This window comes from Lepidochelys kempii, chromosome 1, assembly GCF_965140285.1.
Source record: "Lepidochelys kempii isolate rLepKem1 chromosome 1, rLepKem1.hap1, whole genome shotgun sequence".
Taxonomy (NCBI): domain Eukaryota; kingdom Metazoa; phylum Chordata; order Testudines; family Cheloniidae; genus Lepidochelys; species Lepidochelys kempii.
In genome coordinates this window covers 353,848,892-353,993,070 of record NC_136380.1, presented here as the reverse complement: position 1 = coordinate 353,993,070, position 144,179 = coordinate 353,848,892, and the positions used below count along the sequence as shown (strand labels likewise).

Sequence of the window (144,179 nt, the reverse complement as noted above, 5' to 3'; positions counted from 1 at the left end):
GACCCCCTACACATCCATAAGACAGTCATTTCAATTGCAAACAGTCTGGAAACTGCCCCATTGTGTAAAGTTTACAAATAAATCTATTTTAGTGTTCCATATTCTCAAGTGATATCTGATACTGGGCAAACTACAGGACTGTAATAAAAGGGCTGGAAAGAGCCTGGTTAAACCTGCATCCACTTCCTACAATGCTCTATTAGTGAAGCAAGAGAGATGCGCTGCAGCTTATTGCAAGCACCTGAGAAGAGGGCTCATTATGCAGGTGACCAAACTCAGGAAAGACAGACAATGAAGTGCCATAGCAGAAGATACAGGTACCTCTCTTACCTGAGAATCACCCAAGAATACAAAAAAAGGAACATAAAATGCATAATTTTGCACTCCTACATACTACAAATACACAGGATCCCTGAAATATACTAACCCTGCCAGAGCAATGAACAGTAATGTGACAGTCAGGCTCCCCTCTCTTTTTCAATATTCTAAACTCCATCTCTCTCCCTAAGGCACATTTCTTACATTCAGATGTTTAAGTTTGGTGCCTCTGCTAAAAAGCATTCTGCTGACCAAGATTTGGAAGTAAAATTGGAGATGCAATCACGACTGCACTAACCGTGATACTTTGGTTTCTTTGTGAGCTGTACAAGGCTGTCTAAGTTTCCCGTTGGGTAAGAACATACCTTGTTCATATCAAAAGTGCGGAACATCTGTTCGATGTACTCATTGGCCTCTGGATCCAGCCCCCGAAGCCCAAAGAACTGTTTAAATTCATGCTCAGTCAGCTGTCCCGATGGACACTCCGTCATAAACTTTTTGTACCAATGGTGGATCTCAACAGCTTGCAGATCATCTACTGTAGAACTACCACTGCTCCCCATTTGTGTGGTGGGATGCTAAGAGCCCTCTGGAATCACCTCTTCCTCTTACAGTTCTCAAAGCAACCTCTGCCTGCTGCCTTCCACCTTCACTCTCAACATCAGCTCATTTAAGTGAGGGATATACCCTCCCAGAAGCCAATTACAGTTGTTAATCTGCTCTTATGCTGACTTAGAAACCTTAAAGCCTCAATGATATAAAGTCTCCTGGAAATGGAAAGAAGTTGAAGGATAATCTAGCAAAGCACTGCTATTTCAGGAAGTAAATCAGAAGGGGTGAGAGATAATCAGATACTGGCAGGAGGGACTGTCTTGGTATTGCCCTTGTTTTCCATGCATTGGTCTAATTTTACATGAAGATGTTATTACACCTTTCTGGCAAAAAAGGTGGAAGGTTGGTGTTTGCAGTAAAAAAAAAATAATGAAGAATTAGAACTGTGATCTGCTCCTCTCTGTGCCTTCACAGTGACTGAGTCAAAGTCTTTGATAACTTTGTATAAAACACATATGGGGAGATTTTGATATCACAGAAACTGTCCTATACATGGCAGAGAAGACTCATAGGCACAAAGGGCAATAACCTTCTCTACCCTAGAGATTCCATTACAGCCTATCTTCTCACATCCAGTTTCCCTTCCGCACAAACAGGTCTCTCTTTAGAGTCCCCATTCACACATTACATTATTTCTACAGTGTCCCTCACAAAAGACTAGAACACTTTTTAATTAAACTAAGAACCATCTCTTCAATTTTGACATGAAATATGGAACAGTGGCCACCAGTTCTGCGAGCAAAGAGCCAATACTAAATGTACAAGGCTACCTAAATATTCACTGTACATGGCTCTCATCATACTAACAAAGCAAGGGGAGGGTGCTAAAGAGGCAAATGTGGTACAAACTAACTCACTGTGTCATGAACAAATTGAACCAATGTGATAAAGAATATGAAGAGAAGTTTTTCCAGTTGTTTATATATCAATTTTGGGACTCTGGGAAACAAGATGAATTGGAAATTCTGATTGATGAGAATTTTTTTTATATAATTGGCATTATTGAAACCTGTTGGCACAGTTTACATGATTGGAATGTTAATAATCACTGTCTACAATCTGTTTAGGAAGGATAGAGTGGGTAAATGAGGTAAGGGGGTGACTACAAGACATCATTACCTCTCAGAGTTATTGATAACTCAGAACTCAGTGATGGAGTCTACATCACTGACTATTTTAAAGTCAAGATTGGATGTTTTTCTAAAAGATCTGCTTTAGGAATTCTGGGGAAGTTCTATGGCCCGTGCTATACAGAAGGTCAGAGCAGATGTTCACAATGGTGCCTTCTAGCTTTAGAAGCTATAAACCACAGGGTCTTGAATACGCTAACTAACTAACAACAACTAACTAACAATATGCTAACTAACAAAGCCCAGGAGGGGTACTGGAGGGTGTGTGTGTGTGTGTGTGAGAGTGAGTGAGACACAGATCACCAAATCAAACTGGAGAACATGATGAGTTACTCCTCAAGCACCTGTCTGATATGTGGAAAGAAGAATGTTGTTATGGAGGATATCAATTTGGGAAACATGTTGGAAGTCTGATGCAGCCAATAGTAAAATACCATTAGAGATTCTAGTTTATAAAATTTTGTAACACAAAGAGATATTCAGCATGAGAACTCTGTTTTAGACTTCAGTTAATCATTTCATTTGAATTTGGTGGTTGCCTAGGGACCAGTGACCATGACTTGATTACATTCAGTATGAGCAAACAGAGGACTGCCCCAACCTGTTGGCACCAAGCCTTGGTGAGTGAAGAGTGTTAATTTCCCAAAAGGAAAATTATAAAACTGACTGAGGAAAAATTTAGACAAAAGAATTTGAATGAAAATTGGGATTTATTTAAGAGAAGTTTACTAGATAGCTAAACCACCACAATTCCACAATCAAAAAAGACAACAACTTTTGATAACAAGGAGTCTGGTGGCACCTTAGCCCTGGTCTACACTAGGACTTTAGGTCGAATTTAGCAGCGTTAAATCGATTTAAACCTGCACCCGTCCACACAGTGAAGCCCTTTATTTCGACTTAAAGGGCTCTTAAAATCGATTTCCTTACTCCACCCCTGACAAGTGGATTAGCGCTTAAATCGACGTTGCCGGCTCGAATTTGGGGTACTGTGGACACAATTCGATGGTATTGGCCTCCGGGAGCTATCCCAGAGTGCTCCATTTTGACCGCTCTGGACAGCACTCTCAACTTAGATGCACTGGCCAGGTAGACAAGAAAAGAACCGCAAACTTTTGAATCTCATTTCCTGTTTGGCCAGCGTGGCAAGCTGCAGGTGACCATGCAGAGCTCATCAGCACAGGTGACCATGATGGAGTCCCAGAATCGCAAAAGAGCTCCAGCATGGACCGAACGGGAGGTACGGGATCTGATCGCTGTTTGGGGAGAGGAATCTGTGCTATCAGAACTCCGTTCCAGTTTTCGAAATGCCAAAACCTTTGTCAAAATCTCCCAGGGCATGAAGGACAGAGGCCATAACAGGGACCCGAAGCAGTGCCGCGTGAAACTGAAGGAGCTGAGGCAAGCCTACCAGAAAACCAGAGAGGCGAACAGCCGCTCTGGGTCAGAGCCCCAAACATGCCGCTTCTATGATGAGCTGCATGCCATTTTAGGGGGTTCAGCCACCACTACCCCAGCCGTGTTGTTTGACTCCTTCAATGGAGATGGAGGCAATACGGAAGTAGGTTTTGGGGACGAAGAAGATGATGATGATGAGGAGGTTATAGATAGCTCACAGCAAGCAAGCGGAGAAACCGGTTTTCCTCACAGCCAGGAACTGTTTCTCACCCTAGACCTGGAGCCAGTACCCCCCGAACCCACCCAAGGCTGCCTCCTGGACCCAGCAGGCGGAGAAGGGACCTCTGGTGAGTGTACCTTTTAAAATGCTATACATGGTTTAAAAGCAAGCATGTGAAAGGATTACTTTGCCCTGGCATTTGCGGTTCTCCTAGATGTAGTCCTAAAGCCTTTGCAAAAGGTTTCTGGGGAGGGCAGCCTTATTTCGTCCTTCATGGTAGGACACTTTACCACTCCAGGCCAGTAACACGTACTCGGGAATCACTGTAGAACAAAGCATTGCAGTGTATGTTTGCTGGCATTCAACCAAAATCCGTTCTTTAACTCTCTGTGTTATCCTCAGGAGAGTGAGATATAATTCATGGTCACCTGGTTGAAATAGAGTGCTTTTCTTCAGGGGACACTCAGAGGAGCCCATTCCTGCTGGGCTGTTTGCCTGTGGCTAAACAGAAATGTTCCCCACTGTTAGCCACAGGGAGGGGGGAAGGTTGAGGGGGTAGTCACGCGGTGGGAGGAGGCAAAATGCGACCTTGTAACGAAAGCACATGTGCTATGTATGTAATGTTAACAGCAAGGTTTACCCTGAAAGAGTGTAGCGACTGTTTTATAAAATGTGTCTTTTTAAATACCGCTGTCCCTTTTTTTTTCTCCACCAGCTGCATGTGTTTCAATGATCACAGGATCTTCTCCTTCCCAGAGGCTAGTGAAGCTTAGAAAGAAAAAAAAACGCACTCGTGATGAAATGTTCTCCGAGCTCATGCGGTCCTCCCACACTGACAGAGCACAGACGAATGCGTGGAGGCAAATAATGTCAGAGTGCAGGAAAGCACAAAATGACCGGGAGGAGAGGTGGAGGACTGAAGAGAGTAAGTGGCGGGCTGAAGACAGGGCTGAAGCTCAAATGTGGCGGCAGCATGATGAGAGGAGGCAGGATTCAATGCTGAGGCTGCTGCAGGACCAAACCAGTATGCTCCAGTGTATGGTTGAGCTGCAGCAAAGGCAGCTGTAGCACAGACTGCCACTGCTGCCTCTCTGTAACCAACCGCCCTCCTCCCCAAGTTCCATAGCCTCCACACCCAGACGCCCAAGAACGCGGTGGGGGGGCCTCCGGCCAACCAGCCACTCCACCACAGAGGATTGCCCAAAAAAAAGAAGGCTGTCATTCAATAAATTTTAAAGTTGTAAACTTTTAAAGTGCTGTGCTTAAAGTGCTGTGTGGCATTTTCCTTCCCTCCTCCACCACCCCTCCTGGGATACCTTGGTAGTCATCTCCCTATTTGTGTGATGAATGAATAACGAATGCATGACTGTGAAGCAGCAATGACTTTATTGCCTCTGCAAGCAATGATTAAAGGGAGGAGAGGAGGGTGGTTAGCTTACAGGGAAGTAGAGTGAACCAAGGGGCGGGGGGTTTCATCAAGGAGAAACAAACAGAACTTTCACACCGTAGCCTGGCCAGTCATGAAACTGGTTTTCAAAACTTCTCTGATGCGTACCGCGCCCTCCTGTGCTCTTCTAACCGCCCTGGTGTCTGGCTGCGCATAACCAGCAGCTAGGCGATTTGCCTCAACCTCCCACCCCGCCATAAACGTCTCCCCCTTACTCTCACAGATATTGTGGAGCACACAGCAAGCAGTAATAACAGTGGGAATATTGGTTTCGCTGAGGTCTAAGCGAGTCAGTAAACTGCGCCAGCGCGCCTTTAAACATCCAAATGCACATTCTACCACCATTCTGCACTTGCTCAGCCTGTCGTTGAACAGCTCCTGACTACTGTCCAGGCTGCCTGTGTACGGCTTCATGAGCCATGGCATTAAGGGGTAGGCTGGGTCCCCAAGGATACATATAGGCATTTCAACATCCCCAACAGTTATTTTCTGGTCTGGGAATAAAGTCCCTTCCTGCAGCTTTTGAAACAGACCAGAGTTCCTGAAGATGCGAGCGTCATGCACCTTTCCCGGCCATCCCACGTTGATGTTGGTGAAATGTCCCTTGTGATCCACCAGAGCTTGCAGCACTATTGAAAAGTACCCCTTGCGGTTTATGTACTCGGCGGCTTGGTGCTCCGGTGCCAAGATAGGGATATGGGTTCCGTCTATAGCCCCACCACAGTTAGGGAATCCCATTGCAGCAAAGCCATCCACTATGACCAGCACATTTCCCAGGGTCACTACCCTTGATATCAGCAGATCTTTGATTGCGTGAGCTACTTGCATCACAGCAGCCCCCACAGTAGATTTGCCCACTCCAAATTGATTCCCAACTGACCGGTAGCTGTCTGGCGTTGCAAGCTTCCACAGGGCTATCGCCACTCGCTTCTCAACTGTGAGGGCTGCTCTCATCTTGGTATTCATGCGCTTCAGGGCAGGGGAAAGCAAGTCACAAAGTTCCATGAAAGTGCCCCTACGCATGCGAAAGTTTCGCAGCCACTGGGAATCGTCCCAGACCTGCAACACTATGCGGTCCCACCAGTCTGTGCTTGTTTCCCGAGCCCAGAATCGGCGTTCCACAGCATGAACCTGCCCCATTAGCACCATGATGCATGCATTGTCAGGGCCCATGCTTTCAGAGAAATCTGTGTCCATGTCCTGATCACTCACGGGACCGCGCTGACGTCGCCTCCTCGCCCGGTATCGCGTTGCCATGTTCTGGTGCTGCATATACTGCTGGATAATGCGTGTGGTGGTTAATGTGCTCCTAATTGCCAAAATGAGCTCAGCGGCCTCCATGCTTGCCTTGGTATGGCGTCCGCACAGAAAAAAGGCGCGGAACGATTGTCTGCTGTTGCTCTGACGGAGGGAGGGGCGACTGACGACACGGCTTACAGGGTTGGCTTCAGGGAGCTAAAATCAACAAAGGGTGTGCCTGTACATCAAGGAGTATTTCAGGCAGGACTGCATGGAGGGTTCCAATAAGAAATGGTGCACCTAAGTTATCGTTGTTATTGGAACAAGGAGGTTAGCCTGGCCTCTGATTGATACATGGCTAGATTTACCTCGCTGCACCTTCTCTGTGAGTGAGTGCAGTGTGATCTAGACAGGGGAGGAGGCAAATGAGTACAAAACAAATCTGGTCTATTTCTTGTTCTGACCCACTCCATCTATCTTTTACATCTTTGGCTGGCAGCAGACGGTGCAGAAGGACTGCATGCTATCCACATCTCATGGCTGCTCGGCAGAAGATGGTACAGTACGACTGCTAGCAATCATCATCTCTTGCCTGCCTGGCAGAAGATGGTACAGTACGACTGCTAACAGTCCGTATCCCCTGCCCGCTCACCATAAGACGGTTCAATAGGACTGCAGGACTAAAGAGAATGACCTGGTCAAGTCACTCCAAATTTAGTCCCTGCGCCCATGTCTGCCCAGGCGCTCCCAGCCGACGTGGCCAGGAGCACCTCAGACACGAGGAGGACGACTACCAGTCGTATTGCACCGTCTGCTGCCAGAAGGCAATGGGTTGCTGCTACTGTGCAGCAAAGCCGTACCGCGTCTGCCAGCACCCAGGAGACATAGGGTGATGGTTACCTGAGCTGGCTCCATGCTTGCCGTGGTATGGCGTCTGCACAGGTAACTCATGAAAAAAGGCGCGAAATGATTGTCTGCCCTTGCTTTCACAGAGGGAGGGAGCGAGGGAACGGGGGCCTGACGACACGTACCCAGAACCACCCGCGACAATGTTTTAGCCCCATCAGAGTGCTCCATTGTGAGTGCTCTGGACAGCACTCTCAGATGCCCGATTGTTTGCCATTGCTCTGACGCTGGGAGGGGCGCTTACAGGGTTGGCTTCAGGGAGCTAAAATCAACAAAGGGGGTGGCTTTACATCAAGGAGTATTTCAGGCAGGACTTCACGGAGGGTTCCAATAAGAAATGGTGCACCTAAGATATTGTCCTTATTGGAACAAGAAGGTTAGCCTGGCCTCTGATACATGGCTAGATTTACCTCGCTGCACCTTCTCTGTAAGTGACTGCAGTGTGATCTAGAAGAATGAGTCCCCTAGACAGGGGAGGGGGGGGAAGCAAATGAGTACAAAACAAATCTGGTCTATTTCTTGTTTTGATCCACTCCATCTATCTTTTACATCTTTGGCTGGCAGCAGACGGTGCAGAAGAACTGCATGCCATCCACATCTCATGGCTGCTCGGCAGAAGATGGTACAGTACGACTGCTAGCAGTCCCTATCGCCTGCCCGCTCACCATAAGACGGTTCAATAGGACTGACTGCAGGACTAAAGAGAATGACCTGCTCAAGTCACTCCAAATTTAGTCCCTGTGCCCATGTCTGCCCAGGCGCTCCTGATCGACCTCACAGAGGCGACCAGGAGCACCTCAGACATGACGATGACGGCTACCAGTCATACTGTACTGTCTGCTGCCACAAGGCAAGGGGTTGCTGCTACTGTGTAGCAATGCCGTACCGCGTCTGCCAGCACCCAGGAGACATAGGGTGACGGTTACCTGAGCGGGCTCCATGCTTGCCGTGGTATGGCGTCTGCACAGGTAACTCAGGAAAAAAGGCGCGAAATGATTGTCTGCCCTTGCTTTCACGGGGGGGGAGGGAGGGAACGGGGGCCTTACGATATGTACCCAGAACCACCCGCGACAATGTTTTAGCCCCATCAGGCATTGGGATCTCAACCCAGAATTCCAATGGGCAGCGGAGACTGCGGGAAAGCTACCCACAGTGCAACGCTCCGGAAGTCGACGCTTGCCTCGGTACTGTGGAAGTGCTCCGCCGAGTTAATGCACTTAATGCACTTAGAGCATTTTCTGTGGGGACACACACACTCGAATATATAAAACCGATTTCTAAAAAAACGACTTCTATAAATTCGACCTAATTTCGTAGTGTAGACATACCCTTAAAGACTAACAGATTTATTTGGGGATAACTTAGGGTCTCGCTCTGTCAATCTGTTTCCTCACTTCCCCAGGTTGGTATTGTAGTTTTAAGAATGCTTGATAAAAGATCTGTCTGAGGGATTAAAGCAAATTCAGTTGTATCTTAGGGCTTGGATTGTGTGATGTGTCCTTGATGGAAGCTGGAGGCATGCAGGAAAGTATAGAGGTCAGTAGGTTTCCAGTATAGGCTGGTGTTTATGTGACCAACACTTATTTGCACTGTAGTGTCCAGGAAGTGGATCTCTTGTGTGGACTGGTCCAGGCTGAGGTTGATGGTGGGGTGGAAATTGTTGAAATCCAGGTGGAATTCTTCAAGGGCCTCCTTTCTGTGGGTCCATATGATGTCATCAGTGTTGCGCAAGTAGAGGAGGGGCACAAGGGGACGAGAGCTGAGGAAACATTGTTCTAAATTAGCCATAAAAACGTTGCCATACTGTGGGGCCATGCGGGTACCCATAGCAGTGCTGCTGACTTGAAGGTATAAGTTGTCCCCAAATCTGAAATGGTTGTGGGTGAGGACAAAGTCACAAAGCTCAGCCACCAGGTATGCTGTGGCCTCATCAGGGATACTGTTCTTGACAGCTTGTAGTCCATCCTCATGTGGAATATTAGTGTAAAGAGCTTCTACATCCATGGTGGCCAGGATGGTGTTTTCAGGAAGATCACTAATGCATTGTAGTTTCCTCAGGAAGTCAATGGTGTCTTGAAGATAGCTAGGAATACTGGTAGCATAGGGTCTGAGGGGAAGAGTCCAAATAGCCATTCTTAAATTTTTTTTTATGCATTCTTAAAACTACAATACCCACCTGGGGAAGTGAGGAAACAGATTGACAGAGTGAGACAGGTACCCAGAAGTCACCTGCTACAGTACAGGCCCAACAAGGAAAATAACAGAACACCAATGGCCATCACATACAGCCCCCAGCTAAAACCTCTCCAGCACATCAACAACTACAACCTATCCTGGAAAACAATCCCTCACTCTCACAGACCTTGGGAGGCAGGCTAGTCCTCACTTACAGAAAGCCCCCCAACCTGAAGCAAATACTCACCAGCAACTACACACCACACCACAGAAACACTAACCCAGGAACAAATCCCTGTAACAAACCTCATTGCCTACTCTGTCCCCATACCTACTCTAGTGACACCAGAGGACCCAACCACATCAGCCACACCATCAGGGACTCATTCACCTGCACATCTACTAATGTGTTATATGCCATCATATGCCAGCAATGTCCCTCTGCCATGTACATTGGCCAAACCAGACAGTCTCTATGTAAAAGACTAAATGGACACAAATCAGACATCAGGAATGGTACCACACAAGACCCAGTAGGAGAACACTTCAATTTTCCTGGACATTCTATAACAGATTTAAAAGTAGCCATACTTGAACAAACAAACCTTCAGAAACAGACTTCAAAGAGAAACTGCAGAACTAAAATTCATTTGCAAATGTAACACCATTAATTTGGGCTAGAGTAGGGACTGGGAGTGGCTGGCTCACTACAAAAGCAACTTTCCCTCGCCTGGAATTGACACCTCCTCATCAGTTATTGGGATTAGAGTACATCCACCCATTGAATTGGCCCTGTCAGCACTGGTTCTCCACTTGTGAGGTAGTTCCCTTCTCTTCATGTGTCAGTATAATGCCTGCATCTGTAATTTTCACTCCATGCATCTGAAGAAGCGGGTTTTTTACCCACAAAAGCTTATGCCCAAATAAATCTGTTAGTCTTTAAAAAGCCACCAGACTCCTTGTTGTTTTTGTGGATACAGACTAACACAGCTACCCCCTGAACTTTGGATAAAAGACCAAACTGGTTCAGTGGCAAAGAGAAGTGTAAGTGGTTTCACTTACGACCACAGCACCACCTGGCGTCACATTGCCGGGTCTTTGCCTCTAGTACCCACACTGATCACCTCTTTGGCCCTGCTTCTGTCCACAAGTTAGTCCTTCAGCTAAGTCATATCTAGTCCAGACCCCCTTCTGGGGTAACAGAAGTCCATCAGAAGTTCACCCAAACAAAAAGGTCCTTCCATGCTGCTTAGGATTCTCTTCAGCCCATCCTCCAAGCTCAGTTCCCAGCCCTTTCGGGGCTACCCTTTTAAGTCTCCCAGGCCCCAGGATAGAGCCCTGACTCCTAGGCTCTGTCCCTAGAGTACCCTCACAGTCTTACCCCATCTTCCAGACCATACTTCAGGGCCTTCCACAAGATTGTAACTTGCTCCCTGCAAATGGAGTCTTCTCAGCCCTTTTAAGAGGCCAAGGTGTTTCAGGCTGTCACCTGACCCCAATTAGTCCTGACCCCTCTGGCTAAGACACAGTTAATTATGGCACAGATGGCCCGATTGAACAGGGCTGGCAAGCACTAGGCATCCTGGCCTTTAAAGGGACAGGCCACTCTGTTACAGGATACCAGCAATTAAAACTAAAAAAGCAACATATAACAAATGGAAAAGGGGGAAAAATGGGTACCATGTTATGATTATAAGAAGCACATGGGATCTTTTTCATGGGAAAAGACAATATGCTGCATTTATTGAAGTTACAACAATTAGCATATGCATTCAATCACACACACACACACACACACACCCCACTCACTCCTGCCAGTTGATGTTCTAGTTACCAGTCCAGAGTCCAGATCAATTTAGTGGCCAGCTAGGTTGACCATGGGTAGACAGAAGCCGGGTTCGGTCGGTTGCGACACGATGCTCCGGGAAAGTCTTGGCAGGACGAACTCAAAGTTTCATGGCAGGGTACCCTGTTTATATAGTGATTTTCCTTTATTGGGACCAATTAGTTTTGCACTGTCATGCTGTAATCAATTGTTGTTTGATGAGTGCTTGTTTTCTTAAATTGTCCTTCTCACCCTTTATCTTGTTCTTTCATCAAGTCTCTCAGGGAGTTACCCCACACTGGTTTTGATCACAGTTATCGTGTCCCCATTGATGGGTGCCTGTCTCATCTTAAGAGTCGTCAATCTGCCCTCTTCTGACATTTCAATAGGGGAGTGTTGTAATCTCCTGGTGCCCTTGCGTCTGTCCTCGGTTCCTCCCTAGAACATCTGGTCCGGTGATGGCCTTCACGCTTATTTAACACATACATTCCTCATTAACACACAAAACAGAATTGATTTACACAGAACATTTGAATAGGAACATCAAATTGCAATGCAAGAGAAAAACAATCACTGCATTTTTACTTATTTTAAAATGCTAAACCCACAACAAAGTGGTGACCCTAAAAGGTCTGTTACTGCCTTGAAATCAGTTCAGACACAGATTCTGGTAAAGAAGCATCTTTACCAATGGCCACCCTAGGCCATTCCTTTCTGCTTTCAAAAAGGGTGGTTGGCAGGATATGGTGAGATCATACATTAATACATGGTATATTATTAATCCTTCTTTCTAAGTTATACAAAATACAAACATAAAATTTTACTACCAGAAGCACTCAATATAAAACGAGAAGTTATGAAGGGTAAAAAGTTGATAAAGAAGGCTAAAGACATTAAGGGAAAAAGAATCAGTGGTTGGCAGGGTTAAAGACAATAAAGAAATTTTAAAGTATGTCAGGAACAAAAGAAATCCTAGGAATGGTATAGACCTATTACTAGATGGAGATGGTAACACTGTTAATGATGCAGAGAAGGCAGAAGTGTTCAATACATATTTCTGTTCTATATTTGGAAAGCAGTATGATGTTTTACTTGTATCATATGAGAATGATGAAGTACTTTAGAGTCCATTAGTAACTAAGGAGGATGTTACACAACAATTACTAGGTATAAACACTTTTAAATCAGCAGGCCCGGATAACTTGCAGCCAAGACTCCAAAAAGAGTTAGCAAGTAGATCTCTGGCCACTGATGTTAATTTTTGATAAATCTTGGAATACAAGGGAAACTCCAGGAGACTAGAAGTGTGCTAATGTTTTGTCAATATTCAAAAAACCAAGTAACTATAGGCTGATTAGCCTGACATTAATCCTGGACAAAATAATGGACAAGCTAATACAGGATTCAATTAATAAAACCAGGATGGGAATAAAATTAATGCCAGTCAACATGGTTTTATGGAAATAGGTCTTGTTAAATAAACCTGATTTCATTCTTTGACGAGATGAAAAATTTGGTAGATAATAGTTACTGTACAGAAACATTTAGAATTTTGTAATTCATTTGACTTAGTACCACACACCATTCTCATTAAAAATAATTAAAACTAAACATTATCAGTAAATTACACCGTGAGAGGGTGAATACCCCACACAGGCGAACAAAGTATTAACAGAAGTCTGAGAGCTTAGTTAGTCCACATTGCTGACCCTGGAGGATGTGTCAGGCTTGATGTGTTATTAGACACAGCTGGGGAGGAGGTGGGTCTTCATAAAAGAAAAAAAAAAGTTGTAGGGGGAAATCCAGGAGAAAAGAGGTAGGGAGTTCTTGCTCTCTAGGAAGGCCCTGGGAAAAAACAGACTGAAGAAGGCCATTGGGACACAATTAATCTGCGTGGTAGGCCCTGAAAAGGGGGTAAAGTGCAGAGAAGAGGTCCTGAGGGGTTGGTATTCCAGCAAGGGGAAAGAAGTGGGAGAACCTAGGAAGAAGTCAGAATCTGGGAGCTGTGTTAAGCAGCAAAAGGCAGGGGCTCGGATGTAGGAAGTGGCCCAGAGAAACGGCAGCACATCTGAAGGAGCAGACTTAGCTGCTTAATACAGAGTCCCTGGGCTGGAACTAGGGTTGCCAACATTGCATTTCAAAAATAAGAAATGGTTTTCTTAGCACCCCTGCCCCACCCACATCCCAATATCATATCATAATCATCAAATAAACAGTACTCACCTACATTCGCCAAGGGCATTTCTTGATGCTTTTTGCTGCACTCAGCAACTCCGGATCTTGCTGTATAGAGATGAAAAAATAAGGGACCTCCCTCGTAATAACGACTGTTGGTAACCCTAGCTGGAACCTAGAGCAGCAGGTGAGTCTGTGTTCCCCTTCCAGCACTCAGAAAAGGGTGTAAAAGCCCAACATAAGAACTATTGAGCCCATAATGTGGCTGAAGACCGAGCCCTAAGGATAAGCCAAATAATAGCTCAAGAAGGGGGCAGAAATATCTTTTATTGTGCTGGACTTTGTTACCCTGGAAAGGTTGTAAACAAAACATGACCTGACCGGAGAACTCAGCCACAAGAAGAGGCAGGGCCAGAGCATCCATAGGGTGCACTGCTACACCATGCACAGCCATGAAGGGGTGCTTCAGCAGTGAGTCTGCCTTTCTACATACGTTAAATGGATTAAATGGTGGATAACTGACAGATCACAAAAAGTAGTAAATCACCTGAAGACTTGATGTGTCATTGATTGTTCAGACAGGAGAACTTTGAACAAGTAACATTTAACTAATACTACAAAATGGAGAAACTTCCTGGGTGCCCGATGAATCTGTACATGATAATACACATCTTGCAAGTAAAGGATACTGAACCAGTCAATATGATCTAGGGAGGGTTTGAGAGAAGTGAGTGTTATGTGAAATCTGATGTCATGTATAGTGTCAGAGGTTGAAAATCAGACTCCAACCCCCTTTCTTTGTTGGAATCAGGAAGTATGGAGAATAAAATAGTCTCCTCAAATTGGGGAGGAACTCTCTCTATCAGACCCCATTGTAACATCAAGTCTCTCTTGTTGCATGACCACCTTATGAGAGTGGTCCTTGAACAGGGATGAGTAAGGAGGGTAGGAGGAGGAATGGACTGGAATTGTATAGCTTAGCCATCTTGAATGATCTGAAGTACCCATTGGTCCATAGTTATTCCAGTCCAAGCCTCCTTGAAGGCTAGGTGGGAATCAAAAGTAGAGAAAGAATATACTTGATCTGTAACTTCAACCATATCCTCAAAATGGTTTATTTTGAGAGTGACCAAACTGAGATGAGATATTAGAGGAATTAAATGATTTTCTCTTCTGCAATCTTGGTCTGTCTACTCTGTTGAAAGAAAGATCTCTGGTGAAAGACGTAACCAGAAGTAGAGGGTTGAGGACTCTTCAGTATAAATTTGTGGTCTATATTGTTTCTTCTTGAAAGATGGAATATAAAAGCCATGGGGTCTTACAGTAGCTCTTGAGTCCTTTAAAGAATGTAATGTATCATTCATCTTGGAACTAAACAGATCCTGACCCTTACAGGGTAAATCCTGTATTGTAGTCTGAACCTCTTTTGTTAGCCCTGATGCTGAAAGTCAAGAATACCTCTTGTTCATGCTCCTGTATCCACTGCATCCAGAGCTGCTTGTAATGAGATTTTAGTACTTAAGCTGTCAGAGCATAAGGAAGTAAAACTTCCCTTGAGAGAAGAGTTATCTTGAAAACTTGCCACTCTATCCCATTGTATGTAACTATATTTTGTTATCATTGATTGATAGTTAAAATTTTGACCTGAAGAGAGGCCAAAGAGAAAGTGTTCCCCCCATCCCACCCCCACAGATCTAGGGGGAAGAAATTCCTTCTTTTTTGTTGCAGATCTGGAAATCTGTTTGGATTTCTCATGAACAGCAGTAATTACTGAGGATGAAGGATTCCGGGGAGTATAGAAATATTCAGCCCCCACAGAAGGATCTTAATGATATTTCCTATCTACTTATTTGGAAGTCGCCGATATAGAAAATGGTGTTGCCCATAATTCTTTTGCTGGGTCAAGGATACCTTTATTAAATAGGTAAGGCTACCTTATTTTGAGTAGAAGATTGTAGGATATCAAATTATTCATATGACTTTTCTTGCACAAGTTCCAAAGGAATTTCTGATGTCTCCAATATCCTCTTTAACAGCTCTTGGTAAGCTTTGAAGTCATCTATTGTTGGAGCAGAAAATGCAACAGCCTCATTAGGAGGAGATGGCATCTGTCCTTCTGGAGGAGGGTCATTCTGAATCTGCTCTTCATCTTCCTCGGATAGAGGTGGAATTACGGACTTCTGAAGATAATATGTATGCAATTAAACTTGCCTCTGTGGGCATCTGCACCCTGAATTAGAAGGATGAGGAAATTGCTGATTTGGATTGTGTTAAGGAATGCAGTATGGCCAAATAAGTGGGGTCTCTTTTCAAAAACTCTTCTGCTAAAGGAAAAGAAACATGAAATGTTGTTAAAATAAAAGCGTTACTCAATACTTTACATTTCAAATGCTTTAACTTTTTCCCCTTTGTGATGGGTTAGGATTGCTACCTGATGTGCTGAGACTACTGCTGATACTACCTCTGAGCCTGTTTTCCCTGCCAGCTTGGGACTTCAGTACCCTGTCTTATTGAGCCAGACACACTAGCCTGCTGCAAACACAGACCCAGGTCTTAACCATGTCCCCCAAAAGCTGCAGACTTAACAGAAAACAGCTTAAGAAGTGCTCCTGTCTCTAGCACCCTGATATCCCGTTCCCAATGGGGTCCAAACCTCAAATAAATCCATTTTACTCTGTATAAAGCTTATACTGGGTAAACTCATAAATTGTCCACCCTCTATAACAGTGATAGAGATATGCACAGCTGTTTGCTCCCCCAGGTGTTAATTATTTACTCTGGGTCAATTAATAAGCAGAAGTGATTTTATTAAGTACAAAAATAGAATTTAAGTGGTTTCAAGTAATAACAGACATAGCCAAGTAAGTTATCAAGCAAAATAAAACAAAAACACACAAGGCTAAGCCTAATACAGTAGGAAACTAAATGAAGGTAAATCTCACCCTCAGAGATGTTCCAATAAGCTTCTTTCACAGACTAGACTCCTTCCTAGTCTGGGTCCAGCAATCACTCACACCCACGTAATTACTGTTCTTTGTTCCAGTTTCTTTCAGGCATCTCTTTGGTGTGGAGAGGCTCTCTCTTGAGCCAGTTGAAGATAAAATGGAGGGGTTTTTTAGGGCCTTTTATATTCTCTCTCGTGGGAGGAAATCCCTTTGTTCTCCTGTGCAAGATCACAGCCACAAGATGGAGTCTTTAGCCACCTAGGCAAGTCACCTGTCTATGAATGATTCAGCTTTTTGCAGGCCGATGCCATTGTTTACATGTTAGTCTGAATGTTCACAGGAAAGCTCAGATGTGGATTGGCGTCTCCCAAAGTCCACTGTCAGTTAAGTGTTTCTCAATTGGGTCCTTACTGAGAACAGTCCTTTCTCAAGGAGCTTACCAAATGCTTCACTGAGGCTACTTAGAATCAAACAAGTACATAGCTGGGGGGTGGGGGGTGAGAACAATAACAGAAACTGTAGAAATGGCAGAAGTGCTTTCACCAAAAAGGACAGTGGTATTTGGAAGTAAAACATAGTGAATGTCAGTGAAAATGAGGTAGGATCAGAGGCTAAAATAGAGAATTAACAAGTTAAAAATTACCTAGACAAGTTAGATGTTTTCAAGTCACAAGGGCCTGATGAAATACATCCTAGAATATTTAAGGAGCTGACTGAGGAGATATCTGAGCAATTAGCGATTTATCTTTAAAAAGTCATGGAAGAAGGGAGAGATTCCAGAGGACTGGAAAAGGGCAAATATAGTGCCAATTATAAAAAGGGAAGTAAGTACAACCTGGGGATTTACAAACTAGTCATCTTAACTTCAATACCTCGAAAGATACTGGAGCAAATAAAGCAACCAATTTGCAAACACCTAGAAAATAATAAGGTGATAAGTAACAGACAGCATGGATTTGTCAAGAAAAATCATGTCAAACTAACCTAATAGCTTTCTTTGACAAGTGACAGAGCTTCTTTTCCACCTTGGTGGGTCCTGTGCTTCTGTTCAGCAGTTTGCTGAGGTAGTCCTCTTTCCCTCAGAGTTTCCCCCATGCACCTGGGCTTGCTATCCATACCCTGCTGGAGCAAAGTTCCTCCCATTCTCCTTGAAGCGGGGCCAGGGGGAAGGGGCAAGGGAACCTCTCAGTCTCTGGTAGCCCCTGCAGGCATGGTGGCCACAGACTAGACACCCAGTTCAGTCTCGCCCCTCGGGTGGAGTCTCTTCCCTCAGACCCCAGTTAGGCAGAGATTTTTTCACCCTTCCCCTCTGTAGCTGCAGAGTTTCTTTCCTGGTGCTTGTCAGCATCTGCACCACCCAGCTCTCCAGTTGTTCACCCTCCGCTCGTAGCACAGGTGCCTATCTGGCTGGAGGGGAGGCTTTTAACAGGTTTGGGCAGGCCCTTGATTTGCCCCAGGTGTCCTAATTAACTTAGAGTACCCTGTTCAGCTACCAAGAGAAAAGGGACCTGCTTAGCCTGGGGGTAAAGATTGGCCTTCCAGACCACTCTCTTGCAGGTGTGGAACTGCTGCTGGGCCCAGGGCTCTTGCTGCCTCAGCTCCTCATCTGGGCCAGACCCCCACATTGCTGGCTGGTGGACTCCCTGGTTTCTACTGCTCTTTCGGGGGGTGGGGTGGCCTGCTGGCCTGCTCCCTGGAGGGGGAGTGAGGGACACCGCCCCTGTTGTTGTCGCTGCCAGTACCTGAGGGGTCTCTCCTGCCAGACTGCCTCCTGGTGCTGGTGCCTTTGGGAGGAAGGAGACCTCTGTTTCTGGGGGAGTGTGCAGGAACCCTGCAGGATGCTGTGGAAGGGGACCTCCTGAAGGACTGAGTAACTTTCCATCTTTGCTCTTGTGGTTGGGGTATTGACTGTTGCTGTGGGATGACAGGGGGTGTCTCAAGGTTCCTTCCCCACTCTGAACTCTAGGGTACAGATGTGGGGACCTGCATGAAAACCTCCTAAGCTTACTTTTACCAGCTTATGTTAAAACTTCCCCAAGGTACAAACTATTTTACCTTTTGCCGCCACCACCAAACATCTAACCGGGTTTTTTATTAGGAAAGAGCCGTTGGAAACGTCTTTCCCCTCCGCAAAATCCTCATCAAAACCTTGCACCCCCCTTCCTGGGGAAGGTTTGGTAAAAATCCTCACCAATTTGGATAGGTGACCACAGACCCAAACTCTTGGATCTTAAGAACAATGAAAAAGCATTCAGTTTCTTAAAAGAAGAATTTTAATAGAAGAAAAAGTAAAAAGAATCACCTCTGTAAAATCAGGATGGTAAATACCTTACAGGATAATTAGATTCAAAACATAGAGAATCCCTCTAGGCAAAACCTTAAGTTACAAAAAGACACAAAAACTGGAATATCCATTCCATTCAGCACAGCTTATTTTCTCAGCCATTTAAAGAAATCATAATCTAATGCATATCTAGCTAGATTACTTACTAAGTTCTAAGACTCCATTCCTGTTCTGTCCCCGGCAAAAGCATCACACAGACAGACCCTTTGTTTTCCCCCCCCTCCAGCTTTGAAAGAATCTTGTCTCCTCATTGGTCATTGTGGTCAGGTGCCAGCGAGGTTATCCTAGCTTCTTAACCCTTTACAGGTGAAAGGGTTTTTCCTCTGGCCAGGAGGGATTTTAAAGGGATTTACCCTTCCCTTTAAATTTATGACAGGGTATGTCATAAATATAAAGGGAAGGGGTTAAGAAGCTCTGACACAGTACTATAAAATCCTCTTACCTGTAAAGGGTTAAGAAGCTCAGGTAACCTGGCTGGCACCTGACCAAGAAATGACCAATGGGGGGACAAGATACTTTCAAATCTGGGGCGTGGGGGGGAGGTTTTGTCTGTCTGTGTGATGCCTCTGCCTGGGGACTGATCAAGGAAACAAGCAATTCAACTCCTATAGAGTTAGTAAGTAATCTAGCCAGAAAATGCATTTGATTTTCTTTTGTTTTTGGCTTGTGAAATTCACTGTGCTGGAGGGAATGTGTAGTCCTGTTTTTGTGTCTTTTTGTAACTTAAGGTTTTACCTAGAGGGATTCTCTATGTTTTGAATCTGATTACCCTGTAAGGTATTTACCATCCTGATTTTACAGAGGTGATTCTTTTACCTTTTCTTTAAATAAAATTCTTCTTTTAAGAACCTGATTGATTTTTTCATTGTTCTTAAGATCCAAGGGTTTGGGTCTGTGTTCATCTGTACCAATTGGTGAGGATATTATTATCAAGCCTTCCCCAGGAAAGGGGGTGTAGGGCTTGGGGGAATATTCTGGGGGAATAGGACTCCAAGTGGTCCTTTCCCTGTTCTTTGTCTAAATCACTTGGTGGTGGCAGCATACTGTACAAAGACAAGGCAGAATTTGTAACTTGGAAAGTTTTTAACCTAAGCTAGTGAAAAAAAGCTTAGGGGGTCTTTCATGCGGGTCCCCACATCTGTACCGTAGAGTTCAGAGTGGGGAGGGAACCCTGACAGAGTGTGATGTGGAGCCTGCCCCCAGTCCATCTGTCCCCCACTACCACTCCCCACTGTTGCCCCCTCCACCACCCCCACTTACTATCTGCCTCCACTCCTTACTGTGGGACTCAGCTGCTTGCTTCGCCCCTCTTTACACCGCTTGAACCTGTAGCAGCAGCCAGAAGAGAACTGCATTTACAAGCACACGTGCCTTCTCCCTCCCCTTGGACTGGCCCTTACCTCTCCTGCTGCTTTCAGCTGGTGGACTTTCCCATCCTCTGCCTTGCCCATTGGTCTCCCTGCAGCAGTTTCCCCTGCTTTCCCCTTACTACCTGCCCTGCCCACCCCTTCCTGTCCATCCTCCCCTTTTTTTGCCATGGTCCCTGGTAGCTTCAGTTTGTTTGCCTGCCCCGCCCTTTGCCCTTGGGTGATTTGCTTGTTTGCCTGTCCTGCCCCAGCCCCTGAAGCTAGTCCTTTTCCTTTGCTTGCCCTGCCCCCAGCCTGTTTGCTTCTCCCCTGCCCCAGCTAGACTCCTTGTGTCCATGTCCCCCATGGTACTTGTGCCCCCCCTTTTATGTTGAACCCCAGTGTTCACTGCACTCCCCAATGACACTGTAGTTCCCTCCCCTCCCCTGGTGCAGCTGGAGGAGTCGGTTATTCCCCTCCAGTGTTGGTGACTGCACCCCTCCTTCCCTGCCTTGAGAGGTGCCCCGTGCTCCCACTCCCGCAGCCTAGCGGGGAGGAGCGGTCAACCTTCGCCCCCCCTTCTCCTTTTTCCCATCCCCACTGACTATGGTGGGGGGGGGAAAGCTAGTGGGTCCCATCAGGTGGTACCCATTGCCCATCCTCCACCTGTCCCCCCAACCCCTCTCTGTGGCTACCGCCTTGACGGCTGCTGCCGAACTGCCTGCCATCGCCCCTGCTGGGGCATCGGCGACGGTGGGCACAGGTGTGGACTCCGTTACTGCATGCCCCTTGTCTCCTCCGACTCTAGGGGAGCCCCCCCCAGCTGGCAGGAAGAGCCAGGGGACTAAGAAGGGCAAAGGCCCCGCCCAGAAGGCTAAGCCCTCCATGGTGGGAGCTGCCTCCTCTGCCGTGACCCTGCCATTGGCTGCAGCGTCCCTCTCTCTTCTCCCTGTTATACCCTCACTGGCTCTGGTGTAGTGAAGGCCATCTTGCTGTGGCTGGGGTCCGTGCTGGCAGATGTGGTCCACCCCGACCAGACCTACACTGTCCCGGGCCGTACCATCTTTGATAATCTGTACTTGGTCCAGGATCTCTTGGAGCTTGGGTGTACAAATGGTCTGTCGTTCACCCTCCTATCCTTGGATCAGGAGAAGGTGTTTGACAGGGTGGACTATAGGTATCTCTTGGGCACTCTGCAGGTGTTCGGCTTTGGGACCCAGTTTGTGGGTTTTCTCCACACACTGTACGCCTCTGCCGAGTGTCTGGTCCAGCTTGACTGGGGTGAGGGATGCGTCAGGGGTGTCTGCTGTCAGGACAGCTGTATGCTCTGGTGATTGAGCCCTTTCTCTGTCTCCTCCGTCGGAGGTTGACGGGGTTGGTGCTCCGTGAGCCAGAGTTACGCCTGGTCCTGTCAGTGTACACTGATGACGTGCTCCTCATGGTCCAGGACCCAGGCAACCTGGTGCGGGTGGAGGCCTGTCAGGCCGTTTGTTTGGCGGCCTCCTCCACCTGGGTCAACTGGATCAACAGCTCTAGCCTGGTGGTCGGGGACGGGTGGCAGACGAGCTCCCTCCCACCCATGCTTCAAGCCATCTGGTGGAGCATGGGTCCACTGCTCTATCTTGGCATTTACCTTTCTGCCATGCATCCTTTTCTGCTGGAGAACTGGCAGGATTTGGAGGCCAGGGTGGGCGAGCGGCTGCAGAGATGGACCAGACTGTTCCGGTGTCTCTCCCTGAGAGGGAGGGTGCTGGTGCTGAACCAGCTAGTCCTGTCCATGCTCTGGCACAGGTTCAACACCCTGAGCCTGGCCCTGGGGATCCTGGCCATGCTCCAGAGGACAGCCCTGAAGTTTTTCGACCAGGACTGCACTGGGTCCCTGCAGGGATCCTGAGTCTTTCCCTGGAGGAGGGAGGACAGGGCCTGGTCTGCCTTCGTAGCCAGATCCATGTCTTCTGCCTCCAGGCCCTGCAGAGACTCCTTTATGGTGCAGGTAGTCCAATGTGGAGCATGTTGGCACACGCCTTCCTCCGCCGCCTCTGAGGGCTCCGATATGACGGGCAGCTCTTTTTTCTTCACCCAAGAGGTCTTCCGCTAGACCTCTCAGAGCTGCCAGTCTTCTACCAGGACCTCCTCCAGACCTGGAAGCTCTTTTCGGTGACCAGGTCAGTTGTGGAAACCGAGGGGGCGGACCTCCTCCTGGAGCCCCAGCTACACAACCCCGATCTACGTGTGCAGGTGGTGGAGTCTCCCTGGGTGCACCAGAGGCTGGTCCTGGCAGAAACCACCAGGGTCGGAGACAGGGGGACTGGGTGGATCCCCGTTCACTTGGCCAGAGCATGGGGCTCTCCACCCTTCTGACCCCCCTGCGCATACTCCAGGAGGTGGGCGCTGCCTTGTCGCCCCTTTTTTTGGTCTTCCTGCTGCGGGCCTTGTGAGAGGGCGCTCCCCACCCACCCTTCACCCCGGGCCCTCTGGAACTTTTTATCAGGCCCCTGTTCCACGAGCCCCTCCCCGGCTTCCCCACTCCCACACTCCGAACCGGCTGCGCACCCTGCAGCAGGTTCGCTTTCGAACCGTGCACAGGGACCAACTATACACGCTCATGCTTGACATGTTGCATTTCCTCACTCTCTCGTCCTACCCCGACACCAAGTGGTGGGACTATTTACCACCTGTGGAGGGCGAAGAGCCCCGGTGGGCCAACCTTTATTCCACCTTGGTCCCACGGCCCGCCGGGGACATCGGTTGGTGGCTCCTTCACAGAGCTGTGAGCACCAGCCTGTATCTGGCGCAGTTCACCCCCATACCCGAGGCCTGCCCCTTTCTTGGCGTGAGGGAGAACCTGGCACACGCCTACTTCGAATGCGCCAGGTTGCAGCCCTTATTCCGGCTCCTCCAGAACCTCTTGTTGAGGTTCTGGCTGCACTTTTCCCCACACCTGTTATTTTCGCACACCCTATCCATGGCCCCATGAACTTGCAAGACCTCCTTGTCAACCTCCTCCTGGCTCTGGCCAAAGTCACCATCTATAACACCAGGAGGAGGATGTTGGACAGGGGGGTGCTCTGCGACTGTGGGGCCTATTTCTGTTCCTCCCTGGTCTCACACCTCCGGGCGGAGTTCCACTAGGCAGCATCCGCTGGCTCCCTAGACAACTTAGAGGAGCAGTGGGTGCTGTCCGGGGTCATCTGCTCGGTGTCCCCATCTGGTACCCTTGTTTTGAACCTGTGACTGTCACTCCAATCCCTGTTTTTCATTAGTTGTCCCCCGTACCCATTTGGTTTCTGGGTCCAGTGGAGAGAGAGCATGGGGCCTCTATTCTGACCTGCTGGATGTCTCTGTCAGTGAAATTTAACTGTTTGAAGAAAATTGTGTTTGCAATGCTAGGTCTAGGTTGGATATTAGGAAACACTATTTCACTAGGAGGGTGGTAAAGCACTGGAATGGGTTACCTAGGGAGGTGGTAGAATCTCCATCCTTAGAGGTTTTTAAGGCCAGACTTGAAAAAGCCCTGGCTGGGATGATTTAGTTGGTGTTGGTCCTGCTTTGAGCAGGGGATTGGACTAGATGACCTCCTAAGGTCTCTTCCAACCCTAATATTCTATGAAGCGTGTCAGAGACTCCCCTTGGGATAACAAGCCTGGTACATGTCAATTTCTTTGTTAAACTGACAAGCTCATATAAGCTTGCAGTGTCCAGTGGGCATAACTGGACACTGCAAGATGGAGGTTCCTACACTTGTGTCTGGGACCAGAGATATTGGCTAGTGTCATTCAGCTGCATAATCCAAGGAGCAGCTTACATGGCAGAAGCTGTGTGTGAACAGCCCAGGAGTGGGGTTTCTCACAGCAGAGCAGTATAAGGCTGGCTCCCAGAGTCAAGGATTGGAGTGACCTAGCAGATCACCGGTCCGGATAACATCAGGGGAACGTCACACTGCCCTTTTCTGAACCTTTTCCAATTCCAATATATCTTTTTTGAGATTGGGCGTCCACATCAGTACACAGTATTCAAGATGAGGGCGTACCATGGATTTATATATTCCTTTCTTAATGATTCATAGAATCATAGAACATCAGGGTTGGAAGGGACCTCAGCAGGTCATCTAGTCCAACCCCCTGCTCAAAGCAGGACCGATCCCCAAGTAAATCATCCCAGCCAGGGCTTTGTCAAGCCTGACCTTAAAAACTTCTAAGGAAGGAGATTCCACCACCTCCCTACGTAACGCATTCCAGTGTTTCACCACCCTCCTAGTGAAAAAGTTTTGCCTAATATCCAACCTAAATCTCCCCCACTGCAACTTGAGACCATTACTCCTTGTTCTGTCATCAGCTACCACTGAGAACAGTCTAGATCTATCCTCTTTGGAACCTCCTTTCAGGTAGTTGAAAGCAGCTATCAAATCCCCCCTCATTCTTCTCTTCCATAGACTAAACATCCCCAGTTCCCTCAACCTCTCCTCATAACTCATGTGTTCCAGTCCCCTAATCATTTTTGTTGCTGCCCTCTGCTGGACTCTTTCCAATTTTTCCACATCCTTCTTGTAGTGTGGGGCCCAAAACTGGACACAGTACTCCAGATGAGGCCTCATCAGTGTGGAATAGAGGGGAACGATCACCTCCCTCGATCTGCAGGCAATGCCCCTACTTATACAGCCCAAAATGCCATTGGCCTTCTTGGCAACAAGGGCACACTGCTGACTCATATCCAGCTTCTCGTCCACTGTAACCCCTAGGTCCTTTTCTGCAGAACTGCTGCCTAGCCATTCGGTCCCTAGTCTGTAGCGGTGCATTGGATTCTTCCGTCCTAAGTGCAGGACTCTGCACTTGTCCTTGTTGAACCAGCATTCTGCTTGCTTTTTTGACTGCCGCTGCACATTGAGTGGATGTTTTCAGAGAACTATCCACAATGACTCCAAGATCTCTTTCTTGATTGGTAACAGCTAATTTAGACCACATCATTTTATATATATAGTTGGGATTATGTTTTCCAATGTGTATTACCTTGCATTTATAAACACTGAATTTCATCTGCCATTTTGTTGCCCAGTCACCCAGTTTTGAGAGATCCTTTTGTAGCACTTTACAGTCTGCCTGGGACTTAACTATCTTGAGTAGTTTTGTATCATCTGCAAATTTTGCCACCTCACTGTTTTCCCCTTTTTCCAGATCATTTATGAATATATTGAATAGAACTGGGCCCAGTACAGACCCCTGGGGGACACCACTATTTACCTCTCTCCATTCTGAGAACTGATCATTTATTCCTACCCTTTGTTTCCTATCTTGTAACCTGTCACCAATTCATGAGAGGACCTTCCCTCTTATCCCATGACTGCATATTTTGCTTAAGAGCCTTTGGTGAGAGACCGGCTTTCTGAAAATATAAATACACTATATCCACTGGATCCCCCTTGTCCAAATGCTTGTTGTCTCCCTCAAAGAATTCTAATAGATTGGTGAGGCATGATTTCCCTTTACAAAAACCATGTTGACTCTTCCCTAACAAATTATGTTCATCTATGTGTCAGATCATTTTTTTTTCTTTACTACAGTTTCAACCAGTTTGCCCGGTACTGAAGTCAGGTTTACCAGCCTGTAATTTCCGGGGTCACCTCTAGAGCCCTTTTTAAAAATTGGCATCACATTAGTTATCCTCCAGTCATTTGCTACAGAAGCTGATTTAAATGATAGATTACAGACTACAGTTAGCAGTCGAGCAATTTCACCTTTGAGTTCCTTCAGAACTCTTGGGTGAATACCACAGTGGCCTGGAGCTGCAGGGTACCCCTGCCACCCACAGCTTCAGGGGCCTGCGGCCACCAGGAGCTTGGAGGTTCACCCATGGCAGGCGGGAGCTGCAGGAGCCCCCTCTGCCCACAGCTCCAGGAGCCTAGGGGTTCCCCTTGCCGCATGCGGCAGCTGGGTGCTGTGGAGACCCCCTTGCCGCTCACGGCAGCTTGGAGCTCTGGGAGCCACCAGAGGTGGTGGGGGTATCCTGCAGCTCCTGACCACTGCAGACTGAAGTCACGGAGGTCACTGGAAGTCACGAATTCTGTGACCTCCATGACTAAATCGTAGCATTAGCTATAACGTTTTGTAAAAGAGCTTTAAAAGGATGATGTTGCAAGCTAGAAGTTGAGCATATGTAGTTCACTAATCTTAACACAATATTCCTTTTTTTTAATCAAGTCACAGACATCTTACCACACAAGACAGTCTAGTAAATGATGCTGTGAAGTGTATTTTTACGAAGGGTGTATCGATGTCAAACATGAAGCAAAGCCCTTCTCTTTCTCTATCATGGAGGGACATCCATCTGTAACAAGCCAGTTTACTTTCTGAAGATCTGTACCATTTTTTTTTCAAAAAAGCCTTTTACCTTTTCAAAAATTACCTTTTCTGTGACATAGGTTTTTAATGCTGTTAAGCACAAACATTCTTCCTTGAAAATTTCACCATCATAAAATGTCGTTTGATTCGTTCACTGCAAAAGACATGTATTTGGCATTTTGTAAATTGGAAAGCAGTACTGACAAACAATCTGCATAAATTACCTCCAATTTTCGCATTGCTGTGGAATCAGACAGGGGAACTTGCTTCACATGCACTCCTTCACAAGCTCGGCATCCAGGAAAGGCTTTTTCTTTTTAGCTAATATCCACATTATCTGAAGAGAAGCAGCTTTTGCTTTTTCCTGTACAGTCACTGATGTTGTGAGAATCATAGAACTGGAAGGGACTTCAAGAGGTCATCTAGTTCAAACCCCTGCACTCCTGACAGGACTAAGTATTATCTAGACCATTCCTGACAGCTGTTTGTCTAACCTGCTCTTAAAAATCTCCAATGATGGAGAGTCCACAACCGTCCTAGGCAATTTATTCCAGTGCTTAACCACCCTGACAGTTAGGAAGTTTTTCCTAATGTCCAACCTAAACCTCCCTTGCTGCAATTTAAACGCATTGCTTCTTGTCCTATCCTCAGAGGTTTTTCTCAAACATTTTTCTTCCTCCTCCTTGTAACAACCTTTTACATATTTGAAAACTGTTATCATGTCCCCTCTGTCTTCTCTTTTCCAGACTAAACAAACCCACTTTTTTCAATCTTCCCTCATAGGTCATGTTTTCTAGACCTTTCATCATTTTTGTTGCTCATGTCTGGACTTTCTCCAATTTGTCCACATCCTTCCTGAAATGTGGTGCCCAGAACTGGACACAATACTCCAGCTGGGGCCTAATCAGTGCAGAGTAGAGTGGAAGAATTACTTCTCGTGTCTTGCTTACAATACTCCTGCAAATACATCCCAGAAGGATGTTTGCTTTTTTTGCAACAGCGTTCCACTGTTGACTCATATTTAGCTTGTGGTCCTTTATGACCCCTAGATCCCTTTCTGCAGTACTCCTTCCTAGGCAGTAATTTCCCATTTTGTATGTGTGCAACTGATTGTTCCTTCCTAAATGGAGTACTTTGCATTTATCCTTATTGAATTTCATCCTATTTACTTCAGACTATTTCTCCAGTTTGTCCAGATCATTTTGAGTATTAATCCTATCTTCCAAAGCACTTGCAACCCCTCCCAGCTTGGTATTGTCCACAAACTTTGTAAGTGTACTCTCTATGCCATTATCTAAATCATTGATGAAGATACTGAACACAACCAGACCCAGAACCGATCCCTGCGGGACCCCGCTTGTTATGCCCTTCCAGCATTACTGTGAACCACTGATAACTACTCTCTGGGAACAATTTTCCAACCAGTTTTGCACCCACCTTATAGAAGCTCCATCTAGGTTGTATTTCCTTGGTTTGTTTGTGAGAATCTAGGGTTGGCCTTTAAAAAATGGCACCAACCCCTGGGGCACTCCACTTGAAACCAGCTGCCAACTAGACATTGAGCCATTGATCACTACCCGAACTTGTATTATGGCACCCTTTCTTCGATTTCAGCCCTGGGTGCTGGGGCTTGGGCTGTTAGCCCCAGGCGATGAATTTAATTATAAACATTATTTTTTAAGGCAAGCTGGCAGGCCACCCACGAAGCCTTGGCAGGCCACATTTGGCCCAAGGGTTGTCCACTGAACATCACTGGCTTAATCTGCAGCAAGAAAGATTTATGTTCGCTACTAGGAAAATCTTTCTAACTATAAAGATAGTTAAGTACTGGAACAAGCTTCCTAGGGAGGTTGTGGAATCCATGTAATTGGAGTATTTTAGGAACAGATTGGACAGTTTTACTTGGTCCTGCCTCAGTGCAGGGGGCTGGACTTGATGACTTCTGAAGGTCCCTTCCAGTCCTACATTTCTGAGAATTTATGAAGGGAAACCCTCTGGTGACTCCCCTCTATTGAGCCTGCCCTTCACTAGCTACCCCTCTAGCCTCCTCACTGATTCACTCTGTCCCTCCCTTTTTCCCCACTAATCCAGCCCTATAGACCCCACGAGGTCCCCACAGTCCCAAACCTCCCAATAGTAACAGTTTGTAGTGCTGTCTTTACTCTCTGGAAGATGTGCCAGGCTCTATGCACTGACTGGCTTTCAGCCTTATGTTGTTGTCTTTCGGGACCAAAGAGGACACTGACAACAGTATTACATCTTGTGAGTGTGTGTGGGTAAAAAGGCCAGTGGACGAATGGCAGTCCTTTCCTAACTGAATGCATACGTAGCTCGATATTAAGGAAGGAATTAGTCTGTGCCCACTGAACCGTCTGGTGTTTACGACTCAGCCTTTGTGCCTCAAGATCCATATGGTGATTCACCGCGAACCGAGTGACTGGACTGTTGACGGCGCTTGCCAGCATGACCCGCTGCTGCTGACTCCCAACAGCAAAGCTGCACTAGGTCAAGTTGTGCTTCAGTGTGTACTTGACGAGTCTGGGTGTTTTTCGGGCCCCCTGGCACTTGGCTACCGTCAGTTCACCCTGCAGCAACTCTGCTTTGGCCTTCTGGTGTCGGCCGGCCGCACCACGACGATCCCAGCACCAGGCTGGTGTCCTGCGCCTGCGGTCCGCCCCTGCCAGCGGCTGGGCTCCAGAACCGGCTTGTTGGTAGCGTCACCTGCGCCGGGGTGCGGGGCGTGGGGGCAGGGGTGGTGAGTGGCACTCAGCTCCGAGCCGATGGGAGACCTGTGGCAGGGCCCGGCCACACAGACCTCCCTCTCCCCGCGGCTGCAGCTTAGCACCTCCCGCGGCCAGGCCGACTGTCAGACCGAAGCAGCTATGTCTGCTGATTGGCTGTTGTGTTGTTATTGGGCGGATCCCCTCAATCCCTCTTGTGATTGGCGATTTCATGCCTCGTGTGACTGTAACCCTAGCAACGTCTCAAACTCCTCATTGTGATTGGCAGGTGGCTGTGTCCGTCGCTCCGCGCCGGTGACCGGCTAGTCCAATTCGGAGGCGGGAGGGGAGGTGAAGCCGGAAGTCGCTGGGGTGTGTTCCGGTGCTGATGTGGCCGGGGGCGGCGCTTGGCAGCTAAGGTCGGAACCGGGGGCGCTACCGGAGTTGGGTGAACGCGGGGGAGACCGGGCTCCCGGCGCAGGTGAGCGGGGGCTGGGCTTGGGGTAAGGGCGGGCGGGGCCCTGAGCAGAGAGTCCGACCTTAGGCGGGCCCCGAGGCCTGCACGGACCGCCAGTGAGAGGAGCCTGCCCCGGGCCCCCGCCGGCCGGCCGAGGGGGGTGGGGGGGCGGCTCTGCCCCGGGCCCCCGCCGGCCGGCCGAGGGGGGTGGGGGGGCGGCTCTGCCCCGGGCCCCCGCCGGCCGGCCGAGGGGGGTGGGGGGGCGGCTCTGCCCCGGGCCCCCGCCGGCCGGCCGAGGGGGGTGGGGGGGCGGCTCTGCCCCGGGCCCCCGCCGGCCGGCCGAGGGGGGTGGGGGGGCGGCTCTGCCCCGGGCCCCCGCCGGCCGGCCGAGGGGGGTGGGGGGGCGGCTCTGCCCAATAGGAACCATTTCCCCAAGCAGCTTTGGGTCACTGCTGAAATAATGACCTTTGTTCCGTCTCTCCGTGTTTCCGGTTCTCTGAGCCTCCGCGGGGCGCTGCCTGATCCCGGGGCACTGCTGCTTCTCGCTTCGCGGCAGGGAAGAGCCTGGAGGCGTGTAAAAAGGTAGCTGGAGAGGAGGAGCCGCGGGCTCACTGCTACCTAGGAGAAGAAACAGGAGCGGCTTTCAGCGACGCAAACTGACCGTCTGCAAGGGGGAAGGGAACTGAGTAGCAAGGAAAAGTGTTTGAACGGTGTGGGGGGAAAGAGTAAGAAAGAAAGAGTACCAAAGTTTGGCATAGGTCATGAGGATTGAAAGGAAGAGCAAATGTAGGAAATTTTTTTTGCTTTTATTGAAAAAAGCTAATCTAAACCCCACTTTTAAATCACACATTTTTTTTTACTGTCACTGTGTAAACAATTGCTGTAGATGTTATAAAATCGTGAATGGGAAGGGAAGTGTTGAGTCACAAGTAGTCTATTAAACTGTGGTACCTGCTATGATACTAAACTGTGATACTGAACTGTGGTACCTGCTTGATACTAAACTGGGAGGAGTGGTAGATACGCTGGAGGGTAGGGATAGGATACAGAAGGACCTAGACAAATTGGAGGATTGGGCCAAAAGAAATCTGATGAGGTTCAATAAGGATAAGTGCAGGGTCCTGCACTTAGGACGGAAGAATCCCATGCACCGCTACAGACTAGGGGCCGAATGGCTAGGCAGCAGTTCTGCGGAAAAGGACCTAGGGGTGACAGTGGACGAGAAGCTGGATATGAGTCAGCAGTGTGCCCTTGTTGCCAAGAAGGCCAATGGCATTTTGGGATGTATAAGTAGGGGCATAGCGAGCAGATCGAGGGACGTGATCGTTCCCCTCTATTCGACATTGGTGAGGCCTCATCTGGAGTACTGTGTCCAGTTTTGGGCCCCACACTTCAAGAAGGATGTGGATAAATTGGAGAGAGTCCAGCGAAGGGCAACAAAAATGATTAGGGGACTGGAACACATGAGTTATGAGGAGAGGCTGAGGGAGCTGGGATTGTTTAGCCTGCAGAAGAGAAGAATGAGGGGGGATTTGATAGCTGCTTTCAACTACCTGAAAGGGGGTTCCAAAGAGGATGGCTCTAGACTGTTCTCAATGGTAGCAGATGACAGAACGAGGAGTAATGGTCTCAAGTTGCAGTGGGGGAGGTTTAGATTGGATATTAGGAAAAACTTTTTCACTAGGAGGGTGGTGAAACACTGGAAGGCGTTACGTAGGGAGGTGGTGGAATCTCCTTCCTTAGAGGTTTTTAAGGTCAGGCTTGACAAAGCCCTGGCTGGGATGATTTAACTGGGAATTGGTCCTGCTTCGAGCAGGGGGTTGGACTAGATGACCTTCTGGGGTCCCTTCCAACCCTGATATTCTATGATTCTATGATAAAGTCTGAGAACCTTTGACCTCAGAGTTTAGAGAGAGATTTTCTAGCAGCCAAATTGCATTTTGAAATTACTATAATTCCAGTACAGTTGAATTTAATCTAACTAAAATCTCCTGCTGTGTTTGTTCAGTTGAAGCTGCAAGTGCTCTAATTAGAAGCAATTCAGACAATTTAGTTCCAGAGGAAGAATTTTTTTGGGGTCTTTTCTGATCCTTCACCATTTGCTGCACTCACCAACCCCAGACACAGGGATCAGCTTTGCACCTATCATTTACAAGAATGTAGTTACCCTCTTCTCCCCCCCCCCTCCCCAAAGTGCATGCTGCCTTCCTTTGAAATGATAAAGCCTGAAATGTTGAACCCGGACAAAAGATGTGAGGCGATGCTGATAGGAAGAAGGAAGTAATATGAAAAACTCTTCTCAACAATCTAATCCTCAAAGGCATCTGCTCTCATATTGTTAAATCAGTTCTTAGCCTGAAATCCTACTGGATTCCACACAGCGCCCTGGTATCAGCTTTCAACATATCAAAGACTACCTATGGGCCTTGCAGGCTTATTGGGGACACCTAACCTTTGCCCATCATAAGAGGAGAATTTCAGCCAGTGGGACAAGTGCAGTTTCAATATTGAACCTAAGCTGGACTTTGTATTGAGGCAGGTCAAGGAAATCTGAGGGCTCCAGATAATGTAAGAGTTACCTTCCCATCACTTCTCATAATCTTACCCAAAAAGAGCATGTTATTGACAGGGCAATCATGAGATCACACTGGCTAGGTAGATGGTGAGCTGCAACTACTGTTCAACCTTGACTTGATACTGCACAATATTTTGATTAGAAAAAAATAGAATGATAAAATTAACATGGCACACGTTAAATGGATTAAAAACTGACTAACTGATAGGTCTCAAAATGTAATTGTAGATGGAGAATTATTATCAAGCAGTTGTGTTCTGAGTGGGGTCCCATGTGGATCGGTTCTTGGCCTTGTGCTTTTAAACATTTTTATCAGTGAGTTGGAAGAAAACATAAAATCATCTCTGATTAAAAGTTTGCAGATGACACAAATTAGGGGAGTGGTAAATAATGAAGAGGACTGATTCAACGCGATCTAGCTTGCTTGGAAAACTGGAAGTAAGCAAACAATATGCGTTTTAATACAGCTAAATGTAAATGTGTACGTCTAAGAACAGAATGGCAAAGCGTCCTGTGGCACCCTATAGATTTACACTTACACTTATAGACTAACAAATGTATAAGCTTATGCTCCAATACGTCTGTTAGTCTATAAGGTGCCACAGGACTCGTTGCTGCTTTTACAGATCCAGACTAACACGGCTAGCCCTCTGATATCTGATACAAGAACAGAATGTAGGCCACACTTACAGGATGGGGGACTCTCTCCTGGAAAGCAGTGGCTGAAAAACATTATGGTGTCATGGTGGATAATCAACTGAACATGACCTCCCACTGCAATGTTGTGGTCAAAAGGGCTAATGCAATCCTCAGATGCATAAACAGGAGACTCTTTAGTAGGAGTATAGAGCGGTTATTTTACCTCTGTATTTGGCACTGGCATAACTGCTGGAATGCTGTGTGCAGTTCTGGTGCCCACAATTCAAGAAGGATGTTGATATATAGGAGAGGGGTTAGAGAAGAGCCACAAAAATGTTTAAAGGATTAGAAAACATGCCTTATAGTGATAGATTCAAAGAGCTCAATCTGTTTAGCTTAACAAAGAGAAGATTAAGGGGTAACTTGCTTATAGTCTGTAAGTGTCTACTTGGGCAACAAATATTTAATAATGGGGGTCTTCAGTTTAGCAGAGAATGGTATAACACGATCCTATAGCTGGAAGTTGAAGCTAGACACACTGAGACTGGAAATAAGGTGTAAATTTTTAATGATGAGAGTAATTAACCATTGGAACAATTTACCAAGAGTTGGAGTGGATTATCCATCACTGACAATTTAAAAATTATAATTGGATGTTTGTCTAAAACACATGCTCTAGCAAATATTTTGGGGAAGTTCTCTGGCCTGTGTTATGCAGGAAGTCTGACAAGACGATCACAATGGTCCCTTTTGGCCTTGGAATCTATGAATCTAAGAAACTGTAACTTGATTGTTTCACAGTTGCCCTATCTTCCTTCCTTCTCCTTCCTTCCTTCAGTCTGTTTGTATCATCCACCTATTGTGTCTTGCCTTAAACCTAGATAATAAACTTAGTTTTTGTGCAAATCCTTCTACTTCACATCTGTGCAGCATCTTGCATATTGAGGCCTCTAGGTGCTTCTGTAATACCAGTAATCTCAAGCAAAGGCCTAACTACTATGCATTTGAGATAAACTAGCACCTTGCCCTCCATTAAAAATATGCACCAAATCCAGTGCATGTGAGGGCATTGTATCTGAATTTCTTCCAGCTATCAATTTATTAAGCAATGATTGTTACTTTTTCTGTGAATCTAACTCAAAACTTACCCACCTCCTTAAGTTCTCAGTAACTTCCACTTTGAAAGTGTGTGAGAGAGTTCCTGTTCTCTCCATTCCCTTCTTCTATTTAACAGATTAAATTAAAACACTACACTCTATTTTTGAAGCACTTGTAGGAGAAGAAGGTGATCAGGAACAGTCAACATGGATTCACCAAGGGCAAGTCATGCCTGACCAACCTGATTGCCTTCTATGATGAGATAACTAGCTCTGTGGATATGGGGAGAGCAGTGGGCATGCTATATCTTGACTTTAGCAAAGCTTTTGATATAGTCTCCCACAGTATTCTTGCCAGCAACTTTAAAAAGTATGATTGGATTAATGGAGTAACAAGAAGGGTTTCTTCAGGTATGTTGGCAACAAGAAGAAAGCCAAGGAAAGTGTGGGCCCCTTACTGAATGAGGGAGGCAACCTAGTGACAGAGGATGTGGAAAAAGCTAATGTACTCAATGCTTTCTTTGCCTCTGTTTTCACTAACAAGGTCAGCTCCCAGACTGCTGCGCTGGGCATCACAAAATGGGGAAGAGATGGCCAGCCCTCTGTGGAGATAGAGGTGGTTAGGGACTATTTAGAAAAGCTGGACGTGCACAAGTCCATGGGGCCGGACGAGTTGCATCCGAGAGTGCTGAAGGAATTGGCGGCTGTGATTGCAGAGCCATTGGCCATTATCTTTGAAAACTCGTGGCGAACGGGGGAAATCCCGGATGCCTGGAAAAAGGCTAATGTAGTGCCAATTTTAAAAAAGGGAAGAAGGAGGATCCAGGGAACTACAGGCCAGTCAGCCTCACCTCAGTCCCTGGGAAAAATCATGGAGCAGGTCCTCAAAGAATCAATCCTGAAGCACTTGCATGAGAGGAAAGTGATCAGGAACAGCCAGCATGGATTCACCAAGGGAAGGTCATGCCTGACTAATCTAATCGCCTTTTATGATGAGATTACTGGTTCTGTGGATGAAGGGAAAGCAGTGGATGTATTGTTTCTTGACTTTAGCAAAGCTTTTGACACGGTCTCCCACAGTATTCTTTCAGCAAGTTAAGGAAGTATGGGCTGGATGAATGCACTATAAGGTGGGTAGAAAGCTGGCTAGATTGTCGGGCTCAACGGGTAGTGATCAATGGCTCCATGTCTAGTTGGCAGCCGGTATCAAGTGGAGTGCCCCAGGGGTCGGTCCTGGGGCCGGTTTTATTCAATATCTTCATAAATGATCTGGAGGATGGTGTGGATTGCACTCTCAGCAAATTTGCGGATGATACTAAACTGGGAGGAGTGGTAGATACGCTGGAGGGGAGGGATAGGATACAGAAGGACCTAGACAAATTGGAGGATTGGGCCAAAAGAAATCTGATGAGGTTCAATAAGGATAAGTGCAGGGTCCTGCACTTAGGATGGAAGAATCCAATGCACCGCTACAGACTAGGGACCGAATGGCTAGGCAGCAGTTCTGCGGAAAAGGACCTAGGGGTTACAGTGGCCGAGAAGCTGGATATGAGTCAGCAGTGTGCCCTTGTTGCCAAGAAGGCCAATGGCATTTTGGGATGTATAAGTAGGGGCATAGCGAGCAGATCGAGGGACGTGATCGTTCCCCTCTATTCGACATTGGTGAGGCCTCATCAGGAGTACTGTGTCCAGTTTTGGGCCCCACACTACAAGAAGGATGTGGATAAATTGGAGATAGTCCAGCGAAGGGCAACAAAAATTATTAGGGGTCTAGAACACATGAGTTATGAGGAGAGGCTGAGGGAGCTGGGATTGTTTAGCCTGCAGAAGAGAAGAATGAGGGGGGATTTGATAGCTGCTTTCAACTACCTGAAAGGGGGTTCCAAAGAGGATGGCTCTAGACTGTTCTCAATGGTAGCAGATGACAGAACGAGGAGTAATGGTCTCAAGTTGCAGTGGGGGAGGTTTAGATTGGATATTAGGAAAAACTTTTTCACTAGGAGGGTGGTGAAACACTGGAAGGCGTTACGTAGGGAGGTGGTGGAATCTCCTTCCTTAGAAGTTTTTAAGGTCAGGCTTGACAAAGCCCTGGCTGGGATGATTTAACTGGGAATTGGTCCTGCTTCGAGCAGGGGGTTGGACTAGATGACCTTCAGGGGTCCCTTCCAACCCTGATATTCTATGACTATAAGGTGGATAGAAACCTGGCTAGATCGTCAGGCTCAATGGGTAGTGATCAACGGCTCAATGTCTAGTTGGCAGCCGGTATCAAGTGGAGTGCCCCAGGGGTTGGTCCTGGAGCCAGTTTTGTTCAAAATCTTCATTAATAGATCTGGATGATGGGATGGATTCCACCAACTTGCTGAGGGTGCATGATACTAAGCTGCGGGGAGCGGAAGATAAGCTGGAGGGTAGGGATAGGGTTCAGAGTGATCTAGACAAATTGGAGGTTTGGACCAAAAGAAATCTGATGAGGTTCAACAAGGACAAGTGCAGAGTCCTGCACCTAGGACAGAAGAATCCCATGCACTGCTACAGGCTGGGGACCAACTGGCTAAGCGGCAGTTCTGCAGAAAAGGACCTGGGGATTACAGTGGGTTAGAAGCTGGATGTGTGCCCTTGTTGCCAAGAAGGCTAACAACATATTGGGCTGCATTAGCAGGAGCATTGCCAGCAGATCGAGGGAAGTGATTATTCCCCTCTATTTGGCACTGGTGAGGTCACATCTGGAGTATTGTCCAGTTTTGGGGCCCCCCACTACAGAAAGGATGTGGACAAATTGGAGAGAGTCTAGTGGAGGGCAACAAAAATGATTTGGGGTCTGGGGCACATGACTTATGAGGAGAGGCTGAGGGAACTGGGCTTATTTAGTCTGCAGAAGAGAAGAGTGTATGTGTGGGGATTTGATAGCAGCCTTCCACTACCTGAAGGGGGGTTCCAAAGAGGATGGAGCTTGGCTGTTCTCAGTGGTGGCAGAGGACAGAACAAGAAGCAATGGGCTCAAGTTGCAGCGGGAGAGGTCTAGGTTGGGTATTAGGAAAAACTATTGCACTAGGAGGGTGGTGAAGGACTGGAATGGATTACCTAGGGAGGTGGTGGAATCTCCATCCTTAGAGGTTTTTAAGGCCCAGCTTGAGAAAGCCCTGGCTGGGATGATTTAGTTGGGGTTGGTCCTGCTTTAAGCAGGGGTTTGGACTAGATGACCTCCTGAGGTCTCTTCCAACCCTAATCTTCTATGATTCTATTCTACTGGAATACCAAAGGTGTTCTATCATCTCAAGTATTTCCTTTCCTTTCAAATATGGTACCTAAATGCTTCCTCCCACCCTCCATATTGCTCTCCAGTATCTCAGTTCTCTGCTTGCTAAATCTTTCCAGAACCACAGACATTCTCAAAGCAGCTTAATTCTATTTTGTAAAAAAAAGTTCTCATAGATATTAAGGTCAGAAGGGACCATTATGATCATCTAGTCTGACCTCCTGCACAATGCAGGCCACAGAATCTTACCCACCCACTCCTGCAATAAACCTCTCACCTATGTCTGAGCTATTGAAGTCCTCAAATCATGGTTTAAAGAGAATCCTCCAGCAAGTGACCAATGCCCCATGCTACAGAGGAAGGTGAAAACCCCCCAGGGCCTCTTCCAATCTGCCCCAGAGGAAAATTCCCTCCGTACCACAAATATGGCGATCAGCTGAACCCTGAGCATGTGGGCAAGATTCACCAGCCATGAGATTTCTCTTGGTTTGTGGTTTCCAAGTTATCACAGTCATGAAACAAGAATATCAGTCTTCTGTCAAAGAGATTTAATAGCAGGTAATGCAGCTATCTGATAACACTCATGTTTTGGCCACAGCATTGCACTGGGAACTCATGTTCAGCTGATTATTCACCAGGACCCCCAAATCTTTTTCAGAGTTACTGATTCCCAGGTTAGAGTCACTCATCCTGTAAGTATAGCCTACGTTCTTTTTTCCTAGATGAATACATTTACTTTTGGCTGTTATTAAAACTTACATTGTTTACCAAGTGATCTGCACTGGTCTGTATCAGCAACCTGTCCTCTTCTTTATTTACCACTCCATCAATCTTTGTGTCCTCTGCAAACTTTATCAGTGATGACTTTGTTTTCTTCCAGGTCACTGATCAAAATGTTAAATAGTGAAGGGCAGAGCCCTTCTAAGCATTTTAGTGCCCAGGGCGAGCAAGCATATTTGCACCCCCTGCCATGTTTTCATCATTTTCCCACCTCCGAGCCTTTGCGTCTTGGGCGACTGTCCTACTCACCCTGCCCTGGTTACGGCTCTGGTGTAGGGCCAAGAATCAATCCATGCGGGACCACACTAGAAACACACTCTCTCATTGATGATTCCCCATTTACAGTTACATTTGGGGACATGTCAGCCAGTCTGTAATATGTATAATATAAGCCATGTTAATTTTGTATGGTTTTAGTTTCTTCATAGAAATATCAAGCAGTACCATGTCAGTCTTACTGAAGTCTAAGTGTTATATCAACACTCTACCTTTTATCAACCAAACTTGTAATCTCATAGAAAAAAACTCAAGTTTGACAGCATCTATTTTCCATAAACCTGTGATGATTGGCATTAATTATATAACACTCCTTTAATTCTTATGTAATCAAGTCTTGTATTAGCTGTTCCATTATTTTGTCTGGGATTGATGTCCGGCTTACAGACATATAATCAATCACTCAGGTCATCCTGTTTAGCCTCTTTAACTATTGGAGCATCTCTAGTTTTCTTCCAGTCTTCTAAAACTTCCCCTGCGTTCCAAGTGTTATTGAAAATATAGCACCTCGGCCAGCTTTTTAAAAATTCTTGGATGCCAGTTATCTGGACCTGCAGATCTAAAAATGTCTAGCTTTAGTAGCTGCTGTTTAACATCTTCCCAAGTTATTATTGGAATAGAAAGTGTTTCTGCATCATATATGATTAAATATTTTTCTGCAGATACCAAGCAGAAATATATATTGAACACTTGTGCCTTTTTTGCAGTACTATTGACAATGTTACCTGTGACGGGTGCCACCTGGAACTGGGGTACCACTGAGCCCCCCGACCCACCAGCCTGGGGTCCCTCTCACCCTGCGCTGCTGTGATAAATTGCCACGTTCTCCAAGCTTGCTCTTTCACTAGCATTCACACAGGTAGGGGACACACCCAGCTGCTGTACTTACAGGCTGCTGTGATCAGCTCTGCATGGGACTAAGGAATTGCCCAGCTGCTCAAGAGCACACCCCCTTCTGGGGTGTAAACCCAAAATTATACTGTCTTGCACTGCACAGAGATATGTACAGCATAAGCTCATGAAATTTGCCCCCTCCCTCAATGTGGAGAGGGCATATACAACAGCTTTTTGTCCCAAGTTATGACTCCCACACACTGGTTTGTGATGAAACAAAAAAATTAACTACAAAAGATAGATTTTAAGTGATTATAAGGAATAGCAGATTACCTTGCAAATAAACAAAAATGCAATCTAAGCTTAATATACTAAAGAGATTGGATATAAGTAGCAAAGTCTCACCCTAATTGTTGATTCAAGCAGGCTGCAGGCTCTTAAGAGGCAAGCAAGTTCAGCTTGCAGCTTAAAAACCTCAGGTGTTCCTTTCACAGGCTAAAATTTCCTTTTAACCTGGGTCCAGCACTCCCCCCCCCCCCCCCCCCCCAGTCCAGTCCAGTCCTTGTTCCTCAGATGTTTTCAAGAGTCTCCTTTGGACGGGGAGGCAGTGAAGAACCACGATGATGTCACTGCCTGCCTTAAATAGCGTTTGCTTATGGCGAGAACCCTTTGTCTCCAAGCTTGGTTCCCACATCTTTCAGTGGAAAAACACTGGTATTCCAAGTACTGGAGTCCAGTACCAGGTGATCTGTAGTCTCATAGCAGCCATGACTTGGAGGTTGTTTGTAGCATCCTCAGGAAGGCTCCCCGGTGGGAGATTAGCTTCTTCTAAGACAGGTTTCAGAGTAGCAGCCGTGTTAGTCTGTATCCCCAAAAAGAAAAGGAGTATTTGTGGCACCTTAGAAACTAATAAATTTATTTGAGCATAAGCTTTCGTGAGCTACAGCTCACTTCATCGGATGTAGCTCACGAAAGCTTATGCTGAAATAAATTTGTTAGTCTCTAAGGTGCCACACGTACTTCTTTTCTTCTTCTAAGACTTATTGTTCTCCCTAATGGTCCATTGACTTGAATGGGCCCTTCCCAGCCAGCTATCTAGACTGACAGGCTTTTGCCTAGTGGGCGTTGCCCTGGAGTAACTACATGAAATACAGATACACAGTCAGCATTCCTAACTTCAGATACAAAAATAGTACATGCATACAAATAAGATAATAATATTCAGTAAATCATAACCTTTTCAATGATATCTCACATGACCTATCCTGTATAAAATACATCATAGTTATGCCATAATCATATAATAATATTTCTATGAAGAATATGGGATGCACTGTCACGCTGCAATTTTTATCTAGTAATGAACCAATTCCATTGTTAGGGTTCATTGATAAAAATGAATTGCTGCACTGAGTAGAATTTGCTGAGTGTTTGTCGGGGAAAAATAGTCCAGTGAAAGGAGTGTTCAGTTTGAACAATGTTTGGAGTGAAGAAAAATGTTTGGTCCCATTGGATTTAGGTCTTAAGTTACTTAAGCACGTTTGAAAATTTTATCCCATGTTAAAATCCTCCAGTCCAAGACACATGCCTTTATCGCTGACTAAGAAGCTGGCAGTAGTGACACCATAAGAATTTTTTTTTAAATTTACTTTGTCTTTTGTATATTTCAACCCCCTAAAAATGTTACCATAAGTGTCCCTTTTATTTCTTTTGAAAATATGGTCACTTTACTCAGTAAGTATTTCCAGAACTGCATTATCAGGCCTTTTGATACAGTAATAATGTGACAATAATAAGAAACCATGTGAGTTGCTCCTTTCCTTCACCCCTACGTTAACAGAAGACTTTAGGTGATAGAAATGTTTCCTCTTTGCAGTGGCCATCTGTTTCTGTGGCACGGTTATCTACTTTGAAGGTATGGATCTAAATTAATGGTTGACATAAATGTTGACATTGACTTGATTATACCAGTGGAGAATTTGGCCAATGATCTCAAAGGAATGCTTCTCTTATATGTGCTCTCTGCCACAGAGTGCAGCAGAGAACTCTAAAATCTGCCATCCTGGAAGATGATCAGTTTAAACAACAAGAAATACCTCATCATCCACAAGAATCTCTCAAATGTTGTTCATTATAATAAAGTACCCAGAAGTATGCTGAGCAGTTTACGGTAAACCTAGGGAGAGACTGCCCTTGCGCCTGCCCCAAACAACTGATAGTCTAAATGTAAACTGGGATAAAGCAAGTGAGGAGCCTACCAGTGGGAGGAGGAGTATAATTAACCAACATAATTATACTGTGACTCAGGGCTGGTCTGTGCTGAAAACATACATCAACATAGCTCTGCTCTTAGGGGTGTGAAATCCACACTCATAAGAGACATAGCTATGCTGACATAACCCCCAGTGTAGACAGCGTTAGGTTAATAGAAGAATTCTTCTGTCATCCTAACTACTGCCTTTTGGGGAGGTGGAGAACCCTTCCCATCGCTATAGTGAGTGTCTACACTGAAGTGCTACAGTGGTGCAGTGCAGCATTTTAAGTGTAGACATAACCTTAATTTAGGCACGTATTAGTAGTTTTAGTTAAACATTCATTCATTCATACTGGTTAAGGCACTAGACTGAGGTTCTGGAAATCTAAGTTCAGTTCCTGGCTCAGCTGCAAACTCCCTATGTGACCTTGGGCAAGGCACTTGGTCCCTGTGTCTCAGTTCTTCATATGTTACATGGGAATAACAGATACTTCCTTTGTTCCACCATTTGTCTACTTTGCCTTTTTAGATTGAAAGCTATTTGGGGTTAATTATTGGCTTTGCTATGTGTTTGCATTGCACTTAGTGCCACAGGGCCCTGATCTTTGTTGGGACATCTAGGTACATTTTTTTATTACTGAAAAAGATCAAGAGTAAGTGACTATTGTGAATATTACGGACTCACTTGTAGGTGTCACAGAAGTACTGAGATTTCAGGGAGAATTTAAATATATTTTAAAAGTGAACTCAAAAGACTTTAAACTTGCCTAGACCTGAGTTCGATCCCAGGTCTTTGTGTTTGTAGCACCCAAATATATGCCCTACCATAATGTTTCTCCTGTTACAGTGGATGCCTAATGAAGCAGTCTCAACCTTATCCATACTGCAGCCACCACTTCCTGGGGCTCCCCTTCAGTTTAGCAGTATGGGAAGAGCAAGGGGGTTGTGACCCCATAATGCCTGTTTGTAATCTGGAGAGGAGAGAGGAGGTGGGTGGGAACTGGGGAGGGGAGTAAGTTGGGGCTTGCAGGGCTGGTGTGGGCCTCTCCCCCGGCTCCAGAGCTCCCGTGCTGCCTGCCGGCAGGGGGGAGAGAGGGCCCCTTCTCCCGAAGCTCCCGTGCTGCCTGCTAGCAGGGAGAGGGTTGGGGGGAGTCCTCTGGCCCCAGCCCCGGGGCAGCCTGCCTTTACCCCAAACTCCTCATCCCTGGCCCCACCCCAGATCCTGCGCCCCCAGCCAGAGTCTTCCTCTCTCTCCCACATCCCAACCCTCTGCCCCAGCCCTGAGCCCCCTCCTGCACATTGAACCCCTCATCCCCGGCCCTCACCCCCGCAGCCCTCATCCCCACATTCCACACCCCAAACCTGTCATCCACAGCTCCACCCTAGAGCCCTCACCCCTGCGCTCCACCCTCTGCCCTACTCTGGGCCACCTCTCAATGCACCAAACCTTCAGCCCCACCCCATGTGGCTCTCACATTGAAGGTTTTTGCCAAAGTGGCCCCCACTTCACACATAGTGAGGAAAGCCGGCCTAACGTGCCCTGTAACCAAAGTATGATGCACATGACATTTTTCCTATTCAAAGACAGATGGTTGCAAGGTCGGGATATTCTATAGGCTAGAAGAGTGAAGCACGGTCATTTCGCCACTCTGAGAATAGGGATACTAACCCGTTCCTACTGGAGGCGTCCGTGTAAAGATCAGAGCACTGCGGTAATGTTTTCTCAACAACTTCAGTCACTAAATGCGTATGCTGCTATATTAGTGCTAGGTGGAAGTTTGTGCAGGGTATATGGCTTCGTTCCTGTAGGTCACAAGCCTGGAGGTCGTGAATGTGTGGATCACTGTAGCCAGCTTCTAGCAGTGCTGCAGCTGAAGCACTTGTAGTATGGGCATACTCTGCACTTCTTTAGTCTCTCCTGTAAGTCAGGTTTTTCAGATATTGCATCATTCTTGTAGTTCATTTTTTGTCTCACTTATACATTGGAAAGAATACCTCCCTACTCCTACTCTGTATTCCCCTGCTTATACAGCCAGGGTCTGAATTACCCCTCTTAGCCACAGCATAAAAGTTATTTACTTCTTGGGGTTTACTTTGGCATCTGCTTTATCAGTAGGGAAGAAATGTTCGTTGTTGCATGGTACTGGAGATCAGTAGGGAGATGCACTTCCTTTCCCTCGCTCTTTTGCCCCTTACCTAAAGTCTTTCTTTTTATGTTGTTTTGCTGCAGGCCTGAGATGCTGAGCCGCTTATCAGGGTTAGCAAACACTGTTCTGCAGGAGCTGTCGGGGGATGGAAGTGATGCACAAGTTGAGTCCTCTGCCACTGTGAGTATGCTCTCTCATTCCAGAACTATCATTGTTGCTGCTCAGAGCTGGTTCAGGGTATCCGAGGCACTAGAGTGTTGTGAATAACTGTCTCCTGATTCCTGTCACCTTGCACCTCACCCAACTTGTGGCCCTCACCTCTGCCACTCGCTTTGCATTTATGGCATCTTCCTTTCAGTCAGTGCTGCTGCAGTGCAGAACCGTATGATCTCTTCAGCCTATGAGATCAACTTGAGAGCTGGGAAAGGAGCTAGAGTTGAAGTGAGCTAGGGGTTTTTGGAAGAGTTTTGGAGAGCTGACCATCCTCCATAAGAGGAATGGGACTACTGAATCACATGGGGACCTGCTCTCATGTTGCACTCTGGCTGTAGGGGCAGTGGATGGCATAGGGAGCAGTGGTATCTCTGCTGTGTAAAGTCTTTCAAGTTTGCTGATGTCCTGTTACAGCAGAGATGCTCCTTTTAATATTCTTCGAGAGTATCTGGAACTTTCCACTTAGTCTAATGAACTAGACTTCGCCAGCTGAAATCAGGAGGAAAGTTTGTGAGGAGCTGCATTTAGGCTAGGCTGTAACACATAAAAACAGAGTTGCGGGTCTCCCTCTGGGCACTATGCTGTGGTCTTGGAATTAGTTTTAGTGAGGTACTTTTTCCAGAGTGTCTGTTTGACCTTCTCTAGGTGTCGGAGCCAGGAATGGAGAGCAGGGAGGAGATGCCCAAGGGTATACTGGAGCGTCTGGCCCACACAGAGCAGCTGGCTGTCCAGCTGAAGGATTTGGTCCGAGAGAAGGATGCCCAGCTCCAGCAGAAAGAAGTTGAACTCAAGGTACCATTCCTTCCACAAGGGGTCTGGGAGTAAGGCTGAAGGTATGTCTACACTGCAATTTGACATCCGGGTCTGGCCCGTACCAGCTGACTTGGACTCACGGGGCTTGGGCTAAGGAGCTAGTTAATTACAGTGTGGACATTTGGGCTCTGGCTGGAGCCTGAGCTCTGGGACACTTCCACGTTGCAGGGTCCTAGAGCCCGGGCTCCACTGGAAGCCCAAATGTCTACACTGCAATTAACCAGCCCCTTAGCCTGAGCCCTGTGAGCTGGAGTCAGCTGGCAAGGGCCAAAAAGGCGTTAAATTGCAATGTAGACATACCCTGAGATGCTGCTACTACTGTTTTCTGTGGAGTTCAGTCTCTGGCTTCTTTGGGGTCTCCTTTCTGATGCGGAGACACTTAAATCTGTTTGACATTCCTAACACTGCAAGCTGGCGGCTTCAGGGCAAATTAATTTCCTGTGGATGGTGCAATAGAACCTTGAGTACAGTCTTTGCATCTTTTCTTCCACAGGAGGAGAGGGAGGCTGCAGATGCTAAGTTGAAGAAGCTGAAGCTGCAGGCCAAAGCCAAGCTGGTAGCTCTGAATAAACGCATTGAAGAGCTGACAGAGCAGGGGTCAGTGTTGCCTGCAAAAAGCCTGCCAGAAGAGCAGCTGCATCACAGGAAGGTGGGAAAGATATGGCTTTAGGAAAAGCTCTAGCATGTACTGAGAATCTGGGTGCTAAGAGATGTTGGAATACGCCAGTGAGCTGCTAGGTTCCCTTTCCTCTCGGGGTAGGTTCCTGTGATTGTAGTATTCTTGCTTTTGGAGAGCAATTAAGTTCCTGATGTCTCCTGCTATTCATGATCCACTTTTTAAATGACCTCTTTTCTCTCTGAATACCCTGACCCTAGAGGCACAGTGCCTGCTATTAGAAACACTCCAACAGGAATATGGCTACTCTGTGGGAGCCAGAGTCTGGCCTGCTTCTTCATAGTGTGGATGCCCTCAGAGGGTTAGCTGTGATCTCTGCAAGCCACTTACCTGCCTGCTTCCCTTTGCATGCCTTATGTGCGCCCTATTGCTATTTCTACATGAATTGCCTATTCTTCTGGACAAAAGCAAGGGGACATCAATGAAATTGAAAGGCAATACATTTAAACTGATTAGAAGTATATTTTTACTAGCTCATATTTAGCTTATGGAACTCGTTGCCACAAGATTGAGGCCAAATGTTTAAGATTAATAAAGGATTATAGACATGTGTACAAGAATATCCACAGTTACATTAGACTGGATAAAAAATAGAGATAAATTAGCCAACCCCTAGCTGACAGGGGTTAGGTAGAAACTCCACAAAGGCCGATGTGTTTTTTCATATCTCATTGTGGGAAATTCAACATAGAATATCAGGGTTGAAAGGGACCTCAGGAGGTCTAGTCCAACCCCCTGCTCAAAGCAGGACCAATCCCTAATTAAATCATCCCAGCCAGGGCTTTGTCAAGCCTGACCTTAAAAACTTCTAAGGAAGGAGATTCCATCACCTCCCTAGGTAACGCATTCCAGTGCTTCACCACCCTCCTAGTGAAAAAGTTTTTCCTAATATCCAACCTAAATCTCCCCCACTGCAACTTGAGACCATTACTCCTTGTTCTGTCACCTGCTACCACTGAGAACAGTCTAGAGCCATCCTCCTTTCGAACCCCCTTTCAGGTAGTTGAAAGCAGCTATCAAATCCCCCGTCATTCTTCTCTTCTGTAGACTACACATCCCCAGTTCCCTCAGCCTCTCCTCATAAGTCATGTGTTCCAGTCCCCTAATCATTTTTGTTGCCCTCCGCTGGACTCTTTCCAATTTTTCCACATCCTTCTTGTAGTGTGGGGCCCCAAACTGGACACAGTACTCCAGATGAGGCCTCACCAATGTTGAATAGAGGGGAACGATCACGTCCCTCGATCTGCTGGCAATGCCCCTACGTATTCATCCCAAAATGCCATTGGCCTTCTTGGCAACAAGGGCATACTGACTCATATCCAGCTTCTCGTCCACTGTAACCCATAGGTCCTTTTCTGCAGAACTGCTGCCGAGCCATTCAGTCCCTAGTTTGTAGCGGTGCATGGGATTCTTCCGTCCTAAGTGCGGGATTCTTCCGTCCTAAGTGCAGGACTCTGCACTTGTCCTTGTTGAACCTCAACATATTTCTTTTGGCCCAATCCTCCAATTTGTCTAGGTCCCTCTGTATCCTATCCCTACCTTTCGGCGTATCTACCTTTCCTCCCAGTTTAGTGTCATCTGCAAACTTGCTGAGGTGCAATCCACATCATCCTCCAGATCATTTATGAAGATATTAAACAAAAACATGTAAGCATCATAGTTTCAGGGGTGGAAGACAGTAATTTTTCTTGGTAGAACCCAGATGTCAGCCAGTAATTTGGGAGTGCTTCCTGTTTTGAGATAACTATACCTTGATCTAAATAGGTTCTGAGGTCATAGGTACAGGAGTTTTAGCCCACAATATAGCTATTGTTATTGCTGAGTTAATAGTTTTTATACTTACGTGATCACCGTCTTGTCGCTGATCCAGGTTGCTTACTTGTGGGAGCATTCTCTGTCCCACCCCCGGTCTCCCCAGTACCAACACTGGTCTCCATGCTACCAGTACCATACTAGGCACCAGTCACCATTATCCGTCGTCTCGAAGCAGACCCAAGTATCCACAGCCCCTCCGTGGACTCCGGAAGTCAGTTCCTGTGGTACTGAGGGAAGGTTTAACCCCTCATCTAGAACCCAATGGCATAACTGGCATACTGGGCTGCATTAGTGAGAACATTGCCAGCAGATTGAGGGAAGTGATTATTCCCCTCTATTTGGCACTGGTGAGGCCACATCTGGAGTATTGCGTCCAGTTTTGGGCCCCACACTACAGAAAGGATGTGGACAAATTGGAGAGAGCGGAGGGCAACAAAAATGATCAGGGGGCTGGGGCACATGACTTACAAGGAGAGGCTGAGGGAACTGGGCTTATTTAGTCTGCAGAAGAGTAGAGTGTGTGTGGAGGGGATTTAATAGCAGCTTTCAACTACCTGAGGGGGGGATTCCAAAGAGGATGGAGCTCAGCTGTTCTCAGTGGTGGCAGATGACAGAACAAGAAGCAATGGTCTCAAGTTGCAGTGGGGGAGGTCTAGGTTGGGTATTAGGAAACGCTATTTCACTAGGAGGGTGGTGAGACACTGGAATGGGTTATCTAGGGAGGTAGTGGAATCTCCTTCCTTAGAGGTTTTTAAGGTCTAGCTTGACAAAGCTCTGGCTGGGATGATTTAGTTGGTGTTGGCCCTGCTTTTAGCAGGGGATTGGACTAGATGACCTCCTGAGGTCTCTTCCAACCCTAATCTTGTATGAATCTATGACTGGGTGACCAAGACCGCAGCACCAGCGCAGTGGCAGCCAGGTCAATGGCCTGTGCAGTGGCCTTGTTGGAACGCCTGGGGAGTTCTGGTCATGGCTATGCAGCCATCGCTCCACTTGTTGGCCTCTGCCTTGGAGCAGCAGCTGCAGGCACCAATGGCACTGGGCTCGGTATAGGAAGAATGCCCAGAGACCGAGGCTGAAGAGGTTGTAACCACTCCTAAGACACCCTCCCCTGCGGAGGAGGAGGACCAGGGCCTGCCACCTGCAGTGCAGTGCAGTCCTCGTCTTTGTCCCCAGACTAGGCGGTTGCAGGTCCCTCTAGGGCCAGTCTGCTGGATGACTTTAAGGACCACTGGGCCCAGCTTCGTTGAGCGGCCAAGAACTTGGGCCTGGAAGTGGAGGAGATGGCTGAGCCAACAGACGCCGTATTCAACGCCCTTTCAGCCTCTACCCTGACACACTACCGGTGCATGACGGGGTCCTCAAAATTGCCAAGTCCACCTGGCAAATCTCTTACTCCATCCCTCCCACCTCAAAAGAGGCCGAAAAGAAATACTTTGTACCAGCCAAAAGTTTTGATAATCTGTACACCCACCCTTGCCCCCAGCTCACTGGTGGTCTTGGTGGCCAACAGAAAAGAAAAGCAGGGTCAGTCCAGCTCAACCCCGAAAAATAAAGAGGCCAAATGACTGGACTTGTTTGGGAGAAAAATTTATTCCACCGCCAGTTTACAGTTTTGGGTGGCAAATCACTAGGCCCTCTTGGGCTGTTACAACTTTATGGGACTCCTTCCGTAAGTTTAAGGAGTCCCTTCTGCAGGACTTGGCCCAAGAGTTTGATACTCTGGTGCAGGAAGGCACTTCGATGACCCGGTGCTCCCTTCAAATGGCGTGGGATGCGGCAGACTCTACAGCCAAGGTGGTAGTATCCGCAGTGGTGATGAGGCGCAGCTCCTGGCTTCAAACCACCAGACTCTCCCAGGAGATGCAGACCTCCATCCAAGACCTCCCATTTGATGGGAATGGTCTGTTCTCTGACCAAACAGCTGTGAGGCTGCATTGGCTGAAGGACACTTCAATTCTGAAGCACTTAGGGGAGAGGAAAGTGATCAGGAACAGTCAGCATGGATTCACCAAGGGCAAGTCATGCCTGACTAATCTATTTGCCTTCTGTGACAAGATAACTGGCTCTGTGGATGAGGGGAAAGCGGTGGACGTGTTGTTCCTTGACTTTAGCAAAGCTTTTGACACAGTCTCCCACAGTATTCTTGCCAGCAAGTTAAAGAAGTATGGGCTGGATGAATGGATGATAAGGTGGATAGAAAGTTGGTTAGATTGTCGGGCTCAACGGGTAGCGATCAATGGCTCCATGTCTAATTGGCAGCCGGTATCAAGTGGAGTGCACCAAGGGTCGGTCCTCGGGCTGGTTTTGTTCAGTATCTTCATAAATGATCTGGAGGATGGTGTGGATTGCACCCTCAGCAAGTTTGCAGATGACACTAAACTGGGAGGAGAGGTAGATACGCTGGAGGGTAGGGATAGGATACAGAGGGCCATAGACAAATTAGAGGATTGGGCCAAAAGAAATCTGATGAGGCTCAACAAGGACAAGTGCAGAGTCCTGCACTTAGGACGGAAGAATCCCATGCACCGCTACAAACTAGGGACCGAATGGCTCGGCAGCAGTTCTGCAGAAAAGGACCTAGGGGTTACAGTGGACGAGAAGCTGGATATGAGTCAGCAGTGTGCCCTTGTTGCCAAGAAGGCCAATGGCATTTGGGATGTATATGTAGTGGCATTGCCAGCCGATCGAGGGACATGATCGTTCCCCTCTATTCCACATTGGTGAGGCCTCATCTGGAGTACTGTGTCCAGTTTTGGGCCCCACACTACAAGAATGACAGGTTTCAGAGTAACAGCCGTGTTAGTCTGTATTCGCAAAAAGAAAAGGAGTACTTGTGGCACCTAAGACACTAAGGTGCCACAAGTACTCCTTTTCTTTTTACACTACAGAAGGATGTGGAAAAATTGGAAAGAGTCCAGCGGAGGGCAACAAAAGTGATTAGGGGGCTGGAACACATGACTTATGAGGAGAGGCTGAGGGAACTGGGATTGTTTAGTCTGCGGAAGAGAAGAATGAGGGTGGATTTGATAGCTGCTTTCAACTACCTGAAAGTGGGTTCGAAAGAGGATGGCTCTAGACTGTTCTCAGTGGTGGCAGGTGACAGAACAAGGAGTAATGGTCTCAAGTTGCAGTGGGGGAGGTTTAGGTTGGATATTAGGAAAAACTTTTTCACTAGGAGGGTGGTGAAACACTGGAAGGCGTTACCTAGGGAGGTGGTGGAATCTCCTTCCTTAGAAGTTTTTAAGGTCAGGCTTTGCAAAGCCCTGGCTGGGATGATTTAGTTGGGGATCAGTCCTGACTGGCCTGTAGTTCCCAAGATCATCCTCCTTCCCTTTTTTAAAGATGGGCACTACATTAGCCTTTTTCCAGTCATCCGGGACTTCCCCCGATCGCCATGAGTTTTCAGAGATAATGGCCAATGGCTCTGCAGTCACATCCGCCAACTCCTTTAGCACTCTCGGATGCAGCGCATCCGGCCCCATGGACTTGTGCTTGTCCAGCTTTTCTAAATCGTCCCGAACCACTTTTCTCCACAGAGGGCTGGTCACCTCCTCCCCATGCTGTGCTGCCCAGTGTAGTTGTCTGGGAGCTGACCTTGTTCTTGCTGGGGCCCACCTGCCTGGGCATTCCCCCTGCAGGTGTCCTTTTCATCCATAGGCCCAACATATCCGTCGCCCCCTGGTTCTCCTCACCAGGCGGGTTGTCTTAGGGACTTGCCCCTTTCCCTGATCTGGGTGAGGCGCCCTGCCCCCATCCCAATAGGGACAATCCCTTTTTAAATGTCCATGCCGCCCGCACGTGTAGCAAGCCTTGTGCTCCGCCACAGGCCTCCTGGCCCTGGCACTCGGCTTCTCACGTCCTTCTCCACAGCTCCTCCGAAACTCCCTTCTGAGGAATTTTACCAGGGCCTGCTATTCCTCTGCCAGCTGCCCCAACTGTTCCTGCAGGGTTCACTGCGCCTCACAATGCCTCTGCTGAGTTTCCCTGACCTCATGCACAAATCTCTCAAGCCTCTTGTGCTGTCAGACTGCCCCTTTCCTCCAGGGACCTGACTCTGGAGCCCAGCCTGGAACGGTGCAAAGAACACCTCCGCATAACCGGGATCCATCGTCCCTATCTCTAGTTCCCTCCAGACAATTATTCCCAGTCCTTCTCCTTCCCTTTGTATCAGGGGTGACCGATTACACCTGCATTCTCCACCATATGTAGCACGGCAGAGCACTCACCGGCCCAGCGCCTCCTGCTGGTTGGTCTAGGAATTAGACCTTCCAGCTTCAGAGCGCCCCCTGCTGGCCAGTGTCTCCCTTGCTGCTGCCTGCTTCTTCCTTTCTTCAGGTACCACCCTTGAGTCCAGGCCCCGTGTCCCTCCTGGCCCGCGGTGCCCCTTCTCTGGAGTACTGCCCCACAGCAGTGCCCCCACACTCGGATCCTCCTCTCCCTGGGGAACCCCAATTCCCCAAAGCCCACCTTGCCTCAGTGACCGACTGCAGGTCTTCATCTAGTCCCTTTTCTCAGAGGCAAACTGTAGTCTGAAATGGCTACTCATCATTGGTAAGGGTGTTTGGACCTGCTGCCGTTTCCTGGTCCGGCTGCACCGCTTCTGCCTCAGTGCCACCATAGGCCCTTTTAGCCTGGCCTCAGCCTCGGACTTGCCTGTCCAGAGCTCCCCAGCTCTGCCTATCCTTCCCCAGCACTACTCTGTTTGAGATACCCTTCTCTAGCCAGCAGCCAGGTCCTTCCCACTCCACCACTGGAGTGAGACTCCCCCTGCCTAGCTCCCAACCCTTTTATCAGGGCCAGCTGGACCCTAATTGGGTGTGGCCACACCTGCGGCTGCCTCTCTAAAAGGGCCAGCTTTTATCCCTTTCCGAGCCAGAGTGGCTCCCTTCTACACTGGTCTAGACTTTATTTTATTTACACATTATAAATGTGATCAAGTCCTGATCATTGGTACCTAAGCTACCATTAGTTTGTAGTTCTGTGGAAGATGGGTGATATTCCAGAGGACTGGAAAAGAGCAAATATACTGCTAATCTATAAAGAGGGGAATAAGAACAACCCGGGGAATTACAGACTTAACAGTTTAACTTCAGTACCAGGAAAGATAATGGAGCAAATAATTAAGCAATCAATTTGCAGACACTTATCACCTTATCTTCTGGGTAACAGCATGGATTTGTCAAGAACAAATTATATCAAAGCAACCTAGTAGCTTTCTTTAACACAGGCCTTGTGGAAGCGGCAGATGTGGTATATTTTGACTTTGGTAAGGCTTTTGATACTATCTCACATGACCTTCTCATACACAAACTAGGGAAATACAACCTTGATGGAGCACTATATGGTGGGTGCATAACTGGTTGGAAAACTGTACCTAGCTGGAACCCACCAGAGGAGTTCCAGTAAATATTTTTAAACCTGTAGGAGTCCTGGCGCCTCCTGCGAGGCTGAAGCCAAGAGCCCCAAGTGGTATGGGGGGTCTCTGGGAAATAATCCTTGAGAATTTAAATCCTGGTTCCCAGAGAGTAGTTATCAGTGGTCCACAGACAACCTGGAAGAGGATATCAGGTGGGGTTCCATGGGGATCATTTCTGGGTCCGGATCTATTTAATATCTTAATGATTTAGATAATGGCACAGAGCTGGGGAGGGGTTGCAAGTGCTTTGGAGGATAGGATTAAAACTAAGAATGATTTGGACAAACTGGTGAAATGGTCTGAAATAAATAGGATGAAATTCAAAAAGGACAAATGCAAACTACTCCACTTAGGAAGGAACAATCAGTTGCACACATACAAAATGGGAAATGACTGCCTAGGAAGGAGTACTGCAGAAAGGGATCTGAGGATCATATTGGATTGCATGCTAAATATGAGTCAACAGTGTAACACTGTTCCAAAAAAAAAAAAAAGGGGGCAGACATCCTTCTGGGATGTATTAGCAGGAGTATTGTAAGCAAGACACAAGAAATAATTCTTCTGCTCTACTCGGCACTGATTAGGCCTCAGCTGGAGTATTGTGTCCAGTTCTGGGTGCCACATTTCAGGAAAGATGTAGACAAATTGGAGGAAGTCTAGAGAAGAGCAATAAAAATGATTAAAGATCTAGAAAACATGCCTCTGAGGAAAGATTGAAAAAAGTGGGTTTGTTTAGTCTGGAAAAGAGAGGACTGAGGGTGCACATAAGTTTTCAAGTACATAAAAGTTGTTACAAGGAGGAGGGAGAGAAATTACTCTCCTTAACCTTGAGGATAGAACAAGATAGAGCAATGGGCTTAAATTGCAACAAGGGCGGTTTAGTTTGACATTAGGAAAAACTTCCTCACTCTGAGGGTAGTTAAGCACTGGAATAAATTGCCTAGGGAGGTTATGGAATCTCTGTCATTGGGGATTTTTAAGAGCAGTTTGGATCATCTCATGTCAGGAATAGTCTAGATAATACTTAGTCCTGCCTTGAGTGCAGGGGACTAGACTAGAAGATCTCTTGAAGTCCCTTGCCTTCCTATGATTCTGTGACACAAAGCTAGGGTGGGTTGCCAATACTTTGGAGGATAGAGCTAAAATTCAGAGGGATCTTGATAAATTGGAGAACTGGGCTACAGACGACAACAATGTAATTCAACAAAGACCAATGTTAGGTATTACACATAGGGAAGAAAAAATCAAATGCACAAATACAGAATGGGGGATAACTGGTTTGGCAGCAGCATTGCTGGGAAGGTTCTGGGACTTGTGGTAGATCGCAACCTCAACATGAGTCAACAGTGCGATGCTGTTACAAGAAAAGCAAATGCAATTTTAGGTTGCATTAACAGAGGCATAGCATGCAAATCATGGGAGGTGATAGTACTGCTCTGCTTGGCACTGGGTAGGCCTCAGCTGGAGAACTGTGTCCACTTTTGGTCACCAATGTATAGAACGGATGTAGAGAAACTGGAGAGGATCCAGAGGCAAGTGACAAAGATGATCAAAGGGATGGAGTGCAAGCCATATGAGCAAAGGCTGAGGGAACTGGGTATGTTTTGTTTGGAAAAGAGGAGTTTAAGGTGGGGGACATAAGTCTTCAAATATTTGAAAGGCTGCCATAAAAAGATGGAGAAAAATTGTTCTCTCATGCCACAGAAGGCATGACAAGAGGCTGTTGGTTCAAACTAGAGCATAACAGATTAAGATTAAATCTCAGGAAAAACTTTCTAATTGTAAGAGCAGTAGGACAATGGAACAGACTGCCTATGGAATTTGTGGAAGTTCCTTCACTGGAGGTTTTCAAAAGGAGGCTGGATAGCCATCTGACGTGGATGGTTTAGACACAACAAATCTTGAATCTTGGCAGGGGGTTATACTAGATGACCCTTGCTGTCCCTTCTAACCCTATGATTCTAATAACTGTACAGCATGCTGCACTCTGGCTGAGACTGTCTAATATAATTAACTAATATCTACTTCTTTCTGATTTCTTCTCTCCACTTGCAGCTTCAGAATAATCAGAGGACCAATGAAGAGCAGAGAGAGGAGGCTGAAACACTCAGAAAGAAACTCCAGGAGCAGGAGGACACTGTCAGGAACCTGATGGAGCAGCTGACTGCAACTAGAGAGAGCCTGACAGATACTCAGACCAAGCAAGCAGCCCAGGTATGGAGATGGATTTCTCGCCATTGATATATTTACTGTCTGCTGGTAACAATCAGTGCCTTCATAGGGAAAGATGAGTAAGAAATGGCAAAGTAAGTTAGAAGACTGTTGTCCCAACTAGAGGAGTGAGCACTGTGATGTTATGTTAGGTTTTTTTATATAGTGCCTTTTAATACCAATCTTTACAATATTAGCTAGACTTGCCGGCTTTTGGTTTTGATGGCTAAAATGATGAATTGTGACATTGAAGACAAGTCCAACAACAGAAACTGTGTGTTTCTGTAATTGTATGGAAATTGTAGCTTTCTAGACTCTGGGTATATGTAAAATGTAATCTGCACTTTTTGCACTTCCAGAGTCTGAAATGTTGTCAATAAATATGTAAGCATAAGTGAAATCATCTCTTTGAGTTGGCATGGCTATCACAGAGCCTTGTACTACTCAGGACATCTTGGCTTCTGGTTCAAATCTATTTTCACACGTAACACACTCCACAAAAAGTAGGATGAAAAACTCCTGATGGTCTGTGTGCCTGACACCCCCAGAACAGGTCTCAGTCCTTTGGAATTTCTACCTTGTTTCTCTGTTAGCCAAGTGACATTTCTCATGCTATGTACTATGGCTTACAGCTGAGCTGCCTGCAGGAGGTGATTCGTGAGAAGGATGCTCTCCTAGAAAAGCAGGTTCACCAACACCATGCTGAATTACACCAAGTAGTGGCCCGATCAGATCTGGAAGCTGAGATGCAGCAGGTGTGTTTGATGGGTTTGACAGTCCCCTGCTTTTTGTAGAACATGAGAAGGGAAAATTGCATGGGTTCAGTGGGATTTGCAACTCAGGGATGTGTGCAGGCTAACAAAGGAACTCTGTGGGAGTTGAGAGGAAGGTGGTTCAGTGATTAGGATGCTATCCTGAGACTTGGGAAACCTGGGTTCGGTTCCCTGCTCTATCATAGACTTCCTGTGTGACTAGGGGGTAAATCACTAGTGTCTCTGTGCCTCAGTTCTGTGTCTGAAGAAATGGGAATAATAGTATTTCCCTACCTCATAGGGGTGTTGGCAGGATAAATACACGGACGAGTATGAGTGCTCAGATACTAAAGTAATGGGAGCTATATAAGTACCTAAGATACATAGAGTTGGGGTATGGCTGGGATGGGATCCTCCTATGTAACTAGCCCTCCTGTGGTTTGGGCTGCTGCTGTCCTCTCAGCTTCTGATGTAGATGATTTGTGTGTCTCACATAGAACCTGAGGACACTGCAGAGAAAGCTGGAGGAACAGGAAGTGGCTCTGCTAGGACGAACTCAAGTGGTGGAACTGCTGCAGCAGGAATTACATGGTGCGGAAGAACAGAACAAGGTACCTCCTCATACTTTCAATGTACTATAGCCATGCTCTATTCTCGTATGTTCCTTTACTGTTAACAGGTGCAATTGTCTCGTCAAAAGCCTAGCACCTGACATAGCTCCCTACTACAGGAGCCATATCTCTAGCATGAGAGAAGCTGAGAATTCCTTGAGCTCAAAGTTCAAAGCTGCCAGCTCCTGAAGAGAGTGCATTTTTGTTTTTGGCGCTGCACTGGGGGTGTGGTGACCCTTAGTGCCTTAATTAGCAATCTTTTTCTGACCAGAATTGGTGGCGCAGCTCTGTGACTGAGTTGTTGAGCTCTGTTACCTTAGGTATGGGGCCACCTGACTCATTTTTATGCGTGCTGTAGAATCCTCAGAATGTCTAGTTCCAGGCAAAAGCATCCTTTTCTCTAATATTGTCTCCTTCAGTGTCATCAGCTGACTAAAGCTTTGAACTCGGAGGTCCCAATATTTTGAGCAACACCAATTCTTGTTATGAATGTGCTGGGGCTTTTGGGGAATATATAATATTACCACCTCCATGTTTTTGTTTTGTTTTGATTTTTAAACAGTTTTTAGGAACTGTGCAGAATTTAGCCACTTCCAGCTTCCCCTGCCAGCCATTGGAAGCTTATAGGAACTCTAGTAGCGTGTAGGATCTGACCTTATTCATCTTAATGTTTTGGGGGAATAGAAAGTGACTGGCTCATAGGTGAGCTGCCTCAAACTCAAGCATGCAAGTTCTTACCTGAGCCAGTTTGTTTCTACTTTCTTAAAGATTTAAGAAGGTGAATAGGGTTATTGCCTATTTTAGTGGCTCTTGCAGTGTGTGAAAGGTATTTGACTAGTATAGGTTTTTGTAGTCTCTCTTTATTATGTAATTTAGAGGACAAAATTAAAGTAATGCAAAAAGAAAAAATTGCTTTTTGTGCCATTATGCTTCTGTTTTAAAGAGGCCTGAAAGGGTTGGTTTTGCAATAGTTTTTACATTAGAAATTCAGTTCTCCTCCTATTATGTTTTCTCTTGAAGCACCGGTAGGATAGTGATATTTCAGGCAAGGGAAACTTCATGGAGAGAGAGAATGATTTTGTTTGCTTCAACCAGTTCAGTCCCCTCCCTCCCATACATCCAAGTCATCCTAGACTTAAGGGAGGTATGTGGAAGGTTCTTGCTCCTGCTGGGGCAGAGTTGTTCACAGAACTGAGGGGCTGAGCTCTCTGAGCAGTACATTGGCCCTACTGTCTGAGAGTAGGTTGTGCCTCCCAATGTTTCCTTACTGACAAACCTGTACCTTTGCAATGCCTACCTCTCACTCCAAAGGAGCTGGCATTTGTGATACAAAGGTCATTGCAGTGCCAGTCATGCTAGTCTGGTGCTTGGGAGTAAGGGCAAGCAAGAATCACTCCTGCTGCCCTGAATGCCTCAGAACTTTGATTTTTAAGGTGTTTCCACCTGGTTTTTTGCTAGGGTTGAGAATCGGTTGCACTTATATCTTCAGACAACATCAATTCTAAGCAAGCAATTACCTAACCTTTCTGTTTAAGCAGAGGTTATGTTCTCTGTGCTGGAGTGTCCTAGAAGGAGAATGTGTTGGATGTTAATTCCAGCTTACAGTTTCTCTTTTTCTTCACTCTAGTTCAGAGTTCTGATGTCTCTCAGCAGAGTTTTGATATTCCCTTAGGAGTCACAAGACAGTGTTTCTTCCTGCGGAGGTTTAGAATCCCCATCATGTGTTGTTCCTTTCCTCTCATGTCTTGTCACTTGGCTAGTTGAAATTGCCTCTTGTTTAACTTGTGTACTTAGCATGGGCCCATTTTTGCCCAGTGCCTTAGGGTCTGAAGCAGGAATCAATTGTTTTTCCTTCTGGTTGAGTCCCTCCCCATCTCCTTTTCCAGACTCTCTTGGACCAGTGTCAGAGGATGGAGGCAGAGCTGAGCTCTTTAAAGAACATGTTGGATGCAGAGAGAGAGGAGTCTCGAAGCCTCGTGGAGAAGATGGAGCTGGAATTGGCTGAGAAGAAGCTGTCCTTCCATTGCTTACAGGAGGAGGTGCAGTATCTCTCAGAGCAGCTGGAGCAGGCAGGAAGAACTCAGGCCGAACTGGAATCTGAATGTAGAGCTCAGGACCAGAAACACAAGCTGGAGGTAGAAGAGCAAAAGCTGCATATTACTTACCTCCAGATGGCTGAACAAGAGCTGCGATCTAGCCATGATGGCCTCATAGCTCAGAATGATCAGCTGCTGCGGGATATTGATCGGCTGCTGGTGCAGTCTACTGAAAATTCCACTACCATACAACACCTGCAAGGTTAGCAAGTGTAGCAAGTGTATCGACTCAACACCTCGGGAGCCTCTCTGTGTGGTTCCGATTTGTGTGCTTTTTTTAATGGCAATTCCCTAGCAAAGTGCGGGTAATATCTTATATGACAAGAGGAAGAATAAATCTTTCCTGGCTCCCAGGCTAATGGGAATCCTTAGTTTTGTTTTAGCCTTTCAGAGCTGTAGTTATTTTTAAATTTTAGTGATGTTTGCATATTAATTTGATAAAAATGATTTAAAGGATATCCTAAACTTAGCAATCCCTCTTCTCTCTGAAAGTATTTAACAGACTATTGTTGCAGCTGATAATTAAGGTGATTTATAACAGAGATCAGAGAAAAAAATCTTTTTTTCCAGTGTTTTTATTTTGTGTAGTCGGTTTTATTGTTTTCCTGGAACAGTCAGTTACTCTCTTTGGAAATATGGGAAAATGTAGTGCTAAAACAACAAAAATTGGCAGTGGGACTGAGGGAGATGGATAATACTTGAAACTACTTTTAACTCATTGTTTAAATTGACTAGAATTCACACTGGTGACATCCCAAGAAAAAACTGGTTTACAATGAGAGACTAGAGAAGCTCAATCTATTCAGTTTATCCAAGAAAAAGTTAGGGGGTGACATGAGCATGGTACCTACATTAGGAGAAGATTTCTGATATTAGAGGGCTTTTTAATGTAGTAGACAAGGGCAGAACAAGATCCCATGGCTGTAAATTGAAACTAGACAAATTCAGTCTAGAAATGAAGTATGTATTTTAACAGTGAGGGTAATGAACTGCTGGTACAACTTACCTAGGGATGTGCTAGATTCCCCATCACTTGACATCATTTTAAATCAAGATGATATATATTTCTAAAAGATATTTATACTTTAGCCCAACTGGAGATTATGGGCTTGATGCAGGAATTGCTTGATGGGGGGGAAAAAAATGGTTTTGCTATGCAGGAGATCAGACGAGATGATCGTAATTTTCCCTTCTGTCCATGGCAGTGAGTGAGCATGGGTGAAACGTCTAGATAGATAGTACAGACTTATACTTGTAGCCACTCTGCAATCTTCCTTGACAATGTGTCTAAATCCTCTAAAGAGGAATGTTCCATCTCCTTGTCTGTTCAGTCCTGCACTTCTCTATTGAGAGGGCATTCCCTGATCCTTTGGTTGGCAAACTGTTGTGGTATTTTCTGTGATGTTCTCTCATATCCACTAAGAACTGGAACTAGATTCATTTATTTCATATAGAACTGTCGGGTGATATGGACTTCCTGCAGGTACCGGTTGGGGCCAGAGTAGAAGCGCTGACTGAGAGGTGAAAGGTTACATATTCCAGTGTGCATACATCTAAAGTAGATCTACTCAGACACACAAGCAGAGATGTGTATACTTATGTTTAACTTTTTCTCTTAGATGAGCTCACGCAAAAATCTGAGGAGTTAGTCCATTGCCAGACTGAGCTAAAATTGTTAAAGTCTGAGCCAGTGATGCAGGTCTCTCAATCAGAGGAGCAGGTACAATCTCTAAAGGTAATTGTAACCTAAAACTCTCTCTCATCCTAAGAATCAAACAGATAGTGCAGAATATGGAAATACCTTCTCTTGATCAAATTGGCTGAGAAGGTTAATACAGGGTCTCTTTGCAAACTTCTCCAGTCTGGGCAGATGTTTTAAGAAACTGCCTGTAAAGGAAGTAAACTAGTATGGGTCAGTCGGGGGAATTTAGAAGTTACTAATGGATTTGTCAAAAGTGTAACTGAAAGAAAGAGGGCTAATACCTGTGAGAAAGCTGTTGGTAACTTTCTGTCTTTCTGCTCTCTAGCCAGTCTCTGAGCAGGATGAAATACCTCTGCAGAAAAATGTGGTGGAGCAGGAGGATGAGAAGAGGACTTTACTCCTACCCACTGCAGGCTTGGAGGGGCTAAAGGCTGAAAATGGTATAATTACACTTCCTTCTGCCTATTTTCAGCTAATAAACATACCCATGATTACTGGATTAATCAGCGCTCCCTGCTGAGGATTTCAGAACTGCTCTCTCATCCTTTCCAGAAACTATAATTGGAATGACAGGTTTCAGAGTAACAGCCGTGTTAGTCTGTATTCGCAAAAAGAAAAGGAGTACTTGTGGCACCTTAGAGACTAACCAATTTATTTGAGCATGAGCTTTCCTGAGCTACAGCTCACTTCATCGGATGCATATGATTCCCAAACTAGTGGGCCAACCTGCTGGAATGATTAAAGCACAGGTTTTATCTTTGTGATAGCAAGTAATGATTGGAGAAGGTAATCTAAGTAAAGATCAGGATGGCAGAAGGAGAGAACATGGAGGCTTGGACAAGGAAAGGACAGGGCGAATGTGAGGATGATCAGATCACATGGGAGGCCAGGTATAAGAAGGTGGTCGTCTTATTTGTGCACATATATTCCAGAGCAGCCTTTGGAGTTGATCCTGCTGAACTGTATCTTGAAAGGGCTTTCAGTTCATCACCTAAATCACTCGCATCAATATCGTGCATGTCATCATGTGTCAACACTGTCTCTAGTGCCCTGAATTGCTGGTGTAGGTGGTCTTCAGGTATAGTGAGGAGTTTTGGAATATCATACAACATCCCAAATATACTGCTGTGTTCCTTGAGCCACATGAAACATTGTGCAATACAGTCAGTTGAAGAATCTAGCACCTAGTTAAAGAATTCAATTTTGACTTGTTATTTGCGGTCTCTGATGGGATTATCCCATGCCTTGAATCAAAATGTTGTCTTCTTCGGTGACTCTTGTATTCTTGAATGGGTGGGAAAATGGCTTCAGTGTGAAGCTCCTCTGCCAACTTCTGTGTACTCTTCAGAAAGTTTTGAATTCCCTCATCTGACCGGTAAGACTATAGGTATGACTTTGCTTTGTCCAGTTGTTCCATTGCTCCAGATATATCAAGGTCAACACCTTGGAGTCTCTTGCTTACAACACTTATTTCAAACAGTATGTCATGCCACAACACTAAGCCACACAGAAATTTGAAGTTATGTATGTTTCTGGTGATTCCATTTCCCACTGCCACTGTTCTTCCACGAACAGTTCCTGTCATAGCATTATCCTCCATAACGGCAACTGTGGCATCATCTATCTTCCCAATTTGGTGTTTGATAGGCTTTATCGCCTCCACTCAACTTTCCCATCATGTGGCACTCAGTGGTTTCAGTGTCAGAGAGGATGTTCCCAGATGTTGCTTCAGAATTTGCCATTGATGAGTTGATGCAGAGAAAAATACATAGATGCTTTGAATTACGTTAAATTCAGCAGCCTCACTCGAAGCTGATGCTGCATCACTGACCACCAAGTTCAATGAATGAGAACTGCATGGGACAAAAAAAGCTAGAGGGTTTAACTCTCGGATCTGTGTCTGCACTGCTCTGTTCTTGCCTCTCATGTTGGCACCATTATTGGAGCCCTGACCTCTCATGTCAGCTATCGCAATTTCCGTATCTTCCAGCATTTTAAGAAGTACATTTGTCATACCAGCTCCTGTAGTATCATCAGTGTCATACATTCTAGAAAATGCTCTCTGACAGTCACCGATACAGGGACATTGTCACTAGATTCTGTTGTTGTTACAAAACACACCATTAAAGTCATTTGTTCCTTATGGCTGATCAGGTGTGCAGTCCAGAATAACAGAGTAATATCTTGCTGATGTCAGATCTTCTCACATTCAAACAATTTTCTGTTTGACTTTGTTGCCAGTAACTGTATGATCTCAAAAAGAAAAGGAGTACTTGTGGCACCTTAGAGACTAACCAATTTATTTGAGCATAAGCTTTCGTGAGCTACAGCTCACTTCATCGGATGCATACTGTGGAAACTGCAGAAGACATTATATACACAGAGACCATGAAACAATACCTCCTCCCACCCCACGCTCCTGCTGGTAATAGCTTATCTAAAGTGATCGCTCTCCTTACAATGTGTATGATAATCAAGTTGGGCCATTTCCAGCACAAATCCAGGTTTTCTCACCCCCCCCCCCCCAAAAAAAAAAAAACAAAACACACACAAACTCACTCTCCTGCTGGTAATAGCTCATCCAAACTGACCACTCTCCTTACAATGTGTATGATAATCAAGTCACCTACTACAGGACAGGCCTAACAAAGAAAATAACAGAACGCCACTAGCCGTCACCTTCAGCCCCCAACTAAAACCCCTCCAACGCATTAAGGATCTACAACCTATCCTGAAGGATGACCCAACACACTCACAAATCTTGGAGACAGGCCAGTCCTTGCCTACAGACAGCCCCCCAACCTGAAGCAAATACTCACCCACAAACCACACAACAGAACCACTAACCCAGGAACCTATCCTTGCAACAAAGCCCGTTGCCAACTGTGCCCACATATCTATTCAGGGGACACCATCACAGGGCCTAATAGCATCAGCTACACTATCAGAGGCTCGTTCACCTGCACATCCACCAATGTGATATATGCCATCATGTGCCAGCAATGCCCCTCTGCCATGTACATTGGTCAAACTGGACAGTCTCTACGTAAAAGAATAAATGGACACAAATCAGTTGTCAAGAATTATAACATTCATAAACCAGTCGGAGAACACTTCAGTCTCTCTGGTCACGCAATTACAGACATGAAGGTCGCTATCTTAAAACAAAAAAACTTCAAATCCAGACTCCAGCGAGAAACTGCTGAATTGGAATTCATTTACAAATTGGATACTATTAATTTAGGCTTAAATAGAGACTGGGAGTGGCTAAGTCATTATGCAAGGTAGCCTATTTCCCCTTGTTTTTTTCCTCCCCCCCCCTCCCCCCCGCACGTTCTGGTTAAACTTGGATTTATGCTGGAAATGGCCCACCTTGATTATCATACACATTGTAAGGAGAGTGGTCAGTTTTGATGAGCTATTACCAGCAGGAGAGTGAGTTTGTGTGTGTGTGTGGGGGGGGAGAAGACCTGGATTTGTGCTGGAAATGGCCCAACTTGATTATCATACACATGTAAGGAGAGTGATCACTTTAGATAAGCTGTTACCAACAGGAGCGTGGGGTGGGAGGAGGTATTGTTTAATGGTCTCTGTGTATATAATGTCTTCTGCAGTTTCCACAGTATGCGTCCGATGAAGTGAGCTGTAGCTCACGAAAGCTTATGCTCAAATAAATTGGTTAGTCTCTAAGGTGCCACAAGTACTCCTTTTCTTTTTGCGAATACAGACTAACACGGCTGTTACTCTGAAACATTTCTTGAATGGTGACTCTTCTTAGATGCTCCTGGAGTACAGCATCAAACTCAGCCATCAGCTCCACAATTTTAAGGAAGTTTCCATTGTTTGGAACACATACAGTTGATCTGAAGTGCCACGCAGTGCTAGGTTTTGGGTAGCAAGCATTCTCACAGTGGCAATGAGCCTTTTCAGAACATTTTGCCAGTAAAGAGACTCTGATGCAATCTTCTCTTGATGCTGATCTATGGCGACCTTTAATCTTAGTCTCACTTCAAGCTCTTTCCACCTATGGAATTCTGTCTGGTGATTTGCTGCCTTCTCATGGCATGCCAGATTTTTCGAGTCCTTTGTTCCTGTAGAACCCAGTGTGGCTGGAACATTAGACTGGAAGAGGTTTGCAACAAAAACAGTATGCAGCATTCTGGGTTTTTGAGTACATACTCCATGGCCTCTCCACTTTGTCACCATTGGGGATTTCACGCCAGTAACGTGTTGGATGGAAACTTCTATTTTCATTGTCTTTGGGGAATGTGAAGTTTTTCACTTGCTGTGGCCCATGCCATACAAGGAAGTCCCTTAGGCCACTGCTCAAGTGGATCCACAGTCCTGGATCATCTAGATTTAAGGAACTAAACTCAGCAGCAGCTGTTTCTTGCACCTCCACCACACTCTTCTCTGATCTACACTTTTCTTCAGGAATGTGCATGGTTACATCCATTTGAGATGGAGATATGGATGCTGAAGTAGCTGCCAGGTCACCTGCACTCTGACTAACTGGAAGATCAGGCATCTCCTCACCACTCTCATCCTCTCTGGGGCCGGAAGGCTCTCTGTGAACATTTGTGTCTATGTGTCTCAGGAGAGCTCCTTCCTGCTTAGATAGAAAAGCTTCCTTTGCTTTCTTTCCTTTTCTGAATGCTGCCCCAGAGGGGCGTTTTCTTTTCACTCATGACTGCTGTTCTGCCAGCTATAGTGACTTTCAACACTCAACTGAAGGGGACAAATAAACAGGCTGGTAGCAGAGCCTGAGTGAGGAAGATAGCAGCGTCTTAAGGGCCTAACTGGCTCCTACTACTTCAGTTGACTGCCTGTTCTCCTCAAGTGGGTTCAAGGAAGCAGCAGGAAACAGGAAGCTCCCTGAGCAGCTGGTGTTAATCAGTCCAGGCTCCTGTGGGTGCTAGAGAGGTACATAAGAGGCTGCTCCTCCTCTCTCTCCCTGTAGCTCCTGCTGCTTTCTGTTATTCCCTCTCACCTTTTCTCCTACCTGCCTGTTATGGCTCTTGTGCCTTCCTTCCTCCAGCACAGCACTCCACCCTCTCTGTGTATCTAGAGCAGAGAGAATACATATGCACCAGCAGCAGAGACAATTTTCTACACTCTGGGTCCTAGTGACACCCACCCCCCGCACCCCCGGTCTGGCACCTGAGGCAGCCACCTCAGTTTGCATCATAGTAAGGCCAGCACTGATGAGAACCATGAGGTATAGATGCCAAAGATTATGAAATGTCTGTTCATCTTCACTCTGTATACAGATTACAAAATATGTAACATTTTCTTGATCCACTAAGTGGCAAAAAGGGTATGGCTGTCTGTCCCTGGCAGAGTTCAGTCTGAGATGAATCCAGTGAAAATGAATCATCAGCCTGAAAAGCAGACCAGCTACAGTCCAGCTAGTGTGATATAGAGATGTCACAAATCTCAGAGGGAGTAGTTCATCAGGGCTTTCTCAAAATCCATGTTAGGTGTTACTTAACCTCTGATGTCAACTGTAAATATAACAGACAAAAAGACAAATGAACAACTGCTATCTCACTACATTAATTCAATATTAAGGTTGTACATTTGGAGCCAGGAAGTGCAGAAATTAAGGTTCCCACAACAGTGTTAACCTGGTCCTATGTCTGGTTCTGTATGTGTGTTATATATATATAAAAAAGGTAAAAAAAAATTTATGTATCATAATAGAAATTGTGTTTAACCAAGAAAAAAGGCTCCGTTTTTGCAATGTGCCGAAGTTAGTGTTGCTGGGGGTGGGGGGGGGGGAAGAGAACCTTGCATAAATTGCATCTTAACTGTCCTTTTATACTGCAAAAAGGCTGAGGCAACATCTCTAATAGAATTGACTCTTAATAAAACGAAAAACTCCTACTGGCAAGACACCAGCATGAAAATGACCAGGTTACATGTCTAGCTCTTTTATGCAGGCATAGCTCTAGGAGAATATATTAGAGATAAAGGTAATAGCTCACCTTACCTAATCACTCTCGTTACAGTGTGTATAGTAACACCCCTTGTTTCATGTTCTCTGTGTATCTAAATCTCCCCACTGTATTTTCCACTGAATGCATCCGATGAAGTGAGCTGTAGCTCACGAAAGCTTATGCTCAAATAAATTTTGTTAGTCTCTAAGGTGCCACAAGTATTCCTTTTATTAGAGGATACATATTTAAAAATCAGTCATGATAAAATCTGGACAATAACTTGTCACAAACACTACTAGATCCAGATGGAAATTCCTTGCCTGCAATAATGAATCAAGAAAGTAAATTCTATATTCATTAAAATCATTACCTACAAATACAGTAGATCAGCACTTTTAACCCGGTCTGTTTCTGTCTAGGTTTTTGTAATGTGTCCATCACCATAGTATCTAGGTGCCAGTTTACAGAAAGTTACTGAGCCAAATTGAGTTTACTTTCTTCCAACATCTTCACTTTTAAATTAAGGCCCTTGCATTTTGAACCCTATTCCAGTTTATTAAATTAAATAATTTATTAGAATAACCCTTCTAATAGTTTTTCATTTCACTTTATCAAAATGAAATGTGAAGAGTTCTGTTACAATGATTGTGGGTTTTTTTCCTCACAGCAAACATTTTTAAGCCTGCCAGCTCTACTGATTGCCCTTTACTTTCCCTCTCCAGGCCAATCATAGCTTTATTCTGAAAGGTGCCCAAAGTAGTGCTCTGTCCTGGTGACATGACTCTGCCAGGGCAATCCTAACCTTTCTCTGAAGAGTGCTTGAACTAATGCTCCGTCCTGGGGTGACTCCGTATCTCCTCCTCCACTTGCATGTTGTGGACAGCCCTGGACCCTGCTCTCTGGAAAGTATGAGAGTGCTTCCCTCACTCAGGGAAAAGAGAGTTTTCTCTGAAGGTTAATGCCACTTGTTTGTGAACATTTCAGAGACCCTGTGCTCTCAACATACCCTCCTGGAGGCTCAGCATGAAGCTGTGATGAGCATGGAAGATTCAAACCAGGTAATGACCAAGCAGCCAGACTGAACTAAACCTAAAATAGGTTGAGGACATGACCTTAAACTGCTTCCCATAAGCTGTTGAGTCTTCTTCTAACAATCCTCTTTGCTAGGTTATTATTAGGTGGATTAATGTGGAAATGGCCTCTAAATACAGCTTGTAGTTGGCTGGAAAGCAAACCCCATCCCTGTTTACTAGTTATGTGGGATTTCTGAGCCCCCTTCATCCATTGTCAAACCTTCCCAGTCCACACAACTGCTCCCTGTTCAGCCACATTTCCGTTCTGTAGTGTTCTGTATCCAGTTGATATAGGTCCTAGGGAGCACCACTCTAAAGGTTTAACTTTGTGTTACAGGTTAACATTTCAGCCCCATGCACTCCCATTGCTTTATAAGGGATCTCTCATAGAAGAGAAAACAGTGATCCTTTGTCAAGTAGGAGTAGGGGATTAGTAGAATATTTTTGTCCCTGTCCCTTAGAGCAGGGAGATGGAACCTTTGCACAGTCCATTCGATGGTGAACAGCTCATGGTACAATGATCTTACAAACAACCTGTAGATGAGGGCAAGAATAGTAGGGGACCACCTGTTGCCTCACTCCATGCTGGATAGACTAGCTGATAGGGGGGTCTCTGCCCCCAAATACCTGTATTAAGAATTTAGCTGAAAGCAAGGTTGGGGCTCTTTCCAAAGCGCCATCCTCCATTCCAACCAGTTAGCAGGGGTGAAGTTGTGATGGTGTAATATCACCGCCCACCCAGCACACATGTCTCCTGTTGGCTTGGAAGAGTGAGTGGCTTGTGGCCTGGGGTTCACAGCCTCTAGGCTATCAGGTTATTCCTCTGGTTGTGTGTTTTAGATGACTGTTCACATTTTGCCTAACTCTTTATTAGTCATTGATTTAAAAGCAAGGGGGAGTTTGTCCCATTTCAGGATGTACCAAAGCCGCTTTATTTGGTTCTTTTTACTACTAATAGTCACCCTGCACAAGAAGCTACAGATTAGATGGGGCCCAGTGCTGGGAGTGGGGAGGGCCATTGCCATTTTAGCATCTTTTATCAAGTCTTTATTTTAGACTGAGATTTGTATGAATATGAATCCAACGTGGGGAGGACTGGACTCATGCCCAGATCTAATCTGAATTGGACAGCCATCTTTCCGGTTTGCATAAATATTGGTGACGTTGCCACTCATAAAGGGCAAAAGCAGTCTTGCACTTTGGGTTGGAGATCGTGCCTAATGGAGCAGTCTGTGATGCTGAATGACTCCCCTGTGGCCTGTACTGCTACTGTATGGTCTATACATGATGGTAACAGACATCAGTTTTGTTCCCAAAGCTTTTTGGTGCGTCTGCGTTGCTTTTGAGAGTGATTGTTGAGAGATTTGCTTAGGGCTACTGCTGCTATAAAATAATACACAGCTCATATTTCTCTCCCTCCCTGCTCTGATAAGAAGCAGTAATACTTAATTGACTGGTATTGCTGGGCTTAAATTTAACTTCAGCCTCATTTCTGCTTTGCTAGGTTTGTTTGAATACGAAGTGTGCTGTTTCCTTATGCCCCCTGATTTTTATTATTTTTGTTGAGGGGGCACTTTTCCTACCCTAGGTTTGCTGATGTGCCTCAGTTCTGAGCCACAGATCCTTGCTATTCTGGTCTTGGTTTGCTTCTGCACAAATTACCAGTATGGCCAAATGTCTGTGGTGGTTTGTGATGTTGGCCAGTGTGTACTCAGAATTAAGATCTGAGACTTAAGATCACAGAATTCTTTTTAAGTCTGTATCAATCCACATGTGAACTTTCTTTCTTTTTTTTTTTTTCTTTTAAGAGATCAAAGGACTAGTGCACTGAGTCTTACAAAACTAGATCCCTGTCTGGATGTCACCAAGAGATCAGCTAATTTCCTGGGTTTTAGTAGGAGGCTCTGTGGAGGAAGAAGAGTCTCTTTCCCCTCTGTGGGCAGCACATTCTACTCTTTCTTTCCACAATATGCTCCACCTTCTGCACTTCTCAAGTTCTATCACCTCAGACTAAAAAGCAGCAGAAGATAAGTGGCATAAAGCAGCAAGAATTGCCAGTGACAGAGTTTCTGGAGAGTGTGGGTTTGTCATGCTGTCTGAAGTGGCTCTCAGTCTTTATTTCGTGCTCCCATGCTTTGTCATTGCATTCAGACCATTTCTGCTGTAGCAGCATCTGAGGCATGGGGAGGCTGAGTCCCAGCCTTCTGGTCAAAGTCCATGAGCAAAGCTCCTAGTTCCTTATTTGAGGTTTTCTTTCCAAAGGATAAACCCCTTTCTTTACATAATTGTTTAAGGTCTTTCAGGTCAAGATGCTCATGTGATTGTGGTTCACCCATTGTGGCTAATCTTTAACTCTTAAAACTCTCAATATCAAATTTAGACTTTAAATAGCGTTGGGTTCTAATTGTTAAGCCAGTTGGCCTGTGGCATGTGAATCCTGTTTGACTACACCAGTTGTCATGCTGTCTGAAGTGCTTCACAACTGAGAGTGCCAATTCAGTCAGATTGTCAGAAAGCAGGGCAGACACCCCAAACTGGTGGTATATCCTATAATTAGATTTCACCAAGCCAGTAACAAATGTGCACTGCTGGATCGCTGTATTAGTCTTACCATGGGGCCACAAACAGTCCCCTTAGGCTCTCCAGCCTGCCTTGCCACCCAGACAAATTGGACTTCGTGGTAATGGTCTTTTATACCAAATTTCACATCACATTAGGTTATTCCCAACCCCAAAGAGTCAGTCACTTACCCCAGGTCAATGAATAGTCTTGATTTCACACCAAAAACAATGCTGGAAGCTGATTTCTCTAGTAAACGAACTAAAGTTTTATTAGTAAGAAAAGAAATTAGAGTTAGTGAGAGGTTAAAGCAGGTAAAATACATTAACAGGTGAGTCAGTTGGTAAGTCCAAATTGATGATGGAGGTGTAGTGATCTGCTAGTTTTCCAAAAGTTCCTCGGGGTTGCCCAAGATAATTTTGGGGATCTCTGTCTACTTGTTCAGTAGGCCACCCTGTTAGAATCCAAAACAGTTCAGAGATACAGGATCAATCCTTGGATCCATTCTTATAGCCGCTTTCTATGGAAAGTGATCTGGCAAGTGTTTTTATCACAACATGGACTCTTCTTTTGTTGATTAAATGCAAACAGAGTCTGTGAACTTCCATTGTCAAACACAACAACCCATGCTCTGCAGTTAGCAAACTTTTACATTTCCAAGACTCCAGTCTTGTGCGATGGGTAAACGTAATGTAAACACAATGTGATAGCCCGAAACAATCTTTTCTTATTTTTCAATAAGATGTAAATGTACTGGATGTGTAAACTTAACACTAACACACACTTCAATCTAGGGTTATTTAATTACTGGGTATACATAATGTAATACGATAGTAAACAACAGGTTATAGGTAAGTGAAGACAATAACAGTAACATTTCTTCTGTTTGCCAGAAGCTGGGAATGGGCAACAGGGGATGGATCACTTGATATTACCTGTTCTGTTCATTTGCTCTGGGGCACCTGGCATTGGCCACTGCTGGAAAACAGGATACTGAACTAGATGGACCTTTGGTGTGCCCCAGTATGACTGTTCTTATGTTCTTTGATATGCACACACAAGTGAATTGCTCGATGTATACCAGGACACTTAACATTTCTTTGATATTCACCCGCAAGTGAATTAATCTATGCCTTTGATCCGAGTTGGCCTGTTAACGTGACAGGATGCTCTGCCTCCTGGGAAAGGCCCTCATCTGGTGTGTTGAAGGAAGATGATGGAAGGATAGGAAAGTGGAGTTGCTCCTTTTTGGAGAGGAGAAGAAGGAATGTGTGGGTCACATATAGGGTGTGGTGGGGGAGGTGCTTAGGATGTTGATATTTCTTGGTGCCCTAAAGGTTAACTTGATAGATCACTGAGATCTGCATTCAGGCTTTTATCTAGTACCTTAAAAATTTTTTTGCATCTCCATTAGGCAGCAGATATAGGTCTTAAAGTAGCAGGATTCAGAGTGGTCAGACAGTGTGCCAGGCAGCTAAAACAGCTGAGTTCAACGGTGATGATTACAGCTCTGAACCAACCAATCTTTGTTTTCCAATAGACTGACAGCACTGGAACTGATTCCAAGTTATTGGACTTGCTGACTCAAGAAGGACCATCCTGCTCTGGATACTGCTCACCTGATGGTAACCTCACAGAATTGGAGAAGTTAGGGAGACTGCACAGCTGGGGAGAGTCTATGAGGCTTCATGGAAGGGTCTGAAGTGATTCAGGGAGAGGGACTCTGAGGTCAGGTTCTGAAGCTGTGCAGAAAGAGGAAGGATCTGATACTATACATGGGGAGACAGGGAGTAAATCTGAGGTGGCACAGTGGGGAGGAAGATTTTTATATTGGGTTGTGAGGTGGCATCTGAGATAAGAAGGAGAGAGAAGGGTTGGTAGGGTCAGAGTCTGAGGTAGTATACAGGAAAGGTGCGAGGCAGTGTTGTCCAGTGATAGGACACTGGGCTGGGAGTCAGGAGATCTTCATTCTGTTTCTTGCTCTGTCACTAGCCTGCTGCGTGACTGTGGGCAAGTCACTTCCCCTCTTTGTGCCTCTGTTTTCCCTCTTTTGTCCATCTTGTCTAGTAAGATTCTTACATACAAATAAAACAATGTTAAAAATGTTGTTTAGGTTGCAAAGTCAAGCTCTTGAAATTTAGGAAATAACAGATTTAGTTTTTCTTAAATCTGTCCACTTGCGTGTCCTGCACTGAATGAGGCAGGCATCGTTTGGAAAAAATAGCATGTGATCATGTAAGTAAAGACTGTATCATAATGCATATGCAAAGGGGGGCAGAATGAAATTGCATGGGAAACCATAAATCTGGCATTTCCTAACATTTGAGAGCTTGACTTGCCACCGCAAGTGTTCTTTTAACATAATTTTTTGTTTTTAATTTCCTAGGGTGTTTTTTTTTTTGTTTTTTTTTTTTTAAAGCAAGAGGTAAAAACTAATTCTGCTATGTGTTACTGCTTGAACTTCAGGACTAACTATGTTAGCTGGCAGCAAGAGAAGGCTGTTGTTGCAGAGAGGGGAATGGACTTGCTGGCTCCTGGTGGGGGAGCCTGCCCTGGTTCCCCTTCTCTTCCCCCTTTCTCCAATTCACTCCATCCTCATGAGTTAAGGAAGGTCCTGCACAATGTGGTGCCCCAGTCAAAGGGATAGGCTGCTAGGTCTGGAGGGTGAGGGGAGCCTGCCCTAGGGCACCACGGTCTGTGTCTTCTCCCCTCACTTCCTGAGGACTTGAGGAAGCTCCAGCCCCATGTGTCTGGATCTCTTTCCATCTGCTCACTGGCTTACTGTGGATCTGGATTTTCTGCTGGTGACATGCATGTATTTTGTCACTAGGTCATTCAGCAACACTAGTGAATAATGAACCACAATCTCCTCAGCCATCTGAAGATACCATGGTTCTAACCCAGGTATGACCTTGGCAATATAGGTTCTGTCACAAAGTTAGACAAGTCTATAGTCTAGATAATGTCCAATCTAGTTTGAAAAGGCTCAAATTCTAGAGCTTCCATAATCGCAGAACCTGATGGTGCTATTATGGTGCTGAGCAAGGCTCTATGTACAGTAACGCCTCACTTAGTCTTCCCGGTTAACGTTGTTTCGTTGTTACGTTGCTGATCAATTAGGGAACATGTTCGTTTTAAAGTTGTGCAATGCTCCACTCTTACGTTGTTTGGCTGCCTGCTTTCTCCACAGCTGGCAGCCTCCCTACGCACCCCACCCCTCACAACGCCTCCCATCTGCCAGCAGACCCCGCGGATCAGCACCTTCCCCCTTCCTCCCCTGCCTCCTGCCCACAGCAATCAGCTGGCTTGTGGTGTTTAGAAGGGAGGGGAGTGAAGGGGGAGGAGCGAGGACACAGCATGCGAAGTAAGGGGGGAGGAGATGCGGGGGAGAAGAGGCAGGTCAAGGATGGGGGCTTGGGGGAAGGCGGGGAGTGGGCAGGCTGAGGGTTGAACTGCCCCCGCCCCTGGTGCTTGCAGAGTAGGGGAAGCTGCTACTGCTGCGCAACGTGCTTCTCCTAGCCTACAGCACCTTCAGCCTCCTTGCCTGCCTCATCTCCAGTGCCAGTGGGCTGTGCCTATGTAGGGTAAGCCAGGGGCACCTCCTCCGTTTAAAACTTATACCTGTATTAAATTGCTTGTTTAAATGTGTATAATGCCTTTTGTCTGGCAAAATTTTTTTCCCCTGGAACTTAACCCCCCCATTTTACATTAATTCTTATGGGGAAATTGGATTCGCTTAACTTAGTTTTACTTAGTCGCATTTTTCAGGAACATAACTACAACGTTAAGTGAGGAGTTACTGTATTTAGCTCTCTTTAATCATTCCTTGTTAATCAGTCCCTTCCTCCAGCTTGACAGCGGCAAAGCCCTTGCAACACCAGAACATTAATGTTATGGGGAGTTAAAGCATAAATGTGAGGGGACGGGACAGGGACGGGGACTTCCACCCTTTGCTCTGAGGAGGATTCATTGCCCCCCATCTCCAGAAGAGAGCGAGACCACAAGGAATGCTACTTGAATAAGAGCAAATACCTTGGTCCAGATGTCCTATCTAGCCCTCTGATCCTGGCATCAGACACAAAATAGGGAACAAGCATCTTGTTTAGAGCCCTATAAAACAGGGGTTTGGTCCCCATTGAGCCTGTCTGGCTTACAGCCCAGCAACAAGTGACAGAGGGTCCTAAAATGGTTAAGGATTTGACGCTGTGTGTGAACAAGACCTCCCACAGGAGTCTGGTTACATTTCTGGTCTGAAATTTCTGTCGTGCTGAGCTTACCCTTCTTTCCACACCCAATCCCAGTGTGGCAATTCCTTGATGCCTGCACTGAAGAGGTGAGCCTGGGTGTGCTGACCTTCTCTCTGCACTGGCAGGGAAAGAATGAACCCTTTTGCCCTTGGGATGGCAGCAGCTGCTTGTAATCACTGTAAAAGACCATTAGGAAGGGTCGTGTAACTGGTCAAATAATCAAGGCAGGAAATAAAAAGTAGGTTCCTCTCATGTCGTAGGGTTAAACCAGAGGCCAGGAAAGACCTGGTGTAGATCTCCCCCAAAACTCTGTTTGAAGTGATACCAGGAGAGCTCCCTACCCAGAGGGATCTGGGACAGGAGCCCAGGAAGGTACTGGTTGAAGAGGCCTACTGGGAGACCTGGGAGAGGCACAGGAAGAGAAGGACACTTCAGAGTCTCTCTCTGCAGGGATCTAGAGAAACTATGGGCACCTGAAAACTGGCAGGGAGCTGAGAGCCAATCCCTGAAGCTCCGACATGGGTAATTGGGAAGGATATAAAAGGACCTGAAGAGGACTGCCATAAAGGTCCTTGCATACTTTTATGTTCCAGTAAACAGTCCAAGAAACGGGAACCTTTGCTGCAACATGTAAAGTGTGTACACTTTGCTGGTACCATAAAGTGGGAAAATGAGGCAGAGGCATCCAGATGCAGGGTCAGAGTAAGTCAACCCTCTCATGGGGTTCAAGAGAATTGTGGTTTATTTGAGACTAGCTCTTCTTTTCTTGTTCTAGCCCAGTACAGATGAAACCCCAAGAAGCAGCTGTGGGCAGTCTGCTGAAGAAAGTGGCCCAGCTGGCATTCTGGAGTATCTTTCTGCAGAGAAACATAAAGAGCTGTCAGTCTTGTTGCTGGAATTGAGGGAAGCTCAAGAGGAGATAATATTTCTGAAGGGACAGCTCCTGGACCCAGGAAACCAAACACCTGCAATGAACTTGGCAGAGGAAGAAATAAACCTAATGGGAGGAAGACTCCAGCCAAGATTCCTTGAGGGAGAAGGACAAAAGACCTCATCTATCCAGAGTGAATTGAGCAGCTGCTCGCTGACAGTGGAGGAAGTGCAGAAAACCTCTGTGCTTCAGGAAGAGACAAACAGCTTCCCAGGAGTACCCCTGGAGCACATCACCCACAGTGGAGGGGAAATGGAGGCAGTGCAAGGGCTTAGAGGAGCGCTCTCTGCAGCTACTACAGAGCTTGATCTTTCTCAGCCTCAGGAGCTGACACAGTTGCAGATAAAAATTATGGAGCTGCAAACAAGTCTGCAGAAATCCGAGGAATTGTATAAGAGAGACTCAGACGAGAAAGTGGCAGAAATAAATAGGCTAACCCAGCTGGCTGAGGAATGCAGGAAAAATGCAGAGAACTCTAACAGTGCATTGCATGTTCTGACTGAAGAGAGAGATCAGCTCCTGTCTCAGATGAAGGAGCTTTGTACCATAATAGAGCTAAAGGAGCAAGTGAAGAAGCTTGAGGGAAATCTAATGGATTCAGAAAAGCAGAGGCTATCTGACTATGAAAGCAGAACTGTACAGCACAGTCTACTGAAAGAACAAATCCAGAGCCTGAAAAATGAATATAAATCCAAAGAGATAAAAATTGAAGCTTTGCAAAAGGACCTGGATGAGGCACAGCTTCAGCTTTCGAAACAGGATGCTCTAGCAAAAAGTCTGAGTAACCAGCTCCAGAAGACGGAGTGTGAAGTGCTTGATCTGCAAGAACATCTGAGGAAGAACGCAGTCAAGATAGAGGAGCTTACCCAAGGCATTGTCTCAAAGGAGCTTGACACAGCAAGGCTAGAACAGGTTCTTGCTGAACAGACTGGGGATAATGAGAACCTCCAGCAAACTTTACTGGAGAGGGATCAGCAGGTGACGGAAATCAGCATCACAATGTCTGAGAAAATAGTCCAGCTGAATGAAGAGAAATTTGCTCTGGGGAGTGAGCTAAAGAGCCTTAAAGAGCAGATAAGCCTATTGCTGAAAACTGAGGAGATAAGAGACCAGCACATGGGACAAACAGGAGAAGTAGAAGGCTTGTGTCTGAAATGCAAGGGGTCTGAGCAGCAGAGTGAGATGATGGCAGCAGTGTGTAAGGAGAGAGAGGTGCTAGGAAGTGAACTGGAGCGTCTCAAAAAAGAAAATGAGCAAGTGAAGCGGAAGCTGCAGGCAGCTCTCATCAACAGGAAGGAACTTCTGAAGAAGGTCAACAAGCTAGAGAATGAGCTGGTGCAAGTGAGAGGGACATTTGGGGCAGAAGCTCAGAAAGCTGAAGTGGAAGAAACTACAGCAAGTGGCCTAAATGCAGAGGGAGACGTGACTCCTGAAAGCCAAGCCAGAGAGATGTCTCTCATGCAGTTGCTTTCTGAAAGGGAAGCTGAGCTGCAGAGCATCCAGAAGGACTTCTTGGAGAAAGAAGCAGCTGAAGCACAGTTGCAGGCTCTGATTGAGGAGATGAAGAAAAGTTTGCAGGATAAGACCAACCTAATTGATTCAAAGAAGGCTGAAATTATGGAAAGCCAGTCAGCCATCCAGAAACTTATCACAGCCAATAAGCACTTGGAAGGTTCTGACCCAGCTGCTTCTAAAGAGGATGAGGTGGACAGTCCAGCTGCTGCAGGGTTTGAAGAACACCATAAGTCTGTCCTGAAAGAGAGAATCTCAGCGCTTGAACAAGAAAAAGAGCAACTTCAAAAGAAGCTTCAGGAAGCACTGACTTCCCGTAAGGACACTATAAAGAAGGCCCAAGAAAAAGATCGACACCACAGAGAACAGCTGAAACAGCAGAAGGATGATTACAATCTCCTACAAGAAGAGTTTGGTAAGCAAAGCAAGGAGAAGGAAAGCATCCAAGATCAGCTCAAGCAACTCCAAGCACAGAGTGAGTGTACAGAGAGCCGTTCTCTGCCAGGCATCCATTTCCAAAGGTCAGCTGAGTCTGTACTTGATGTAACACAACAGCTTGTAGGAAACGTACAGCATTCTGGCTGGAGCCAAGGCTGGATTGAGTCTTCATGCTTGGAAGTAGAAAATACTAAGACAAATAACCTCTTACAGGAGACAGATGTTTCTGTAGAAGAGTTTAAGGCAGAGCTCAAGAATCTGCAGACCAAGAAAGATGAACTAGAATTCAAAGTCAGTCAGTTGGAAAGTGATCTTGCTTGCAAATCAGAAGCAGTCATTCAGCTACAAGAGCACATAGCACAATTGCTCTCAGAGATGGAGGATCTGAAGAGCACCTGTCACCAGGTGGAAGCCCATGCAGCAAGTCTTCAGGCAGAACTGGAAAAAAGTAAAGCAGAGATTTCCAGACAGGACAATCTGAAGGCACTTAAACAAGAAGTAGAGGAGCTAAAAAATCTCATGAGCAAAAAGGATGAAGAAATTGAACTCTTAAACTTGCAGCTAAGAGAGAAAAGCAAAGCTCTTACTTGTGTACAGAAAGATTTCCTGGAAAAAGAAGACTTGATCAAGACTCTGCACAGTCAACTGGAAAAACAAACTAGTATGCATGAGGAACAAAGCAAGCGACTGAAAGCTGAGCTTCTTGAAGTCCAGCAGAGACCAGATGAGGGGGCTGAAGAAGCCAAATATAAGAGCCAAATGCAGAGAAAGCTGCAGGCTGCACTCATCTCTAGAAAAGAGGCGCTTAAAGAGAGTAAGACTCTAAAAGAGGAGCTGGCTACTGCCAAAATGACTATAGAAAATCTCTCTCTGAGGTTGGCAGATATGGAGAGCCAGGTTTGTGATTGGGATAGGCAAAAAGATGCCTTATTAGAAAAATTAGTAGGTGTCACTGAAGAGAGAGAGAAACTCATTGCAGAAGTTGACAAAGCTTTAATGGAAAATCAGAACCTTGATAGCTCTTGTGAAAGCCTGAAGCTGGCTCTAGAGGGGATCACTCAAGAGAAGGAGAAGCTAGAGAAGGAGATTGAATCCTTGAAATGTTCGCAGGCTGCTGAGAGTTCTGAGTGGCAAGAGAAATATAAGGAGCTGCAGAAAGAATATGAAACCCTCTTGCAGTCCTATGAGAATGTAAGTAATGAGGCTGAGCGAATTCATCGTGTTCTGGAAACTATCAGGCAGGAAAAGCAAGACATTTTCAGCAAGTTGAAAGGTGCTGAGGCTAAGAAAAGAGAAGTAGATAAGCAGCTGCAGGAGGCTGAGCAGGAGATGGAGGGAATGAAAGAAAAAATGAGGAAGTTTGCAAAATCCAAGCAACAAAAGATCCTGGAACTGGAGGAAGAGAACGAACGCCTGAGAGCAGAGTTGCACCCTACAGAGAGTGACCTAAACAGGGATGGAGATATGGCTCTCTTGACAAGCACTAGTCTTAGAGAGGCACTAGAGAGCTCTAGGAGGGACTGCCAATCTCTTTCCATTCAACTTGAAGCATTAATGGCTGAAAAGGGTTCTCTTAGTCAAGAAGTTCAAGTCTTAAAGCACCAATTACAGTGCACAGAATCCAAGCTGAAGGAAAACCTAGAGGCATCAGTGAAGCATGGTGTCCAAAAAACTATAGTGGAAGGAGCAAATCAAGCCATTCTCACAGCAGCATTACCTCTAGAAGTGGCTGACAATCAAGTGGATTTAGGGCCCTGCGCAAAGTCTCCAGAGCCTCTTAGAGCAGGCATTGTAACTGATGCAGAAGAGAAATTAAATGAAGATAGCAGCTCACATGATGAAATTAATACTTACTTACAGCAAATAGCTCAGCTCACAGAGCGAATCACAGAACTGGAGGAGAATAGAATGGCTGCAGAAGAACAAGTAGGCAGCATCTGCAGGAGTGCTGAAACCTTAGGAGAGGAGAAAAAGGCCTTAGAGAGCCAAGTGGCAGCAAAAGTCCATGAACTGAACACCCTTCAGAAAACAGTAGCCAAGAGGGAACTAACTAACAGACAAATTGAAGAGCAACTTGTCAGAATGACAAAGTTGAAGGAAACGCTGGAGGCAGAGAAGGATGACTTGGAGGAAAGGCTCATGAATCAGCTAGCAGAACTTAATGGAAGTATTGGAAACTATCAACAAGACATGGCTGACCTCCAAACCAAAAATGAGCAACTGAAATCTGAGCTCCAGAGCTTGCAAAGAATGGTAAGTGAGCTGGAGAAGGAGAAGTGGCAGCTAGTGAGAGAGAAAACTGAGGCAGAGGCAGACATACAGAAGGAATATGCAGAAAAACTAAAATGTGCTCGGAAGGGAGATGGCAGCAGAACTCATGCAAAAGAGCTTCAGGAGCTGCTGAAACAGAAACAGCAGGAGGTGAAGCAGTTGCAGAAGGACTGTATTAAAAGCCAGGAGAAGATCAGTAGTCTAGAGAGAACTGTTAAAGCTCTGCAGTTTGTTCAAAGTGAGTCTCAAAAGGAACTTACAACAACCAAAGAGAACTTAGCCAAAGCATGTGAAGACACCAAGAAAGCACAAGCAGAGCTGGCTTCCTGCAGAATATTACTGGATGATACTCAGAGCGAGACAGCAAGGGTTCTAGCAGAGAGTCTCAAAGTGAAAGAGGAGCTGCAGGCAAACAAAGAGCATGTTAAAATTCAAATGAAGAGAAAGGATGAAGATTTTGAGAGAAGACTGGAACAAGAAAAAGACAAGCACTCAAAGGAGATAAATAACATGGAGGAAAAGCTGGCATCTTTGCAGAGAGAGAGAGATTATATGGAAGGGACTGTCAGAGACATTCAAGATTCCTTGTACAGAAAGGACCAAGAAACCAAGCAGCTCCAAGGCAGCCTTAACAAAACCCTGGCCCAGCTTGCAGCCTTCACCAGGAGCATGACTTCCCTCCAGGATGATAGGGATCGAGTGATAGATGAGTCCAAAAAATGGGAGAAGAAGTTCACTGAGGCTATTCAAAAGAAGGAAGAGGAGATCCATGCTAGAGAGGAGACCTGCACTGTTCTAAAGGATCAGATGAGGCAGATGTCCATGCATATAGAGGAGCTACAGATTCATGTATCCAGGTAAAGAGAAGATGAAAGTGAGTGGTGGTTACTTTGGTGTTTATGGTCTTTCCTCCCATCTCTGATATCAGCAGATATTCTTTTTGTAAGCCAGATTGTAATTTATATTCACCTTAACAGACAGTAGTCAGCAGGGAAGCATCTGTAGTCTCTCTCTACTAACATGAAACTTAAAATAAGTTCTGCTACATAGAGTGATTATATTTTTAAGTTACTGAGATAGCAAGTAAATGATGCCTTCAAGAATTCAACAATTCCAATTTGATCCAAATTTTAGATTTTTTGTTTTTTTGGTGCCGGGATTGCAGAGTCAAAGGACAATAGAAATGTACCATGATGCTAAAAATTCCAATAGAAAATTGTTTAGAAACAAACAAAACTTTCCCTGTAGTATTTGCTCTAACCCCCCCTTCCCCCAAGATCCTGGTCATAGGTGCTGGAACTAGGGGTGCTGCCACACCCCCTGGCTTGAAGTGGTTTCCATCATATCCAGAGTTTACAATTTGGTTCAATGGCTCTCAGAACCCCTACTATACAAACTGTTTCAGCACCACTGATCTTGCTGCAAGCACACACAACAGAGGAGAAAGTGGGCCTGACAGGCACCCCGTCTCTATTCTTCCTCTGCCTCCTTGCCACTCATCCCCATGTCCCCTCCCCAGTGTCTCTCCCCAATTCCTATCCCCTCCCCTATTACCTGCCCCATTTGGGGGTGGTAGGGAAGAGAGGTGCTCTCATGTGCTCCCCTGAGGCGCACCAGATTTCAAGGAAGTCCAAGTAACTGTGGATATTAGAGCAGTTAGTCAAACTCTAAACCTTAACTCTGGTAGATCTTGCAGTCCACTATAAGAGATACAAATTTGGATATTGGGATACAAACAAATCTACAATGTAACAGTTTACTGTCTGTTTTTTCAGGCTGGAACACAACAAACAGGATTGGGAGTCTGAGTCTCAGAGAGTGATTCAGCAGCATCAAAAGATGTCTGACATGTTGCAGGAGGAAAACAAAGGGCTCGTGTCTCAGTTAGAAGAGTATCAGAGATTATATACAGACTCTCAAAATGAACTGCAGAAGCTAGATGCAGAAATCAAGTGCCTCAGAGACCAGCTTGCTGATTTGCATAACTCCTTCACTAAGTCTGAGATAGCAAGAGAAGAAATGGAAAGCATGGTCAAGCAACAAGAGGCCAGTATCCAGAACTGTAAATTCAACTGTGAGCAGCTTGAGGCTGACCTACAGGCCTCCAAGGACCTGACAAACAAGCTGCACAAAGAAATTGGTGCCAAAGATCAGAAGATTATCAGTCTACTGTCTGCCAAGGAGGAGGCAGTCATGACTGTTGTATCTGAGTTACAGCAGCAACACGGTGAAGAGGTTAAAAAGCTGGAGGAGAGGCTGGGCAAGAAGGAAGAAGAGAAAGTGACCCTGGAAAACGAGGGAGAGAAAGCACTGGACAAGCTTAATCATCTTATGGAAACAATGAAGATAACCAGAGAGGAAAATAAGCAGCAGAAGGCACAGCTGGCTTCCTTCACCAAATGCATGTCTTCTCTGCAGGATGACAGAGACCGTGTGCTGAGAGACTATAAACAGCTGGAAGAGCGTCATCTTGTTATAATCCTGGAGAAAGACCAGTTGATTCAAGAGGCTGCTGCTGAGAACAACAAGCTCAAAGAGGAGATTCGAAGCTTCCATAGCCGGATGGATGACCTCAACTCTGAAAATGCCAAACTGGATGCAGAACTTGTGCGGTATAGGGAGGACCTGAACCAGGTGATTTCAATAAAGGATTCCCAGCAAAAGCAACTCCTCAAAACACAGCTTCAGCGAATCCAAGTGCTGGAAAGTGAAAAGGTCAACATAGAAGGGCATCTGAAGGAGTCTGAACATGCTGTGGAAGATCTCAGGCAGTGTGTGGAAGCCCTGAAAGAGGACAAACAAAGCATGTCCAAAGAGATTGAGAACATGACATTCTCTCTGTCTCAGATTCAGAGCGAGATGACAGCTTTACATGAAGGGAGACTCATTGTGGAGCTGGAGACCCAATTAAAAGATCGGGAGAAGGAGGTGCAAGATCTGAGCGGTAAGCTTGCCCTCTCACAGAAGAGGGTAGCAGAATTAGAGGAGGAACTGGTCCATGTCCAAAGGAGTGCAGCCAAGAAGGTGGGAGAGGCTGAGGACAAACTTGAGAATGAACTGAAGCATCTACATCATGATGCAGGGGTAATGCGGAATGAAACTGAAACAGCAGAAGAGAGGGTAGCAGAGCTGGCAGGGGACCTGATGGAAATGGAACAGAAATTTCTTACAGTCACAGAGGACAACAAAGATCTGAGAGCCCAAATTCAGTCTTTTGGGAAGTCCATGAGCTCTCTCCAGAATAGCTGGGACCAAACTAATGAAGAGCTTCAGGTGCTGGGAAAGAAGTACTCTGCAGACTTAGAGAAGCAGCAGTGTCTAGTACAGAGCCTCCAGAAGGAGATGGCTCAATTACAGGAAGAGCTGCACTCCACTGCCAGAGAGAGAGAGACTCTGATGTCTGAACTGACAGCCCTGAAGAATGCTGATGATGATAAAGATCTGTTATTTCAGCTTGAGGAACTTAACCGACAGCTCAGAGTCAAAGAGGAAGAGCTTCTCCGCTTGTCTTTGGAACTGGAGGAGTCCTCCAGCCAGGTAAAGTCCTTCTCTAGGGCCATGGCAAGCCTGCAGGATGAGAGAGACCGTCTGTTGAGTGAATTGGACAAAGCACATAAGGTGGAGGAAGTGAAGCAGCAGACAGCAGTGAACTCTTCCACCAACCCTGCAGAAGTGCAGAGCCTGAAGAAGGCATTGTCCTCCTTGCAGGATGACAGAGACAGACTGGTAAGTTCTCTTTCCCCCTCTCACCTTTAGGAATGTTGGCGGTAAAATTCCTAATGTTTCATTAGGGCCTGTCTTTAGAATTTTCCTTAAAACCCATGAGATCTAGGTCTGATATTTGAAATGTAAAAACATACAGCCGCTTCTTATATATCATTGTTGTGACTCCATTGTTAACTTTAAGATAACTTCCATAATAAGCTTGATTTTCAAACATAGACTCATAAAAATTAGTGGTGGGGAAACCTTGTCAACTTGCCCAGCCCGTATCCTGAGGGCCAGTTCAGCACATCATAGTCTTTGATCCAATCTAATTTTAGAAGTTCCAAGCAATGCCTCTTTCTTTGGGAAACCATTGCACAACTTCATACCCCGTCTCCCCAGACCTCAGTCTGAACCCCTTGTTTGTCTTATCTACCTGTTCGTCTTGCCCCAAAGACTGTCACTTTGCATATGTATATGAAATAAGAAGGGAAAATTAAGGCTGAATATCAGGAAAAAGTCTTCCTGACAGTAAGGTCGTCATCATCATTTAACATTGAGGCCTAGAGGCACACCATGGGGCCCAAGCTGGTTGATATCTGTAGGCACTATTGCCATACAAATGTTTAAATGATAATGACAACCTTACTGTCAGGAAGACTTTTTCCTCATATTCATCCTTAATTTTCACTTTTTAATTCATTCAGTTAGTCCAAGTTATAACCCATGTACCATGCTAGATAACTCCTCCCCTTCATTAGTGTTTACATGTTTGTAGACTATTCTGTCTCCCCTCAATTGCTACTTTGCCGAGCTTCTACTTACCTTGCTCTTTTAATCTTTCCTCCGGATTTAGTTTGTCGTCTTTCTGGTACACAGTGATACCCAGAATTGAAAACATTAGCTGGAGAATCTGTTACCCCTCAGTAAGCAGTCTGTGTGTCCACAGTATGCAGATTCTGGGTCTATAATGTGTTACCTTAGGAGGTTGGTTGTCAGTCAAATTTTTAAAAAAAGACTAATTTTTCTTCTGTGAAGTATTTCCTCTGCAAAAGTTACTCAACATTTTTCCAACAAAGTATTTGGGAATATTTACTTGTCCTATAAAGAATTGGTCTATGAAATTCAGAGGCTACATTTTATTAGTAGAGTGTAAAATAGAGGACTCAGTCTATTCTTAAACTTTATCCATAATACTGCCTCATGCAGAGCAGGTGTCTCAGCACTACTTTTCACTTACCACAGTGCCTTTCTTGGCAGTCTTCCAAAGTGTTTTGGAGACTAGTACAGGGGATTCCAAAATCCAATCCATGTTTTGTGAATTGTGTTGCTTGTTTTTGTGTACACATCCTTGAAATTTTTCATCTGCTTGTGTATCTCCTTGTTGGATATTCTTAGATGTACGATGATGTATGTGGCATGAATACCTGACTAGAGTAGAACAGAATTAGACAGAAGTTGTCACAAGATTCTTTGAAATTTCTGTGCCTCAATTTTGCTTCCAGATCTTTATAGTATGAGGATACAAAAATTTCTCTAAAAGACCTGGTGTCTCTGCCTGTTGGACACTGATCCAGATGCCTTCCCTCGCACTTATGGTATGCCCTGGATGAGATTATACAATAGAACCTCAGAGTTGCAAACACCTCGGGAATGGAGGTTGTTCATAACTCTGAAACGTTTGTGTCACGAAGTCCCTGGGCGATGCTCTGGAACTGCTCCCTACATAGCCAGTCAGGACTCTGGGGAAGTCTCCTTTCTGTGAGCAGACTGTCTGTAGGACACACAGCTTCCACCTTCCTGGGTCTGACCTCGGAGCATTCAGCATCCTCTGCCCCTCCGTGCACTTCCCACAGCGAGTCTGCCCTGGCGGGGTCCTGGGAAGCCAGAGGGTCCTGCCCCCCAACTCCACAGTCAGATGTGACTCTCAGCCAGCCAGTAAAACAGAAGGTTTATTAGACGACAGGAACATGGTCTAAAACAGAGCTTGTAGGTGCGGAGAACAGGACCCCTCAGCTGGGTCCATTTGGGGGGGACAGTGAGCCAGACAACCACATCTGCCCTTCACTCCATGTCCCTAGCCAGCCCCAAACTGAAACTCTCTCCAGCCCCTCCTCCTCTGGGCTTTGGCCCTTTCCCGGGCCAGGAGGTCACCTGATTCCTTTGTTCTCCAACCCTTTAGCTCTCACCTTGCAGGGGGGAAGGGCCAGGCCATCAGTTGCCAGGAAAAGGGTGTTGGCCATTCTCTGTGTCCAGATCCCTGCACACACCTGCCCTCTAGGGCTCTGCAATGATCATACACCCTTATCCCACCATCTAGGTACTTAAGAACTGCCTAGGGGAAACTGAAGCACCCCCACAATATTCAGAGGAAACATTAAGAACAGTCCTGCTTCGTCACAGTTTGTAACTCTGAACAAAAAGTTTTGGTGCTGTTGTTTCAAAAGTTTCAACTGATCATTGACTTAATACAGCTTTGAAACTTTATTATGGAGAAGAAAAATGCTGTTTTTAACTATCTTAATTTAAATGAAACAAGCACAGAAACAGTTTCCTTACTTTGGGTTTTTTTTTGTCTTTGCTGCTGCCTGATTGTGTTCTTCCGGTTCTAAATATGGTGTGCGGTTGACTGGTCAGTTTGTAACACTGGTGTTCATAACTCTGAGGTTCTACTGTATAAACAGATACTCTAGTTCAGCGTTTTCAACTTTTCTCATAATGTGAGCCACATCTTCAACGTGTGTCTCATATGAACTCCCTTCCATTCACATTTACATAACATCCCTATAACAGTAACTTCAAGTGACAGTAGGAAAATGCTTAAATTGATTTTAGCAGAAAACAAGGAAGAGCCAAAAAGAAAAGGAGTACTTGTGGCACCTTAGAGACTAACCAATTTATTTGAGCATGAGCTTTCTTGAGCTACAGCTCACTTCATCGGATGCATACCGTGGAAACTGCAGCAGACTTTATATACACACAGAGATCATGAAACAATACCTCCTCCCACCCCACTGTCCTGCTGGTAATAGCTTATCTAAAGTGATCATCAAGTTGGGCCATTTCCAGCACAAATCCAGGTTTTCTCACCCTCCGCCCCCCCACACACAAACTCACTCTCCTGCTGGTAATAGCCCATCCAAAGTGACAACTCTCTACACAATGTGCATGATAATCAAGGTGGGCCATTTCCTGCACAAATCCAGATTCTCTCACCCCCCTCCAAAAAACACACACACACACAGACTCACTATCCTGCTGGTAATAGCTCATCCAAAGTGACCACTCTCCCTACAATGTGCATGATAATCAAGGTGGGCCATGTCCAGCACAAATCCAGGCTCTCACACCCTCCCCCCCTTTTTTTTCCCCGGGGACACACACACACACAAACTCACTCTCCTGCTGGCAATAGCTCATCCAAACTGACCACTCTCCAAGTTTAAATCCAAGTTTAACCAGAACGTCTGGGGGGAGGGGGGGTAGGAAAAAACAAGGGGCAATAGGCTAAGTCATTATGCAAGGTAGCCTATTTCCCCTTGTTTTTTCCTACCCCCCCCCCCCCGACGTTCTGGTTAAACTTGGATTTAAACTTGGAGAGTGGTCAGTTTGGATGAGCTATTGCCAGCAGGAGAGTGAGTTTGTGTGTGTGTGTCCCCGGGAAAAAAAAAAGGGGGGGAGGGTGTGAGAGCCTGGATTTGTGCTGGACATGGCCCACCTTGATTATCATGCAGGAGAGTGAGTTTGTGTGTGTGTGTTTTTTGGAGGGGGGTGAGGGGGTGAGAGAACCTGGATTTGTGCAGGAAATGGCCCACCTTGATTATCATGCACATTGTGTAGAGAGTTGTCACTTTGGATGGGCTATTACCAGCAGGAGAGTGAGTTTGTGTGGGGGGGGGCGGAGGGTGAGAGAACCTGGATTTGTGCAGGAAATGGCCCACCTTGATTATCATGCACATTGTGTAGAGAGTTGTCACTTTGGATGGGCTATTACCAGCAGGAGAGTGAGTTTGTGTGTGGGGGGGCGGAGGGTGAGAAAACCTGGATTTGTGCTGGAAATGGCCCAACTTGATGATCACTTTAGATAAGCTATTACCAGCAGGACAGTGGGGTGGGAGGAGGTATTGTTTCATGATCTCTGTGTGTATATAAAGTCTGCTGCAGTTTCCACGGTATGCATCCGATGAAGTGAGCTGTAGCTCAAGAAAGCTCATGCTCAAATAAATTGGTTAGTCTCTAAGGTGCCACAAGTACTCCTTTTCTTTTTGCGAATACAGACTAACACGGCTGTTACTCTGAAACCTGTCATTAAAGGAAGAGCCAGTATCATATATACACACTTGTAAAATTGTAGCCAGTTTTTTATATTTACAATATAAAAACTTGATGCTTTTTTTAAAAAAAAAGTATCACAAAGCTGAAAACAACTACTGGGAAAAATAAATTAAACAAAAATCTTAGAGAGTTAAGAATTGTTTAAAAATACTTTATTATATATACAAAAATCTACAACGTAGAAAGAAGTCCATGCTGGTTAAAAGACCAGCCTGGCTTAGAAGGGAGGTGAAGGCCACTGTAAAAAAATATATATATATTGATAAAGGAAGTATACTGGTTTGGGCCCTACCTTACAGCCCTCTCTTCTGGCTGGACTCATGCTTATGCTAGCTGAGCCCATTCCCTCCCTGGGAAAATGCTGCCTGGGCCTTCTCACAGAATCCAGGGAAGGTAGTTTTCAGGCAGATTAATTACTGTGGGTTTTTTTTTTGTTTTTTTTTTAAGACTTCTTAGTGGAAATAGGATCAAAGCTTCAGAGATTCAACCTGTACAGACTTTTTGAAGAGAGAGTCCCTTTCTCCAAGTCTGTCCCTCATCCCACAAGTTCATCAACCCAACAATTCGTGGTTCTTACCTCAGAGACGTTTTGTTAACAGGACTTTCCCCAGTCTCTCTTCTGTCCATTGGTTTCTTGGCACCACTCCTCCCAGCAATTGCTCCAGCCTCTGGCTAAGTGTTGCAGTCCCCTTTCATTTCCTGCTTCTCCTTTTATGAGGTTCAGCTAGTTAAAATTGCAGGTCTTTCCCGAGGTGCATGGGTTGGGCTAACTAGTCAGCCAGCTGTAGGCGTCTGACCCCAGAGGAATGGTATTGCTTATGCCTTCACAGGAAGCAAAAGAACATGAGAGATCTATGGCTAGTAGATTTAAGGATCATAAGAAGGAGTTTAAGTATATTATAAACAAAAAGAATCCCAGCACTGGTATTGGTCCATTTCTGGATGGAAATGATAGAATTATCAATAATAATGCAGAAAAAAGAGAAGTGTCCAATAAATAGTTCTATTCTGTATTTGGGGGGAAAAAACAGATGTAATCCTTTCTGTTCCACTAATATGGTGAGGGTCTGCTGCTCAATGGAGAAGGTGAATCGCTAATGGAAGATGATAGGAAGGCAGAGTTGCTCAATGCCTGTTTTGCTTCAGTCTTCTTACAAAAAATAACGTGACCGGACAACTAGCGAAGTTAACAGACGCTAAAGGGTAAGGGATGCAGACTGGAATAAGTAAAGAACATGTCAGAGATCTTCTGACCAATTTGAATTAATTCAAATCAGCGGGGCCAGATGCTATTCACCTGAGGGTACTGAAGGATTTCGCTGAAGAAATCTGAGTCAGTGGCAACAATATTTACAAATTCATGGATGACAGGGGAGGTCCCAGAAGACTGGAGAAGGTCTAACATGGTGCCCATCTTTAAAAAGGGGGGAAAGGAGGAGGTAGGGAACTATAGATCAGTCAACCTGACTTTGATACCTAGGAAGCAATGTATAAAACATTCAATTTGCGAATACCTGGAGGATGAAGGGGTAATCACTAGCAGCCAGCATGGATTTACCAAGAACAAATCATGCCAAACCAGCTTGATTTCCTTCTTTGACAGGGTAACTAATTTAGCGGATGGGGGAATGCCGTGAAAATAATATACCTGGACATCAGCAAGATTTAGACACAGTCCAATAAAAGCTGGAGAAATGCGGGCTTGGCGGAACTACCATTAAGTAGATACATAATTGGTTAAACAACTGCAAACAAAGAGTCGCTATTAATGGAGTGATGTTGGATTGGAGGAAGGTCTCAAGTGGGGTTCCACAGGGATCCGTTCTGGGTCCAGTGTTTAATATCTTTATACCTACGTCCAGGTCATTAATAAAGAGCAAACTGATCAAATTTACAGATAACACAAAGCTGGGGGGGGGGTGTTGCCAATACTTTGGAGGATAGAGCTAAAATTCAGTGATCAGTGGCTCCATGTCTAGTTGGCAGCCAGCATCAAGCAGAGTGCCCCAAGTGGTGGTCCTGGGGCCGGTTTTGTTCAGTATCTTCCTTAATGATCTGGAGGATGACTTGGACTGCACCCTCAGCAAGTTTGCAGATGACACTAAACTGGGAGGAGAGGTAGATACTCTGGAGGGTAGGGATAGGCTACAGAGGGCATCTAGTCCAACCCCCCTGCTCAAAGCAGGACAAACACCAACTAAATCATCCCAACCAGGGCTTTGTCAAGCCGGGCCTTAAAAGCCTCTAAGGATGGAGATTCCACCACCTCCCTAGGTAATGAATTCCAGTGCATTCTTTCGACACATCGGGATGGTTTGTCCCTGTAACCTCAACAGGGATTCCTTGAAATACAGCCAGCTCTCCTGGACTCCTTTCCCCTTCATGTTAGTCCCCCAGGGGATCCTACCCATCCATTCCCTGAGGGAGTCGAAGTCTGCTTTCCTGAAGTCCAGGGTCCGTATCCTGCTGCTTACCTTTCTTCCCTGTGTCAGGATCCTGAACTCAACCAACTCATGGTCACTGCCTCCCAGATTCCTATCCACTTTTGCTTCCCCTACTAATTCTTCCCGGTTTGTGAGCAGCAGGTCAAGAAAAGCTCCCCCCACAGTTGGCTCCTCTAGCACTTGCACCAGGAAATTGTCCCCTATACTTTCCAAAAACTTCCTGGATTGTCTATGCACCGCTGTATTGCTCTCCCAGCAGATATCAGGAAAATTAAAGTCACCCATGAGAACCAGAGCATGCGATCTAGTAGCTTCCGTGAGCTGCCGGAAGAAAGCCTCATCCACCTCATCCCCCTGGTCCGGTGGTCTATAGCAGACTCCCACCACTACATCACTCCTGTTGCTCACACTTCTAAACTTAATCCAGAGACACTCAGGTTTTTCTGCAGTTTCGTACCGGAGCTCTGAGCAGTCATACTGCTCCCTTACATACAGTGCTACTCCCCCACCTTTTCTGCCCTGCCTGTCCTTCCTGAACAGTTTATAACCATCCATGACAGTACTCCAGTCATGTGAGTTATCCCACCAAGTCTCTGTTATTCCAATCACGTTATAATTCCTTGACATCAGCAGGACTTCCAGTTCTCCCTGCTTGTTTCCAAGGCTTTGTGCATTCGTATATAAGCACTTGAGATAACCTGCTGATCGCCCCTCATTCTCAGTATGAGGCAGGAGCCCTCCCCTCACAGACATTCCTGCCTGTGCTTCCTCCTGGTATCCCGCTTTCCCACTTACCTCAGGGCTTTGGTCTCCTTCCCCCGGTGAACCTAGTTTAAAGCCCTCCTCACTAGGTTAGCCAGCCTGCTCGCAAAGATGCTCTTCCCTCCTTTCGTAAGGTGGAGCCCGTCTCTGCCCAGCACTCCTCCTTCATGGAACACCATCCCATGGTCAAAGAATCCAAAGCCTTCTCTCCGACACCACCTGCGTAGCCATTCGTTGACTTCCACGATTCGACGGTCCCTACCCAGGCCTTTTCCTTCCACGGGGAGGATGGACGAGAACACCACTTGCGCCTCAAACTCCTTTATCCTTCTTCCCAGAGCCACGTAGTCCGCAGTGATCCGCTCAAGGTCATTCTTGGCAGTATCATTTGTGCCCACATGGAGAAGCAGGAAGGGGTAGCGATCCGAGGGCTTGATGAGTCTCGGCAGTTTCTCCGTCACATCGCGAATCTTAGCCCCCGGCAAGCAGCAGACTTCTCGGTTTTCCCGATCAGGGCGGCAGATAGATGACTCAGTCCCCCGGAGTAGAGAGTCCCCGACCACTACCAACCGCCACCTTCTCTTGGGAGTGGTGGTCGTGGAACCCCGCATCTCAGGACAGCGCATCTCATGCCTTCCAACCAGCGGAGTCTCCTTCTGCTTTCTCCTCCCAGACATATCATCTGGTCCACTCTCCGCAATGGTACCTGTGGAGAGAACATGAAAGCGGTTAGTTACCTGTGTAACCCGGACATTCCCCCTTCTTCTGGAGGTCACATGTTGCCAAGCTTCTTCACTGGCCTCTTGGCTCCGCTGTGCAACCTGCTCTAAATCTTTAGAGCTTTGTGCCCGTAGAAGCATATCCTGACTTTTGTCCAGAAAATCCTCCGTTTCTCGTATGCAACGCAGGGTCGTTATCTGTTGCTCCAGACCTTCAATCTTCTCTTCCAGTATGGAGACCAGCTTGCACTTTGTACACACAAAGTCGCTTCTGTCCTGTGGAAGAAAGACAAACATGGCACATCCAGTGCAGGTCACAACAGCTGAACCCCCCCCTTCCATATCACCTTCTTACTATGAGCTTCCTCAGAGAAGTTGGCAAGATGTAAGCGTCACTGGGCTCACTCCAGGCGAACTCCCAGGCAAACTCCTGCTGTGTGCTGCTCTGCTGTCCCCCGCTGCTCAGCTGGTTCGCCGCTGCTCAGCTGGTTCGCGAAGCTCTAGAGAAACAGTGTTTCCTAATATCCAACCTAGACCTCCCCCATTGCAACTTGAGACCATTGCTTCTTGTTCTGTCATCTGTCACCACTGAGAACAGCCTAGCTCCATCCTCTTTGGAACTCCCCTTCAGTTAGTTGAAGGCTGCTATCAAATCCCCCCTCACTCTTTTCTCTTCTGCAGACTAAACAAGTCCAGATCCCTCAGCCTCTCCTCATAAGTCATGTGTTCCAGTCCCCTAATCATTTTTGTTGTCCTCTGCTGGACGTTTTCCAATTTTTCCACATCCTTCTTGTAGTGTGGGGCCCCAAACTGGACACAGTACTCCAGATGAGGCCTCACCAATGTCCAATAGAGGGGAACGATCACGTCCCTCGATCTGCTGGCAATGCCCCTACTTATACATCCCAAAATGCCATTAGTTTCTTGTCAACAAGGGCACACTGTTGACTCATATCCATCTTCTCGTTCACTGTAACCCCTAGGTCCTTTTCTGCAGAACTGCTGCCAAGCCATTCAGTCCTTAGTCTGTAGCGGTGTATGGGATTCTTCCGTACTAAGTGCAGGACTCTGCACTTGTTCTTGTTGAACCTCTTCAGATTTCTTTTGGCCCAATCATCCAATTTGTCTAGGTCCCTCTGTATCCTATCCTTACCCTCCAGCGTATCTACCTCTCCCCCCAGTTTAGAGTCATCCGCAAATTTGCTGAGAGTGCAAACTATCCCATCATCCAGATCATTCATAAAGATGTTGAACAGTCCATATAGTCCATTCCCCTGTGCTCAGGCAGGATTCAGTATACCTAGGCCATCCCTGATAGATTTGTCTAACCTGTTCTTAAAAACCTCCAGTGATGCGGATTCCACAACATCCTAGATAACCTGTTCCAGTGCTTAACTATTCTTGTAGTTAGAAAGTCTTTCCTAATATTTAACCTAAATCTCCCTTGCTGCAAATTAAGCCATTTACTTCTTGTCCTACCCTCTGTGGACCTGGAGAGCAGTTGATTACCATCCCCTTTATAACAAATTTTTACATATTTGAAGATTATTATAATTTCTCTTCTCTAGACTAAATATGCATAGTTCTTTCAACCTTTCCTCATAGGTCACGTTTTCTAAGCCTCTTCTAAAAAAAAAAAAATGGACACACTCTCCAGTTTCTCCACATCTTTCTTAGTGTGATGCCCAAAACTGGACACAGTACTCCACGTGAGGCCTCACCAATGCCAAATAGAGTGGAACAATTACCTCCTATGTCTTAATACAACATTCCTGTTAATACGTCCCAGAATTACATTTGCCTTATTCTCAACAGCATCTTCACTGCTGACTCATATTCACTATAACCCCCTGCTTCTTTTCTGCAGTACTGCTGCCTAGCCAGTTGTTCTTTTTCAAGGAATGTCCCTATGGGTGCTCCACTTTAGGTGTCTGTGCACCCTGTGCCTGAAATCGGCGACACCATCATGGTCTTGTGCCACTCGAGGCAGTTACAAAGCACTGTGCGACCAACTGTCCCTCAGTTCCTTCTGTACTGCCTTTGGCTTGAGTTGGAACAACTTAGCAGCACCTCATTTACCCTTAGAAAACATAGCTTATAGTATTCAGAATAGCAGCCGTGTTAGTCTGGATCCGCGAAAAGAACAGGAGTACTTGTGGCACCTTAGCGACTAACAAATTTATTAGCGCATAAGCTTTCATGAGCTACAGCTCACTTCGTCGGATGCATAGAATGGAACATACAGTAAGATAGATAGATCTATCTATACAGATAAGTTGGAAGTTATTACAAACTGTGAAAGGCTTATTAGTTAAGATGAGCTATTATCAGCAGGAGAAAAAAAACTTTTATAGTGATAATCAAGATGGCCCATTTAGACAGTTGACAAGAAGGTGTGAGGATACTTAACTTAAGGAAATAGATTCAATATGTGTAGCTTGTAGTAGTTAGTTATCAGGGTTACTACCGTTACTTCTTTATTCTTTATCCAAAAAGAAATTATTCTCCTCTATCCCCTTAGAGTAGGAAGATAAGTTAGAATCCTTCCAAGTTACTACTCCCTTTTACTGAAAACAGCGTCTCTCCAGCATGCTTGGATCACCCGGCTTTAAACGCTGTCTGACTTGCAGACTGTCAATTCCGATCTCGGATGGACACACGCTTTGCGTCCGCTGCCTTAGTGAGACTCACATTCCCCAAAAGTGTCCACACTGCCGAACCCTTATGGCTAGAACAAGGAAGGTGAGAGACCTCCATTTAAAACTTCTGATGATGGAAAAATAGTTGAGACTGGCCTCAGACCCCGAATCAAGGACCCCTCCTGGCCAATGGTCACCATTAACAGCCTTTGACAGAGGTCCTGCCTCAACAGCCTCCACAAAAGAGCCTGTACCTAAAAAAGCCACACAAAAAAACAGACTCAGGCTTCACCTCGCTGGGAATCCACTAAGAAAAAGCAATTGCCTCCTACCAAGTCCTCCTTGGTACCGTTGGCACTGAGTACATCGGACTCTGAGGCACCAGGTCCCTCTGGCACTATGAGAACACAGAGAGCAAAAGACCCGAAGCGGGCAAGCTCGAACTGTGTCTCACAGGGCAAACTAATGCCCTTGGCACCGGTACACGTGGAGCTGAAGAGGTGCTCAGCACTGAGCAGCAAAATGATGCTACCTGCAGTACCTACACAACACGGAACAAGACGTGCAGCATCAACTTCTGTAGATCATACACCAGCAATGCCAACTCTGGCACCAACACACCCAGTGCCACATCAGTTCTTGCAACGTACAGACCTGATGGTCTCCTCAGCGCCGGAATCTCCACTCCTTGGTACTGATGGCACTCCAACTTGATTGGTAATGAACCGACTGACTACTCTACCGCAGTCAGCTCCCACTCTTTCCAGCGATGCTGAAGATGAGGATGAAGGAGTGATTTATACACCTCATAGCTCCTCACCCAAACCTGGACCATCACACTGGCCAGAATACCCCTCTACTGCGGAAGCATGTACCTGGTTTGGGCACCTGTGGGCTCTGGCAGCCATGCCATTCCAACCTAACTAGCCATACTGGGATCTGTGAGCATTATACAGGGCTCAACATTGGAGGGCCCCTAGTCCATCAAGATCAAGAGCTCCACAGTCGCCATAGAATCATACAATATCAGGGTTGGAAGGGACCTCAGGAGGTCATCTAGTTCAACCCCCTGCTCGAAGCAGGACCAATCCCCAACTAAATCATCCCAGCCAGGGCTTTGTCAAGCCTGATCTTAAAAACTTCAAAGGAAGGAGATTCCACCACCTCCCTAGGTAACGCATTCCAGTGCTTCACCACCTCTCCTACCACCCTCAGAGACACAGGAAGAAATGACTGAGGAAACTGGGGGAAATCTCAGATCAGGAAGCCTCACCACCGCCTAACTTGTCATCTTTGTCACCAGACAAAACGATAATGCTCCCACCACAGGGGATGACTTCAAGCAGTTCCAGGAACTCTTTTTAAAAGGGTGGTAGAGTCATTGGACATATCCCTCGAAGAGGTGCTGGAGTCCCAACATAAACTGTTAGACATACTCCAAACATCGACCTAAACAAAGATTGCGCTACTGATCAGTTATGCTATTATGAAGCCTGCCAAAACCATCTAGCAGACACCCACAACTGCAACACCATCATGCAAAAGATAGATGCTATGTAGTACTTTCTGTCATAGAATAGAATCATAGAATCATAGAATATCAGGGTTGGAAGGGACCCCTGAAGGTCATCTAGTCCAACCCCCTGCTCGAAGCAGGACCAATTCCCAGTTAAATCATCCCAGCCAGGGCTTTGTCAAGCCTGACCTTAAAAACCTCTAAGGAAGGAGATTCTACCACCTCCCTACGTAACGCATTCCAGTGTTTCACCACCCTCCTAGTGAAAAAGTTTTTCCTAATATCCAACCTAAACCTCCCCCACTGCAACTTGAGACCATTACTCCTCGTTCTGTCATCTGCTACCATTGAGAACAGTCTAGAGCCATCCTCTTTGGAACCCCCTTTCAGGTAGTTGAAAGCAGCTATCAAATCCCCCCTCATTCTTCTCTTCTGCAGGCTAAACAATCCCAGTTCCCTCAGCCTCTCCTCATAAGTCTTGTGTTCTAGACCCCTAATCATTTTTGTTGCCCTTCGCTGGACCCTCTCCAATTTATCCACATCCTTCTTGTAGTGTGGGGCCCAAAACTGGACACAGTACTCCAGATGAGGCCTCACCAATGTCGAATAGAGGGGAACAATCACGTCCCTCGATCTGCTCACTATGCTCCTACTTATACATCCCAAAATGCCATTGGCCTTCTTGGCAACAAGGGCACACTGCTGACTCATATCCAGCTTCTCGTCCACCGTCCACTGTCACCCCTAGGTCCTTTTCCGCAGAACTGCTGCCTAGCCATTCGGTCCCTAGTCTGTAGCGGTGCATTGGATTCTTCCATCCTAAGTGCAGGACCCTGCACTTATCCTTATTGAACCTCATCAGATTTCTTTTGGCCCAATCCTCCAATTTGTCTAGGTCCTTCTGTATCCTATCCCTCCCCTCCAGCATATCTACCACTCCTCCCAGTTTAGTATCATCCGCAAATTTGCTGAGAGTGCAATCCACACCATCCTCCAGATCATTTATGAAGATATTGAACAAAACCGGCCCCACGACCGACCCTTGGGACACTCCCCTTGATACCGGCTGCCAACTAGACATGGAGCCATTGATCACTACCCGTTGAGCCCGACAATCTAGCCAGCTTTCTACCCACCTTATAGTGCATTCATCCAGCCCATACTTCCTTAACTTGCTGACAAGAATACTGTGGGAGACCGTGTCAAAAGCTTTGCTAAAGTCAAGAAACAATACATCCACTGCTTTCCCTTCATCCACAGAACCAGTAATCTCATCATAAAAGGCGATTAGATTAGTCAGGCATGACCTTCCCTTGGTGAATCCATGCTGGCTGTTCCTGATCACTTTCCTCTCATGCAAGTGCTTCAGGATTGATTCTTTGAGGACCTGCTCCATGATTTTTCCAGGGACTGAGGTGAGGCTGACTGGCCTGTAGTTCCCAGGATCCTCCTTCTTCCCTTTTTTAAAGATTGGCACTACATTAGCCTTTTTCCAGTCATCCGGGACTTCCCCGATTCGCCACGAGTTTTCAAAGAGAATGGCCAATGGCTCTGCAATCACAGCCGCCAATTCCTTCAGCACTCTCGGATGCAACTCATCCGGCCCCATGGACTTGTGCACGTCCAGCTTTTCTAAATAGTCCCTAATCACCTCTATCTCCACAGAGGGCTGGCCATCTCTTCCCCATTTTGTGATGCCCAGCGCAGCAGTCTGGGAGCTGACCTTGTTAGTGAAAACAGAGGCAAAAAAAGCATTGAGTACATTAGCTTTTTCCACATCCTCTGTCACTAGGTTGCCTCCCTCATTCAGTAAGGGGCCCACACATTCCTTGGCTTTCTTCTTGTTACCAACATACCTGAAAAAACCCTTCTTGTTACTCTTGACATCTCTGGCTAGCTGCAGCTCCAGGTGCGATTTGGCCCTCCTGATATCATTCCTACATGCCCGAGCAATATTTTTATACTCTTCCCTGGTCATATGTCCAACCTTCCACTTCTTGTAAGCTTCTTTTTTATGTTTAAGATCCGCTAGGATTTCACCATTAAGCCAAGCTGGTCGCCTGCCATATTTACTATTCTTTCGACTCATTGGGATGGTTTGTCCCTGTAAACTCAACAGGGATTCCTTGAAATACAGCCAGCTCTCCTGGACTCCTTTCCCCTTCAAGTTAGTCCCCCAGGGGATCCTGGCCATCCGTTCCCTGAGGGAGTCGAAGTCTGCTTTCCTGAAGTCCAGGGTCCGTATCCTGCTGCTTACCTTTCTTCCCTGCGTCAGGATCCTGAACTCAACCAACTCATGGTCACTGCCTTCCAGATTCCCATCCACTTTTGCTTCCCCCACTAATTCTACCCGGTTTGTGAGCAGCAGGTCAAGAAAAGCGCCCCCCCTAGTTGGCTCCTCTAGCACTTGCGCCAGGAAATTGTCCCCTACGCTTTCCAAAAACTTCCTGGATTGTCTATGCACCGCTGTATTGCTCTCCCAGCAGATATCAGGAAAATTGAAGTCACCCATGAGAATCAGGGCATGCGATCTAGTAGCTTCCATGAGCTGCCGGAAGAAAGCCTCATCTACCTCATCCCCCTGGTCCGGTGGTCTATAGCAGACTCCCACCACTACATCACTCTTGTTGCACACACTTCTAAACTTAATCCAGAGACACTCGGGTTTTACTACAGTTTCGTACCGGAGCTCTGAGCTCTGTCCTAAGGGAGCAGAATTTTTGTTTACACACCCCACACCAAACTCCTTGGTAGTGGAGGCAGTAAATGAGAGGGGGAAACAGTACCACACCAGAGCAACCCCATGTGACAAAGACTGGAAGAGGCTAGACCTCTTCGGTCTCAAGACATATTCTTCTGCCCCATTACAATTTCACATAGCGAATTACGAGGCTTTACTGGCCAAATGTACTCTCAAAGATTTCTCAAAAATGTCAGAATTTATTGACCATTTACCCGAGGATAAAAAAGGACAGTTCAAGGCTAATATCGCTGAAGGCCATCTCATCACCAGGACAGCACTACAGGCCTCACTTGACTCTGCAGACACGGCTGCACAATCCATCGCAACATCTGTTGTCATGCGCCATGCATGTTGGTTACATCTCTTGGGATTTCCTAGGGAAGTCCACTCGACTTTCGAGGATCTGCCCTTTGAAGGCCGAAAGTTATTTGTGGCTAAACCACATGAGTCCCTCCACACCCTTAAGGACTCAAGGGCAACCTTAAGATCTCTGGGCATCTACACACCTGCAAATAAAAAGAAACAGGGCTGGTATTATATCCAGATATTTCATTCAACCGTACACACAACCCCACAGGCAGTATGACCAACGGCATAAACAAAGACAAACCAGATGTCGGCAAAACCAAAATCAACCTTCGACATCCCAGCAGTCCACCTTGAGACAACAATTTTGAAGGTGTGGTCGAGGGCATAAGACCACCATACTCTCTAACTCAGGAAACAGAAACTGTCTCCTGTCCATTCAGAGATCATCTGCCACCATATTACCAAGTCTGGAACACCATCACAACAGACAGGTTTTGGAAATTATTCAAAACGGTTATTCCATCCGCTTTACCTCTATCCCACCTACCCACACTCCTTCCCTATCCCTCTTCAGTAAGCGCCACAAAGAGCATGATAACACTCTTCACAAACTTAGGGCTACAAATAAGTAGGCAGAAGTCCACACTGACCCCGATCCAGATACTAGGATTTATCGGAGCTTGCCTCATCTGTGCAACAGGGCCACTACCTCAACCACTCTTTATCAGACTTGTCAATTTCAACAGTGACAGACAGTCCACAAATATTGGCCAGGACATGTCTCCAACTACTAGGATATATGGCAGCAGCAACATTTGTTGTCGAACATGCCAGACTTCACATGAGATGCCTGCAGGCCTGGCTTCGAACAGTGTATGGTCCACACAGATTCAGCCTAAGTAGACAGCTCATGATGCTAAGGAAGGTAAAGGACTCACTCAAATAGTGGACACAATCAAGAAACGTCTGCACAGGGGCCCCATTTCTACAAAGGACCCCAACAATGACAATCACCACAGATGCCTCTCTAATAGGCTGGGGAGCACATTTACTCAACAACACAGTTCAAGGCTGCTGGTCCCCTTCAGAATCCAACATGCACATAAACTTGCTGGAGCTAATGGTAATCCACAACACATGCAGTCACTTTCTACCTCTAATTAAAAAACAAAGCCATCAGGATCCTCAAGGACAATGTAGTGTGCATGTTTTACATAAACTTCCAGAGGGGTGCAAGATCACAATCCATATGCACAGAAGTGATATGGCTCTGGAATTGGTGTATCAGCAACAACATCCACATGTTGGCATCTTACCTCCTGGGATGCCAAAACTCAACAGCCTTAAGCTGAAATTTTGCACAGAGCTACGAATGGGAGATAGATCCCAGTGCTCTACATACAGTATACAAAAGATGGGGATTCCCTACCATAGACCTCTTTGCACCAGCACAGAATGCCGAGTGACCATGATATTGCTCCAGAGCAGGATTGCAAGCCCTCTCCCTAGGCGACACTCTCCTCATCAAATGGGATCATAGAATCATAGAAAATTAGGGTTGGAAGAGACCTCAGGAGGTCATCTAGTCCAACCCCCTGCTAAAAGCATGCACCATTAATGTATGCATTTCATCTGACCCCACTCTTAACCCGTGTCATACACAAGATCAAGAAAGACAAATCCAAAGTAATCATTAAAAAAGCTACTGTACCCAATGACTGGAAGATAGCTAATGTAACGCCAATATTTAAGAAGGGCTCTAGGGGTGATCCTGGCAATTACAGATCTGTAAGTCTAACGTCAGTACCGGGCAAATTAGTTGAAACAATATTAAAGAATCAAATTATCAGACACATTAAAGAACATAAATAGTTGTGCAAAAGTCAACATGGTTTCTGTAAAGGGAGATCATGTTTTACTAATCTATTAGAGTTTTTTAAGGGGGTCAATAAACACATGTATAAGGGGGATCCAGTGGATATAGTGTACTTAGATTTCCAGGAAGCCTTTGACAAGGTCCCTCACCAAAGGCTGTTACGTAAATTAAGTTGTCATGGGATAAGAGGGGAGATCCTTTCATGGATTGAGAACTGGTTAAAAGACCGGGAACAAAGGGTAGGAATAAATGGTAAATTTTCAGAATGGAGAGGGGTAACTAGTGGTGTTCCCCAAGGGTCAGTCCTGGGGCCAATCCTATTCAACGTATTCATAAATGATCTGGAGAAAGGAGTAAACAATGAGGTGGCAAAGTTTGCAGATGATACTAAACTGCTCAAGATAGTTAAGACCAAAGCAGATTGTGAAGAACTTCAAAAAGATCTCACAAAACTAAGTGATTGGGCAACAAAATGGCAAATGAAATTTAATGTGGATAAATGTAAAGTAATGCACATTAGAAAAAAATAACCCCAACTATACATACAATATGATGGGGGCTAATTTAGCTACAACTAATCAGGAAAAAGATCTTGGAGTCATCATGGATAGTTCTCTTAAGACGTCCACGCAGTGTGCTGCGGCAGTCAAAAAAGCAAACGGGATGTTAGGAATCTTTAAAAAGGGGATAGAGAATAAGACGGAGAATATCTTATTCCCCTTATATAAATCCATGGTACGCCCACATCTTGAATACTGCTTACAAATGTGGTCCCCTCATCTCAAGAAAGATATACTGGCATTAGAAAAAGTTCAGAAAAGGGCAAATAAATGATTAGGGGTTTGGAACGGGTCCCATATGAGGAGGGATTAAAGAGGCTATGACTTTTCAGCTTGGAAAAGGGGAGACTAAGGGGGGATATGATAGAGGTATATAAAATCATGAGTGGTGTGGAGAAAGTGAATAAGGAAAAGTTATTTACTTGTTCCCATAATATAAGAAGTAGGGGCCACCAAATGAAATTAATGGGCAGCAGGTTTAAAACAAATAAAAGGAAGTTCTTTTTCACTCAGCACACAGTCAACCTGTGGAACTCCTTGCCTGAGGAGGTTGTGAAGGCTAGGACTATAAAGAGAACTGGATAAATTTATGGGAGTTAAGTCCATTAATGGCTATTAGCCAGGATGGGTAAGGAATGGTGTCCCTAGCCTCTGTTTGTCAGAGGGTGGAGATGGATGGCAGGAGAGAGATCACTTGATCATTACCTGTTAGGTTCACTCCTGGGGCACCTGGCATTGGCCACTGTCGGTAGACAGGATACTGGGCTGGATGGACCTTTGGTCTGACCCAGTATGAACATTCTTATGTTATAATAGCGCCGACATGGCCCAGGCAAACATGATTCCCATACCTTCTGAGGATGGCAATATGCCCACCTCAAACCCTTCCCCTAATATCTTACCACCTCTCACAAGATGCGGGACATGTTCACCATCCCAACCTCGCAGTTCTCCACCTAAAGGCTTGGCTGCTCCGTGACTAAGAGGGTCGAGACTGCCTGTTTAGAGGAAGTAAAATACATATTACTGAACAACCGTAAAATGAGTAGAAGAAACACATATATCCATAAGTGGAAATGGTTCAACACTTCGTGCCAAGATAGACAGATTTTTGCCTATATCTTGCCCGTTACCAAGGGTCCTGGATTACATATTAGAAATTAAAAATTTGGGGCTGTCCACAAGCTCTGTCAAGGTATACTTGGTGGCTATCACAGCCTTTCACAAGAAGGTGGATGGGGTCACCATATTTGTTCACCCAACGACTAAACACTTTCTTAGAGGCATTAAGAACGCTTACACCACAACAAGGAATCCTGCCGTTCATGTGAGACGTCAACCTCGTCTTACGCTGACTTATGGGAAAGCCATTTGAGTTCCTCGCTTCCTGCGTATTACTCCACCTATCTGTGAAGGTGGCCTTCCTCATCGCCATCACATCCGCCAGCCAGGTGGGAGAACTAGGTGCCCTAATGGCATATCCCCCTTACACAAAGATAAAGTTACTTTAAGACCACACCCCAAGTCCCTACCCAAAGTCACCTCTCCCTTTCATTTGAACCAACCCATTTCCTTACCTGTGTTTTTCAAAATAACATATGCAGACGAAAGGGAGGCATCACTTCACATATTGGACGTTCGCAGAGCTTTGACTTTCTACATTGAAAGAATAAAAACATTTAGGAAATCACGAGACTATTTGTCTCCATAACAGAATGCTCAATAAGACAAACAATCTCAAAACAGACTATCCAAATGGATATCAGGATGCATCCACCTTTGTTACCAAAAGAGTCACCTACAAGCCCCAGCGGGAGTACACTCTACCAGAGCACAGGCAGCATCTGTGACTTTTCTCAACAACGTACCTATTACTGACATTTGCAGAGCAGCAACCTGGGCATCAGCCCACACATTCATGAAACACTATGCTATAGAGCAACAATCAGCATCAGATGCTCGCTTTGGGCTCGCTTTGTTATCCACCATCCATAAGGCAACTCTGAAGCCCCTCCCTTCCACTGAGAGAGACTGCCCAACGCCTTGGCACCTAAAGTGGAGCACCCACAGGGACACTCCTCAAAGAAGAAGAGAGGGTTACTCACCTTGTGCAGTAACTGGGGTTCTTCAAGATGGTTGTCCCTGTGGGTGCTCCACTACCCTCCCTCATCCCCCTCTACTTCAGTTTTCACACTTTTTCTCTGCGGTAGAAAAGGAACCAAGGGACGGTTGGTTGCGCAGTGCTATGTAACTGCCTCAGGTGGTGCAAGACAGTAACGGCGCGTGCACACCCAACAAGGCTGGTGCAGGGCGCACAGACACCTAAAGTGGAGCTCCCACCGGGACAACTGTCTCAAAGAACCTCAGTTACTGCACAAGGAGAGTAACCTTCTCTTCCCTCATTTTGCAATCATGCCTTTGATTTTTTTTTCCTTCCTGCGCCTAGTAGTTTCTAATTATCTTTATTGAATTTCATCTTATTATTATTGATTTCAGACCAATTCTCCAATTAAGATTGGATTAGATTGAGTTCTAATGCTGTCCTCCAAAATGTTTGCAACCCCTGTCAGCTTGATGTCATTGGCAAATTTTGTAAATGTACTCTCTACTTCATCATCCAAGTTGTTAATGAAAATATTGAATAGTACAAGACCCAGGACAGAACAATGTGGAACCCCACTCACTTGATAGGTACTCCTCATTTGACAGGGGACCGTTGGCAAGTACTCTTTGAGTATGTTTTTTTCAATCAGTTGTCCACTCACTTTATGCTAATTTCATAAAGACCACATTTTCATAGTTTTCTTATGAGTATAGAATCATAGAACTGGAAGGGACCTCAAGAGATCATCTAGTACAGTCCCCTGTACTCAAGGCAGGACTAAGTATTATCTAGACTATTCCTGACAGGTGTTTGTCCAACCTGCTCTTAAAAATCCCCAATGATGGAGATTCCACAACCTCCCTAGGCAACTTATTCCAGTTCTTAACCACTCTGACCGTTAGGAAGTTTTTCCTAATGTCCAACCTAAATCACCCTTGCTGCAGTTTAAGCCCATTGCTTCTTGTCCTATCCTCAGAAGTTAAGGAGAACAATTTTTCTCCCTCCTCCTTGTAACAACCTTTTATATACTTGAAAACTGTTATCATGTCCCCTCTCAGTCTTCTCTTTTCCAGACTTAACAAACCCAATTTTTTCAGTCTTCCCTCATAGGCCATGTTTTCTAGATCTGTAATAATTTTTGTTGTTGTTCTCTGGATTTTCTCCAATTTGTCCACATCTTTCCTGAAATGTGGTGCCCAGAACTGGACACAATACTCCAGTTGAGGCCTAATCAGTGCCGAGTAGAATGGAAGAATTACTTCTCGTGTCTTGCTTACAATACTCCCAGAATGATGTTTGGTTTTTTGGTTTTTTTTCCTCCCCCAACAGTGTTACACTATTGACTCATATTTAGCATGCGATCTAATATGATCCTCAGATCTCTTTCTGCAGTACTCCTTCTCAGGCAGTCATTTCCCATTTTGTAGTGTGCAACTGATTGTTCCTTCCTAAGTGGAGTACTTTCCATTTGTCCGTATTGAATTTCATCCTATTTACTTCAGACCATTTCTCCAGTTTGTCCAGATCATTTTGAATTTTAATCCTATCCTCCAAAGCACTTGCAACCTCTCCCAGCTTGGTATAGTCCGCAAAATTTATAAGGGTATTTCTATGCCATTATCTAAATCATTGATGAAGATATGAAACAGAACCGGACCCAGAACCGATCCCTGCGGGACCCTACTGGTTATGTCCTTCCAGCATGACTGTGAACCACTGAAAACTACTCTCTGGAAACGATTTTCCAACCAGTTATGAACCCACCTTATAGTAGCTCCATCTAGGTTGTATTTCACTAGTTTGTTTATGAGAAGGTCATGCGAGACCATGTCGAAAGCATTACTAAAGTCAAGATATACCATTTCTGCTACTTTCCCCCTATCCACAAGGCTTGTTACCCTGTGAAAGAAAGCTATCAGGTTGGTTTGACGTGATTTATTCTTGACAAATCCACGCTGACTGTTATTTATCACCTTATTATCTTCTAGGTGTTTGCAAATTGATTGTGTAATTATTTGCCCCATTATCTTTCAAGGTACAGAAGTTAAGCTGACTGGTCTGTAATTCCCCAGGTTGTCCTTTTCTAGTCTTCTGGAATCTCTCCCTTCTTCCATGACTTTTCAGAGATAATTGCTAATGGCTCAGATATCTCTTTAGTCAGCTTCTTAAGTATTCTAGGATGCATTTCATCAGGCCCTAGTGATTTGAAGACATCTAACTTGTCTAAGTAATTTTTGACTTGTTCTTTCCCTATTTTAGACTCTGATCCTACCTTATTTTCACTGGCATTCATTATGTGAGACGTCCAATCGCCACCAACCTTCTTGGTGAAAACTGAAACTAGGAAGTCATTAAGCACCTCTGCCATTTCCACATTTTCTGTTATTGTCTTTCCCTCCTCATTGAGTAACGGGCCTACTCTGTCCTTGGTCTTCCTCTTGCTTCTAAGGTATTTGTAGAATGTTTTCTTGTTTCCTTTTATATCCCTAGCTAGTTTGATCTTGATTTGTGCCTTGGCTTTTCTAATTTTGTCCCTACATACTTGTGTTATTTGTTTATATTCATCCTTTGTAATTTGACCGAATTTCCACTTTTTGTAGGACTCAAAAAAGAGTTTTAGATCATTGAAGATCTCCTGGTTAAGCCAAGGTGATCTCTTGCCATATTTCCTATCTTTCCAACGCAGTAGAATAGTTTGTTCTTGTGCCCTTAATAATGTCTCTTTGAAAAACTGCCAACTGTCTACAATTGTTTTTCCCCTTAGACTTGCTTCTCCCACCAAGATAGCACTGTGCACATGAGAGCTTATGCTGGCAAAACTTATGTTGCTCAGGGGTGGGTTTTTTTCATAAGTGCTAGTGTAGACATGGCCTTAGAAAACGTTGTGACAGCGCTCCTCTGCGTTGGTGGGTTCCATGCTTCCACTTAGTGGTGGGCTGGTGTATTCCTCTCTACCTCAGAATTTCCCCATGTCCCTGGGCTTGCTGTCCATACTGTGCCTGAGTACGGTTCCTTCTGGCCTCCCTGACTGGGAAGGGGGAGGGAAGCCTCTTAGTCTCTGGTAGCCCCTCCGGGCCTGGTGACAACAAACCAGGCCCGCAGTTCGGTCTCTCCCCTCCAGTGAGGTCTCTTCCCTCAGACCTCTGGGGTGCAGAAGGGCTGTTCACCCGGTTGGGTAGGGTTTCCCCTGCCCTTCACCCCTGTACCTGTGGGGTTTTCCCTCCTGGTGCTCGTAAGCATCTGCACCACCCAGCTCTCCAGTAGCACACTTTCCTCCCACCACTCCTATCATGCATGCCTATCTGCCTGGAGGGGAGGCTTTTAACAGGTTCTGGCAGGCCCTTGATTGGCCCCAGGTGTCCTAATTAACCGAGAGTAACCTCTGTTCGGTTACCAAGGGAAAAGGGACCCAGAGCACTGACATCATGCATGCCAAGTGGCTCCAGCTGGTGGTGTCAGGCTCTGCATCCCTGGACCTGTTTGAATAGGTCAGCCTCATGACCCTGAACAGTTTGCAGAAATGCGTCTTCAGCTACAACAGCGACTGCCAGGAGACGCCCAGTGACTACATCATAGCTACCCTGGAGCTCAGCTCCCTGGTGGTGCAGCGCCATCACCACCTGCTCCTGTACTGTGACTTCCTGTAGCCCTCTGGCCTCACACTGTCACAACATGCTTTATAGTGATAAACTCAAGGGTATCAAGTTCTTTAGCTTAGTGAAGAGAAGGTTAAGAGGTGACTTGATCACAGTTGTTTACTGCCTGTTAGGATATAGATATTCAGGTCTGTCTGTAAAGGCCTATACTCTTAGAATTTAGGTGTATTCTTATCACTTGGCTAGTTACAGGGGTACAAAAGAAAGAATCAAAATCACTGTCTGCTGGTGTAAGGGCCTTCTCTTACTGTGACAGTTTGAGGCCCTGTGCTTAGGCTAAGGCCTTTGGCTAAGCAGCAGAGGCAGCCATAAGCTGGGAAGCGAATGGTCACGTCCTCACATTCCAAGCTAGTCGCATTGAAATAAGGTGCTATTGCGCTGTTAGGAATACAATCCTGTCCTGATAATGCCTATTGCCTCCAGAGAAAGGGAAGTGCCTAGAAAATATAAAAGGAAACTTAGTTTGATAGAATCCTGTCTGGCAAGAATTCACTTATCAATAGCTGGGATGTGAAATCCTCACTTCTGTATTGTTTTGTCATTATAGTTCCCACTTTGCTATTGTTTGTCTGTATAATCTCTGTCTGGTTCTGTGATTGTTCCTGTCTGCTGTATAATTAATTTTGCCGGGTGTAAACTAATTAAGGTGGTGGGATATAATTGGTTACATAATCATGTTACAATATGTTAGGATTGGTTAGTTAAATTTCAGGAAAATGATTGCTTAAGATATAGCTAAGCCGAACTCAAGTTTTACTATATAGTCTGCAGTCAATCAGGAAGTGAGGGGGTAGGTTTGTGGGTGGGGGAGATGGGAACAGGGAATGTGGGTGGGGAAATTGGAATCATGTTTTGCTAAAGAGGGGAAATGGAAACAGGGAATGGGGGTAAGGAAATTGGAATAATGTTTTGCTAAGGGCAGGAATGGGAACAGGGACACAGGTGTAAGGCTCTGTGGTGTCAGAGCTGGGAAGGAGGATACTAAGGAAGGAAACGAATCATGCTTGCTGGAAGTTCACCCCAATAAACATCGAATTGTTTGCACCTTTGGACTTCGGGTATTGTTGCTCTCTGTTCATGCGAGAAGGACCAGGGAAGTAAGTGGGTGAAGGAATAAGCCCCCTAACACTGCCTGCATGGGGAACAAATATTTGATAATGGATTCTTTAATTTAGCAAAGATGCACCAAGATCCATTGGTTGGAAGTTGAAGCTAGACAAATTCAGACTGGAAATAAGGTGTAAATTTTAACAGCGAGGGTAATTAGCTATTAGAACAACTTACTAAGGACTGTGCTGGGTTCTTTGTTTCTGGCAATTTTTAAATCAAGATTGGCTGTTTTTCTAAAAGATGGGCTCCATTTAAACAGGAATTAATTTAGGGAAGTTCTCTGGCATGTTATACAGGAGGTCAGACTAGATGATCACAATGGTCTCTTCTGGCCTTAGAATCTGTGAATGTTTGTAGCCAACCAGCAATCTTTGGGTTGCCAGGAAGTGTTGGTCACAGGTGGGCCAGGAGCCAAAGTTTGGGACTCACTGCTTTGATCTTGTGCTGGATGGCCAGTTCACCAGTGCTGACGCTGTTCTGAGCTGCTTTTAGCAGGACTTGTATGATAAGTGATGACTAACTCCATAAGCCCTGCCTGCCTGTTGGATGTGACCACCTTCTCCAGATGCCATAGTGAAGAGCACCTCAGGAATTTCTGTAAATAGTGGGGAAAAAAACGTTGCCTGTCTATTCAGCAGAGGTCACACAATTTGTCATTCTGCTGTTTTCCTTTGATTAAAGTTGACAGAGCTGAAGAATCTGCAGCAGCAGTACCTGCAGATTGGCATGGAAACAGCTGAGATCTCTCACTTAAAGGCTCGACTGCAGGAGTATCAGCAAGAGGCTGATAAACAGCATTGTCTCCAAGAACAATTGAGGCAGGACAGCATTTCCTGCCGACAGGAGCTCCACCAGCTCAGGTGAGAACAGCCCTTCTGCATACTGGTCCATGGGGGCAATAATCTCCTTGATGCAAGATTTGGGGGGTCCCATTGGGAATCGAGCGGATGGCTGGAGGATGAGGTCAGGTTGTTATATGAAACTCATTCTGGAATAAACCAATAGCTCTTCTAATTTTGTTTCTTGCCTCCAACGGTAGCTAGTATCGCATATTGCAGAGGAATGTATAACTGTCCCCATCCAATATTATACCTAATTTATGTAGTACTAGAACATAGGCGCAAACTTCTCCCTCCCCCACCTGGTGACCAGCTTCTTTTCTGAGGCCCCTTACATTGTTAACCTAATTTGTGTTACTGCAGAAGCCATTCTTACTTATGAGTGACTAATTCTTTATTTTATTAGTTTGATGCCCAACCCACGCTGCTGTCACCCTTCACAAATGCAGTCCATAAATATTCCTACAGCAGTCTGTCCTTCCCCACAGAGCTAAAATTAACCAGCCAGTGAGAAGGCTAAGTGATTTACCTCTTATCCCTGCCTTGCACACTGACAAAAGTTGTTTATCACAGTCTAGTCCAAGCTGTCTGAAGACAAAGGAAAACATATTGTCCAGGGGTACTGTAAGTGTGTAGCAGTGAACATGCTGCAGTCCCCAAGCCGACTGCAAAATGACTTTCTGAATCCTGCTCTGTCTAAGTCCTCAACTGTGTGAATTGGCAAAAAGAAAAGGAGTACTTGTGGCACCTTAGAGACTAACCAATTTATTTGAGCATGAGCTTTCGTGAGCTACAGCTCACTTCATCAGATGCATGCCGTGGAAACTGCAGCAGACTTTATATATACACAGAGAATATTCTCTGTGTATATATAAAGTCTGCTGCAGTTTCCACGGCATGCATCTGATGAAGTGAGCTGTAGCTCACGAAAGCTCATGCTCTGTGTATATATAAAGTCTGCTGCAGTTTCCACGGCATGCATCTGATGAAGTGAGCTGTAGCTCACGAAAGCTCATGCTCTGTGTATATATAAAGTCTGCTGCAGTTTCCACGGCATGCATCTGATGAAGTGAGCTGTAGCTCACGAAAGCTCATGCTCAAATAAATTGGTTAGTCTCTAAGGTGCCACAAGTACTCCTTTTCTTTTTGCGAATACAGACTAACACGGCTGTTACTCTGAAACCTGTGTGAATTGGGTATCTCTGTCTCTATGCAGCAGTGTCTTGTTGCAAAGAAACTCTCCTGGCATAGGTTAACTGTGGGGAGTAATGAGACTGTTCCCCTGCTAGGCCTATGCTGGGCTTCCTGAGTACTGCAGGTGACTACACAGGACATACTGTAGGACGTGCCATCTATAATGTTGACTATGTGTTGCTTTGCAGACAGGAGAAGACCACATGGGAGATGCAGAACAAGAGGGAAAAAGAGCAGTACTTGATGGCCTTGGCGGACAAAGACCAGCAGCTAAGTCACTTGCAAAGGATTGTGCAAGATTGTGTGAAGTCACCCCTGTCCAAGACGCAGGTCATAGAGGAGCAATACCAAAGGCAGGTGAGCAAGGATGGAGTTCCCTTCATATTATAGTGGAATTGGAAGCTTGGAATTCAGTTAGAAAGGAGCCAGAGTGATGGAGGATGGATCTAGACTGTTCTCAGTGATAGCAGATGACAGAACGAGGAGTAATGGTCTCAAGTTGCAGTGGGGGAGGCTTAGGTTGGATATTAGGAAAAACTTTTTCACTAGGAGGGTGGTGAAGCACTGGAATGCGTTACCTAGGGAGGTGGTGGAATCTCCTTCCTGAGATATTTTTAAGGGCAGGCTAGACAAAGTCCTGGCTGGGATGCTTTAGTTGAGAATTGGCCCTGCTTTGAGCAGGGGGTTGGACTAGATGACCTCCTGAGGTCCCTTCCAACCCTGATATTGTATGATTCTATGAGGAGTGGGGTCACAACATCTGAAAGCAGGTGGGTCAAATGTATTGGAGGGAAGTTTTTATCTGAGCGTCCTCTGTATGTTTCCATCCATGGGATGCACCAACTGTGCAGTGGGGATCATAGAATCATAGATTCTATGATTCTATGATCATAGAATATCGTAGATTATCAGGGTTGGAATGGACCTCAGGAGGTCATCTAGTCCAACCCCCTGCTCAAAGCAGGACCAATCCCCAACTAAATCATCCCAGCCAAGGCTTTGTCAAGCCTGACCTTAAAAATATCTAAGGAAGGAGATTCCACCACCTCCCTAGGTAACGCATTCCAGTGCTTCACCACCCTCAAGGTCAGCTCCCAGACTACTGCACTGGGCAGCACAGCATGGGGAGGAGGTGACCAGCCCTCTGTGGAGAAAGAAGTGGTTTGGGACTATTTAGAAAAGCTGGACAAGCACAACTCCATGGGGCCGGATGCACTGCATCCGAGAGTGCTGAAGGAATTGGCGGATGTGATTGCAGAGCCATTGGCCATTATCTTTGAAAACTCATGGCGAACCGGGGAAGTCCCAGATGACTGGAAAAAGGCTAATGTAGTGCCAATCTTTAAAAAAGGGAAGAAGGAGGATCCTGGGAACTACAGGCCAGTCAGCCTCACCTCAGTCCCTGGAAAAATCATGGAGCAGGTCCTCAAAGAATCAATCCTGAAGCACTTGCATGAGAGGAAAGTGATCAGGAACAGCCAGCATGGATTCACCAAGGGAAGGTCATGCCTGACTAATCTAATCGCCTTTTATGATGAGATTACTGGTTCTGTGGATGAAGGGAAAGCAGTGGATGTATGGTTTCTTGACTTTAGCAAAGCTTTTGACACGGTCTCCCACAGTATTCTTGTCAGCAAGTTAAGGAAGTATAGGCTGGATGAATGCACTATAAGGTGGGTAGAAAGCTGGCTAGATTGTCGGGCTCAACGGGTAGTGATCAATGGCTCCATGTCTAGTTGGCAGCCGGTATCAAGGGGAGTGCCCCAAGGGTCGGTCGTGGGGCCGGTTTTGTTCAATATCTTCATAAATGATCTGGAGGATGGTGTGGATTGCACTCTCAGCAAATTTGCGGATGATACTAAACTGGGAGGAGTGGTAGATACGCTGGAGGGGAGGGATAGGATACAGAAGGACCTAGACAAATTGGAGGATTGGGCCAAAAGAAATCTGATGAGGTTCAATAAGGATAAGTGCAGGGTCCTGCACTTAGGATGGAAGAATCCAATGCACAGCTACAGACTAGGGACCGAATGGCTAGGCAGCAGTTCTGCGGAAAAGGACCTAGGGGTGACAGTGGACGAGAAGCTGGATATGGGTCAACAGTGTGCCCTTGTTGCCAAGAAGGCCAGTGGCATTTTGGGATGTATAAGTAGGGGCATTGCCAGCAGATCGAGGGATGTGATCGTTTCCCTCTATTCGACATTGGTGAGGCCTCATCTGGAGTACTGTGTCCAGTTTTGGGCCCCACACTAGAAGAAGGATGTGGAAAAATTGGAAAACGTCCAGCGGAGGGCAACAAAAATGATTAGGGGACTGGAACACATGACTTATGAGGAGAGGCTGAGGGAACTGGGATTGTTTAGTCTGCGGAAGAGAAGAATGAGAGGGGATTTGATAGCTGCTTTCAACTACCTGAAAGGGGGTTCCAAAGAGGATGGCTCTAGACTGTTCTCAGTGGTAGCTGATGACAGAACAAGGAGTAATGGTCTCAAGTTGCAGTGGAGGAGGAGGTTTAGGTTGGATATTAGGAAAAACTTTTTCACTAGGAGGGTGGTGAAACACTGGAATGCGTTACCTAGGGAGGTGGTGGAATCTCCTTCCTTAGATATTTTTAAGGTCAGGCTTGACAAAGCCGTGGCTGGGATGATTTAGCTGGGGATTGGTCCTGCTTTGAGCAGGGGGTTGGACTAGATGACCTCCTGAGGTCCCTTCCAACCCTGATATTCTATTATTCTATGATTCCTAGTGAAAAAGTTTTTCCTAATATCCAACCTAAACCTCTCCCACTGCAACTTGAGACCATTACTCCTTGTTCTGTCATCAGCTACCACTGAGAACAGTCTAGATCCATCCTCTTTGGAACCCCCTTTCAGGTAGTGGAAAGGAGCTCAAGGGGTCATCTAGTCCAGTCCCCTGCACTCAAGGCAGGACTAAGTATTATCTAGACCATCCCTGACACGTGTTTGGAGATTTTTTAAGAGCAGGTTAGACAATGATGGTCCTTCTACAGCCTCCCTAGGGAATTTATTCCAGTGCTTAACCACCCTGACAGTTAGGACGTTTTTCCTAATGTCCAAACTAAACCTCCTTTCTTCAATTTATAACCATTGCTTCTAGTCCTATGCTCAGAGGTTAAGAAGAACAAATTTTCTCCCTCCTCCTTGTAACAACCTTTTATGTACTTGAAAACTGTTATCATGTCCCCTCTCAGTCTTCTCTTTTCCATACTAAACAAACCCAGTGTTTTCAATCTTTCCTCATAGGTCATGTTTTCTAGACCTTTAATCATTTTTGTTGCTCTTCTCTGGACTTTCTCCAGTTTGTCCACATCTTTCCTGAAATGTGGTGCCCGGAACTGGACACAATACTCCATCTGAGGCCTAATCAGCGCAGAGTAGAGCGGAAGAATTACTTCTCATGTCTTGCTTACAACACTCCTGCTAATACATTCCAGAATGATGTTCACTTCTTTTGAAACAGTGCTGCACTGTTGACTCATATTTAGCTTGTGATCTATTATGACCCCTAGATCCTCTTCTGCAGTACTCCTTCTCAGGCAGTCATTTCCCATTTGTATGTGTGCAACTTATTGCTCCTTCCTTTGTGGAGTACTTTGCATTTGTCCTTATTGAATTTCATCCTGTTTACAGGTGAGTCTCATCTTACATTGGGGTTACGTTCTGCAGTCAGCACGTAAAACTAAAATCGCGTATAGTCAAAATTACATTGAGTGTAATGGCTGGCAGAATCGCCCGTATTACAGGTATAGTATTGTCAAAGTTTGACTCAGACTCACAATTTATCAGACCACTCTGTTTTATTAGCAAAGCTGCTCTGCTAATACATTTAGAAGTGAGCCCCCCGAGTGGGGCTTGTGTCTTTTAATTTATACAGGTTTTTGGAGAACAAGTTACAGAGAAGTTATAGACAAAAGAAGAAAAAGATTTTAGTCACCACCCTTCGAGATCCTGAGACCAGTCATGTATTTTCAATTACCTGCCACCCTTAACAATCTCCTTTAATAGCTTCCAGTTAACTTAACTAATTGCCCTTCACACCTTCCATTCTGATGCCTGCTTCTTAGACGTGCTGGCTCTATCTTAATTGCTTCTCCATTCAAAAGCTAACTGTCCCTACGTGTGCTCCCTCAGATACTTTGTAACATGTTTTGGCATGCCCTCTCATATACAATGTATCCAGCATGTCCCCTTATACAACGTTATACTTATACAATGTTATACTTCCACAGTATGTAAATTATTTTTCTCTTTTTTTTGTTTTTGTTTTTGCCAAGCGTGCAAAGCTGAATTCGCGCATGTTAAATGTATGTCAGATGAGACTCCCTGTACTTTAAACCATTTCTCCAGTTTGTCCAGATCATTTTGAAATTTAATCCTACCCTCCAAAGCACTTGCAACCCCTCCCAGCTTGGTATAGTCTACAAAATTTATAAGTGTACTCTCTATGCCATTATCTAAATCACTGAAGATATTGAACAGGCCTGGACCCAGAACTGATCCCTGTGGGACTCCACTCATTATATCCTTTCAGCATTACTGTGAACCACTGATAATTACTCTCTGGGAATGGTTTTCCAACCAGTTATGCACCCACGTTATAGTAGCTCAATCTAGGTTACATTTCCCTAGTTTGTTTATGAGAAGGTCATGCGAGACAGTATCGAAAGTTTTACTAAAGTCAAGATATACCACGTTTACCACTTCCCCCTATCCACAAGCCTTGTTACCCTGTCAAAGAATCTATCAGGTTGGTTTGACATGACTTGTTCTTTACAAATACATGCTGACTGTTACTTTATCACCTTATTATCTTCTAGGTGTTTCCAAATGGATTGCTTAATTATGTGCTCCATTATCTTTCAAGGTACTGAAGTTAAGCTGACTGGTCTGTAATTCCCTGGGTTGTCCTTATTTCCCTTTTTATAGATTGGCACTATATTTGCCCTTTTCCAGTCTTCTGGAGTCTCTCCTCTCTTCCATGACTTTTCAAAGATAATCGCTAATAGCTCATATGTCTCCTCAGTCAGCTCCATAAGTATTCTAGGATGCATTTCATCAGGCCCTGGTGATTTGAAGACATCTAACTTGTCTACATAATTTTTAACTTGTTCTTTCCCTATTTTAGTCTCTGATCCTACCTCATTTTCACTGGCATTCACTATGTTAGACGTCCAATCACCACCAACCTTCTTGGTGAAAACTGAAACCAAGAAGTCATTAAGCACCTCTGCCATTTCTACATCTTCTGTTATTGTTTTTCCCTCCTCATTGAGTAACAGTCCTATCCTGTCCTTGGTCTTCCTCTTGCTTCTAAGGTATTTGTGGAATGTTTTCTTGTTTCCTTTTATATCCCTAGCTCTTGATTTGTGCCTTGGCTTTTCTAATTTTGTCCCGACATACTTGTGTTATTTGTTTATATTCATCCTTTGTAATTTGACCTAGTTTCCACTTTTTGTAAGTATCTTTTTTGATTTTTAGACATTGGCAATCTCCTGGTTAAGCCAGGGTGTTGTCTTGCCATATCTCCTACTTTTCCTATGCAGTGGGGTAGTTTGCTCTTGTGCCTTTAATAATGTCTCTTTGAAAAACTGCCAACTGTCTTCAATTGTTTTTCCCCTTAGACTTGCTTCCCATGGGATCTTACCTACTAACTCCATGAGTTTGCTAAAGTTTGCCTTCTTGAAATCCATTGTCTTTATTTTGCTGTTCTCCCTCCTACCATTCCTTAGAATCATGAACTCTACCATTTCATGATCACTTTCACCCAAGGTGCCTTTCAGATTCATATTCTTCTTCGAGTGATTGCTCATATGCACTCCACAATAGGTGGGCATGCTCGCCACATGCACTGGTGCCAGAAGTTTTTCCCCTAGTAGTACCTGTAGGGGGTCGCCCTCCCACCCCGAGTTCCTTCTTGCTACCAGTGAAGGTGCATTGGAACTGCTCTGCTCCAGCTTTTCTGCAGCTTTCCTCTTGAACTCTGTTCATTCTTAGTTAGTAGTACCTGTAGTTGAAGTAGTTCAGATTAGTGTTAGTATAGTTTAGTGCGTCCGGGTCAGGGCATGTCCCGTGCCCCAGGCTTTAAGTCGTGCGACACTTACAGGCGCCCGATGCCAGTGAGTGACCCGCATGCCAATGAGTGTTTACGCTGTCTGGGGGAAACCCATCTCAGCAATCTCTGCAAGATTTGCAGATCTTTCAAGCCTCAGTCCAAGAAGGAAAGGGACATTCGGCTCTGAGCCATTCTGATGGAGTCGGCGCTGACCCCAACTCCGGTGTGCTGCTCTGAGTCGGTACTGCAGTGTCGGTGCGCGGCAACCCTTCAGTGCCTTCCACTGGCCGGCACCGCTCCCCATACACGGGGCACACCAAGAAGGCTAAGAAGAGGTCTTCGCCGCCGAGACACCAGAGCAAGCCCAGAGGAGAGTCTAGACCCATGTTGGGCAGTTTTCCGTCCCCGTCGGCCACTAGGCCTCTGACTCAGGTTGAGCAGAGTAGCTTGGCCCACTCAGCGCAGGCCTCCCCGGATGTCCGGGTGCCCTCCACGCTGGAGGCGCTGCAAGCGGCCCGGGACATTATGTCTGTGCCAGTACCTGGGGCACCGCCACCGTTGGCTCCCCAATCCAGAGGCAAGCCGCTGCTTGGGTCTCCGCAGTCACAACCTGATCGGTACCGTTTGTGGTCGAGGCAACGTTCCCAACGCCGTTCGCAGCTCAGCAACCACCCCGTGTGCAGTTCGCGCCCATCCCCATCGACCCCCACCAGGTTGTCTGGCTGGATTCCGACTGACAGAGGTTCCAGGCGCTGCTCCCCATCGAGATCGAGACAGACGGCACTGGAGGTCCTCGTCTCCAAGAGGCTACCGTAGCCCGTCGTGATACAGGCATCAACACAGTTCCCGTTCTTCGTCTCGCTCCAGGACCCCACTGCGGCTCTGCTCCCGCAGTCCCGGGCATCGATCGCTGGCGCCTTGCCATCGCAGATCCGACTGCTGGAGCCGATCGTGGAGCAGCTGCTACCGGCGATACCACTGTTCCACGTGGGGATCATGGTCTCATGGTCAGCACCGTTCCTGACACCACCACTTCTCCCGGTCCAGGGACAGCGGCAGGTTGTACGCCAGCCGGGCCTCCCTTCGTAGTCGTCGGTCGATGGAACAGCCTAGTCAGGCTGAACAGCCCGCTCTGCCGGTGCCACAGCAGGTGCAGTGGCACCTGGCTCCTTGGCCGGCACCGTGTACCAATGGGCCCCGTGGCCCCTGACACAGCCCCCAGTGGGGGCTCGCTCAGTGGCCAGAGCCTTGGAAAGACCATCAGCCTCTCTTTCCCAGCCTCCCAGAAAGGAGTCGGTGTGGTGTGCATCTTCGGTTCTGTGCCCAGAGGACGACCAAGTGGTGGGATCTCTGGTACCAGTGGGTACACAGAGTACCACACCCGCATCCTCATCCTCCCTGATGAGGTGATTACGGCGCCTCCTCCCTCTGTTCCGCAGGAGGACTCTAAAGCCTACCAGGAACTATTGAAAGGGGTGGCATCAAGCCTCAACCTTCAGGCCAAGGAGGTGGAGGAACCCTCAGACTTCCTCTTCAATGTCCGCTTGGCCTTGGCACCAGGCATGGTGGCCCTCCCACTCCATGAAGGGGTGGAAAAAATTTCAAACACGTTATGGCAAACCCCGGCTTCCTTGCCACCCATCTCTAAGAAGGCAGAACGGAAGTACTTTGTGCCCGCCAAGGGTCATGAATACCTGTACACCCACCCTTTTTCCAACTCCCTGGTGGTCGAGTTGGTCAACCACAGAGAGAGACAGGGCCAACCAGCCCCTACTTCGAAAAATAAAGACTCAAGGAGGCTGGACTTATTTGGGAGAAAGGTTTATTCATCCTCAAGTTTCCTGTTAAGGGTGGCGAACCATCAGGCTCTCCTGGGACGGTATGAGTTCAATTTGTGGGGCTCTCTACGCAAATTCAAGGACTCCCTCCAGGAGCGTGACAAGAAAGAGTTCAAAGCTCTGCTGGAGGAGGGTACAGCGGCTGCCAGGGCAACCCTGCAGGCAGCGTCAGATGCCGCGGATACAGCTGCAAGGTCTATGGCCTCCGTGGTGTCCGTGAGGAGGGCGTTGTGGCTCCTGCTGTCCAGGAAGGCGCAGAACTCCTTGCAGGACTTTCCGTTCGATGGCAAGGCCCTGTTTGCACAGCCTGAAAGGTTCTTGCACAATGCTTAAGACACTTGGCCTCTATGTCCCGGCTCCGGCCAGGACCAAGTTTAGGCCTCAGCAGGCTCCCACCCAGGCCACCCACTCTAAATATAAGCCCCCTCATAAAAAGTCTCGGGACTATAAAAAGCACCCGCAGACGCAGTCCCAGTCTGCCCCCCAGCCTGGGCCTTCCAAGGGCAAGCAGGCGGGAAAACATCAGTTTTGACGGGATGCCTGGGGGCGACTTCCCAGTTCATACCAGCAATCCACCCGCAATAAAGCTTCCCTTCTCCAAACGGTTGTGTGCTTTTCTTCTGGAGTGGTCGCGGCTGACTTCAGACCGTTGAGTCCTCAACATTGTCTCCTGGGGCTATACCCTCCAGTGGGGCTCTACCCCACCTAACCACCCTCAGTCCCAGTCCCTCCTGGGGAACCCCTCTCACGAGGCCCTGCTCAAGCAGGAGGTGGGGCGGCTCCTTGGCCTAGGAGCGGTGGAAGTGGTGCCAGCAGAGTTCAGTCGCAAGGGGTACTACTCCCGCTATTTCCTTATCCCAACAGCCAAAGGTGGGCTCAGGCCCATCCTGGACCTGTGAGGCCTGAACCAGTACATGGTAAAGCTCAAGTTTTGCATGGTCTCTCTGGCCTCCATCATCCCCTCCCTGGGTCCTCGGGACTGGTACGCCGCCCTCGATCTGCAGGATGCATACTTCCACATTCATATATTCGAGGGGCACAGATGTTTCCTCCGTTTCACGGTTGGACAGGAGCACTACCAATTTACGGTCTTCCCGTTTGGCCTGTCCACTGCTCCCAGGGTGTTCACAAAGTGCATGTCTGTGATAGCAGCCTACCTCAGACGTCTGAGGATTCAGATCTTCCCCTATTTCGATGACTGTCTGGTCAAGGGCAGCTCCAGGTCGTGGGTGCTGGATCACGTGGCGCTCCTCCTGTCCACGTGTGTCACCCTGGGCCTGTTGGTAAATGACACCAAGTCCACGTTAGTTCCGGTGCAGCGCATAGAGTTTATTGGGGCAGTCCTGGACGTGACATCGGCCAGGGCCTCCCTTCCACCGGACAGGTTCGAGACCCTAAGAGGGCTCATCGACACAGTCACAAGGTTCCCTGTGACCACAGCCAGAGCATGCCTCTAGCTCCTGGGTCACATGTCAGCGTGCACATATGTGGTTCTCCGTGCCAGGCTCAGGATGAGGCCCCTCCAGCTCTGATTGGCCTCAGTGTTCTCCTAGTCCAGAGACAGGATGGACATGGTCCTCACTGTCCCCGAACCGGTGATTGCCTTCCTGCAATGGAGGTCCTTCCTGGGGAACATGCTCCACGGGGTCCCATTCAGGGGCAGGCCCCCATCGGTGGAACTGGTGCCCGACACGTTGGAGCTGGGGTGGGGAGCCCATGTGGGGAACGTTCAGATCCAAGGTCTGTGGTCCATGCCGGACCTTGCCCTGCATATAAACATCAAGGCACTCAGGGCGGTCCATCTGGCATGCGTAGCCTACCGCTCGCACCTGGAGGGCAGAGTGGTCAGGGTTCTCACAGACAACACAGCCTCGATGTTTTACATCAAAAAACAAGGCGGGGCCCACTCCTCAGCCTTCTGCCAGGAAGCCCTGAGGCTGTGGGACTTCTGCATAGCCCACGATATTTGCCTGGAGGCCCACCATTTACCAGGCACCCGGAATTCCCGGGCAGATCGCCTGAGCCAAGACTTCTCCTCTCAGCACGAGTGGTCACTACACCCAGAGGTGGTGCACAGGATTTTCCAAACATGGGGCACTCCTCAGGTGGACCTGTTCGCAACACGGCAGAACCACCAGTGTCCCCGCTTCGGTTCCGGGGTGGGGGTTGGGTGTGGGCACCATCTCCGATGCTGTTCTCCTATCCTGGTCAGGCCGGCTTCTCTGTGCCTTCCCCCGATCCCACTGATCGGCAAGGTCTTGGAGAAGATATAAATGGAGAGGGCCTGGGTCCTCCTGATCGCCCCGGCATAGCCCAGGCAACATTGTTACGGGACTCTCACAAACCTGGCAGTCGCCCCGCCGTGGCTGTTGCCACCCCGCCCGGACATGCTCTCCCATGATCAGGGCCGCCTCCTCCACCCCAGCCTATTGGCACTCCCCCTCTCGGCGTGGCTGCTCAGTGGTTACGCCGGGAGGAAAGGACTTGCTCGGAAGGGGTTCATCCTCCTGGAAAGCAGACAGTCCTCCACGCTTCGGGCCTGCCTGGCAAAGTGGTCTCGCTTTTCATGGTGGGCGGCTGATTGGGGCATGTTGCCCATGGCTTCCCCAATTCAGCTCATTTTAGACTACCTTCTTCACCTTAGAGCCCAGGGCCAAGCGCCCTCGTCCGTCAAGGTGCACTTGGCGGCCATATCTGCCTTCCATCTGACAGTGCAGGGGCACATGGTTTTCTTCTATGCCATGACTGGCCGATTCTTTAAGGGATTGGATCGTCTGTTCCCGTATGTTAGTCCCGCAGTGGGACCTGAACTTGGTGCTGGCCTGGCCAACGGGTCCCCTGTTTGAGCTGCTAGCTACATGCTCCTGGTCGCACCTCTCGTGGAAGGTAGCCTTCCTGATGGTGATCACATCAGCCAGATGGGTCTCGGAGCTCAGGGCCCTGACCCCCGAGCCCCCGTACACAGTGTTCCATAAGGATAAGGTCCAGCTCCGACCACATCCTTCGTTCCTCCCCAAGGTGGTCTCCACCTACCACATGAGTCAGGATATCTTCCTGCCGTTGCTCTGTCCCAAGCCCCATGAGTCCAGTGAGGAATGCCGTCTCCACATGCTGGATGTGAGACAGGCTCTGGCCTTTTACCTGGAGCGGACTAAGCCATTCAGGAAGTCCTCACAGCTGTTCATCACCTCGGCCAAACACATGAGAGGTCTGCCTATCTCTACTCAGCGGCTCTCCAACTGGATCACCTTGTATATTCGTCACTGTTACGATCTAGCAGGAGTCCCCTCGCCGCTGATTGTGAGGGCACACTCGACTAGGGCGCAAGCCTCTTCGGCTGCCTTTCTAGCCCATGTTCCCATTCAGGACATTTACAGCGCTGCTATCCGGTCTTCGGTTCACATGTTCACCTCGCATTATGCGATAGTCTCCCAAACCAGGGAGGACGCCGAGTTCGGCAGGGCCGTGCTCCATCCTGAGAGTCTGTGAACTCCTACCCATCTCCAACAGATATAGTGTGGAATCACCTATTGTGGAATGCACATGAGCAATCGCTCGAAGAGGAAAAGACAGTTACCTTTTCCATAACTGGTGTTCTTCGAGATGTGTTGCTCGTGTCCATTCCACATCCCACCCTCCTTCCCCTCTGTCGGAGTTGTCTGGCAAGAAAGAACTGAGGGTGATGGGAGCACAGCCCCCCTTTTACTGCTCCGGGGGGGGACATTCCCCCCTACGGGTACTGTTAGGGGGAAAACTTCCAGCACCGGTGCACGTGGCAAGCACGCACACCTATTGTGGAATAGACATGAGCAACACATCTCGAAGATCACCAGTTACAGAAAAGGTAACTGTCTTTTACAGCAAGCTTTTCAGACAGCTCTTTTAAAACTATTGGATGCAAGTTATTTGGACCTGCTGATTTAAGTGTCTAACTTTAGCAGCTTTTGTTTAACATCCTCCAGGTATACTAGTAGAATGGAAAGAGTATTATCACTATATGATAAGACTATATATCTGATTTTTCCCCAAATACAGAACAGAAATATTTGTTGAACACTTCTGTCATTTTTGGATTATTATTGATAATTCTGCAGTTTCCATCTAGTAATGGACCAATAGCATTGTCAGGATTCTTTTTGGTCGTAATAAATGTTAAAAACTTCTTCTTACTATTCTTAACTTAGCTGACCATAGAGTTCTCCTTGTATCCTTGGGCTTCCCTAATCAGTTTTCTACAATCCTTAATTTCTGCTGTATATTCATAGAATCATAGAATATCAGGGTTGGAAGGGACCTCAGGAGGTCATTTAGTCCAACCCCCTGCTCAAAAGCAGGACCAATCCCCAATTAAATCATCCCAGCCAGGGCTTTGTCAAGCCTGACCTTAAAAACTTCTAAGGAAGGAGATTCCACCACCTGCCTAGGCAACGCATTCCAGTGTTTCACCACCCTCCTAGTGAAAAAGTTTTTCCTAATATCCAACCTAAACCTCCCCCACTGCAACTTGAGACCATTACTCCTTGTCCTGTCCTCTTCCACCACTGAGAATAGTCTAGAACCATCCTCTCTGGAACCACCTCTCAGGTAGCTGAAAGCAGCTATCAAATCCCCCCTCATTCTTCTCTTCTGCAGACTAAACAATCCCAGTTCCCTCAGCCTCTCCTCATAAGTCATGTGTTCCAGACCCCTAATCATTTTTGTTGCCCTTCGCTGGACTCTTTCCAATTTATCCACATCCTTCTTGTAGTGTGGGGCCCAAAACTGGACACAGTACTCCAGATGAGGCCTCACCAATGTTGAATAGAGGGGGACGATCACGTCCCTCGATCTGCTCGCTATGCCCCTACTTATACATCCCAAAATGCCATTGGCCTTCTTGGCAACAAGGGCACACTGCTGACTCATATCCAGCTTCTCGTCCACTGTCACCCCTAGGTCCTTTTCCACAGAACTGCTGCCTAGCCATTCGGTCCCTAGTCTGTAGCTGTGCATTGGGTTCTTCCGTCCTAAGTGCAGGACCCAGCACTTATCCTTACTGAACCTCATCAGATTTCTTTTGACCCAATCCTCCAATTTGTCTAGGTCCCTCTGTATCCTATCCCTGCCCTCCAGCGTATCTACCACTCCTCCCAGTTTAGTATCATCCGCAAATTTGCTGAGAGTGCAATCCACACCATCCTCCAGATCATTTATGAAGATAAATGAGATTAAGATCATTAAGGTCAACTTCCCTGTTCTTCCATTTGTTGTTGTTGTTGTTTTATATTTTTACAGCTGCCATCACTTCCCTTTTAAACCAGGTGGAGATTTTTAACAATATGGCCTCCTTCCTCAATTATGGGATTGTGGTTTTTTGTGTGTCTAGTAAGGTGTTCTTGAATTATTCCCAATTATTAGTCACATTTTTATGATTGACCTCTTCCTCCCAGTTGATATGGCTAATAATTGTTTTCAGCTTTGTGAAACTGGCCCTTTTAAAGCACCGTGTGTCTGTGTGTGTGTGTATGTATGTATGTGTGTGTATATGTGTATATATATAAAAAATTTGTCTGAATTTTATTCTGTTTGCACATTACAAGTGTGATCAATCATCGTCACTTGTACCAGATATACCATCAACTTTTAGGTCTGTGATCAGTTCCTCTTTATCTGTTAGAACACGGTCTAATATAGAATTTCCCCATGTTGGATGGAACACTTTTTGAGTTAGGAAATTGTAATCTATAATTGTTAGAAATCTCAAGGATGTTTTAGTACTCGCAGCATAAGACCTCCAGCATGCGTCACTCAAAGTGAAGTTTCCACCACAGCTTTTTTTCCTACACATTATAGAAAGGTGCGTAAAGAGGTGGTCATCCTGTTCCCTAGTGTGTTTTGTGATCTGTAGCAGACACCAACTAGTCCCCTATCTTGAGCTTTATCTGTTAGGACATTGATCCATAAGCATTCAGGATCATTTTTGTATGAGCTATCCAAGACTCAGAAACAGGTAATGCTATTTTTGACACAGAGTGCTACTCCCCCACCCATTTGCTCACTTGATCCTTCCTAAATAGATTAGAAACATTGATTTTAACATTGCAGTCATGCAAATCATTCCACCAGGTTTCAGTAATGCCAGCTAGATTGAATTTATGCTCATAAATGGGTAATTCCATTTCCTCCTTTTTATTACCCATGCTCCTAGCATTGGTGTATTGTCAATTCAAGAATTTCTCTTCTCTTCATATCCTTTGGTTCCTTGGTTAATTTTGTTCTCAACATCTCATTTTCATGCTGAGTGCTCATATCGTCCCTCTTTTAACCCTCTCTGTTTGCTGTTAGTTCAACCCTTTTCTGACTATTCTAACCAGCCTGTCCCCAAGGAGATTCATCCCACTTCTGCTGAAGTGGAAGCCATTCAAACTATACAGCCTTCTTTCTCTCTAGGGAGCTGACCCCTGCCAAGCACAGACAAGGCTTTCTCCTGCTAAGGACAAGTGGTATTGAGGTGCCTCACAGCCCTGGGAAGCATCACAGCCCCACAAGTGATTCCATGGTTTCCAAACGAAATGTGGATTGTGACACAGATCCAGTGTGGATCCAGCTTTTAGACAGGAATGTGTGCACCAGACCACAAGGGCACACTTTCCTTTGCCCTCAAGGCCAAAGGGAAAAAGCACAGGTCTGTTCCAGCACCAGAAATCTCTCCTCCTATAATGCGGAGAGAATGCAGACATGAACCTGTCAGAACAGGTATTGCTGTGCTAACATCCCCAGAAACTGGGTTCTGGTTCCCTCTTACAGGTTCTCAGAAACTTGACAGATCATCCCTTAGATCCCTGTTATGGGTTAGGCCCATCACCACATCAGTTCCTTACTTGAATCTCGCACTGGACCAATGATGGGTGCTCTAGGTGTACCTCAGATAGATAATTTCTATGACTCTGACTATAGAGAATTCTCTTTGGCACAAGCATGCTGGTGTGTTAAGAGGTTTGGGACCCTCAGTGTCCCAGCAGCAGCCATATAAAAGGTTCCAGATCCAGAGGCTCTGAGGGTTGTTTGTTACTTATATAATAATCCCTACCACTTATTTGTTGTTGTTCACGTGCAAAGTGCTGTACAATTATCAGTCCTCTCAATATCCCTGTGACGTGGACTAGTGAGAATTATCCGCATTTAGCAGATGGAGACACTGGGGCAGAAGGTGTGGCTTGACTAAGGCTACAGATGATGTCCATGCCAGACTGGGATGAGATCTCAGGAATTCCTGATTCATGGGTCCCTGTTCAGTAGCACTGTAAATACTTAGCAATGCTGATCTCAAGCAACCACTCAAGGTATCAACAAAAAAAATGGGAAGAGCTGTGTTTGGGGATAGTGCTTTAAGAAGCTCTCTTAGGATAGCAAGCTGCCGAATAAGGATGTTCTCTGCTGCTGATTTCATACTTTAAGCTGAAGTTGAGTATTTAGTGCGGTCGACAAAGCCACTGTCTCCGAGACCTTACGATCTATAGATCCAAGTGGGAACAATACAGTGTACAGGTGTGGAGTTCTTGCATGGATCATGTGAAGGAAAGGGAGGCAGAGTGCCAGTTTCTTTGTTCTCTAAACTGAAGAGCCATAGGGGCAAGGATGGCTTTGCTGATGCTCTTGCACATTCCCATCCATATACTGGTGTCTTTTGAGCCATTGCTGCTGCAGATCTCTAAGGAGGCTGTTGGGCAAACAGGGAAGTTCAAGAGTCCCATGTGTAAGCCAACTGAACTTTCACTAATTGTTCTGCTCTTCAGCTGCCCTTTGTGCTGTGGCCATTTACTCTCACCCCTTTGGCACTGGCAAGCAATGTTCCAGATATAGGATCAATGGAAGGTTTTGTGACTTGTACACCAGACAGATGTGTGGTTAAAAAGGGAATGGGATTCAACAAAGAGATCTCAGCAATAGGTACTTTCATCACTCTTTTCTTGGCAGACTTCTCCAGAGACCCCCAGCTCCAGTGAAACTTTGGGAGGGGACCCGTCCAGCCTAGAATCCGAAACAGATCACCTCCGGGTCCAACTGGGTGACAGCCTGAAAGAACTGCACCAAAAGGAGCTGAGAATTCAACAGTTAAACAGTAAGGTACAGCAAGTTGCCTCTGCCTGCTCATGGAACTTGGGACAAGGAAGAGAACAGACCTCCTCTAGGACTTGGAGGAAGGAGCAGACCTCTCCCTGCTTAAGGCGCTTGTGCTGGGAATGTAGGGTTTGGGGAGAACAAACTTCTGTCCCAGAGCCTACAGACCCCCACCGGAGAAGTAATGAGATTCGGGGTGGATATCAGGAAAAGCTGTTGGGCTGCAGAACAGCTTCCCTAGAGAAGAACTGGGGGCCCCATCACACCTTGACAGGGCCATGGGTCCAGCCAGAGAATCATCCCCAGGGGAAGAGCTGGGGCCCCGTTTCTCCCTGGCACAGGGGTGGATCTGCCTGGGAATGGTCCCAGAGGAAGGGTCAGGCCCTGTCACTCCCCATTAGGGAGATGAATCCAGTTCATGAACTGTCTTCTGTGGCGGGGAGCCCCAACACTGGGGACACTTTAAACTGGGCAAAATACTAATAACTATAGCTAGGGAACAGTCCTGCACTAGCTTCTGGGAGATGGACTGGATGGAGCCAAATCAATCTCTTACTTCTCCGTTAGCCAGGACTGTATTAAGGCATAAGCACTATGGGCCTGTGTCTAGGGCCCCAACTCCTGGAGTCGTATGATTACATCAGTGTAGGAGTTACTTTTTTTTTTTAAAAAGAGAAGTTCCTTGCCCTTATGGTTGTGAAGAAAAGCTAGAAACTGTGGCCTGAGTGTAACCAATACACTGACTGAGTTTGCAGACAACCTGAGATAATAGCTCCAAAAGGGAGGAACTGTCCCATGCATTTCAATGGAGTGTTAACTCTGACCCACTGCTTTAAAGGCACAGACAACCCATCCCAGACAAGGGTTTTATATGGCAGAAGGAGAAGAGTATAGCAGACCCAGCCCACATGGGATCATAGAATATCAGGGTTGGAAGGGACCTCAGGAGGTCATCTAGTCCAACCCCCTGCTCAAAGCAGGACCAATCCCCAACTAAATCATCCCAGCCACGGCTTGTCAAGCCTGACCTTAAAAACCTCAAAGGAAGGAGATTCCATCACCTCCCTAGGTAATGCGTTCCAATGCTTCACCACCCTCCTAGTGACTCATATCAACCCTCCTGTTGACTCATATCCATCTTCTCGTTCACCGTCACCCCTAGGTCCTTTTCTGCAGAACTGCTGCCTAGCCCTTTGGTCCCTAGTCTGTAGCGGTGCATGGGATTCTTCCGTCCTAAGTGCAGGACTCTGCACTTGTTCTAGTTGAACCTCACCAGATTTCTTTTGGCCCAATCCTCTAATTTGTCTAGGACCCTCTGTATCCTATCCCTACCTTCCAGCGTATCTACCACTCCTCCCAGTTTAGTGTCATCTGCAAACTTGCTGAGGGTGCAGTCCAAGCCTTCCTCCAGATCATTAAGGAAGATACTGAACAAAACCGGCCCCAGGACCAACACTTGGGGCACTCCGCTTGATGCTGGCTGCCAACTAGACATGGAGCCACTGATCACTACCCGTTGAGCCCGACTATCTAGCCAGCTTTCTATCCACCTTATAGTCCATTCATCCAGCCCATACTTCTTTAACTTGCTGGCAAGAATACTGTGGCAGACAGTGTCAAAAGCTTTGCTAAAGTCAAGGAATAACATGTCCACTGCTTTCCCCTCATCCACAGAGCCAGTTATCTCATCATAGAAGGCAAATAGATTAGTCAGGCATGACTTGCTCTTGGTGAATCCATGCTGACTGTTCCTGATCAGTTTCCCCTCCTCTAAGTGCTTCAGAATTGATTCCTTGAGGACCTGCTCCATGATTTTTCCAGGGATCGAGGTGAGGCTGACTGGCCTGTAGTTCCCCGGATCCTCCTCCTCCCCTTTTTTAAAGATGGGCACTACATTAGCCTTTTTCCGGCGTCCTGGACCTCCCCCGATCGCCATGAGTTTTCAAAGATAATGGCCAATGGCTCTGCAATCACATCCGCCAACTCCTTTAGTGCTCTCGGATGCAGCGCATCCGGCCCCATGGACTTGTACTCGTCCAGCTTTTCTAAATTGTCCCGAACCACTTCTTTCTCCACAGAGGGCTGGTCACCTCTTCCCCATGCTGTGCTGACCAGTGCAGCACACTGGGAGCTGACCTTGATCGTGAAGACAGAGGCAAAAAAAGCATTGGGTACATTAGCTTTTTCCACATCCTCTGTCACTAGGTTGCCTCCCTCATTCAGTAAGGGGCCCACACTTTCCTTGACTTTCTTCTTGTTGCTAACATACCTGAAGAAACCCTTCTTGTTACTCTTAACATCTCCTGGCAGCTGCAACTCCAGGTGTGATTTGGCCTTCCTGATTTCACTCCTGCATGCCTGAGCAATATTTTTATACTCCTCCCTGGTCATTTGTCCAGTCTTCCACTTCTTGTAAGCTTCTTTTTTGTGTTTAAGATCAGCAAGGATTTCACTGTTAAGCCAAGCTGGTCGCCTGCCATATTTACTATTCTTTCTACACATCAGGATTGTTTGTTCCTGTAACCTCAATAAGGATTCTTTAAAATACAGCCAGCTCTCCTGGACTCCATTCCCCCTCATGTTATTCTCCCAGGGGTTCCTGCCCATCAGTTCCCTGGGGGAGTCAGTGTCTGCTTTTCTGAAGTCCAGAGTCTGTATTCTGCTGCTCTCCTTTCTTCCTTCGGTCAGGATCCTGAACTCGACCACCTCATGGTCACTGCCTCCCAGGTTCCCCTCCACTTTTGCTTCCCCTACTAATTCTTCCTGGTTTGTGAGCAGCAGGTCAAGAAGAGCTCTGCCCCTACTTGGTTCCTCCAGCACTTGCACCAGGAAATTGTCCCCTACACTTTTCAAAAACTTCTTAGTTTGTCTGTGCACCGCTGTATTGCTCTCCCAGCAGATATCAGGATGATTGAAGTCTCCCATAAAAACCAGGGCCTGCGATCTAGTATCTTCCGTTAGTTGCCGGAAGAAAGCCTCGTCCACCTCCTTCCCCTGGTCTGGTGGTCTATAGCAGACTCCCACCACGACATCACCCTTGTTGCTCACGCTTCTAAACTTAATCCAGAGACACTCAGGTTTTTCTGCAGTTTCATATCGGAGCTCTGAGCAGTCATACTGCTTCCTTACATACAGTGCAACTCCCCCACCTTTTCTGCCCTGCCTGTCCTTCCTGAACAGTTTATATCCATCCATGACAGTACTCCAGTCATGTGAGTTATCCCACCAAGTCTCTGTTATTCCAATCACATCATAATTTCTTTACTGTGCCAGGACTTCCAGTTCTCCCTGCTTGTTTCCCTGGCTTCTTGCATTTGTGTATAGGCACTTGAGATAACCCGCTGATCGCCAGCATTCGTTGACTTCCACTATTCGACGGTCTCTACCCAGGCCTTTTCCTTCCATGAAGAGGATGGACGAGAACACCGCTTGCGCCTCAGACTCCTTTATTCTTCTTCCCAATGCCACGTAGTCTGCAGTGATCCACTCAAGGTCATTCTTGGCAGTATCATTGGTGCCCACGTAGAGGAGCAGGAAGGGGTAGCGATCCGAGGGCTTGATGAGTCTCGGCAGTCTCTCCATCACATTGTGATCCTAGCTCCTGGCAAGCAGCAGACTTCTTGGTTTTCCCGGTCGGGGCTGTAGATAGATGACTCAGTCCCCCTGAGGAGGGAGTCCTCGACCACCACAACCCTCACCCAAGCAGAGACAGTCTGGCAGTGGGATAGGTATTGAAGGACAGTGGGGATGGGCACTTGCTGCTATTCCTGCCTTCCTGGGAGAGAGAAGGGGGCCCTTGCTGCTCCCAGAGGGTGAAGGATCCCAGCTGCCATTCCTGGATGGGAAAAATTTCCTGATGTGGCTGCCCCTGAGCTCTCTGGGATGGGATGAGGGCCTCCTGCCACTCCAGGTGGGGTACAGGGCTATATTGTGGGACTAGACCTCTGGAGGGCCCTATATCTTGGTGTGCGTAAGGCTCCAAATTGCTTTAATTCAGTCCCGATGACAGTCTGTGGCCCTGGCACCAAGCGTCCTTTTCACATTCACATTGTGACACAGTTCCTGCCAACTGGTAAGAAACAGATCCCGGACAGCTTCTCCTCTGCTTGCATTCCATACGTTTTGGGTCATCTCTCTTTGCGTAAAGAAACAAGCAACGATGTACAAAAGAAAATTATCAGAACTGCAAAGTCAAGCACTCAAAAGTTAGAAAATGGTAGAATTATGGTGGCCTGTGCATGCTTTAATTGTGGTCCCTTGTTCCTGTGCATTTTGGTGCAGTCCCCTATGTTAGTCACAACATACGTTTCAGCTTCTGCAGCAAATTATCCAACAGACAACAGCCTCATTTACTACACAACAGTGCCTTATTCACCATCCACCCTGGGCACTGAATGATCCAGGGATCGTGGACACATTCAAATCTCAGACACATATAAAATTCTGCTCACTGAATTTTTCCAGAAACTTTACTTGGCAAACTCAGTATTAAGCCTGGAGCTGGGCATTTTGTATTCTGCCTACTTTGCACCACCTAAACCCCTCAGCATTCAGTACGATCTGCACCAGTGTAGTCCCAATAAAGCAGCAGTCATCATCATTCTTTAAGGGCTAAGCCTGCTCTCTGGGGGGCATCTTTATAAAATAGCCATCCTGATTACATGAAGTCTAGTTTCAGTGAAATAAATTGCATGGCTTTTATCTTGACTGTGGCCCCTTATCACTTGCCTCATTGCTGAGTTTGTTTTGTTTTTTTAAATCTCTGCAGTCTTCCCTCTCTCACTACCCAGTGTGACCCATCCTCTCTCCAGCAGAAAGACCTTCCCCACGCCAGTTCCCTTCTGCTGCTGGTCCTTACTCTCAAATGCTTCGTTGAGAGCCAAGAGCCGGAAAAGGACCTAGGGGTGACAGTGGACGAGAAGCTGGATATGAGTCAGCAGTGTGCCCTTGTTGCCAAGAAAGCCAATGGCATTTTGGGATGTATAAGTAGGGGCATAGCGAGCAGATCGAGGGACGTGATCGTTCCCCTCTATTCGACATTGGTGAGGCCTCATCTGGAGTACTGTGTCCAGTTTTGGGCCCCACACTTCAAGAAGGATGTGGATAAATTGGAGAGAGTCCAGCGAAGGGCAACAAAAATGATTAGGGGACTGGAACACATGAGTTATGAGGAGAGGCTGAGGGAGCTGGGATTGTTTAGCCTGCAGAAGAGAAGAATGAGGGGGGATTTGATAGCTGCTTTCAACTACCTGAAAGGGGGTTCCAAAGAGGATGGCTCTAGACTGTTCTCAATGGTAGCAGATGACAGAACGAGGAGTAATGGTCTCAAGTTGCAGTGGGGGAGGTTTAGATTGGATATTAGGAAAAACTTTTTCACTAAGAGGGTGGTGAAACACTGGAATGCGTTACCTAGGGAGGTGGTAGAATCTCCTTCCTTAGAGGTTTTTAAGGTCAGGCTTGACAAAGCCCTGGCTGGGATGATTTAACTGGGAATTGGTCCTGCTTTGAGCAGGGGGTTGGACTAGATGACCTTCTGGGGTCCCTTCCAACCCTGATATTCTATGATTCTATGATTCTAAGAGCAGGGAGGTAGATTATATAAGGAAAATGGGCCACAAGTCCGTCAGTTTCTATCAACTTAGGTCATTGATCTTTAGTGCCCCCTGTCTGCCTTCTGCAGCCTTACGGGTTCATAGATACTAAGATCAGAAGGGACCATTATGATCATCTAGTCCAACCTCCTGCACAATGCAGGCCACAGAATCTCACCCACCCACTCCTGCGAAAAACCTCTCACCTATGTCTGAGCTATTGAAGTCCTCAAATCGTGATTTAAAGACTTCAAGGAGCAGAGAATCCTCCAGCAAGTGACCTGTGCCCCATGCTACAGAGGAAGGCGAAAAACCTCCAGGGCCTCTTCCAATCTGCCCTGGAGGAAAATTTTTTCCCGAACCCAAATATGGCGATCAGCTAAACCCTGAGCATATGGGCAAGATTCACCAGCCAGATACCCAGGAGAGAATTTTTTGTAGTAACTCAGATCCCACCCCATCTAACAGAAGCCATCTCATTCCCATATAAACTAATATGGAAGTCACTGAGCCGAAGAAGTTAACAGGATTCAAAGAGGGATTTGGACATTTATGTTGATAAGAATATCTAACGTTATAAGAGTTATTGCTAACACAAATTTTAGAAGGGATATTAAGCCTCCTGCTTCAGTGCTAAAACCAACCTCTAACTACTGAAGATCAGGATGAGACCTAATCTGGGGGCAGATTATTCCTCATCTGCTATTGTGAGGTTCTTGTACCTTCCTCTGAAGCATCAGGTACTGGCCACTATCAGGGATGGATCCAGGACCGCATGAGTCTTGGATCTGATTGAGTCTGACAATCCCTACCTTCCTAATAAAGCTCTTTTTCTGTGGATGCCAAGGGGAGCAGCTTCTCTCAGAAATTCTGTTTTAGCATCTTTGCTCGGTCTTCTTCCCAGCTCTCTCAGATCTTTGAGGAGAAAAATGCACTCTCTATCCAGCTGCGGGGCAGCAGCCAGAATCTCCGTGAGAGCCACCAGCACTGCCGTGAGGTCCTGAACCGCTGCATGGCCCTGGAGAGGCAGCTGCAGGAGCTGCAATCCCCAAACAAGGATATGGTAAGGGGTGGAGTAATGGAGGGAAGGTGGTGTATTCCTTGTGACAGCCTAGGTGAATTGAAGGGCAATTCTCACTGCAGACTTTCTTTGCTGTATGACATGGCAGCTGGTCTGGACTCTGTTCTGTTTGAGACTTTAATCCGGCTCTCCCATTGCTTTACTGATTGCCCTGCCCAGCACTTGATGCCTTGCCGCACATATACTCTGTTTCAGAGGTCACTCGTGACAGATGCTGCTCCAGGAGCCCCTCAGGAAAAGAACGAACTTCAAAGAGAGTGTTACACTCCAGAATTGCAGGAATTACAGCTAAGGTAAGGACAGAGGGAAGGGTGTAAATCCTGACACAGGACCTTGGCTGATGCCCAGTGGGGCAGGGAAAAGTCTGAGTCCTGCTGTAGCACCCTAGAACCTTCTGGAATCTCTGAGGTGCACTCAGTTGTTGTGACTCACTATTCCTTTAGATGAAACCACAGACACTGACTGCAACATGTAGCAATTGCTGCTGCCCAGTGCGGGTCAGCTTAGCTCCCCATTCACTATGTTGGCTCATCAGTAGATATTGAGTTACATTTATGGTCCTGGTCTCAATCTTAAGGCTCTCAATGAGCTGGACCAGGGCTGCCTCTGGGACTGATACCTACTATGATAACTGTGCTCCTTGGGAATAATGGAACTAAAGGTGGGAGTGGGTGATGGAGCCCAGGGCTATGGAACTCCTTTTCTCCATTGACCTTCATGGCTTAATGCAAGATTCACCTCCTCATCTCAGCATTCCCACAGTAAGTAAATAAAACCCACCTGTTTGTGGAGACAAGGGAGAGACTCTCCATGTACTAGAGCAGTGAATACAATATAAGCAGAGGTCTCCAGAGAGACATGTTGGGCATTTCAGTGTTCTGTTTTCTACCAGGTTATCAGAGGCCAAACATCTGCACAGCAGCACAAAGCAGGACCTGAGGCGTTTGGAAGAGCAGCTGCATGAGGAACGAGACCAGCGTCTTGCTGCAGAGGAGGCTTTCTCAGCAGCACAGGATCAGATCAGGAGGTGGAGTGTTTCTAATCATGCAAGCTGTGTTACCTTAGTGCATCACCAAGTTTCTAGCTGTCTGTCCATCTCTGCTTTTTATAGAATGTCCATCACTGCGAAATCCGGGCTCCACATTGGAAAGGCTGAAAGTTGGTCATGATTTTTCCTTAAAATCCCAGTTTTAAAGGAAGCCTTATGGTAATTCCCAGTCATTTCTGAGCAAGGAAGGTTTCTGTCTGAAATCTAGGACAGTTTTTCCACCTGTGGGTAGGGAATCTCCATTAGTCTGCCCTGGCCACCAGAGCTTTTTGAGCCTTATCTGTATTATGGCAGTGCCCAGATTCCTCGCTCAGGATCAGGCCCATTGTGCTGGGTGCTTCACAGACACTCCACCAGACATGGCTCCTGCCCCAATGAGCTCACAAGTTAATTTGAAATAAGACTCAAACAATGGGAAGTTGGGGTAGGGCTGGAACTAAGGTCATGTCCTTCCACAGGGAGCTGGTAAGTAATTTGGATTCCCGGGGGTACCAGGTTTTTACAAATGAGTTCTCCTCAAGTGATGCCATAATCGTGCCTTTACTGACTGAACGATTCCTTGTAGGCATCATGGCCTATTGTTTGTGGTTTCCTATTATCTCATTGTGTGTCCAGAGCACTGGTCAGGGCACTGAAACCTATTAATCATAGAATACTAGACAGGACCTCAGTGGGTCATCTAGTCCAGTTCCCTGCACTCAAGGCATGATTAAGTATTCTCTAGATCATCCCTGACAGGTGTTTGTCTCACCTGCTTTTAAAAATCTCCAATGTCAGAGATTTCGTAACATCTCTAGGCAATTTATTCCAGTGCTTAACCACCCTGACTCAAAGTTTTCCCTTGCTGCAATTTAAGCCCATTGCTTCTTGTCCTATCCCCAGAGGTTAAGGAGAACAATTTTTCTCCCTCCTCCTTGAAACAACCTTTTATGTACTTGAAAACTGTTATCATGTCCCCTCTGTCTTCTCTTCTCCAGACTAAACAAATCCAGTTTTTTCAATCTTTCCCCATAGGTCGTGTTTTCTAGATCTTTAATCATTTTTGTTGTTGTTCTTTTGACTTTCTCCATTTTGTCCACATCTTTCCTGAAATGTGGTGCCCAGAACTGGACACAATACTCTAGTTGAGGCCTAATCATATAGGCCTTAAACACCAGGCTCTTGAATCACACCCAGAAGTGGCTAGGAAGCCAATGCATGCGCGGGAGTAATGCACTGTTTGTGGCTATCACTGCCCAGCAGGCCAACAGCCGTGTTCTGCACTGGTTCTGGCTTCTAGGTGACCCATGTGAGGAGCTTGCTGCAGTGTGTGTTCTAGCAGTTAATGAATGTTTCTCTGTCTTCTGCAGGTTGGAGTCAAGTGAATGGGCATCTGCTCTGGGTTCCAGCATTGATGTGTCTCCACCCCATGAACACTCCTTGCTGATTGACCCCATGGACAGTTCCTTTAGCAAGGTAAGAATACTACTGCAGTGGCTGTGTCAAGGGAACTAGTTTCATAATGCAGGACATGTGAATAACTGCTGCTGCAGAGGAATGTGGCCAGAACATGGGGAATGGAACCATGTTGATTCTAAGCACTGGATATAGTTCATAGCCTCTAGAACCTGCCACTCCCACTGCATGGCTCAAAATATCTCCACACCCTGCATCACTCAGGGTCTGCAGCTACATATATGGCTCTTGCAACTGTGACCTTGGGAACTGGTTGGGCTCCTGGAGGTTCCTCAGGGGCTTCTCCCCTCTTGCAGGATCTTGTAATATTTGCCCAAAGTTCTAAATAAAAGAAAGCAGCAGCTGATTGTGCAGAGAGGGCTTATGGTCTCAGTAAAATGTACCTATCCCTATGTCCATAGTCTTATGTACAAAGTGCAATAGTTAGACCCCTCCCCCTCCAAAGGGATGGACCTTACTCTGTGCCCAGAAGGTCAAAAATCTCAGATTATCAGAGTCAAGGGTCACTCAGTGAGAATGACCCAGCGGTTCAGTGTGAGCAAGCGCAATATCATAGAATGGTAGGACTGGAAGTGACCTTGAGAGGTCATCTAGTCCAGTCTCCTGCACTCATGGCAGGACTCAGTATTATATGTTGCCTGATCATGGCTGCAGTGGTAGCTGCAAGTTGCCAGGACAGCAACCATATAGGCCTTATACACTGAACCACATCCAGAAGTGGCTAGGAAGCCAGTTCATGAGCTGGAATAATGCACTTCTTATGGCTAGCACTGCCCAGCAGGCCAACAGCCATGTTCTGCACTGGCTCTGGCGTCTAGTTGACCCATGTGAGCAGCTTCCTGCAGTGTTTGTTCTAGAGATCACTAAAACAGGTCATTGGGGCACCCGAGATGGTCCTAGTTACCCTGCCGAGCACGTAGGGCCACAATGCCATATAAGAACACAAAAGCATCCCCAAATGGAAATCTCTAGAGACCATCCCGCCATTTTACCAGTCCCCTGTCTTCTCTGGATGGAGTCTCAGCAAGCTCATTCCTATCCAAGCACCTGTATTTGCTTCCCAGCGCCTGGCTAAGATGCAACTGGAGATGCAGAGCTGTATACCAGCTGCATGTTGAGTGCTGGCCTTGCTGAAGCCCAGGCTGTCTCAATATGTGTTGAATGCCCATTGAGAGAGTTCTTGGGCAGAGGAGCCCAGTGGTTCCCTCTGGAGAATCCAGGAGGAAAGGTCAAACCCACTGGAGCAACACAGCCCAGCCAGAGTTAGCAGCTGAGTCATCAGAGCTGCTGGCAGTGCTGTGGTGACTGGATGCTGCCTTGTGCTCATAGCTAGGAGAGTGTTATCATCCAGACTCTATTCCAGGCATGGCTAGCCTGAGCCTGAGCAGGAGCCAGAATTTACCATTGTACATTGCCAGAGAACCACAGTAATACATCAGCAGCCCCCATCGGCCACCCCCCGCTACCCCCAGTACCTCCTGCCCGCCGGCAGCCCTGACGATCAGCACCTCCCCTTCCCTCCCCGTGCCTCCTGCCCACTGCGATCAGCTGTTTCACAGTGTACAGGAGACTCTGGAATGGAGGGGGGAGGAGCAAGGGTGCAGCAGGCTCGGGGAGGGGGCAGAAAGGGGCAGGGGCCTTGGGGTAAGGGGTGGAGTAGGGGCGGGCCTGGGGTTGAGCAGTGGAAAGTTGGCACCTATAGATCCAGCTCTGGAGTCGGCACCTATTCAAGGAGCCGCATATTAACTTCTGAAGAGCTGCGTGTGGCTCTGGAGCCACAGGTTGGCCACCCCTTCACTATTCCATGCTCATTCTCAAGCCTCGCCAATGTGAATCAGGGAACCTGAGGTGCCCAGTGAAGCCAATGCTGTAAGAGCACTGGTGTCTGAGTGCCAATGCTCGTAACAACCCGTTCAGCAGAAGCTGGCATCCTGCCCACAAGCTATGGACAGGTTAATGATCTTAGGCCAGTTCCCTGCTGCCTGGCCAAAGGGGTAGGATGGAGTCCCCAGCACCTCAAGTATTCAGCAGTGCTGTCATCATCACTTATTATCATCTGTTGATCAAGATATATCCGTGATCTATTGACTTCAGCAAAGCTTTTGATTTGGTCTCCCACAGTATTCTTGCCGGCAAGTTTAAAAAAGTATGGATTGGATGAATGGACTATAAAATGGATAGAAAGCTAGCTAGATTGTTGGGCTCAACGGGTAGTGATCAACAGCTTGATGTCTAGTTGGCAGCCGGTATCAAGCAGAGTACCCAAGGGGTCTGTCCTGGGGCCGGTTTTGTTCGACATCTTCATTAATGATCTGGATGATGGGATGGATTGCACCCTCAGAAAGTTTACAAATGACACTAAGAAAGAAAGAAATCTGAGGTTCAACAAGGACAAGTGCAGAGTTCTGCACTTAGGACAGAAGAATCCCGTGCACTGCTACAGGCTGGGGACCCACTGGTTAAGCGGCAGTTCTGCAGAAAAGGACCTGGGGCTTACAGTGGACGAGAAGCTGGGTATGAGTCAACAGTGTGCCCTTGTTGCCAAGAGAGCTAATGGCATATTGGGCTGCATTAGTGAGAGCATTGTCAGCAGATCGAGGGAAGTGATTATTCCGCTCTGTTTGGCACTGGTGAGGCCACATCTGGAGTATTGCGTCCAGTTTTGGGCCCCTCACTGCAGAAAAGGTAAGGAGAAATTGGAGATAGTCCAGCGGGCAACGAAAACTATTTGGGGGCTGGGGCGCATGACTTATGAGGAGAGGCTGAGGGGACTGGGCTTATTTAGTCTGTAGAAGAGAAGAGTGAGGGGGGATTTGACAGCAGCCTTCAACTATGTGAAGAGAGGTTCCAAAGAGGATGGAGCTCAGCTGTTCAGGGGACAATTTCCTGGTGCAAGTGCTAGAGGAGCCAACTAGGGGGGGCGCTTTTCTTGACCTGCTGCTCACAAACCGGGTAGAATTAGTGGGGGAAGCAAAAGTGGACGGGAATCTGGGAGGCAGTGACCATGAGTTGGTTGAGTTCAGGATCCTGACGCAGGGAAGAAAGATAAGCAGCAGGATACGGACCCTGGACTTCAGGAAAGCAGACTTCGACTCCCTCAGGGAACAGATGGCCAGGATCCCCTGGGGGACTAACTTGAAGGGGAAAGGAGTCCAGGAGAGCTGGCTGTATTTCAAGGAATCCCTGTTGAGGTTACAGGGACAAACCATCCCAATGAGTCGAAAGAATAGTAAATATGGCAGGCGACCAGCTTGGCTTAATGGTGAAATCCTAGCGGATCTTAAACATAAAAAAGAAGCTTACAAGAAGTGGAAGGTTGGACATATGACCAGGGAAGAGTATAAAAATATTGCTCGGGCATGTAGGAATGATATCAGGAGGGCCAAATCGCACCTGGAGCTGCAGCTAGCAAGAGATGTCAAGAGTAACAAGAAGGGTTTCTTCAGGTATGTTGGCAACAGGAAGAGAGCCAAGGAAAGTGTGGGCCCCTTACTGAATGAGGGAGGCAACCTAGTGACAGAGGATGTGGAAAAAGCTAATGTACTCAATGCTTTTTTTGCCTCTGTTTTCACTAACAAGGTCAGCTCCCAGACTGCTGCGCTGGGCATCACAAAATGCGGAAGAGATGGCCAGCCCTCTATGGAGATAGAGGTGGTTAGGGACTATTTAGAAAAGCTGGACATGCACAAGTCCATGGGGCCGGACGAGTTGCATCCGAGAGTGCTGAAGGAATTGGCGGCTGTGATTGCAGAGCCATTGGCCATTATCTTTGAAAACTCGTGGCGAACCAGGAAAGTCCCGGATGCCTGGAAAAAGGCTAATGTAGTGCCAATCTTTAAAAAAGGGAAGAAGGAGGATCCTGGGAACTACAGGCCAGTCAGCCTCACCTCAGTCCCTGGAAAAATCATGGAGCAGGTCCTCAAAGAATCAATCCTGAAGCACTTGCATGAGAGGAAAGTGGTCAGGAACAGCCAGCATGGATTCACCAAGGGAAGGTCATGCCTGACTAATCTAATCGCCTTTTATGATGAGATTACTGGTTCTGTGGATGAAGGGAAAGCAGTGGATGTATTGTTTCTTGACTTTAGCAAAGCTTTTGACACGGTCTCCCACAGTATTCTTGTCAGCAAGTTAAGGAAGTATGGGCTGGATGAATGCAGTATAAGATGGGTAGAAAGCTGGTTAGATTGTCGGGCTCAACGGGTAGTGATCAATGGCTCCATGTCTAGTTGGCAGCCGGTATCGAGGGGAGTGCCCCAAGGGTCGGTCTTGGGGCCGGTTTTGTCCAAGATCTTCATAAATGATCTGGAGGATGGTGTGGATTGCACTCTCAGCAAATTTGCGGATGATACTAAACTGGGAGGAGTGGTAGATACGCTGGAGGGGAGGGATAGGATACAGAAGGACCTAGACAAATTGGAGGATTGGGCCAAAAGAAATCTGATGAGGTTCAATAAGAATAAGTGCAGGGTCCTGCACTTAGGATGGAAGAATCCAAAGCACCGCTACAGACTAGGGACCAAATGGCTAGGCAGCAGTTCTGCGGAAAAGGACCTAGGGGTGACAGTGGACAAGAAGCTGGATATGAGTCAGCAGTGTGCCCTTGTTGCCAAGAAGGCCAATGGCATTTTGGGATGTATAAGTAGGGGCATAGCGAGCAGATCGAGGGATGTGATCGTTCCCCTCTATTCGACATTGGTGAGGCCTCATCTGGAGTACTGTGTCCAATTTTGGGCCCCACACTACAAGAAGGATGTGGAAAAATTGGAGAGAGTCCAGCGAAGGGCAACAAAAATGATTAGGGGTCTAGAACACATGACTTATGAGGAGAGGCTGAGGGAGCTGGGATTGTTTAGCCTGCAGAAGAGAAGAATGAGGGGGGATTTGATAGCTGCTTTCAACTACCTGAAAGGGGGTTCCAAAGAGGATGGTTCTAGACTGTTCTCAATGGTAGCAGATGACAGAACGAGGAGTAATGGTCTCAAGTTGCAGTGGGGGAGGTTTAGATTGGATATTAGGAAAAACTTTTTCACTAAGAGGGTGGTGAAACACTGGAATGCGTTACCTAGGGAGGTGGTAGAATCTCCTTCCTTAGAGGTTTTTAAGGTCAGGCTTGACAAAGCCCTGGCTGGGATGATTTAACTGGGAATTGGTCCTGCTTCGAGCAGGGGGTTGGACTAGATGACCTTCTGGGGTCCCTTCCAACCCTGATATTCTATGATTCTATGTTCTCAGTGGTGGCAAATGACAGAACAAGGAGTAATGGTCTCAAGTTGCAGTAGGGGAGGTCTAGGTTGGATATTAGGAAAAACTATTTCACTAGGAGGGTGGTGAAGCACTGGAAGGGGTTACCTATGGAGGTGGTGGAATCTCCATCCTTTGAGGTTTTTAAGGCCCAACTTGACAAAGCCCTGGCTGGGATGATTTAGTTGGGGATGGTTCTGCTTTGAGCAGAGGGTTGGACTAGATAACCTCCTGAGGTCTCTTCCAACCCTAATCTTCTGTGATTCTGTGTTTCCTTACACTGCACCTGAAGGGGTTGAAACTTAGACCTGGTCTACAGTACAGAGTTAGGTCAATGTAAGGCAGCTTACATTGACTTAACTCTGTAAGCGCCTACACTGAAATGTAGCTCCCACCGATGTAACTCTCCCACTACACCAACTTAACTCTACCTCTGTGAGACAAGTAGCACTTAAATCGATGTAGTTAAGTGTATGCCATATCATTGTAGACACTGCGTTGCTTACATAGACTGTTGCTGCCTTTCAGAAACTGTCGCACAATGCGCCACACTGGCAGTTAAATCAGTGCAAGTGGTCCTGGTGAGGACGCGCACTGCTGACACAAGGAATGTAATGTGGACATATGAAACCAATTCAATTACTGCGGTGGCTGTACATCGGGGTGGGCAAACTTTGTGGCCCAAGGGCCACATATGGGTATGGAAATTGTATGGCGGGCCATGAATTCTCACAAAATTGGGGGTTGGGGTGCGGGAGGGGGTGAGAGCTCTGGCTCGGGGTGCGAGCTCTGGGGTAGGGCTGGGGATGAGGGGTTGGGGGTACAGGAAGGTGTTCAGGGCTGGGACCGAGGGATTCAGAGGGCGGGAGGGGGATCAGGGCAGGGGGCTGGGGTATGGGAAGGAGTCAGGGGTGCATGCTCCAGGCAGTGCTTACCTCAAGCAGCTCCCAGAAGCAGCGGGATATCCCCCTCGAGCTTCTATGCGGAGGCGTGGCCAGGCAGCTCTGCCTGCTGCCCTATTGACAGGTGCCGCCCCTGCAGCTCCCATTGGCCCCGGTTCCTGGCCACGTAGGAGTTGGAGGGGGGACATGCTGATGCTTCCAGGAGCCGCACGGAGCGGGGCAAGCCCCCGACCCTGCTTCCTGGCAGGAGCTCGAGGGCCGAATTAAAACGTCTGGAGGGCCAGATGCAGCCCTTGGGACGTAGTTTGCCCACCCCTGCTATACATTGACATAATTCAGGTCATCTTAATTTTGTAGTGTAGACTTGCCCATAGGCACAGATGTTAGGGAGTGTGTTGTACACTCTGCCACTCAGCCCTTCTTTGAGCAGGCTGTGGGTTTGTGGGGAGTGTGTGTGGGGGGAGGTGTTTGCTAAGCCCCACACCAGCATGAAGAGGAAGGGCTGGTGAGCAGAACAGGAATATGTGGGACACTGTTTCACTCTTGCTTTGCAGTTTCGCCTTTAAGGTCTCCCTTGCAGTGTGATTCCTACCCTGGTGGGATGGTGGAGCTAGAGCAGGGCTTATGAGATGGGAGAGGAGGTGGATTAGGTGGGATAGGAGCCCTTCAGAGTTCTGTGTCGGTGGTGCGGGGGGTGACCCTGCATTTAAATGGCAAATTGACCCTACAGCTCCATAGTCAATCAGGCTCTGAAGTTGGAATCACATGGTTGGAAACCTGTGAACATTGGTTAGACTAGTGCATCCTCCTCGATGATCTCTATGTCTGTGCCTTGTTGGACTGGTCTCCCATGTCCTGTGGGGCTTTGAGTGCAGGTGGCTGGGCTCAGCACTTACTGGCACTAACTGGTTTCTCCTTTACTCTTCCCCTCAGACTCGGAGCAACTCTGGTTTGTGGCGGCAGCTGCGCTTTCTCTTCTGTTCCAGGACCCGCCTACCACTGCTGGTGACCGTGTATTTGCTCATGCTTCACATCCTACTCTTCCTGTGCTTTACAGGCCGCCTGTGAGCAGGGCCAACAGTCTCTCCCTGAGCATCAGACCTTTACCCCATGCCTGTGCCAGACAGGTTTTTGGGCCAGCAGTCACCAGTGCCCCACACCAGCTGGCCACCCACCTAGCTAGCTCTGTGGGGCAACTGAGCCCAGCAGTCTCCAGCACTCACCCCTGAGCTGCTTGCTCTGGCCCAACTGGGTGGCTGCTGCGGCTGAAGGTCGGAGTCTGTCTGTTTCCAGAAGACAACCTTTCACACACACCCTCACGAAGTGTTACCAAGTCATCTTTTCTGAGCCAGGCTCCTCAGGCTGGGAATGAGTGAAGACGGTGTAATCTGCAGCTTCCACCTGCAGATGGCTCCACTCCAGCTGTTAATCATTTGTGATGGGGGTTGCAGAGAAAATGCTGTCATGTACTGCAGCTCCCAGTGCCTTCAGAAGGTTCACTGGCACCACTGCATCTTGTCATGCTTACACTCAAGCCGGTATCAATGGTTGTACCAGCCTAGAAAGTGGCATTGGCCACCTGCCCCTCAGTCCACAGGTCATTGGCTTTGCAGGTGATGGCTCACCCTACCCATCTGCAGTGTTCCTTCCCTTTCACAGATAGTACTATCGTATTGCGGAGATTGCACCAGTCCATGAGCAAGGGAGGGAAGCTCCCGCCCCGCTGATCCCCCAGATCTTAAACCCAGCCACTTGGGCCCTTCTAGTGATGATTAAAAACAAGAAAGGGAAGTTGTGGAGTTTTTACGGGATACTATATAAAACCAATCAGGGTCTGTTTTATAACTTTTTTCAGTGGGGCTAATTTTTGGGTTTCAGCTCAGTAGAGTTCCCTGCAGGAGAAGGGCAATCACTGCAGCATGCAGACATGCTGAGCCTTACATCTAAGGGCTTTTGTAAGTATTTGCTGTTATGCCCCTGCAGGAGAAGGGCAGAAATTTAATTATTGAAAGCGAATAGGGGACTTGACCTTTTATCTCTAATTTAATCATTGCACTAATTATAAAGCTTGTGCAGTTCTTGCTGCGGATAGGGGAGAGGAGAAGAGAAGTCCTGCTCCTGCACCCTGTTTCCTTTGAAAAGACTAAACCTGGATAATTTGTGCTACAGGGTATAGCTCCAAGCGGTCTGGCCTCTCCATGGATTACAAGAACCCCACAGACAAACCCCTCCCTGTTGTAAGGGGAAGATTCCTAAGGCCTCTGCCCCACCCCCACTTCATGAGACTTCTTTCTGGAGAAGCCTGTGACTGGTGTTGCTGGGGTGGCTGCATGTACCCTATGCCATACACTCTAAAGGCAGTTGGGCCTGTTCCCACTGATTGTGTAGATGGCAGAGTTCAGAGCTCTCTACGGAGCCTCTGAACATGCTCCATACAGAGAATGAGATACTAATGTACCTGGAGATGAGGATTCTGAACACAGTGGTGACTGCTCCAGTTGAGAAAGGAGGGTGGAACCTATCAGATAAGCCTTCACTTAGAGCTGCCATCTACTTTGTAAGGTGTGCCTCTCCCTTCCTCGTTTTAGAATGCCCTCCCCACACCGTTTAATGGAGGAAAGTTAATTCTCCTGACGTTGTTCTTAGTCCAGGTCTCCAGGGTCGCTGAACTGAGCCTGTGAAGAGACAGGGACTGGTTCCTTTGCTGTCCCTAAAGCAACTGGGCCTCTGGCTAGGTCCAGAACACTGAAGCCATATATCTGTGCTCCCCCATGAGTATTTATAGAGAGCGTGCCCTGCAGGATTCCCCCCTTGATTCTTTGAAATCCAGTGACTGAACCTCTCTCGTATAGCTTCCTGGGGCACATGCTCCTGTGTACAATAAAGATTATTTTTCAGAGTGAAGCCGAGTGGTGTTTTGGTGTGTGTCGCTATAGGAACTGACCTCTGAGGTTCCAGAGCTGCAGGCCGTGAGCATGATCTACTGTGGGAGCAACACAAGACTGGCCGCTCTCATTATGCTTTATCCCTGGTTCAATGGGAATTCCCTTTCTGTTTCCTCATATTGATGAGTGTCCCATGGAGATTGCAGTAGCCTCCTCCTCACCTCTCTCAGATGCACAGATCCTACAGTGGCTGTGGGGGACAGGAGTTATAATTTTGAGAACAGTTCTGGTGAGGTTTAGCACTGGCCTGCTGCCTTTACTGTTTCTTGCTATCTGAGTTTAGGCAGAATTATGCAGCCCCATGGGCATATGCAGTTTCAAGACCTGGTGGATTACATGGTAGCCACCTTGACTCTCCTGATGGTACCAGCGGAAGAGAATTCCCACCCAGAATTTGACATAATTGGTGCCACTGCCAAGAGTAAAATATCACTTCCTGTCCTGGATGGGTTGTTGCAACTCGCCAATCTGTGTGGTCCAATGCCACTTGTGAACCCATCTCCAAGAAGGCTGACATGCTCTACCAGCTACCCTCTGAAGGGCTCTCATACTTTCATGCCCACTCTGTGCCCAACTCAATGGTAGTGGCTGCTGCCAGCAACAGAGCAAGGTCATGCAAATCACACTCCATGATAAGTGATGAAGATGGAAAGAATCATAG

The 144,179-nt window shown here is 46.6% G+C and overlaps 2 protein-coding genes across 5 annotated transcripts in view; one reads left to right on the top strand and one right to left on the bottom strand.

The window, feature by feature from the left end:
• The window catches only part of LOC140905556 (guanylyl cyclase-activating protein 1), a 20,917-nt gene extending 20,036 nt beyond the window's left edge, over positions 1-881 (bottom strand). Inside the window, exon 1 of the mRNA XM_073329083.1 lies at positions 684-881. Within this exon, the coding sequence (XP_073185184.1) occupies positions 684-881 (198 nt within the window). The remainder of the gene's footprint in view (positions 1-683) is intronic.
• A 29,106-nt stretch (positions 882-29,987) lies between these two features.
• On the top strand, positions 29,988-143,477 carry GOLGB1 (golgin B1). 4 transcript variants are annotated; one of them, XM_073329076.2, is made up of 22 exons: positions 29,988-30,174; positions 43,537-43,633; positions 44,312-44,458; positions 44,973-45,128; positions 54,445-54,603; positions 55,233-55,355; positions 55,850-55,963; positions 57,850-58,261; positions 59,679-59,794; positions 60,087-60,201; positions 66,685-66,758; positions 70,873-70,957; positions 72,163-72,236; positions 74,355-79,588; positions 80,507-82,457; positions 107,891-108,069; positions 109,431-109,599; positions 125,109-125,258; positions 131,748-132,217; positions 132,817-132,951; positions 134,322-134,427; positions 141,507-143,477. In XM_073329076.2, exons 1-22 carry the CDS (start codon positions 30,053-30,055, stop codon positions 141,639-141,641), a joined length of 10,323 nt encoding a protein of 3,440 aa, XP_073185177.2. In that variant the 5' UTR covers positions 29,988-30,052; the 3' UTR covers positions 141,642-143,477. The 4 variants fall into 4 exon arrangements, with proteins under 4 accessions (XP_073185177.2, XP_073185178.2, XP_073185179.2 ...); XM_073329077.2 differs by lacking the exons at positions 132,817-132,951; positions 134,322-134,427; positions 141,507-143,477 and having other exon boundaries at positions 29,989-30,174; positions 131,748-131,906; positions 132,013-132,104; XM_073329078.2 differs by lacking the exons at positions 125,109-125,258; positions 131,748-132,217; positions 132,817-132,951; positions 134,322-134,427; positions 141,507-143,477 and adding an exon at positions 115,366-115,434 and having other exon boundaries at positions 29,989-30,174.
• The last annotated feature ends 702 nt before the right edge of the window (positions 143,478-144,179 follow it).

Excerpts from the sequence above, each read along its gene's own strand:
- GOLGB1 (XM_073329076.2), top strand. The coding sequence starts at position 30,053 with ATGACCTTTGTTCCGTCTCTCCGTGTTTCCGGTTCTCTGAGCCTCCGC. Across the intron at positions 30,175-43,536 it reads GCCTGGAGGCGTGTAAAAAG|GCCTGAGATGCTGAGCCGCT; the intron begins GTAGCTGGAGAG and ends GTTTTGCTGCAG. Across the intron at positions 79,589-80,506 it reads CTACAGATTCATGTATCCAG|GCTGGAACACAACAAACAGG; the intron begins GTAAAGAGAAGA and ends CTGTTTTTTCAG.